The sequence below is a fragment of the Monodelphis domestica genome, chromosome 2 (assembly GCF_027887165.1).
Source record: "Monodelphis domestica isolate mMonDom1 chromosome 2, mMonDom1.pri, whole genome shotgun sequence".
Taxonomy (NCBI): domain Eukaryota; kingdom Metazoa; phylum Chordata; class Mammalia; order Didelphimorphia; family Didelphidae; genus Monodelphis; species Monodelphis domestica.
In genome coordinates this window covers 361409166-361553344 of record NC_077228.1, presented here as the reverse complement: position 1 = coordinate 361553344, position 144179 = coordinate 361409166, and the positions used below count along the sequence as shown (strand labels likewise).

Sequence of the window (144179 nt, the reverse complement as noted above, 5' to 3'; positions counted from 1 at the left end):
AGAATGTTTCATGCATGAAATCATGTATTGGCTAACATGTAGGCAGTTACTAACATAAATGGATTCACTAAAAGATTACACTTGGATCTCCACTTGAAAAAAAAAAGACACAGTTGATCATAGTCACAAAGAAAAACACAAGTCTCATAGATGCATCAGAATAGGGCATACAGACAAATGGGACTATAGAAAAGATCTAATCAAAAGATCATCAAAGCAAAAGGAGTCAGTGTTAGACTTTCCCAGACTTGCTAGACAGCGGTGCTTCTTCAATGAAATGGAAAAGTGAGTATATGAGGATATAATCACAAAATTTTCACTTCCTACTGATGTTTTATAATCTGCTGTATGGAGATTATTAGGAAGGGTGAGAGAATCGTCAATTAGGGTGAAGAACAAATTTCATGAAGTGTCACATTATTTGAAATCACTTTGAATATGTCCATTGGACTAGAACAAGTTAACATATTTTACATACTTATAATTTCAAATACTGTGAATTTGAAGTCAGGGGACTACTTCATAGCATTCACTATTCGTACTAATTAGGACTCAGCTAGGAAGGTGGGTTTTTTACATTTTGTTTTTGTTTCTGTGTGTATCTGTGTGTGTGTGTGTAGTAGTAGTAGTAGTAGTAGTAGTAGTAGTAGTAGTAGTAGTAGTAGTAGTAGTAGTAGTAGTAGTAGTTTTGCTTTGTTTTGTTCTTTAGCTATTTCAAGCGCATGCAGTTCATGAGAGAACAGAGAGAGAAAAAGGAAAAAGAAAGAGCCATATAGTTTACATAGCTCAAAGCAAAGGCCATTACTGAAATGGCATAATATTAATAATAGTTAACAAAGCCTTCACCCTACCCCACAATAAATCTAGATCCTGATGCCATCATCCTTTATGTTGCCTAACTCTCCTGCTTCAAATTATTTGCAAATTTGATAGGTTTATAAGTATGTCATCTATGCCATCATACAAGTTACAAAAATATTGCTCAACACACGGTCTGACATCTCTCAAAGGAACACTATTAGCAATTTCCTTCCAAGTTGACATTGACCCAATAATGACTTCTCATATAATCATTCACCCAGTTCCAATTCACTTAATTATTATCTAAGAACCTACATTTTTTCTTCTTGTCCTGAAGGATCATATGAAAGACTGTCAAATGCAGTGCTTAAATCTAAATGAACGTTGTCTATTACATTCTCCTAAACTACCAGACTAGTAGCCTTTGAAAAAAAGAAAAGAAAGTGAGGTTAGTTTAGCATAACCTGCCCTTTTTAAAGTAAATTTATTTTTTAATTAACAAGCTTTTTTTCACCCTCTCACCCTTCCCTCACTTCCCTTAAAAAAAAAAAACAACCTTATAACAAATATGCATGGTATTAAGCTAAGATGGCTCTTTTCAGTCAGCAATTCAAGTTCTAAATGCTTAAAGATGATCTTTTTAATAATACATTCCAGATATTTCCTAAAAATAAAAGTTGTATTCACAGTTTATAGTAAAAAAAATCACCCATTGTCTGCTTTTCTGAAAATGAGATATTTGCCCTTTTCTAAGTATATACATATCTTCATTTCTCCATAATCATTCAAAAATGACTCAACAGTCACAGCTGCTATTCCTTCAAATTCCTTGAGCCAAAGTTCACAGAGGCCTGCTCATTTGAACTCTTTGAGAAATGAAAGGTGATCTTGAGTTTAAACTCTCTTGTGGTCATTTTTGTTCTCTGATTCACAATTCAAAAACCATTGTTCTCATTTGAGAAAAGAGAAGCACGATTTGAGTTGATCAGTTAAATAATTCTTTTCTCCTCATTGTCATGTGTTATTATTTTTCTAAATACCTCTCTGTCTCTCTTGCAAAGGTCTCATAACAAGTTCTTATAATAAACTCTTGTGATGTTTAGGCTGGACCTGACTCAAGCCAGTCCCTTTGTGTCTTGGGTTTGATATTGCAACACGAGATACTTGCATGTTATTCAAAAGTTAATAGGAAGATTTATTTAAACATATCAAAATGATATTGAACAAGGATAGGAACTGGGGACACCTCAATTCGAATCCCCTTACCTCTGTGCATCATTATCCATTAGCCAAACCTCCAAGATGCACCATACCCCCTTTTATGTTCTTGTGGCTGCTTTGTACTTAAATCATTCTGAGACCTGAGTCCTCTGAATGAATCAAATTTCCAGGAAGATCTCAGGACCTTCAAAAGAAAAACTGTCCTTGGCAGTATGGGGGAAATGGTTAAGATATTGCTATTGACACATATGGCAAACTATTTGTCATGTCTGTTCACCTTGCAGATGTTCAAATACTGTGGTCATGGAAGTCTCAATCATTATAAGCTTCCAAGAGAGAATTACTTTCTTTATTAGGAGCTACCCAACACTTCAAAGGCACTAGTTCATTCCATTGGATTTAACTGTAACTTTCAAACCCTAATGCAAGCCAAATCTGTTGTGGAAATTTAATATTAATCTGTACCTCTTTTTCATACCTCAGGACAAACTTTAAATTTTAAAAGGAAAAGAAATTTTGATTTTAAGATTAAAACCATGAACTTCTTTCTCCCCCCATGCAGAAGTAAAGGACTCTTCCAATCAGTCTTGGGAAAGGGTTATATATGGAAAAGCATAAATTGGTGAAAGGGGAGGAAATTGTTTTCTTTCTTTTGAATCCCAGATTTAAGTGGTTGTAGAGTCAGGCTTAGGCCTGGCTCTGCCAGCTCTAGGGGTGGGGGGCAGAATCTAAAAAAATGGCCAGCCACTCAAAACTAGTGTCTTTTCTTTCTCTGGCCTGATTTTTATTTTTTAATAAATAACTATAACTTGAATTATATAACTATATATTAATAAATAACTATAAATTGACGATATGGTATCTAGAGAATCTTAAGCTTAATGCTGTCCTCTCTAGGAGAGATTTGAGCAGAATTTTATTTAATCTTAATTAATAGGATTTGTTTTAATATCACCTTTATTTTTAATAGATCCTTCCAACCTTTAAAGAGAGAGAAGAGAGAGATATTAAGAAAGACAGAAGAGAGAGAGAGGGGTGAGGGAAAGAAAGAAACAAACAGAGAGAGAAACACAGGAGTGGGGTGGGGGGGAAAGAGAGAGAAAGTTCAGTAAAACTAACCAGCCCATCAATTGGATTTTGTGGTATAGTTATCCCTCACTATATCACACTGTACTCATCATGGCTTCATTGTATTGCAGGTTTAAATATATATATATATATATATATATATATATATATATATATAATTCTGTATCACGGAATTATACTTATTGTGACACACTATTGGCTGATAGAATGAAAGGCAACCAACCATAGCCCTGTATTCTATATCCTGGGCACTGATTGCCTCGTAACTGTAGGTTAATAAAAGAATGTGGAAAAGGTTTATAAGAGAGTGATAAGGGTTTATAAAGCATCAAAATCTAGATAAATGGTCAAATAAATATAATGTCTTCGCTACTTCCCAGATTTTCACCTACCACAGGGGTCACTGGAAAATAACTCCCTCTATAGGTGAGGGATCACTGTATAGGAAATGTCCCATACCCATAGGCTTCCATCTCCACAAAGAAGGAAAGCAGATGCATTTTTATCTCATTTAATTATACAGCATTCAATTTGGATAAAAATTAGCAAGATTGTATATACTTTTTTTTCTTCCACTTTTTCTCTTGTTACACTCCAGAACCAATTTGTGCTTCCTCGGATGAAGTATTCCTTAATGGTTTCTAATGCTACTGGGGCTGCAGGACTTTTAAGGTGTACCTGCTATCTCTGGGCCACTTCTAAGTCCAGGATGTCACAGAATATCAGAGTTAGACGGGAGCCATGAAGTTACCTCTGGGTTCTTGAGAATTTGATTTTTAAGAACTACTGGCAAGAGAAGGTAAGATTAAGTTCTAGGAACAAATAAGGTCACATTATAGACATACGAAAGTTTGGGAGCTGGGGAAATTGAAGCATATCTGTGAACTTTAGATTACTCCACCCTATTTAGTCTAACAAAAATCAGGAAATTGTGAACTTTAGATTACTCCACCCTACTTAGTCTAACAAAATCAGGAATGTCTATACCCATACTTAAGGATTAAGTATTTAGGAGGATGGCCTATGACAGACATGTATTAGCAAATGACAAATCAGAAACAACTGACAGACCCCAGGGCTGTCCTAAGTCAAGCCTAAGATATCATTGGTACATGTGAGATGCAGGAAAGTGATATAAAACCGTTTATATATCTGGCGTCACTTCCTCTCTCTGGTCTCTTTGATGCCAGAGAGGTGGCTGGCGGCAGCTTGCTGAGCATGTGAGAATCTTGGATTGGCAGCTGCTATTGTCTGGGTTTAGTGGTGTGTTTTCCTTGATACCATACTGGAGGAAGCCTAGTAAATTAGTCCAGGTGAGGCTCTTCTCTGAGATCTCTCAAAGTTTAGGCTTATTTTTTCTCTCCTTCACCTTCCAAACACTATCCTCTTAGAGAAAGCCTCTAATCTTCAAGGACCTCGTGGCAAAGGACTTTGAACTTGCCTGGCACAGGTCGGATGGGAGAAATCCTATACCTTTCCCTTTCTCTTCTCCTTGATTTCTTCCTTATATATTGACTAAACCACCATATATTTCCAAACTGACTTGGGTATTTTATTTGGGATATCCCCTGGTGACCAAAAATCAATCCTTACATATCTTAGGTATTTGCTATGTGCTGGGTACTGTGCTAAGTGCTAAGGTATAAATACAAAAGTAAAAGTGTGTCTTCCCTCAAAGCATTTATATTGATTCCCCCACCCCCATAGTTCTAATTGCTTAGAAATGTTTTTTTATTTTTTTATTTTTTCCCTCAGTCACATGAATAAACAATTTTTAACCTTCATTTTTTTTAAGTCTGAGCCAAATTTTCACCCTAACTTCCTCCCTCCTCTCTGAGATGGCAAGCAACCTGATATAGATTTTATTTGAATTCTAATGGGAAATAAACACACAGAAGGAACTAGAGCTCACCAGAACTCTGATAAGAATTGTAGGGCAGCTGGTTTACACACCCTGTCCAGAAAGAATGACAGTTTGATTTCATTATAGTTCCCAAAGCAAGTGGTAGAAAAGAAGGTGTTGCTAGTGTAAGATGTAGGAAGGTCAGCTGAAGAAGTAGAATCAATTCTAGGGTTCACTAGAGACAGAAGAATTTCACCAATCAGCATAGTCTTAGGGCAAGAGTTCTGGTTTAGAAGGTACAGTAGCAGAAAGGCAGAAGATAGCCAAGCTGAAGAAGTGTGCTTGTGTCAATTTGGAAAAACACAGAATCATTAAGATGGTCAGAAAAAACAAACCTTTAATCAGGTAAGAAACAAGTTCTTAATATTTGGCCGCCACACAGAGTCAAGCGCTTAAAAACCATACAGAGCCAAAGCTGTGAACAGTTTCTCTGAGAGAACAGAGACTCTGAGAGAAAAATTCACCGCCAAAGATGAGTCTCCAAAGAATGTCAGAAGTTGGGGTCTTATATACCTTTTGGGGAACAAAGAAAGGCAAGTAAGATTGATTAGTTCTGGGGACAGCTGGATGGCTCAGTGGATAGAGAGCCAGGCCCAGAAATGGGAGGTCCTGGGTTCAAACTTGACCTCAAATATTTCCTAGCTATATGACCCTGGGCAAGTCACTTGACCCCCATTGTCTAGCCCTTACCACTCTTCTGTCTTAGAACCAATACGCAGTATTGATTCTAAGATGGAAGATAAAGGTTAAAAAAAGATTGCTTAGTTCTAATTAGCAAAAGGAAATGATGATTTCAGGCCTTGATTGACAGAAAGGGGCTAATGCTTAGCAATGGATACAAAAAGATATTCCCAGCCAGATGCTGGACTACCCCCAGAAAGGTCTCTGATAACAATGGGAGAAACTTCTTAAGATATAAAGGATACCTAAGATTTGACTGCATACTAATTTTATCTAAACTGGGATCATAAAGAACTTTAAGGCCTATTGTTCAGTTTAGAGAAGAGGTCAGTCTGGGACTTCCCCCAAGACAAGTTCAGAAGGGACAGGGTAAACTAGTAAATTTCAAAAATACAGTTGACAGTTGTGTCTGGGGATGCTCAATATGGTGGAAGAAATATATGGAGGCAAGAAATATACTGCATCCTGCATATTGGTTTTCTTCCTGCTCACTGACTGGTACTTGACCTGGAAGCTAATCAAGCAGTGCCCAACAGGCTGAAATAGACACATTACTTCAATCCAGTTCCAGATCTATTCAGCAGGAGTCAACAGGAATCATTCCCCCTGAATTCTATAGCTTCCTCATCCTGTCATTATTTAGTAATATTGAACAAGTGATAACAATAACTGCCAATAGTTCCATTACCCTTCCAAGTTTATAACATACTTTCCTCACAAGAACCCTGTGATATCCTCATTTTTCCACATTAAATAACTTATCCATGCTTACACAGCTGCTAAGGATCTGAGGCAAAACAGTAATAATAGTTAGCTGCAAATGCTTTGCACAGTATCCCATTGGATCTTCACAACAGTCCCAGGAAGTAAGTGTTGTTAATATACCCATTTTAAAGATGAGGAATCTGAGATTAAGAGCTATGAAATATTTTGCCCAAGATCACACAACTAGTAAATATATGAGGCAAAATTTGAGCTAAGCATTTCCTGACTCCACTCCACCACCTAACCAGCAGCTGATTTGAACCCAGGTTTGTTTTTTTCTTTTCTTTTTTTTAAAAACTCTTATGTATTGGTTCTAAGGCAGAAGAGCAGGAAGGGCTAGGCAATGAGGGTTACGTGACTTGCCCAGGGTCACATAGCTAGGAAGTGTCTGAGGTCAGATTTGAACTCAGGACCTTCTGTCTTTAGGACTGGTTCTCAATCCACTGAGCCACTCAGCTGCCCCCTGAACCCAGGTTTTCTGACTACCAACCTTTAACTTTTATCCATTAAGATAAGAATGAAAGCATGATTCAATATGGGCAGTTTGTTTGGTGAGCCTTGGCAGAGCTTCAGCCAACTGCTTGAGTAAGTCTGTCTTAAGTAGAATCCACCATATCTTCAAGGATTTAGTTCAGATTAAGTTTAAAAGATAGTCTATTGGAGGACCCTGAAGATGACCTTCTCATGCCAGAGTCAGCAGAGCATAAAGTTGACTATTTCTACCCTCGGGAAAATCACTAAATATCTTTGTTTTCATGATTGGAGCATCTCAGACATTTATTATGTGACTGTGGGCAAGTCATTTGACCACCTTCCATCTCAGCTTTCTCCTTTGAAAAAAGAGGCTAAAAATAGCATCTTCCTAGGGTTGTAAAGATCAAAAGCAATAATAAGCAAGAACAAAAGCACTATGAAGGTTCTACAATGATAAATAAATGCTAGCCATTATTGTTACTACTTTGATGATAAACTCTAGGAGATTGATAGGACTAGCAATAAATTTAGGAGGATTTGGGGATTTTCTCATGGCTAGGAGTAGCCATTAGAGCTGTACCTGAAGAATCATTCATTCTCCTCTTAAAGGGGAGAAATTATTTCCCAGACATTCAAATTTTGCTATGAGTCTCATATATAAGCTGATATGATAAGCATTACATTGTGGGTCAAGAATTCCTCCCAGGTCTTAATAGAGGACAGCCAAAACTGTTACTAGATCTCCCATAAGTTGAAACATGGGGTATATGACTGGAGAAAACCAATAATGTCCTGTTCTAAATGGCCTGGGAACCAATTTGCAGGGATCTAAAAAACACTATCCACAAGCAGAAGATAAACTGTGGGAGTAAAAACACCGATGAAAAGCAACTGCTTGACTACAGGGGTTGAGGGGATATGACTGAGGAGAGACTCTAAATGAACACTCTAATGCAAATACCAACAACATGGAAATGGGTTTGAATCAAGAACACATGTGATACCCAGTGGAATTGTGCTTGGGCTATGGGAGAGGTGGAGAGGGGTTGGAGGGGGGGAGGGAAGAAAAGAAAATGATCTTTGTTTCCAATGAATAATGTTTGGAAATTACCAAATAAAAATTAAAAAAAAAAAGAAATCAGAAACCAGGTCCTTAGTATCTCCATATGGAGATACTATTTTAGCAAGCTAATGGTGTCAGTACATTACTAGACTCCCATTACATTTGCCATTTAGACTTTTTTATTCTGTAATGAAATCAAGGATGAATTTGTAGGAATTTAATATCTATGTTTAAAAGACACTGAAGAAAAGTATTTGAGGGAAAAAAATTTCTACTAACAATAGTTTGGCCCTGCTATTAGCAACCATCTTAAGAGTATTTTGTACCTGTGTAATTTAACAAAATATTATTTTCTGATCTAGAATACTACTTCAAAACTTACATTTGTTTTACAACATCCTATTATTTTATTATTCAACAATACTAACATTTTTTTAAGTTTGGAAGGAAAGACCCCATGTCCATTTAGATGACAATCCTAACTAGTTTCCCAGTGTGTTTTTGATTAATGTCTCTGAACAGATGAATTCAAGTTTACAATAATCCTTACAATAGGCTATAATTCTGAGTCAGTGCCTGCACTCCAATTTTATTTGCTACATGGTTTATAAGCACACCAATAATGAACTTTTTGAAAAGTTAGATGAGATTTAGCCAAAACTGAAAACAGTGCTCACAATTCTTTGTCAGTATACAAAAATGTAAAAACTGCTTTCAAGTCAATGAACACAGGTGTGATCTAGTGGGAAGACATCATGGTTTCTTTCATTTTCTTTTGTACTGTTATATTTTGAATTCAAAATTGTTCTCTGTCAAGAGAAATATTTCCTTATATATAAATTTCTTATTAAATATTATATTTTGTAAAAATAACCTAATAAATATAAATAATAAATCTTATTATATGCAATTTATTAAATTCCTGATGTGGCAATATAGCCATTTATAAAGCATCATCACATAACTTTAAAATGTCATGATTTCATTTAGATGCAATTTTTTCAAGTGCTACATAATGTGATAGAGATATGAAGAGAGAGAGGTTTTGCAGGACTTGTGGACCAAGATGCAAGAACCAGGGTTCCAACGCAATGTCAGCTCAAACTGCCACCAACTGGGAACATTCTGTTGGAACCCTGGTTCTTGCATCTTGGTCCACAAGTCCTGCAAAACCTCTCTCTCTTCATGTCTCTATCACAATCATTATGTTTCAAATGAATTCAAAGATGATTTCTATATCTATAATTGAATTGTAAATGAAGCTAATGCTAGTAGTCTGTGTCATATAGGTCATTTACCTATTTATTACCAAAACAGGTCCATTAATGAACTGTTGGAAGAATCATGAATTGATTCAACCACTGTATAAAGCAATTTGGGTTTAGGTGAACTAGCCATAATGTCCATATCCTTTGAGATTCTACTACTAAGCATATTGCCCAAGGAAGTCAATAACCAAAAAAAAAAAGTCCCACATACATCAAAAATACATAAATATCAGAGAAAATATAAATAATGACTTTTTTTAGATTCAAAGGATTAGAAATAGAGTAGATATCTTGACTGGGAAATATCTAAAGTCATGGCACATGAATGTGATGGAATAAAATTGTACTATAAGAAATAATGATGGATACAAGGAAGCATGGGAGGATTTATATGAATTGATGCAAAGTAAAGTGAGCAGATACAGGAAAATAACATATATGATGACTGCTATAATGTAAATGGAAAGTACACTAACAATGAAACTGTTGGAAGCAAAGCTAGAAAGTATAATGAATAAACCTGTCCCCAAAAAAGAAATATGAGAAAGTATGTCCTTCTGCTTCATAACAGAAGGAAAAATCTATAGCTCTGGAACACATAAAGTCACATTTCTTAAAATGTTGGCTAGCATTGCTAAATTATTTCCCCCTTTTTATTCTTTGTATATATAGCATTACTCTCTGGGAGGTTCAGGAATATGTTGGAAATGCTGATAATGTAAAAATAAAAGTTATCAATAAAATTTTAATTAAAAATAAAATAATGTGTTTATCTGGTAGAATGTAGGTTCCTTGAGGATAGAAACTTTATCTTTGAGTCCCAACTCCTATTATTGCATACAGTAGGTATTTACTGTATGTTTGCTAAATCCATTGAATTTAAAGTACTTAGATTGTGAGCTACTTAAGGTTAGGAATTAAAGTTTATGCTGTACTTTGTATCCACAGTAATTAGCACAATCCCTGTCACATAGTAGTTGCTTAATAAATTTTTATTGACTCCAACTCTGATTCGTCATACTAAATAGCTCGGTCAACTGTAGAAGCTGACAATTAAAAAAAAAAAGAGTCCCCTAACAGAACTCAAAGATAACAAAAAGGAATGCATTTCAGAATTGCTTTGGAGTCATTGAAGCCCTCTTATATTCACTTGTAAAGATTAAAAATAATTCTTTTTTAATTTGCCATTACTTCACTGACCTAGCTGGGTCAAGGAAAAGCTATAGAAAAAAACTATTTATACTTTTTTTTTTGCTTTTCCTTTGGAATATCTCATTGTAAATTGGTTAAATGAGATCTATCAGACATTTGTTGCTCCTGTTGTTTCATTCTGGAGCACCATATTTATCCTCCAAATGCTTATAACCAAGCACTTTTTATATAAACATAAAAGCTATGCCTTTAAGGATGCTGCTGCTATGGTAGTAAAAATCATAACATCAAACAGAATGTTGAAAACCCAGCTCAATTTCAGTATGTTTGAGTTTGAATAAGGTGGACTGACATGGTATCATATGGAAGAAATGGTGCATAGATATCATATGAGACAGAGTTCTGAATCTGGAATCAGGAAGACCTGAGTTTGAATATCTGGTGATAACTAAGATAGAGTATTCAAGACAGCACCTTAGCATAATGCTTTGAGCTTTTAAATAATAATAATTCATTTTAATATAACAATTTCAATTTACAGAGTGCTTTAATCTCAACCACCCCTTAACATGCATGGTGCACATGTTATTGTCCCCATTTCACTGAAGAGGAACCTGGAACACAAAACAGGATAAGGGACATATCCAGAATGAGAGAGATCTCCTGATTCCAAGTGCTTTTCCTACTACACTAGAGGGTCTCTCATTCAATAAATCTTTGTTGAATGAATGTTTGAATGAATGAGCCTATTATCCTTTCTTGCTAGCCAAATGTGTCCAATCTTCAGTAGTAGTCTTAGCAAACACACATTTATACTCCAACAATGATTAAATAAATAGACTCTTAATTTCCACTTGAAATGGGTATTTTAGTATGCTATGCTCATATATGAGGACATTTCTACCTTCATATACTTTCTCAATTTACTCAAAATTGAATTCCACATAGAGTTTATTAATAATGTCTCTTTCTGCTTCTCTCTAGGAGTCTGAATGGAGAGTCAAGAGAGCTGAATGTTAAAGAAATGCTTGGCAACCTGCTGCCAAAAACTTGGAATAATTTAAACTGTAATAAAATTCTGCATATGAGAACTTCCCTTATGCTGTTTTGAAAACATGTCAAAATAAATTACATGGAATTATAAATGTCTGCCAGAGAGAAAGGATTTTTTCAGCCCTCTTACAAGAGGGAATATCTGAGTTCATAAAATTCCAGATAGAGAGTTAAACCAATTTCTCTTACATAGTAATTATTCTTGTCCTGTTTTTTTGTAAAGGAAGAATTTTTCTCTGACAATACTAATGCCAGAAGTTTCTTAATTGCACAATGTAATATATTCTATGTTTGAAGATATTTTAATAAGCAATTAAACATTATAAAACATATCTTTGAATATCCCACTTAACTTGAATTGTCCTAGTGTTTATTTGGCCTTCTTACTCCATGCTGAGCAATCTATGAATGAAATCTGCCCAGTATCTGAATAAGATTTTCAATGGGAAAAAGTCCCTGACCCAGATGGTTTTTGTTTCTTATTCCCATTACTGATAAAATCCAAGTTACACTTAACATTTCTACATTCTTCTTACACAATACACCACAATTCCAATGTTGCCTTAGTAGTTTTAAAGACCTAAGAATTCCTCTCTTTGTGTCTACCTTAAAGTAGTAATATAGAACTAATAAAGACATCTTTCTATGCTTCATGAACAGGACTAGAATTCTGCTTCTTGGTAATAAATCTCTTTGCATTTAAATAGGCTCATCCTTGGATGAAAGATGTTTAATTTTTGATCAGGCCTGTACTAAATTTCTTTCTAGGGTAGCCTAATTGGGAATTATTCACAGTAGGGCCAATGATTCAGACATTCAAATGAAAAGGACATTGACCTTTAGACTATGTAGTTTTTCCACCTTTCCAAGATCTTGACTGCTCCTGAACTTAATCTGCAAAAGGATTGTAGGAAAAGACTAGGAGTAAGGAAAATAGCAAGAGCGATCAGGGAGAAGGTTCTGTGAGCTATTTCAGAGCTGATCCAGGTATAGGGTGAACATAAACTGAATGATAAGCTTAAGTCGGAAGGGATAGAGGTTCTAAGCATAGGAGAAATCTGCATCCCTGTCAAAGTTGTTTAGGAAGGAATAGGCATTGACCTTTCTTTCTCCCCCTACATTTTCTCCAGGATTGAGCCAAATACCCACAAGGGTTATTCAACTCATTTTTGCTTCCTGCTTCTCTCTGGTATCTGCCAGGCTATTAAAAAAAAGTTAGGCCTTTGGAAGCTTCATACTTTTCCTAAATGTTCCCATTTCCTTCTAAGTATTAAAATGGAATAAAACTGTTAGCCAACAACAAAAGCTCTGTCTTGAATTGTTTGCCTAATGCACAAGACAGAGAAAACAATGTGGTGAATTCTTCTTTCAGGAATAAGACACATATTCATCCAGAGAGGTTAGATGGAAGTATAAAGATTAAATTTAACTCTCCCCTGATTGTGAAGATTAAATTATCTATGCTACCCATTTTTAGATTAAATCACCAAAGTTATAAATACCTCATTCCCACTTGAGTGGAGGATATCTGTGACCCACATGTGCAATGATGAGTGACAAATCAGAATTGACTGACTGACCCCTGGGAAGTCCTAAGAATAACTTTAGACTATGATTTGTCCATGTAAAAACTGGAGGAAGGCACAAGAAGTGATGCAAAAGAAAGTGTCTTTAAAAGGGAGTTACAACTTCCTGGGAGAACTTCATCTTCTTCTGGAGTTCTGAGTTTGAGTTGGAGGCTGGTGAAGAATCTGCTGACTGGACCTGAAACCTTTCCTGGTGAGACTATCCTTGAATCTCTTCCTTTGACATGTGGTGAGTAAAAAGGCTGACTCCTTTCCTGGATTTTATGAAGAGACTAGCCTCGGGAGAGACATATCCTCTTGAGAAAAGCTCCCTGCATCCCCAGGTCCTTGACTCAAAGCTGAGGCTTCTCTGGCTATAGACTAAACTCCCTTGCCTGGGTTGAGCCAGGGGCTGGAGCAAAATACTTAGTGCTTAGTCTAGATATCTTATCCTATCCTCTCTCTGATTTCTTATTTCATTCTTTCTATATTTTGTAAATAAATTGTTAAATAAATCTCTTTGTAATTTCATAAAAATTCCTGGCAACCCTACTCTTGAATAATCCAGTTCAACCTTTTATTTAAAAAAACCCTATTTCCCCCTTACAGAAGTTCGAGGAGGGCTGGTCTTATCTTCTGTAAGCTTTATAAAAACATGTAAGCCCAAATAGCCTTAAACTGATTTTCTTACCCTTTTGTGAAAAAAAGTGTGAAACAAAATTCCATGGGCTAAGCGTGAATTATCACTTTAGTCTGAAAGGCTTTGGAGGATTAAGATTAAGCTAATGGAAAGGGAGGAGAGATTAAGAGATGGCAACAAATCCCTATAATAATAACAGCTGCAGCAAGGGAGCAGCTCAGATTAAAAGACAAGACTACTCCAAGATAGTACAGGAAGAAGTATGGACAGCTAGGTGGCACAATGGATAGAGCATCAGGCCTATAGCAGTCAGAGAAATTCATCTTATGAGTTCAAACCCATGCTCAGGCACATACTAGCTATGACCTTTGGCAAGTCACTTAATCCTGCTTGCCTCTATTTCCTCACCTATAAAATAAGCTGGAGAAGGAAATGGCAAACCATTTCAATATCTTTGCTAAGAAAACTCCAAAGTAGTCACAAAGAGTCAGAGACCAATGAAAAATGACTAAACCACAAAATCAGTGCTGTAGGGATCGTGAGATGATAGGTACATTAATGCATTGTTAGTGGAACTATACATTGGTACAACCATTTTGGAAAGCAATTTGGATGTAAATAAAATTACTAAATTAGCCTTACCTTTAAACAGAGATTCTATTACTAAGTTTTTACTCAAGAAAGTCAATTAAAAGAAGAAAATCCTCATGCATGCAAAAAATATTTGTAAGCAGCATTTTTGTGATAGTAAGAAGATTAGAAACATAGTAGATTCATATCAGCTGAGAATAGACAAACTGCTGTACATTAATATAATGGAATGTTAGTGTCCTGTAAAAAATAGTGTATGCTGTGAAAACCAAGAAGTATGGAAATATCTCCATAAATTACTACATAGGGAAGTAAGCAGAGTCAAGAAAATAATAAACAAAACTACAATAATATAAATAGAAAAACCAACTTATACACAAAAAAGAAGCAAATGAAGCAAACTTTACAAACCAAGCATAACTTGAAAGAAGATATATGAGAAGATACCCCCAACCCACCCTTTCATAGTGGTGGGAGGTCACAAGGTGTCACACATTACACATTTTTAGAACTTTTCAGTTGTACTGATTTTTTCCTCTTCTGTTTTTTTTTTGTCTTTAAGAAATACTAGGAAATCAATAGTGGGAAGATTTTGGAGTAGAGCATGAAGCTTCTTCCCCCTCCTAATAGCCACCAAAAACAACCACAAATAACTCCACAGAATCAATGCAAAAAGCAGAAAAAAACAGACAAGAGTAAAGCTAAACAGCCTGGGACTGCTAGGGAAGAAGCTTTCTGACTTCCTTGGCCTCAGTCCCACTTTCACAGGACCTTGGGGAAGGAACAGAGCAAACAGAATCAAATCAACAACATTCTGTGCCCCAGAGCTTTCATCCCTACAGATATCACTGGAACCAGCAGGCAGAGGATCCTGGGAGGAGCTGTGTTTGCTGCATTCTTTGCTCCAGAGATGCCTGTTGGCCCTACAACTGGAAACTGAAAGGGTAGACACTACAGAGTCTACAGGCAGCTGGTCCTAAAGGCAGAGACTTAGTCTTCACTGCTAACAAATAAGAGACTTTGAAAGCCTAAAGAATGTGAACTAGACACCTGCTGAATCCCAAACTTTAGCAGTCAGAGACGAAGAGTGAAGAAGAGCACACTGATAAGTATGGTTGCTGGGAGATGGAGCTTAATAAGCTATGATAACTCCTAGGAGTGTGGAGTTCCTGTCTGCTTGCAGTTGCAGTGGCAGAACTGTCCTAGGGCTCTAGTTGGAGCACCTGATCATGGACTAGGGCTTGAGTAGGAGACCAAGAGTACATCCAACTTTGGACTATAAAAGCTGGAAGAACTAAATAAGACAAACAAAAATATAAAGACACACACACACACACACACACACACACACACACACACAAATCCTGAAACTGGAGGTAATATACTTCAATATACTAGGAACCCTGGTCCCCCAGCAAAAATCCAATAATTAAGTCTATTGGCCTAGCCACTAAAATTAAATAAATATTTAATATAATAGAATAGAATAGAATAGAATAGAATAGAATATATAATATATAATATATAATAATAAAATAATATAAAAATATAATAATTATATTATATTATATTATATTATATTATATTATATTATATTATATTATATTATATTATATTATATTATATTATATTATATTATATTATATTATATTATATTATATTATATTATATTATATTATATTATATTATAATAAATAATAATATAATAAATATAAAGCAAAGGAGAAAGAACCAACTATTGAGAGCTATTATGGGAACAGATAAAATCTTGGCACAAACTCAGAGGACAGTGAAATAAATACATGTACTTCAAGAACAATAAAGAAATACATTAAATAGCCACAAGCTCAAAAAGCTTTTTGGCAGAGCTTTAAAAAGACCTCAAAAAACAAATGAGATAGGTTGGGGGAAAATTAGAAAAAAAATAAGAGCAATGAAAGAAAATCAAGAAAACCATGAAAGAAAGATCACTCAAATGAAAAAAATAGATCTAGAAGCTCATGGAAGGAAATAATCTATTAAGAACTATAATTGGACAAGAGGAACCTAACAATTTCCTAAGAAAATATAAAATAACAAAAGAAAATCAAAAGGATGAAATGATAGTAGATAATATGAAACATCTTATGACCAAAAAATGACCTAGAAAATAGATCAATAAGAGACAATATAAGAATAGATGTATTCCCAGAAAGTAACCCAAAAAAGAATTTAGACACCACACTCCAGGAAATAAAAACTGCCCAGAAATTCTAGAACAAGAAGGTAAAATATAAATTGCAAGAATCCACTGATCACCCCCTCACAGAGACCCAAAAATGAAAATGCATAGGAACTGCATTGCTAAGTTCCATAGTTCCCAAGTTAAGGAAAACATTATAAACAAGAAAAAAATATGTTTAATACTATGGAACTAAAATCATTATAACAAAAGACTTAGCAACTGCATTATTAAAAGAAAGCATGACATGAAAGCATTTTGACATGATAGCATTTTGTAGAATAGAGGAACTAGGCTTTGTAAAAATTAAAAGTAGTCTAAATAAATAAAAATATTATATTTTAGGAGATTTATTAATGATTATTAGAAATCTAGGAATAAAGAGGATATAGAATAAAAACCACATGCCCATGGCTGATTAGCCCATTTCAAAATCTCCACACTTAGCTTACCACTGCCACCATGCTGGCTGCAAGCCCAAGAAAGAAAAAATAAGAGGACCACTCACTTGCTAATATTTTCTGTTTACAGGAAATACATAAGGACAGGAAGTCAGTGGGCTCCTGGGAAATATAATTCTTTTTTGGGGTAACAGATTTTCAATTATACATGACCCCCTGAGATCCGTGGAAGCCTGGTCGCTCCAATGGATCTTGTAAACATAACCAACTTTGAAATTACAATAATTTGCAGATAAAAGGAAAAGAGAACAAAACAAATAATTGCTAAGCACATTGACAAAAAGCCAGGTGGGGGCAGTCCCCTTCAGCATAAGAGTATACATACAAAACAAATGTATTCAACCCCACATAGTTCAAATCACCACATCCCAAAGTTCCCTCTGGAATTTCTCGTATAGTGTGTGGTCTGTGAAGGCATCTTCATGGCGCCTTCTCCAAACAGTTCACTTTCTGGATTCAGAGAGGTAATGAGTTTCTTATCCTAAAATTACTCTCAAAAAGAATTTAAACTTTTCAATTAATAATAATAATAATAAAAATAATACATTCCCCCCTGCAGAGGGTGTTGAAAAACACAGATATCACTTGGGAATGCATGACTGAGTTGTGAGGTATATGAATCAATTGGCAAGAGAAATCAAAAACATCAAAAAAATCCAAATAAAGGGGAAAATAATTTGTGGATGAAATATAGACTATCAAAGTCTTATGTTTAAAAATTCAAGTAAAAGAAAAATACATTTATAACAGGTCCTTGAATCAAGGCCCAACTAAAGTAATTTCTATATCACAAGTCTGTAGGACAAAATGTAGTAATATTTCACTTATCCATTTGCAGTCAAGACTACAGGAAGTTTGCTATACTATAAGAGAGAAAAGGGACTAGATTATAGGAGCAAATGAGAACCATGATGGAGCCAGAATAATCAATGTCATGTATTTTATATAGAGTATGTGGTACAAGGAAGACCTGCATTTAGCACATGTTAAACAGCCACAACCTCAAGTCTCACACATGATTAAGTCTGTGTGCTCTTTGCACAGAATGTCATCAATCTATGTAGAATTGGTCTGGTCTCTTTGATCTTGTGCTCTATTGTCACTATGCAAGTAGCTTTGTGCTTCTTTGGCACTATACAATGGCTCTCTTCTTTTCCCATTTCCTGGAATCAGACAGAATCATTAAGCAAAGTGCCATAAATTTTTTAAACAATCAATGGCATCATTTTTATAGTCTAAAGCTTTTGGGGTATGCATTGACATTAGGGCAAAGGTATTTTAAACTTATATTACTGAAAGATCAAAAAAATTAAAGAAAAATTTCCCAATACTGATAATATGTGCTTCAAATACAAAAAGGAGAGAAAAATAAAGCTGAAATAGTATATTGCACATGCAAGCAAAAACAATAATAAAATAGTTGAGGTTTTTTTCAAAAATATATAGCTTACAATCATTGACACACTGTGTCAGCTAAGGAAGGGTAGAGTACAAAGGTTTCTCACCCAAAAAATGAGATCCATGTCCTCCTTCAAACCTGGCCATGATCCACTGTGAGTGCAGAGCAAATGATTTTCACAAAGTAACAATTTTTTATAAAGAACAGAAATACAACAGGTAATACACATTCAAAAAGTATCAAAATCCCCAAAGTTATATTGTCCATTTAATTACAATAGCAAATAAACCCACTATCATTAAGATTCACATGAGTTGGCTGTATGAAATTTTTAAAAATCTCAGATGCTAATGGATACTTGTCCAAGTTTTTCAGGTGTAGCAATGTTTCAGCCTTGGCTGAATATATATATATATAAAATCTATTACTGCCATCATTACAAAAATGTGGCAGAGGAGTCTATAAAAAAACCATACCTCTGTACTGTTGCTGTTGATATTGGGTCTAAAAATGTCACCAAGAATCTAGATCATTCTGGTGGAAGGGTATAAATAATAAGCTGAAGAGTTACAAATGAGAGATACTCCCTCTTGGGAGTCATCCAGGGGTATCATGCCCTGAAATCAACTTCCCAGCTCCTTTGGTATGAGACTGTGATGTCCTATCCATTCACATTTTTACAAATTTGGGAGGTGGGAACTATAATTGTAATTCACTTCAGCTACTAAAATGGACCTTATCTCTTGTTACAAATAATTCAGAGGCAGGCAAAATGATCAGTCAGAGTTGTTGAAAAAAATCTAAAAATCATGTCTAAATACCCCTTAAAATCAATTTGAGATATTTAGCTCATTAAATTTTCCAAAGGTTGCTATACAACCATAACCAGTTTTTCTGAAGTCCATCCATGATCTATGTGACAATTTACAAAACTAAAATGGAAGAAAAAGCTGTTTTTATGGACTTATTCAATAATATTTATTCAGTATAGTTATAGGGGAAGTGTAACAGAATATAACAGTAGTTAAAACACAGTAGATTAAAATGATTCAGTGAACAGAATAGTATTGAATACATTAATATATGAACTTAAAACAACAAAATTAAACCTTAAAGCAGACAATCAGCAAAATACAATAAGATACAGAGACTTTCATTAAAAAATGGAGTCTGAAAGGGATTAAAATTTCCATCTCCAGTCACTTTAAAGTTCCTTTCTCTATCTGTTCAGATTCCTATTGTCAGAACTGTGGTATTTCCCATAGCAAGGGAGAACATGGGTTTGAGGAATCTCAAACTGAATGTATCTTAGAGACTGGGCAGACCCAAGTGGCAAAGGGTTGTAGGGAGATGAATTTCTCCCCTAAATCTCATGCAAGCTAAGTGAAAAGATCAGTGCACTCATGAATGGTAGAAGCTATTTGAAATGGGCAAGATATTGCTCTTTGAAAGAGTATGCCATGCTTGTAATTTACTTCCTCTTTGGAAGAGTAACTTCCTTCTTCCCTTCCCCCCTGAAGTAAAATGCTAGGGAACAGTTTGGGTTCCCAGCCATATGGAGAGGGAGATAGGAGGCTAATCGTTGCCTAAGGAAAATACATCCTGGTTTTTACCATTGCCCTGAAAGTAGTCCCAAGATTGTGAGTTCCGAAGATATAGCAGCAGCTACCAGCAAGAACGCAGTCGGGGCGGGGGCCAAAGCTGGAGCAGAAAAAGAAGCAGGATTAGGAGCAAGCAGGATAGGCAGCAGCAACCAAAGGCAACAGTGAGGAATGAGGAACTCTGGCTGAAACAGATGTGTGAGCAAAGAGGCTTATCTTGTGATATTTGAATGTTATGGGTTGTATTGTGTTATTATAAGTGACAAATGTTGGAAATGTAAAGAAAATATACAAAGATAGGAAAGAAAAAGAAAAAAAAGAATACATACTATGATTAGATTTTAAAAACAGCCTCAAAATCAAGAGAAAAATATCAAAGCACATATATGTAATTTATATATTTTTTAAATTGTAAACAATGTAAAGTTTGGGAGTTTGCACAACATTTTTAGGCATTTCTTTATTTTAAAAAATTTTTGATGGCAGTGGTGTTTACTAAGTATATAATTTTTTAATTAAAAAATACTATTTGTTAAACAAAATGACTAAATGGGGAAGTAGGAGTCATATTGAGGAAAATTATGACAGTGTAAAATAGCCAAAATATATTAATAAAAACTAATTATTTGAAAACAGAAGTTAATAGAGGGCATTTCTCTCTACCAATGGAATCAAAAGTCCAGAGCAACCTGTTTTCAGCCTCAGTAAATTCTCTAAAACTTAACTTTGGACAAACAGTGATCTTCCTTGATGGCAAGGATTCTCAGGCCTTCAAAATCAACAATCTTTTATATATTAGTGAACTTTCCATAATGATTCTTTTAATTTTTACATGACCTTAAGCACTCATATTACTCACTAAAGAAACTAGGTTCATTTATGTAAATATATAATTTCATACATTCATTCAACGAGAATTTGCTTATTCAGAGGAGCAATTAAAGATTCCCTTACTTTGAGAAAGTACTCCAGATCTTGCCTGAGAGCTAGATATTGGAATTTCATCTCCTCCCCTATCCGATTCACTACCCTTGTCATCAACATTCTCTGCAACCTCTGTCCTACACTTCAGTACTCTACCTGTGTTAAGACTATCTTGTTTCCTTTTTACCTTTACCCATCTCTTTCTGAAACTCTTCCCACTCCCACCAACCAAGAGAAGGGCCAGTTGAGATTAACTATCACTGCTGAAATGACCAAGCAGCATATTCAAGTTTGGCAAGATCAGCAGAGTGATTAGTCCTTATTTCCAAGGTTTATATGATAGTAAAAGTGCTTTGCTCTTTTTTATCACAAAACTAATAGCAACACACATCTATGTGCCAAATGGTTTCTCTTTTATTCAGCAATATAGAAAATATTATGCCCATAGCCAGGTCCATTAAGATCACTGAAATTTGGGTAGTTGTCACCTTATCCTCATTATTGTAATAGCCTCCCCTTTTTCTCCTCCTTTTTCAATCAATAAAATACATGACTAACAAAATGTCACTTTCATCACATCATTATCCTCTCCAAGAAACTGCAATAGTACTATCATTCACCCAGTCAAATATTTATTGAGGTTTTCCTGTCTTAGACCAGTACTATGAAGTATTGTGCTATGAGGGGGGAAATGATAAATAAGATGATAATACATCACTCTAATTTCCTCAGCCTGACTTTTAGAGTCCCTTCATTATATTATTGCATTCTTATTTCCCTCTGTGCCCCAACCCATGCTCTCCATTTTCATCTGGCTAGTTGCTTCACTATATATACACACTCCATGGTGACTTTGCCTTTATGCTTTTGCTTATGCTGTATCCACTAACTGCAATCTACTCTTTTTTCCTATCAATTTAATTAAATTCTAGCAAGTAGGATTTATTTGCTCTGCAAAATAATTCTTCAATTTTCAAAATATTCACCACAGGCTACCTTAATAACTGTGAGTCCAACTAGTGTATTGAATATGTGATGCAATTTACAAAAGCATATACAATGATACCTTAGTACTTGTCATTAATTCATTCCAGGAGGTATATCATGTACCAAAATGGTCGAGAACCAAATGAATTTTTCCCATAAGGAATAATATAAATTGAATTAATCCATTCCAAACACCCAGAAAACCTAATTAATAAGGAATTATGTGCATTAATGGAGTTGTATTTTACTAAATAAACATTAATAGTAGGTTGGCATGAATGTAAAATATTAATTTGATTAAATGAAATCATTTTAACTTCAGTTGTATTGAAGGGAGTTCATGGCCTAAATGGATGGTTGGGAGGTGAAATATTATTTGGAAGATGGGTCCTCTTCCATAATAACTGTTGGCAACTGCCTTTCTGGAATTCTTTCTCTTTCTCATTTCTGATTCTTATCACCACTGATCCCAGTTGAGATTCACCAGGTGTAAGCTTCACAAGAAACTTTTCCAATGTTGTTTGTTTTGGTCTGCATTTCAAAATTCCTCTAAGGTGGGAAATGGTCTGGTCAGTTAACAAATTTATAATTCTACTTGTTAAAGTTTTATCAGAGTAATATTTTTCAATAAAAGTTTTATACTTCCACCCATTTTGCACACATTTCCTTGATTAATGAACTGAAGAAATTCTTCTTTGCCTCCTCCTCACTTGAAGAAAATTCTCTGCCACCAGCTATTGCTCCTTCCTCTGAAGTTCCTTAGGGTTTGTGCTCCTCCATGTTGAACTCTTCTTTATGTCCCCCTGAACTAACACGTGAACCTGTTTAACTGGTTATATACCCTTCCCCAGATAGCAACACCAAGTTCTAACAAGTATCTCAAGTGACAAGCAAACGCCAAATACCACAACAATTTTTTCTTGTCAAAATTTGTCAGATACCAAATTCAGTGAGTTCCAAAACTGTCAAGTCCCAAGTTTGACTACAAGTTTTCTGACACATAATAAAAGTGAAATATGCTTGTAAATTATACTTTTCAAATATGAATTTGTCATATCTCTCTTATTCATATCCTTCTGGAGTAAAGATTTTGTCTACTGTTCTCCTTAGTACCTAGAGTTGTGCTACCTAGTGGGCATCAATGAAATAATGATTCACTGACAATTCCACAAATATATCAATTTGAATGAAATCATTGTGTGAAAAGTTTTGATTGGGAAAAGGTGTTTTAAGATGGCTGCCACTTTGCCTAGGTTGTTCTCTGACAAAAAAAAATACATAAATAGATATAGATATTGATATATCTGTATAGTTATAGGTATGCAGGCTTATTCCCAGCTCTCTCCCTTTGTCCCCAACCCTGATTACTTTCCAACCAAAAGAAAGAAGTGTTGAGTAGACCCATATTAAGAGGAAAATAAAAGTAGAAACAAATATACCACTGTCAAACTATTTTCCTTTGTTAATAACGTAACAAATATATTTTTTACTTCTAATAGAAGGTCTGTTCATTATAAACAGAAATGTTTAAAGTTAATGGTGCTGAAAAGATTTATATGTTGTCACTAAAAATAATTCTTAAAACATCTGGGCTTGTTACTTAACTAGTCTCAGCACAGATTCTCCATCTGTATAATGGAGAATAACACCTGAAAGTAATTACTGAGGTCTAAATAAAACAATATCTGTAAAGTACTACACGTAATTTTATTACTATATAAACGTCATTCTCCTCTTCTTTCTCCTTCATATTATTAATTCAAAATGCTTCTTTCAAAATAAGTATTAAGTATTAGGATTTGGATTTATTTGCAAATAAGAGAGAAAAGACTATAATTTTCCTTACTGCTTAGCATAATGCTGTTTATGTTTTTAAGGGCTTCTCTGAAATTCAATTATTTTTTATATGTCTGTTTTTTCCACTGATCTACTTTTCTATTTCTTAGTCAGTGGCAGATAGTTTTGATAATTACTGCTTTGTAATACAGTTTAAAATATGGTTGTCAAGTTTATAAGAATATTAACCATTCCTCTAATGATAAAATGGTCAAAAGACATGAACAGATAGTTTTTAAATAAAGAAATCAAAGTTGCACATATCTATATAAAAACAGTCTAAAGCATTACTGATTAGAGAAATGTAAATCAAAACAATCCTGAGATATCATTTCATATATATCACATTGGCTAAGATGATAAAGGGGCAAAATAACAAATATTGGAAAGGATATGAAAAAATGTGGACATTAACACACTGTTTGCAGAACTGTGAACTTATCTAACCATTTTGGAGAGCAAGCTGGAATTATGCTCAAAGATTTAACAAATATTTGTATACATTCCTTTTGACCCATCATTACCACTATTATGTTTATTTCTTAAGATGATCAGGGAAAAAGGAAAAGAACCTATATGTTCTAAAATATTTATAGCAGTTCTCTTTGTGGTGACACAGAACTGGAAATTGAAAGGATACCCATCAAGTGGTGAATGGCTAAACAAGTTTTGGCATATGATTGTGATGGAATTCTACTATGTTGTTAGAAATGATGAGCAAGTACATTTTAGAAAAATATGGAAAGATCTAAGTGAAATTATGAAGAGTGAAATGAGAAGAACCAAGAAAACATTATATAAAATAACAGAAATATTATTTTAACAGTGACTTGTGAATGTCTACCTCCAGAAAAAAACCTGCTAAATAGCCATAAAGCAACACATGCTTATATGTATATATATATATATATATATATATACACATATATATATATGTCAAATTATGCCTTTTCTAATGGGGAGGGGGATGGGAAGAGGGGAATTGCCTGGGTATTTTAATGTAGCCAATGAATAAATAATTTTTAAAAGAAATTATATTGACTAATCTTTCACTAATAAACATATAGCTCATTACTTTGCCTATATTCAAAGCTTTTGTGGCATGGTAACATCCAACAATGATTGCATTTTTCTAGCATAACTTTCTAGAACTGATTTTTAAAATAAAATAAGAGAAGTACAGGAAACTTGGGAAATGAAATTAGAATGATGCAAGAAAAACATTTTAAAAGAGTCAACCAGCCTGGCAAAGGAGGTAGAAAAAGTGTTTAAGTAAATTATACTTTAAAAAACAAAATTGGCAAAATGGCAAAAATCACACAGAAATCCACAGAAGAGAAGAGCTTCTTAAAAAGCAGATTTGGCTAAATAGAAAAAAAAAGTACAAAAAATCACTGATGAGAAAAACTTCTTAAAAATCAAATTTGGTAAAATGGGGGAAATATACAAAAATTCACTGAGAAATTTTACTCCTTAAAAAGCAAAACTAATCAAATAGAAAAGGAATATCAGATCGCTGAAGAAAAGAATTTCTTCAGTGAATTATGAAACACTATATACACTTAGACATAGCAATATCATTGCTGGATCTTTTCCCCAAGGAGAAGGGGAAGGGGACAAGGAAAAGAACTTATATGTTCCAAAATATGTACAACAGCTTTATTTGTGGAAACAAAGAATTGGAAATTGAGGGGATGCCCATTAACTGGAAAATAACTAAACAAATTGTAGCATATGATTGTGATATAATACTACCGCACTATAAAAAGCAATGAGCAAGTTAATTTAAAAAGTTGGAAATATATTTTGTAATTTGTATAACTATGCAGATCGTACATCAAATTCCTTGCCTTTTCTATGAAGGGAGAGAGGAGTGAGAGAAAAAGAATTTGGAAATCAAAATTTTTTTAAATGTTAAAAATTATTTTACATGTAATTGGGAAAAATGAAATATTTTAAAAATAACTTTCAGAAACTCAGTTACTTCCATAATATGATGAATCACAAAAATAGGATATGAGTGGAGGCTGTAAATAGTATATGCTTAGTAATGGCTTCCAAGAAGAAAACAAAAGTTTAAATTCTTGAGCTTCTCTTTTAAAAATTATTAAAGAAAGGTCAATTCTAATTAAGATGACATGCTGATTTGACTTCCTAGAAATAAAATATAATCCTTCCTTCTCATTTTACCTTCTTCCTTTCCAATCTTTTCCTTTTTTTGCTTTCCCTTCCTTTTTCCCCCTTCCTTATCTCTTCCTTTTCCCTTCACCCCTTCTCCCTCCTTTCTTGTCTTTCCTTCCCTGTCTTCTCATCTCCTCTCCTTTACTCCTTTCCCCTCTCCTTTCATCCTCTCTTCTTTGCTTTCTCTTCCCTTCTTTTACTTTTCTTTTCCTTTCCCTTTTCTTGCCTTCTCACCCTTGTCCCTTCTTTATTCCCTATTTTTCTCACTCCCTCCTTCCTTCCAGTCCAAAACAGTCCCTGCCATAAAATATTTCACATTCTATAGGGAGATGCAGAGAGAGAGAGAGAAAGAGAAAGAGAGATGTATACAGAGAAGTTAAATCAAAATTTTATATAAACTCATGCAAAATAATATTAGGGGGATGAGGACTTTAACAACTAAGCAATTTTTCTTACCCAATAAGTGTAGGAAATGGCCTATGAGTTTATCTTCAAAGAAAACAAGTAATTTTAGAAAGTTGAATTGGGAAAGCCATTAATTCTAGGTTTAATGGTTGGTGAAGGGAGGAAAGATATAGTTTGTGCAATGGCTCTGAGGCAAGAGATAGGACATTTTATATGAAGGGCACCAAAAAGTCTGAAACATAGAATGCAAGTATGTCCTATATATAAAATCAAATCTCATTTTTACCTTTGACAATTTTAATGGATTAATGATTTCTTCAATGTGGTCACTTCACTGAGGTAGTTTTTTTATTTTTTAAATACTCATCCTTACCTTCTCATCCCTTATAATTTTTATCTATATCTCCCCATAAATCCTCTATAGAAGATTCATATAACATAGTACTATCCAATGTCAACTTGTAAAAACACAGAACTACTAAAATGGTCAGAAAAACCAAGTGTTTTCTTTTCCCTTTTTTTTCCTTTAGAATATTTTTCCATGGTTACAGGATTCATAATTCCCGCTCCTTCCCTTCCCTCTCCCAGAGCTGATGAGCAATTCCACTGGGTTACACATGTATCAATGTTCAAAACCTATTTCCATGTTATTCAAAAGCCAAATCTTTAATCAGGCTAACAGCTAGATCAGGCTAAATACTAGACAGAGCCAAAGCTCTGGGACTCTGGGAACAGTATCTCTTGGAGAATGTACTGCCAAAGATGATTCCCCAAAGAGTAACAGAACTTGGGACATCTTATATACCTTTGGAGAAACAAAGAAAAGGGAAGTACTGTTGATTAGTTCTAAATTAGCAAAAGGAAAAGAGGAGCTCTGGGCTTAATTGATAGGAAGGGACAGATGCTTTACACTGGATACAAAAAGATGTTTCCAGCCAAGGGATACCAGGGAGGGGTATTGGATGACCAAGGGAGAAATTCCCAAGACTTGATTGCATACTAATCTCATCTAAACTGGGATCATTAAATATTTAAGATCTATAGCTCAATCTGGAGATAAGGTCACTCTGGGACTTCCCCCAAGGCAAGTTCCTAAGGGACAGGGGCAAACTTGGAAATTTCAAAAACATAGTTGACACCAACATAAAAAAGCCCTCCTCTGGCTCTTGTAGCTCAAGGGTGTCTCATTTCTACAGTTATAGCATATACTGCTGTGACATCCTAAACTTAAAACCGTATCATCACAAATTCTATTCTGGTAAAAGGAAGGCATCAGTTCTTATTTTTTTTAAGCTCAAGACCACTGAGCAGACTTATCTGAGGCATATATACTAGCTTGCATTTATAACATCATTTCTTTTGGATGGGGTACCATATTACAGTTTTTCACTATCTATATTTATAGGATTTGTCCCCATTTGTACTAAACTAGAATTTTATTGAGTATATTTGCCAGGCATCTGGGGACATAATTTGCTATGGTGCACATCTCTCCCACCCACTATATACAATAATAGCTGGGTCCTTCAGGATTCTGCAGCAGGAGGAATAAGTTCCACCTCTGAATTTTGCCACTTCCTAACCTTCTCTTTGGAGCACAACAAATGAACATCCCAAAAAGAGGATGCAAGCTTTGGGAAGTCAATAAAACTCCAAGCATTGGCCCTTCTCTGTCCTACACTGCTTGGGTCACAAAATATCAAGAAAGGACTGCAGCATCTATTATAAAGTAGCCATGTAAGGAAGAGAGTCCTACTCCTAGAGGAGACTGTGATACTCCGCACTCCTTTAGCTCTTCAAAGAGAATTCCAGGAAACTTCCGTGTTGGCCCTATAGACCAGCATTTAGTTACTACTGCCACTAAGTAGAATGTCCTAAGAATTGCAAGTGGAACTTCACTCAAACAGAGACCATTCTCCTGAGAGAAACCAACCTGTCCTTTGAGACAGACCAGGAAATGATACTCCCAAGAGCAGGCATGCTCCAGGACTCAGCATGTCCAAATCTCCTTTCCTAGGCTTCTTAGGACCATAACCTTAGGAGCTGCTGTTCTTAGAGATATTTTCTGAGTGACTATGATGACTTTGAGGCTGGTATTCACACCCATCAATCAGTGAGAAGAAAAAGAATAAGACTAAGATGACAGTTTAATGGAAAATCTAGCACAAACATAACTTCAACATCACGTGTTTCATATATGACATTTGGGAATTATTTTTTCATCTGTGAATATATCAGGATTGAAGTGATGAGAGACAAGGTAGAGTCAGATGAGTGCAGCTTTTCCTTATTTAACTATGGGTCTACTGATGCTGCATATATTAGCTGTATATACATATATATATATATTATATTCATCAATCTACAATAGGTTCTTCAGCTAAACCGTTTAAACTTACAGGGCATATCTGTTGGAGATCGGTATCAAAAATACATTGCCTTGTCTGCTACTCCATGCTGTGTTTCTAGTTCTAGTATCATCTGCCAATATCCTGGGTTCTGTCAGATCTTCCACAGATTTGCCTCATAAGCTACAGGAAGTCATGTAACCTTTACACTTTTCTCTCCATGGTATAATAGAGGTATTTTTGACCCAATCACAAGAACACTGTAATTTCAAGGTAACAATTTGGAGGGAGAGAAGAATTTAGTTTCCCTAAATGAAGCGTAAACTAGCAGCTACTCTGGCATCTAGCTTTACTCTGGCAATATCTTCCTTCCAAAATGGGATAAATTAACAAATCTTTGGGAATTTGGACTTTATTAGATCACATGACATTAATTTGAAAGGCAGGGGGCAGATTACTAGAATAAATGAAGAAACAAATGATGGAGCAGTAAAAATAATGAATGCAGGACAGTTTGTAGGAAAAAAATTTTTTTCCCAAATGAAGAATGAGAAATAGATTGTACAAATGTTGCTGAATGGTTGAACTGTCAATGACTATACTTATGAAACATGCTTAATTAAGATGAATTTAGTTCAACAAGAATTTATTAAGTGCCAGCCCTGGTGCCAGTTATTATGCTAAGCTCTGGAGATTCAAAGACAAAAAACAAGACAATCTTGGCTTTCAGGAAGTAAATACACTACTATGGGAGAAATTGCATAGTCAGTATTGTTAGTCAACTGTATTCAACTCTTTATGGCTGCATTTGGAGTTTTCTTGGCAAAGATACTGGGGTAGTTTGCCCATTTCCTATTCTAGCTCATTTTATATATAAGGAAACTGAGGCAAACAGGTTTAAGTGACCTGTCCAGGGTCTCACAGGTAGTAAGTGCCTGAGGCCAGATTTGTATTTAAGAAAATGAGTTTTCCTGACTTCATGTCTGGTATTCTATCTAAATTTAGGGGTGCATAGAGCACTAACAAGTAGGGGGAATTAGAAAAGGCCTCATGAAAGAGGTAGCACTTGAACTTAACCTTGGGGGCTGCTAGAGATTCCAAGAGTTCCAGTGATTAAGGTACTTCTTTATTTTGTTGTGGACTGAGTTGGTATCAATTTTAGATATGAACCAGAGAGAAAGAAGGAATTCAGAAATGCCAGAAAGGATAAATTATATTATCTTCCTTCCCAAAATCTCCCTTAATTCAATAAAAATGGGAAATCCTGGGAAGCATCCTGAAGATTAAAGAAAAAAAAAACCAAGTTGTAAAAATGCTGCTTATTATTCTCTTCCTCACCAATTTAGAATTTGGTGGGAGGAGAGATTGTGGAATCATGTATTTAAAAATGAAAGGGAGGGTCCTTAGAAGTCTTTGAGTCCAATTACCACTCCAAACACATTTTGCAAATAAGGAAATGGAATCACAGACTTACCTTGAGCCATATACCTAATAAATGTCTAAAGTGGGATTTAAACTTAGATCCTCTTGACCCTAGGTTTGGTTTGGTTTCTTATCCATTATAGGTATTGCTTAATGAGGCAACATCCTAAAATTCCTTAGTCTTACTATTGTTTCAGGCAGACAAATTGAAGATTCATGCGCCTATATCAGCAAAATAGAAAGGGAGGAAATCAATGAATTAGGCCTGCAACATAAAAAATTAGAAAGAGAACTAACTAAAAACCCCCAGATAAAAACTAAATTGGAAATCCTAAAAATTAAAGAAATGAATAAAATTGAAAATAAAAGAACTACTGAACTAATAAATAAGACTCATAGCTGGTGCTTTGAAGAAAAAACAAATAAAATAAAGTACTCCCTCTTAATTAGAGAAATGAAAATTTAAAAACTCTGTTGTACCATCTTATACCTAGCAGATTGGTCAATATAGCAGCAAAGGAAAGTGATAAATGTTAGAGGGGACCTGGAAAAACTAGGATGCTAATACACTGCTGGTGGAGCTGTGAATTAATCCAATCATTCTGGAGGGCAATTTGGAATTATTCCCAAAGGACTTTAAAAGATTGTCTTCCTTTTGATCCAGCCATACCACTGCAGGGCTTGTACCCTAAAGAGATAATAAGGAAAAATACTTATACAAAAATATTTATAGCAGCTCTCTTTGTAGTAACAAAAAATAGGAAAATGAGAGGGTGCCCATCAATTGGGGAATGACTAAACAAATTGTGGTCTATGTTGGTGATGGAATATTATTGTACTGAAAGGAATGATGAACTGGAGGATTTCTCTGTGAATTGAAACAACCTCCAGGAATTGATGCAGAGTGAGAGGAGCAGAACCAGGAGAACATTGTACACAGAGACTGATACACTGTGGTACAATCGAATGTAATGGATTCCTCTACTAGTAGCAATGCAATGATCCAGGACAATTCAGAGGGACATATGAGAAAGAATGCTATCCACATTCAGAGAAAGAACTATGGGAGCAGAAATGCAGAAGAAATACATTTGACCAATCACATGATTTGATGGGGATATGAGTAGGGTTTTGGTGTTAAAAGATTACTCTTGCAAATATCAATAATATGTAATTGGGTTCTGAATAATGATACATGTATAACCCAGTGGAATTTCTTGTCAGCTCGGGGAGGGGACAGGGAAGAGGGATGAGAAAAATCATGAATCATGTAACCATGGAAATATATTCTAAATAAATAAATATTTAAAAAAAAAACAGTCAGCCAAAGTCTTGAATTACCTTTTAGAAGGGGGATAGAAGAAGGAAGCAAAGGCAGGTAGAACTATAAAAATAGTATCTAGCATGCTATAACTAACTAAAGTTAGCAAAGGAATCTAAGAACAAAAGAGTGTTGGCTTTGGTTTTAACTATATTGTAGGAAAGAGTATCCAAGAATGATAATATCAGTGCTTGGATGAAATTAAATGATGCTAACTGACAAGAGAAAGAAGTCAGGTGTATCCAAGTCTTATTTTGCTTGTTTTCTTTTTTCTTTTATGAAAAAAATGATCTCTCGGAGCAACATAACAAATATGACTAAAAGAATTAATTGACATTCAAGATAGAGAGTAAGAGATTGATCAGATGACTTTAATGAATTCAAATAATATAGCCAGATCAACTATCTTTGGGTACTGATAAAAAAAAATAGTAGGTATTATTAGCAAGTCATTATCAGTAATATTTAAAAGATGTTATAAAATGAGAAAAGTACAAATGACTAAAGAAGGTCAATTTTTTTTTTACAAAATGAGGTAATAAAGTCTACAAAGTATAGGCCAGTGAGCTTGACTTTTCTTTCCAAAAAAATGTCATAACATAATAATTTTAATAATGTTATATCATAACAATTTTTCAATGTGGCTACTAAACTAGTAGATCAGGAGAATGCTATAGATATGTAGTTCACCCAGATTCTATCAAAGCATTTGATAAAGTGTCTTATACTAGTCTTATAGAAAAGATAGAGAGATATGTAGAAAAAAAACAAAAACAGTTAAATGGAATGGAAGCAAAGTAAATGATTTACTAAAAAATTGTAATTAATGGTTCAATGCCAACTTACAAAGAGGCTCTATTGGAATCTTTGGGATTTATACTGTGCCCTTAATTTTTTAAAAATAATAACTTGGATAAAGGCATAAATATTATGCTTATTAGATATGTAAATGACACAAAGCTGGGAAGGATAGCTAGAACATTGGATAGCAGAGTGATAAACAAGAGCCCTGAGATGAATCAAAGATGAAATTCAATAGAGATAAATGTAAATTATTACAGTAACATTCAGAAATAAGCTTTAGAAATACAAAATGTAGACAACCCCATAAGAGAGCAATTTGTATGGAAAATAACTGAATTTTAGTAGAACAAAAATTAAAAAAAAAAACAATATGAGGTGGCAACTAAAAAGAATTAATAATTTTTTAGCCTGCATTATTATAGACAAGGCTTCCAGGACTAAAGGGGAAAGGAGATTTTATCTCTGACCTATATTCTCCTCAGACTGTTCCTGAAATATTGTGTTCAGTTCAATTCAGAGTTTGAGAAAGACAATTGTAAGATGAAAGGCAACCAGAATGGTGAAGGACTTTGAATCAAATCATAATTAATAGTATTTGCAAAGAGGACATTTTAACTTGATGGCAAGATAAACTTACTAATAATTACAGCTGTCCAAAGTAGAATGGACTTTGTCAGAAAGAGGCAGACACTCCATCTTTGGAAGTCTTCAAGTAGAACCCAGATGACCACTTGTATATGCAATAGAAGGGATCTTTTTGCCCCCAGGTATAGACTAACCTCCTAATTTTAAGGGCCTGTGATTCTGGTTTGTTTTTGTCCATATTTCAGTAAAATAGGGTTGTATAATATTATAAATTTTGCATTTACATAACTAGAGTATAACTAATATATGGAAAATAGTTTTATTATCCTGGAAGTATTACACATATATTCTCTCATTTATTTTGTGAAGGCTACAAAGAAAGAAAGCAAAAAAATCTCCCTAAATTTACCAAACCCCATTGGTTCATGAGAATCTCTGGCACAGGGGTTCCATAAGATTTCCAGGAAATCATAAGAATCTTCACCAACTGTATTTGTAAAAAAGCTCACCTTCTACAATATCCCTGACAAGTGGTCATCCAGGCTTTGCTTCAGTAGCAGAATTCTAATAAGGAAAAACCCTTTAACTCCCAAAGCAGCCCATCCCACATTTAGAAAACATGAATTGTTAGGAATCTTTTTCATTACATTAAACCTAAACTTATCTCTGCATCTTCCATCCCATTGCTCCTAATTCTGAACCTCTGAAATTATGATAATAATTATGAACAAGACATTTAAGAAACAGAGGAGAATCAAGGGAAAGGGGAAAACCAACAATAAAGAGAGGTGGCTTAACCAAGAAACTTGAGAGGTATATTAATTTAACTTCTAAGACCCCTAAGGAACCAATTTCCAAGGAAACCTGACAAAAACAAAATTCTAAAAGAAAAAGAAATGTGCAGGAAAGGGAACTGAAGGTCCTGGGTCTGCAGAAGTCAGAGTTAGAAGATGAGAACAAAATCTTAAAAGGAATCATGGCTGAAAATAGAGTAGGTAGTTCAAAGACCAAACTCCCATCCTATGATTTTTTTTACATGCTCAAGGGAATAAAAAGATCTTCTGAGGTTGTTGCCTATCGACCAGCTTCCCTGGGAGCCTACCTTAGCATATCTTTTATTAATAGTGCATAATCTGAAGAACAGTCACTAAGGTAATAGAAAAAAATGCATCTTGTTTTCACAAGTGTCTAAAATGCCAATATCAGTACATCCCAAGAGCTTTCCCTTGGACGAGGCTTACTTCTGGATATAAAAGCCAGCTACCTATGAAGTTTATGTCTTTGTGATTTGAATGGATACTAGAGAAGGATTATGCCTCAAAATAACAACTCTAATATCTGTGATTCCAAAATTATAAATTCATTCCTTGATTCATAGCAATGCTGGCACCATGGAAAGAATAGGAGGACTTGCTTATACACTCCTTCCATAAACGAGTATTATCTTTAAAAAAAATAAAAGACACCTTTACCTTCAGGCTTAAACTCAATACTGAGTATTGGTTCCAAGACAGAAGAGTGGAAAAGGATGGGTAATAGGGATGAAGTGACTTCTGTGATAGAGGAATAATCCAGAGACTTTTAATGACAGAACCTGGAAGACATGCAAATTTCCATCCACAACGGTGGATGGTTGAGGAGGCTTGGAATCTTGAGGGAAGAGAGATTCTAGGTGGGAGGCAGTTGATCTCTCTATCTCAAGAGAGCAAAGGGAATGGTCTGATCAGAGATTGTCTCCTGAGCTATTCAAAATCCCTCATTGAACCTAACCACCATTTCTCCCCAAAGATACCAAGAAGTGTGGCAGAAACTGAGAAGAATAAGAACAGCAAAACAAGATCTCACATAGTTCCTGTGAGCCTGGACATTGGCTCTGCTGTGATAGACCAGGGTCACAAACCCTGAACCTCTCAGAGTCCAGGCTGGCAAGCCTGAGTCTCTCAACTTTGGAGGGAGGGAAAAAGATATTTTAGACAGACAGGGACTTCCTTTACCCTCTTTCCTATAGACCCTAACCTTCAGACATCTTTCTTATTTTACCCCTAACTACAATTGTTAGAATAAAGTTGTCAGTTATCCTAAATTGGCTTCCTTGTCATATTGAAGGGGGAAAGAGCTGATTCCTCTTTTTCTCCAAGAGAAGAGGTTCACCTATTAAATCAATTATTAGAGGTGAATAAAGGCAGGGTTAGTGGGGAGATATATTTGAAGAAGACTGAAGTGGGAATCTATCTCACCCTCCTTCTACCTTCTGGGCATTTATCATCAACTCTTTCTCCATTATACACAAACCAAACCTCTAATACTCTTCCCCAGGGTCACACAGTTGGGAAGCATCTGAAGCCAGATTTAAACTCAGAGCTTCCTATCTCTAGGTCTGACTCTCAATCCACTGAGCCACCTAGATGCCCCCAAAGGAGTATTATTTTGCATAAGAGAAGAGTATAACACAAATTGTTTCATTGGCTCCCACTACTCTTCTATGCTATGTTCTTACTGTTTCTGGGCTAAATTTCCTGGCCTTAGACTTCTATTTCACTCTTCATTCATGTGTCCTTCCTCCCTTAAATGAATTGGTTATTTCCCATAAATTTTGGTGTGACCCAGAATGGCTTACAAGTATAATCTTCCCTTAGGTATAAAGGAACTACAATCCAGATTTTGTTCCTGAGATTAAAGGAAAGGAAATGGTGATCATTAAGAGTCAGTATATGTTAAATAACAATAGCCATGTCAAATAAGCTTCATTTCCTTTTTGAAAGAATTACTAAATGCATATATGAAGGGAGTGCTTTATCTGTGAATTTCAGCTAGGCATTTGGCAAAGTCTCATGGTCCTCTATGGCTACTAAATGTGGATTACTTGAAAGAATTGCCCATTGGATTCAGGAACTGGCTGAATAATGGCACCCAAAGAGTGCTGATCAATAGATTAATGTCAGCCTGGAGTAGAGTCATTATTGGAATACCCCCTAGAATCAGTCTTTAACCCTTTAACCCTTTTCTGGTCCAGATTTTTGTCAATGACTTCTATGAGGCCATTTATGATATCCTTATCAAATTTTCAGGTGGCATGGAACTGAGTGAGAGCAAATATTTTGGCTAATAATCAGGATTCAAAAAGATTATGTTAGGCAAGAGCAAATACGATTTAAAAAGATAAAATTTAATAGAGATGAAGGAGTTCTTTTTAAAACAATTTTCTTCATCAGGTACTGTGTTGCCATCATATTTGTACCTTACCATCACAATCCAAGATCTTTTTATAAAATAAAGGAGGTAGAAATGTCACAGGAGAAAATGAAGGTGAGGAAAGCAGATTGAGTAGTACAAGCCAACCCTAGTTGTAGATTGGTAAGGGATCTTGGAAAACCCTCATTTTAGAGATGAAGCAATTAAAGCCCAGAGAAGTGACTTGCTCAAAGTAAAAGAGGTCAATGGAAAAGTCTAATGATAGGTGTGAAGCAGTCTTGACACATTATAAATTGGGAGTTATAAGGAGAAGCAGAGTGAAGGATGTTATCAAACAATAAGTGAAAAAAGGAAATGGGCTGGTGTGACAGAAGTGAAGGACAACCAATGGATTGCCATGTCATCTATTGGTATCTTTGCAATGTGAAAAAAAGCAAAGAAGGTCCCCAGAAAATTGGGTAGCTATTCTGGCTAATTTATAGGAAAAATGGGCAAGACCCTCACAAGATGGGAAGGCAGAGATGGTTTGCAACTTGCAGCACTGGAAGAAATGTCATAATGATGAAATCACATTATAGGATTTTAGTCAAATCCTCAACTTAATCTTGAAAATAGAAACAGATTAGGGGAGAGATGATTAGAAAACAATTCCTGAGGGGAAAAAAAAGGCTAGGAGAATTATAAATTCAGTCTCCATTTGGGTCAACCATGTGACAACACATCCAAATTCAAATTCAAATTCAACCTTAGAATGTTTAATAGAAGGATAATATACAGAATAAAGGAGGTCCTAGTAATTCCTCTTAACTTTGATCAGTTCAGACTAATCAAAAGCACTGTGTTCAGCTCCAGGAGATGTTTTTTGGGTTGATATGGACAAACTGGTGAACATCCAGGGGAAAGTGACTGGCACGGTAAGGTCACATAAGATAGTATCATTTGGAGATCAGTTAATATAACTGGACTAAAATTTTTAGCCTAAAGAAGACTCAGGAGATTCACAGTATCTCTCAGTAAGCATTTAAAGGACTGTCATATGGAAAGGGGGAGAGAATTGTCTTGCTTGGTCATAAACGATATGACCAGAATCAATGGTGGATTTTCCCTTTATATATGTAAGACTTCCTGATAATTGGAGCTACCCAAAGGTAGAAAAAGATGCATCAGGGACATAGTGCAATAGCTCCATTATCACTGAAGGACTCAAGTGAAAGGTAGTTGACGGTCACTTAAAGAGAATATTGTATAAGATTTCCTAAAAGGTCAAGTTTCAGTTGAGGTAGAACTCATACTCACGTAATGTTAATATTTGCAAAATACTTTTTAACAACAATGTTATGAGATAGAATTATTGTCCCTATTTTAAAGATGAGGAAACTGAAAGTCAGATACATTTAATAATAATAATAATAATAATAATAGCATTTACGTTGCATTTTAAGGTTTGTAAAGTACTATACATTTATTATTTCATCTGAACTTCATACTAATCCTGTGAGACTGGTATTTTTATTAGCCCCATTTTACAGTTGAGAAAACTGAAGTACAGGGAGCTTAAGTAATTCATACAAGGTCTTACAACTAGTGTCTAAGTTAGGATTTGAAATCAGGTCTTCCCACATTCAAGTCCAATACTCTTATCTATTGTGCCACCTAGATGTCCATGACCACATAGATATGAAGACTAAAGACAGGATTCAAATACAGTTCTTACTTCAAGTCAGAAGGTCCGTCAACAAACTTTTATTAAGCATTTATTATGTATCAGGCACAATGCACTGGGAATTCAAAGAAAGGAAAAAACACTACTTAGGGTCCCAGAATCTTTTCTGATGTGCTTCATTTCTGATATGAGCTGGTTTGCCCTCATTAGACAGCCTGACATCCCCTTCCCACATCTCCTTTCCAACAGTCACCATCTTGGTGTCTCATTTATTGTGGACACATGATCTGCTTTAGCCCTGCTACAAAAGACCCAAGCTCAAGTGACCCACCACCCTCAGCCTCCACAGCAGTAAGCTTGTACCACCAAGCCCAGCAGGAATTCTAAAAGTTAGCAATAATTGAATGAATGGCTGCATATTCAAGCACATCTGACTGATAGTGGTACACTGGTAACATTTAAGAAGGCAACATTTTGATAAGTGATAGTTCAATTCAATTGCCCTGAGAAAAATATAGGTGATGTATCAGTCTCTTTTCACAAACCTAGGTGTACATAAATTGAATGAGAGTAAAGTGTTTCCAGACACATTCTCAAGATATTCACATTTTGCTTTGGTGTTGATGTAGTCACAAGGTTTAGCATTGTGCTATCTTGCTGTGTTTATAAAGAATTCAACTGAATCTCCTCCATCTTTATTTTTAAACCTAAGAGAAATAGGGATTAACTAACCAGTATTTATGGTTATTTATTCTCCATCACATGCTATATAAATGCCATGTAAAACACTAGTTAAATGCTAGCTATTATTATCATTAGTCTTCCTCACTTCAAAAAGGCTTCATAATCTGTCAAAACAATTTTCAAAATGAGCAATTAACTTTAGTTTTAGTTTGATGCCTAATTAAAACAAGGAGAGCAGACAGGATAAGGGGGTATAGAAATTATCTGTTTTGATGATGGCCAGGGACTGCATTATAACTAAACATTTTTTGTGAAGGTGATTGATCAAAACTGAAGATGAAGAAAGTACTGAACCCTAGTTTCTCTGATTTTCCATACAGTTAGCTGAATCATACCTGAAAGACCATAGGACTGCAGCTATAGAATCTCATCCCAAGTTGGTGTGATTGATAGGAACCAGCCTTTTCCTGATATAGCTTCTTTCCTTCCACCCACAAATAGGAAGGCTTTATCCAAAAGAAGCAAAGCTGACCCTGAGACCTGATTGTACTTTACTTTTCTGAAGCAGTTTCCTTCCCAATCTAGAACCCCAAACTCCAATGCTCCTTCCCAATCCTTAGGGATTGGTTTTCTCTAAAAGAAGACAAATCTATCCCTTGGAACCTGATTGGCCCTTGCTTCCTACACATATAAAGTTATGAAAATTTCCAACTACATGGAGTCTAGGCCCCCTGAGCTTGCTGAATTTCTGAAAACCATGTGATTCACCATGTCTTTCATAGTATCTTGCCCTGATGATCACTCATTTCTATACAGAGAAGACTGGGCAAACTCAGAGAACCTAAGTGCCATTGTATCCTTGTTACATATACTTGCTGCGCTAGGGCAAAGTAAAGCTTTTAACTACTTCTTTCATTTCATCCCAACATAGAAATTAAACCAAGAGATGACCAAGAGTCATTTTAAGACAGCTGGGATCTATGAACAATACTCAATTATTCAGTATACTTGGCTTCCCTTGTAATTCTATTTTCACATTAAATATATGTATATATACAAACTGAAAAGTTGCTAAGCTTTGCCAGATTGTTAAAATGTTCCATTATACAAAAAAAGTTAAAAGCCCATGATAGGATCCAAATCACCATAAGGCCATATTTGATTTTGGTATCTTCTTAGACATCATTCACTAATTTATACATAGTACAACTTGCATTTTACAAACACACCATTTGGAGTTTACAAGGTGCTTTCCTAATAACTATCTTGTGAAACTGCTCAGAAAATGACACTATATTTGTGTAGAGGATATTGAGACCACTAGGCTAGCAGGTTTGCTAAAATTCAAATTCCAGGAAGCTTTGCATAATAAGTTGCAGCTCACATGGATATGTTACTTTAAGGGTTGCAAAGGCTCTTACATACTTGATCTCATTTCATAGGATTATAAACATAGAGTTGGAAGGGATTTTAGCGGTCATCTAGTCCAACCTCCTTATTTTCATAAGAGAAAATTTGAAGCCCAAAGGAGTTGTGACCTTCCCAAAGTCACACAGACAGTGGCACCTCTGTGAACTCCACACCTATCCACCAACTTCAACATTCTTTCTACTGATGTCCTTACAACAATCCTCTGGGAGAGGTGCTATTATGATTCCCATTTTACTTGTGGAGAGATTCGAAAGGAAAAACTTTATTTGCTCAGGGTCACACAGCTAGTGTCTGAGGAAGATTCAAACTCAGGTTCATATGATTCCAAATCAAAAGCTCTGGACAAGGATTGATTCATAGATTTAAAGTTGGAAGACAAAACACTTGGCCCAGACATCCCCTAGTACATCCCCAATATGAATTGGTCAAGGTCACAGAAGGAGTGAGTAGAGACACAATTAGAGGTCAGATAATAGAATCTCAGAGACCAGCAATCCCAGATTTAGATCCAGAAGGAACATCAGAGGTCATCTACCTTTTTTGCTCAAGGTCATACAGGTTACAGGTGACAGAGACTGAATTTGAAGCCAGGTTATTTGGTTCCAAGGCCAGTTAGCTACCTCTTTAGAATTCCAGGATTCCTGTGGTTTAAAGATTCATTTGAAGTGTTTGGGCAGTCTGGTAAAACCTGTGGATCTCTCTTCAGAATGATGTTTTTAAATGTAGAAAATAAATTAGGTAAGATTACAAAGGAAATCATGTATATTGACATAAAGAGTTAATTTTTTTTTTTGGTCTCATTCAAGTTCGTGGACCTCCAGAATTTGTTTCCCCAGGAACCCCCTGTCTAGTTCAACTCCCATTTCCTCATATTGAAGATGAGGCTCACCTAGCTAGCTGTTGGCAGAGTCATACCAACTGATTTAACGTTTTCTCCCCATTACATCAAAGATTGAGCCTCTTCTGTTGGCTTGAGCGTTCCTCCTTCCTGATTCCTCAGGCGCTATTAGAAAAGTGAGAGAGAAATCCTCCAGGGAGGTTTCCAAAGCTGCTTAAAAATAGACGCAGGACCTGAAGGTATCATGAAGGAACCTGTGTTTCTGTATAAATAAAATTATGTTTTTTAGCAGCACAGAGATCTGTGTCTGGGAGGTTTTGTGATGGATAGAAGGGTTCCCTTTGTCTTAGGAAAGTTCCCATGGAGAAAGGGAGCTGTGGGTTGCAACAGCCATGCCTTGGCTTCATTTCTTGCTTAGAGACCCTCCCCCTTCACTAGCATTCCCCCCCCTTCCCAACCCCAGCACCACCTTCCCGCAGCTGGAGCACGTTGGGTACGGGTGTATGCAGGGCGTCTGGAAGCTCGGTCACCAGATCAGTGAGGAAGAGGAGGAGGAGGAGGAGGAGGGAGGCAAGGGGGCGTTCGACTCGGCTCGGGTCCGCAGAAGGGCAGCTGCACTTCCCATCAAAGGTGATGATGCTTCAGGCGGGCGGGTCAATTTTCAGGACGTGCCAGGTCACAGAAAAAAAAAAAAAAGGCTCCTGTCTGGGTGACAGGGTTGGCAGAGCGGTGGACGGAGATCCTCGCTCTCGGGCTACAGCTGGAGCAGGCATAGTTCCTCCAGCTGTTCTTCCATAGGAGTTCCTTCACTCCCCTGGGCAGAGCCGCTGCCGCTAAGTCTGCCAGCTTCCCTTTTCCGCCGCAAAAGGGGCTCCTTTCAGCTGCTCTGGGTACCAGGCGTGCCTTCTGCCAGCTCGGAACCTTCCCGTGAGAAGAATGGGCAACAAAGTTGAGTTCTGGGAAGTAACCAGCTGCAAGGGGCTGGGAGGGGACGCTTGCTAGAGCAAACCGAGGAAAGGAGGGAATGCACCTTTCTCCTTTCTTTGGAGAGGCGGGTGATTATGGGTGCAGAATCATGCATACATCGGCAGAATCAGTGCTTTGTTTGATTTTACTTAACTGTACTTCTTTGTTACAAGGGATGACCCTGGGCTGATGTGGTTGGGAATTATATCGAGAAGTGATAGTCGTATAAAAGCAAAAGGCATAATTATCATTTTTAAAAATTAAAATAACCCAAGGCTATTTCCAAACCTTAAAAGGCAGAGGGGTATTGAGAGGGAAAACGAAAGCGCAGAGAAGAGCATTGAAAGATAGACACAGGGGTTGAAAGGTAAAGTGACTTTCAGGAGACAGCATAGGGCCTTAAACTCCTTTTAGCTTCCCAGAGCTTTGCAATATTGGGCCATATTTTATACCCAGGAGTTTCTGACTTGGCGAGAGTATACAGTTTTGATAGAAAATAAGGCAGGGAGACAGAAGGGAGAAGCATTAGTCTTGGGTTTTCGCTTTCCTAAGCAGACTGAGTTCAGGATGCTCTGAGAGCAGAAAAGACGAATGCAGACTCTTCTATGCAAACCGCAGGACTTTGAAGTAAGAGGATTCATATGCCAGAAGTTAGCGTCCCTTACCTGAAGTTTTGATTTCCGATGTGTAAACATTCATCTACTGGGGCACTTTCTGTGTAGTCTTCCCCTCACTTGGGTTAGCTTAGAAATTGTTGCACCTGGTGGGAGAAAGGGGGAAGGGAAAGAAGATTACCTTGGGAGGAGAACCTGAGGGTTAGCCAGGTTAATGTCAGATGTTAAAGAGATTTCCATCTGACATATTACATGTAACAGTTTGCTGTGAAATGAAGGATATGGAGTTTTGCACAGAAGCCCATGCTTGAGTGAATGGGAGGGAGCATCAAATGAGTGCTCCTAGGAACTGATCTGGTTTTTCCAAAACAGGGAGAGAAAAGGGGTTTTTTAAATCACATTTCTCTAATAGGAACTAGAATTTAAAATCCAATACTTCCAGGAGCAGATTTAAATTATTCCAGTACTGTTGCTGCATGTGAGATTACTTAGTTTGGAGGGAAACCCTGAAATTCTTTTGTATTTAACCAAGATCAGTAGACTTCCTTTTTATGGACTCTTATGAGTGAATGTTTTCTGACTAGATTCTTTTATATTCCATTCTGTGTGTGTGTGTGTGTGTGTGTGTGTGTGTGTGTGTTTCTGTGTCTGTGTCTGTCTCTCTCTCCCTGCCCCCCAACATACTCCTATATACATAAGTTCATGGATGTTCTTTGGGGATATATGTATGCATCCACACTTATACACACACATATTTCAAAATGGGCAATATAGCTTAGAGGGAGACTGGCTTGCTATGAATTGACTTGCATGCCTATGATTTTTTTTCTATTTTGAATGTGACATCTATTTCATGTCGATTGAATTGGCCATTTGCAGATTATGTTGTGCTTTCATTTTAAAAGTTTAAATTATAACAGTGTAATTGCATTCAATATAATTTCACACAAAGTTAAAACAGTTTTACTGTGATTTGAGGTATTTACATTCAAAAGAAAAGCTTTTTTTTCTGTGCTAGAGCTCACAGTTTCTTCTTTGCACATGCCACCAGACACTGAAAATATCAATATGGTATATTATCAAATAGAGATTGAACAAGGAAAGGAAAACCTCTAGACTCTTTAAATAGGATGCAGCAGTAGTCCTTGGGGCCCAAAATGCTGTAAAGAAAATAATTACTGTTTTTGTATCAGCATCCTTGTTATGAAGTCATGGAAATAGATTTTATATTGGTCTACTACATGGTATCAAATGATAAATCTAATATGTCTTCAGAGGTATATGTAAGTTGAGTTTTGTCTCCATGTTTCCCTGATTTGATTGTAGTAAAACAATTTCATCATTAGACTAATCCAGCCAAGTGACAAACTGGATTTGACATTAAGAGAGTGCTACTGAGAGTGGTACTGAGAGTGGTGGTAAAGGCTCCTTCCAAAAAATCACAAAAACTAAGCTAAACAATATAATTCTGCAAGTGACTTCAGATCAGTATTACCAAAATGAAAGCTGATTATCATAGTTTTCACTAAAGCACAAGGATTTCAGGCCAGGGAGAATATGAAATATTTTTGCAAAGAGCTTATGTTTGTGCATAAATAAACACAAGCATAGATGCATGGACAAAAAATGTTTAAAATAGACAAAAAGTGTCTCTCTAGTGTCATCAGCATTCTCTTTTGTTCTCCCCTCTTCCCTTAATAGCATCCCCTTTCTCTAATAAAACAGGACAGGATCTGCTAACTTTCATACTCTGAAATTAATTTGCACTCACATTAAAGTTTCCTAATCTTGCATAGATTTATAGATTCATAGATTAGAGCTGAATTGGAAATCAAAGAATCATAGAATTTGAAACTGGTCCAACCTCCTCCATTGTCTATTTGTGAAATGTTTTAGTTTGTTAATGTTTTATCTTGGTATAGTAGAAATGGATTTATCTTACCTATGTGGCCTTAAGCAAATCACCCCAGGTTTCTGAACTTCAGTTTCTACATCTAGACAATATGAGATTTGGACTAGAATAAATGATCTGTAAGGCTGACTGTCCATCAAAATCCTATGATCCTGTTATCTCCAGTTGTGGAATGAAGGCAGGTGGGAAAGATATTCCTTGGGGTAGGGGTCCTTTTTCTAGACCCTAAAAATCATACTGTTCATTACGCTGATACTGAGGTAAAAAATGCATTAATTGTGGGGGGAAAGGAGTAGGGGCCAGAAGAGACAGGAATATTTCTTTGCTCCAGTAACTGCAGGCCTATAGCTTGAGAGTTGCTGAGTTCCAAAGAGCATAACTGAGATTATTGGCTTCTTATATATGACCCCCCCTTGCCAGATACTATGCCTTTTTCCCTTCTTCTCCCCTTAAATCTTAAATCTATCTGCTCTTGTCCCTCTAACTTAATTTCCTCACATGTATCATTTTAAATAAGTTAACTTAGTTCTTTTTCTTCTTCCTTCCTCTCCCCTTTAACACAAATCTATCTGTTTCTGTCCCTCTAACTCAATTCTCTCATATATTTCATTTTAAAATAGGTCAGGGAACCCACTCCTGCCTCTTCTTCTCTCCTCTTTAACTGAAATCGATGTTCCTATCCCTCTAACACAATTCTCTCAGATAAATCTTTGTAAAATAAGATCAAGGAACTCTCTCTCCTCTACTAAGCATCAGTTTATTACTTAGGTAAGACAGAAAGCTGGCTGAGACTCAGGGAGGTAAAGTCACTATGCCTACAGTTATTAAGTACCAGAGTTAGGATTCCTGCCTTCAATTCCAGCGCCATATTTACTACAGCATTGTGCCCTTTACTTACACCCCCATATTCCATATGCATGCAGTAGCTAAATCTTGTCACTTCTACCCTCATACTCTTGAATCAGTCAGTTTCCTTCTCTTTATTCACAAAGCCAGTCCTGACCCTTATCACCTCTTGCCTTCACTAATAAATTAGCTTCCTAAAGATCTCCCTGCTTTGAGGCTGTTCCTGCTTCAATCCTTGTAATAATAATTTAAGGATGCATTGTATGAAAGAAAATTTTTAAAGATTGTCCCTATATTTGGGGTGGTTAGGTGACTCAGTGAGAAAGCCAGGCCTGGAGAGGGGAGGACATGGATTCAACTCTTGCCTCATACACTTCCTAGCTATGTGACCCTGGGCAAGTCACTTAACCCCCATTGCCTAACCCTTACTGCTTTTCTGCCTTGGAACCAATACTTAGCATTGATTCAAAGGCAGAAGGTAAGGGTTGACAATATGAGAAGAAAAAAACTAAGCATGTTATTTATATATAACATCCCTCTGGACTACTCCTCAAAATTGCACTCAGTCATGGTCTGGTTCCCCAGGCAGGCAGGCAGGCATTTAATAAATATTTATTTAAATGCATACTATGTGCCAGGCACTGAGATAAGTACTAGAGATACAAGGGAAGGTGAAACACTGTCTGTTCTCTCAAGGTGCTCACATTTTAATAGTGAAATAGTATGCAAAGTAGCTACATATAGAAAAGATACACTCAGTCATTTCAGTCTTGTCCAACTCTGTGACCCCTTTGGGGTTTTCTTGGCAGAGATACTAGAGTGGTTTGCCATTTTCTTCTCCAACTCATTTTGCAGATCAGGAAACTAAGGCAAACAGGATTAAGTGACTTGTCCAGGCTCACACAGCTAGTTAAGTGTATATTGAAAGGGATACCCATATTGATGAGATCACAGATCCATGAGAGCATTCGTGTCTGAGAAGAGATTGTGATTATCTCTAATTGTAATGAGAACGTACAATAGAATTCCAACATTCTACAAAACTCTAGTTTAAGATGTTCTGTAACTATAAGAGAAAAATAAAAACTCCTGGAAGTAAATTCACCCATGAGATTCTGAACCAAGCTCTAATACCTGAGAGCTATTCATCCCAACTCTGTTTAGAAAACCCTTACCTTCTATCTTAGAAGCAATACTGGGTATTGGTTCTAAGGCAGAAGAGTGGTAAGGACTAAGCAATGGGGGTTAAGTGACTTGTCCAGGCTCACACAGCTGGGAAGTGTCTGATGCCAATTTTGAACCCAGGACCTCCCATCTTTGGGCCTGGCTCTCAATGCACTGAGTTACCCAGCTGCCTCCTATTTATCCCTATTTTGAAGAATGTATACATAAAGTTCTTCAAAACAAAAGTGGTAGAAACATATTTAACTCATCATATGTTATTCAAGACCTCTTCTTTTTAGGCAGCTTCCAAATCAGAACTGGACTAGTTATTTATTTTATGATATTTAGTCTCTATTTTGTGGGAACATGTCATCAAAATGGAACTTAATTTTCACAATAAACTGGAACCTTGTGGAAGTTGTTTTGTAAGAAGTATCTTTTTTGTTTAGAAAATACAAAAAAATCACAAACTCTTCTACTTTAATATTATGATTGAGTTATTATTTCATTCATATGGACAATCTCTACACCAGTACGAATTGTAACCCCTCTATGCCTCCTTAACCTGGGTGTTTCATGCCCATGTCCTTCCATAAATTTTCCAAGTAATGTGCTAGCCTCCTTCCTCTCACTTTCCATTTTTCCAGGGTCCCAATATACCATTCAAGCTGTTCTTCTGTTATTTTTCTTTCTCACTTCGTGACTGACCCAGCACTGCCTTTTCCAGACATGTTGTTGTTCAAGTCATTTTTCAGTCATGTCTGATTCTTGTACCCTTTTTAGGGTTTTCTTAGCAAAGATATTCTATGCTCTCAAGATTTTTTCATAGCTTAGCCTTTAAGTATCATGAGATTTTCAGATCATGGCTATACAGTTACCAACGTATCTTCATGTTACTAAGACTATTCATAAACATGATTTAAAAGGATTAGTGCATGACTTTCATCTCTCTTAAGAGTAGAGACTTATTTCACTTGTATAAAGGACTCAGATGTAGAAACTTCTTTTCTAACATAGGTTAGCTTTTTCTTTGCAATGTGTATTATTGTCACTATTGTTATCAAGTCATTCAGCTGTGTCCATATATTCATGACTTCATAGATCATATCGTGCCGATTCTGCCCATGTTTTTCTTGATAAAGATACTGGAGTAGTTTGCCATTTCCTTCTCAAGTTCATTTTACAGATGAGGAAACTGAGGCAACAGAGTTCAGTGACTTGCTCAGGGTCACACAACTCTCTATCACTTAGCTGCCTAACTTGCGATGTAGAGTCATAGACAATTGCCTGATTCACAGAGAAGTTAAATTATTTACTCTGGGTCACATAGACAGTATGTTTCAAAGACAGATCTTGAGTTTTCTAAGGTTGTCCTGGATTCAAAGCTAGCTCTCCATGTACTACTACATTGTGCTGCTTTCTTATGTGTCATGATATAGACAAATTACACCTTATTAAGTAGGATCCATGATTTTCTCACTGAATTCACTTGTTCTTCAAAAAATGACATTAACTTATGCACCAAATGTTTTAGAACAAAGAAGCTTCAAAGAGAGGCATTGTGGTATAATTAAAAATCACTAGCTCTGGCATCAGAGGACCTTGAATCAAATCTCATCTCTCAAACTTTCCTATGTGTGATCTTGGGCAAATCATGTCACCTCATTGGGCCTTAGTTTACTCAGCTGGAAAATTAATACATTGGGGCAAATAGCTTCTGAGGTTTCTTCCAGTTCTAAACCTACAATTCTGTGTAAGTCAATGAATGATTAATTTAGGAAATAAGCATTGAATAGCATTCTAAAAGAAAGAGACACAACAGTGCGAGAAATCCAACCTTCACTAAAACGTCTACTTTCTAACCTGTTAAATGTAGAGCATAGTATGTTAGGTGTAGGAAATGTTGGGTTTGTATTTCATGGCCAGAAACTCCAGAACAATATATATTTTTCAAATTAAATAAAGAAAATGAAATATTTCCTACCATGCCTACATAATTAGAATTGGTGGTTAGGAACAGGCTCATTGGGAGCAACTGGATGGCTCAATGGATAAAGAGCCAGGCCTGGAGATAGGAGGTCCTGGGTTGGAGTCTGGCCTTGGATGCTTCCTAGCTGTGTAACCCTGGGCAAGTCACTTATCAATTGCCTAGACCTTACAACTCTTCTGCCTTGGAACAAATACTTAGTATTGGTTTTAAGAGAAAAAAGGAAGACTGGGAAAGAGAAATGGAGGAAAGAAAGAAAGAAAGAAAGAAAGAAAGAAAGAAAGAAAGAAAGAAAGAAAGAAAGAAAGAAAGAAAGAAAGAAAGAAAGAAAGAAAGAAAGAAAGAAAGAAAGAAAGAAAGAAAGAAAGAAAGAAAGAAAGAAAGAAAGAAAGAAAGAAGAGAGAGAGAGAGAGAAAGAAAGAAAGAAAGAAAGAAAGAAAGAAAGAAAGAAAGAAAGAAAGAAAGAAAGAAAGAAAGAAAGAAAGAAAGAAAGAAAGAAAGAAAGAAAGAAAGAAAGAAAGAAAGAAAGAAAGAAAGAAAGAAAGAAAGAAAGAAAGAAAATGCATCCTCTAGAGACATTGCAGCTTGCTGAGGTTGTCTGTTGTTTCTAGCCCAAAAGCCTCTTTCCTATTTTATGAACACACAACAGATTATTGGAGGTTTTATTATGCAAAACTTGCAACATGACCTTGGCATCTTTTTAAATATAATAACTTTTCATCATAAAACATGCAGCAGAGATGAATATTAAATTTGTTATATAACCTTGCTGAGATTGCTTCGAAGATGAGGTACATCTCTCCTGGGTTCTTTTGTTTTTTTTAACTTATTTTTAGGTTAATATATTAAATTTTGTTTCACACAATAAGTCCCTTCCATTAGTGGACAAATAACCAAATCTACATCCTTATTCAGATTCAGACTCTGGTTCACATGAACCAAAGGAAAAAATAGTGGTGCTAGTGGTAGCTTCATCATATACAGCAATCCCATCAAGAGGACAGCAGAGCCTTGTTAGGAAAGACATCTTATCATCTGCCTGCCACCAATCATATATATGTCCTCCCAAATACCCTCATCCCTCCTTGGCTTTCCATCTCTTGCTCAAATCAATTAATGTTATTATTGCTACTAGAAAGGGCAGCATGGCATATTGTCCTTTGGTTCTACTAATGATCCTCATGATTCTGAGTAGCAGATTATCTAATCTGGGATTCTTAACCTGAGAGAACCCATGAATTTTTTAATTATTTTTATTTTGATAACTATTGTGATAATTCATTTTCTTTGCACTCCTATGTATTTTATTTTATGCATTTAAAAACAAGAGTTTGAGAAGGGGTCCATAGGCTTCACCAGATTGCCAAACAGATCAATAACACCAAAGAGACTACCTATGGCCTAGATCAGTGGTGGTGAATCTATGGCAAAGGTACCAAAGATGGCATGCAGAACATTCTCTATGGGTATACAGCCACCCTTCCTCCCCCCAAGAATTCATTGCTAGAAAGGCAGAGGGCAAAGCTGCTCTCTTCCCCCTCTCACAGTAGTGCCTTGTGACATTTTTTCACATCACCTACCCCTCTGCCCAACAGCACAATGGGAGCACACAGGGGATAAGGTGGGTCACTCACAGGCAGAAGAGCTGGAGGGGAGGAGAGCACTTGGGCTACTCCTCTCCCTGTCTCTATACTCACTGAATACATCTTTCTCTTCACCCAACCCTCTACCCAGCATCTTTGGGGGAGGGCATAGCACGTGGTCTTGGAGGTGACACAGCACAGTACATGGCCTCTAAAAGGTTCGCTATCACTGGCCTAGACTAAACTTCCTTTCCTGACCACCATTTACCATTCAACTGAAACTGCTCTCTCCAAAGTTACTAGTAATCATTAACTGTCAAATCTATTCACCTTTTCTCAATGCTCATTCTCATCATTATTTCTCTGCAGCCTCTAGCACTGTTGATCTCTAGAGAAAAGCAATCTCCTGAGAGAAAAACCTTTGGAAAAAAAGACATTTCATTTTTCCCTACCACCCCCTCAAACCATCATCCTAGTTTATCCTCCCTAGAACTCCTAGAAAAAAAGCAACTTGTGGCACAGCAGATAAATTGAGCAGTTGGTGGAGAGAGAAATGGGTTTGGAATCAGGAATATCTGAGTTCAATACCAGCCTCAGATACTTATAAGCTGTGTGACCCTAGACAAATCACTTAACCTTTCGGCCTCAGTTTCCTCAGCTATAAAATGGAGCTAATAAAAGCATCCATTTCACAGGTTGTGAGGTTCAAATGAAACAATCTTTGTAAATTCATTTAGCACAAAGCCTGACATATAGTAGGTATTATAGAAATTCTTATTCCTTCCACCACACTTACACTTCCTTTGCTGGATCTCAATTCAGGTGTCTCCCAATAACTATAGATATTCCCAAAGCTTATATCCTGGACCCTCTTCTTCTGTGTTATTCTGCTCGATGATCTCATCAGCTCCCATTGACTCATTTATCATTTCCATGGAGATGCTTCTCAGATCTGTTTGTTCAGCTTTAACATCTCTTTCCTGACCTACATACAGCCTCACATCCAAATTGCCTATAAGTCATTGTGAACTGGATATCTCATAATTATCTTAAACTCGTTGTATCCAACTCCAATGTTCAACATTAAACTCTTTATCTTTACCCCCAACCTTCCCCTCTTCTCAAGTTTCTTATTCCTGTTGAAGGTATCAGCATCCTCTCAATAACCCAGGCTTGGAACTTAGATGTCATTCTTGACTTCTTATTCTCTTACTCCTTCACATACAATCAGTTGCCAAGTCTTGATATTCCTATTTTCATAACATGTTATATATGCCTGCTTCTCTCCTCTGAATCGAGTACTGGCCTCATCACTTTACACCTGGAATATTTCAAGAACAGCCTTCTGACTGATACCCCTTCTTCAAGTATCTCCCCAATGTTGTCCATATTCTACTTACCTACTAGACTCCACCTCTGCATTATTTCTTTCATCTGGCTTTTCTATTCCTGCTTTGTTACAGCTGAAGATAACTGGAAAAAATGATATAACCAGGCTTACTAGTTTTATGAACATTTTATTTTATCCTATATATACTGGACTCTAATTACATGGCAATATTTTTACTCTCCTCTACCAACTTTCCAGTAACTTCCAATATTGCAGTTTCAAACATCTCTTTTTAAGAGGCCAAATCAACCTTCCCTGCATCCTTCTCAGTAAAAGACCTTTCTCCTTCCCTGAAAAATTATGGCTGTACCTAAAGAACTCCCTCCATTCTCCAATTCTTCATATCACCTCAGCATGAATTCCCATCATCTCTTTTTTGTTCAGTTTCAGAGGATAAGATAGTTCTTACCAATGCATACCTTTTTTCTTGTGCCCTAAAACCCCATTCCTTCTTGTATCCTCTGGGAACTTAGCCTCTTTATTCTCTTTTACTCCATCCTCTAATTCTTTCCATGTTGTCTATCAACAAAACCAGATCTTCCTCAAGCTTAAAAAAGCTTCTGTTTGACCCTACCATCCCTTCAATTTATTATCCTAGTCTCTTCTCTTAGCTGGATTATTATAATACCAGACTAAGGGTTCTCTCTGTCATCAGATTTTCCTCCTTTCCAACCCATCCTCCACATTACTGTCAATTTTATATTTCTGAAATCCAAGTTTCTGCCTATGTTATTTGTTGACCAAGAAGCTTTAATGGCAACCCACTGCCTTTAGGGCAAAATTCAGGTCCACTCTGGGCCTAACTCAACAGATTTCAACAAGGAAAGTCTAAGAGGACAGGAAGTTGTAAAACTATTCTTGCCTCCCAGAGATTATAGGTTCTTTCAAACCAAGACAACACCAAGAACTAGATGGAAGCAGGTATTAAAACGATAGATTGAGGAGAAAGTAGGGTCAAGCAGAGACAGCTGGATAGCATAATGGATAGATTGCCTGAAGATAGGACAACATCATCCTGAGTTCTAATCAAGTCTCAGACAGTGCTTTGTGACTCCAGCCAAGCCACTTCAGTTTGCTTCAATTTCTTCATCTGTTAAAATGAACTGGAGAAGCAATGACAAATCACTCCAGTATCTTTGCCAAGAAAAACCCAAATAGGGCCACAAAGAGCCAGATACAAATGGAAATGATTGAAATCAACAACACTGAATCAAACAAAAGAGGTTTTATTGTTTTTGTTTTTTAAGGATGGGGAAGATCTGGTCATCCTGGTAGACAATACAGAAGGAATTAGTGGAAAAAGTCATTGAAGATGGAGAAAAACAGCCTGCTCCAGTCTAAATCATGGCCCTAGAGCTGTGTCAGAAATGAGGCAGCCCTCTGAGGATTGTTTAGCTCTCTAGGGAGTCTGTAATTCCAGAATTCAATGGAATGTATTCAACTCACAATGGCAGTCCTTGGCCAAATCAACCCAGGACTGCAGAGAAAAGTTTTTGGTTTTTCTGAGGATTAGCAGTTGGCAACATAGGATTTGCTGGGTGGATGCAATTAACTGAGCAAACTCTTTTTGTTTGTTTGAATGTTTCACTTTTTCAGTATGCTGGTATTATATCACATCCTTCCTCAACAGTATCACCTAAACCAGAGTCACAGAGAAATGTTTGAGTGTTTGAGGTAGAATTTAAACCCAGGTCTTCATGGCTCTAAGTCCAGGATTTTATTCCTAGCTACCTTAGAAATAAATCAGGTGAAATGATATCTGAGGTCCTTTCCAACTAAAAAAATCTAATGCTGATTTTCATTTGAGGCTAACATGCCATAACAAAATGATTGATAAATAATTACAAAAATTAGTAAAAGAAACATTTAGTTGCTGATCTTTATTCCCACAATGGTAACTCACATAACTCAGCTTCATTACAAAACACAACTTTCTTCCTATTCTAATAACAATGTGCATGCCTGCTCCAGAGCACCAAAAATACTGACTTTGTTTTCTGTTTTCAATTTGGCTGTTTCCATAAAAAAGAATGTAAAAACCTTCAGAGCTTTCCCTCTGTGATCTTGAACATTTCACACAGTATTATATTCATAATGGATATCCCATCACCAACAAATTGTATGTAAAATGGAGCTTATAACTAGAAGAAATTGTGATCAAACAAATTTCTTCAGTTCAGTTTTCCAGGAAAATAAAATCTACTCAGTCCCTTATCAGGCTGAAATGCCATTTAAACCAAAAATTCTTGAAAGCAAGAGGCTTGGCCTCTCTCTATCAAATTCCCAAGATTCCATTTTTCTGGACATCATATCCAAGACTGAGTAGCCATCCCTTCATCCTTCACTTTATAAGATAAAGACAAAATTAATCAAACAATTATTGATAATCAGCATGAATGTTCTATTATGTACTTGGTGCCAGAGACAGAAAGTCAAAAATATGACATTTCCTGCAATCCAAAAGCTTAAATTATATGAGGGAAATGACATATCCATATAAGCAGATGAACAATATAGAAAGAATAAATAAGGTAATTGAAGGTTTGTTTTTTTTTAACCAGAGAGGCACTAGCAGGTGGAAGATTGTAAAAAGGCCTTGTATAGAAGATATTTGAAAGCTTTAAAGAAAGCTAGGGATTCTATAAGACACACCTAGCGAGGGAATCCATTCCAAATATGGAAGACAGCCTATGTAAAAATTATAGGTAATACATCAAATTATGAAGAATGAAACAAGCAAAATAAAGAAAATATTACATAGAGCAACAGAAATACTGTTTGAAGAATGACAAATAGGACATAGTTTTAGTATACATATATCTTTTTGTCAAATGATGCTTTCTCAAATGGAGGGAAGGGAGGGAGCGAGGGAGTTAACTGGGTGTTTTAATGTAACAAACAAATGAAGAAATAATTTTTTAAATGCAAGTTATTACACAGGCCACCTGGGAAATGAACAATTTTTCTCTGGGTCATTAAAGTGACCCCGGCCACTAGTGTAGTTTCCACAAATTCTCAGACCTTATTAACTTTTCTCAACATATTAAAAAGAAAAATGGAAATCAAATTAATCTAAGTAATTGAATTCTTGAGTATTCTGAGATTATAAACTCCCCATCAGCAGAAACTACCTCAAGCCTTCATCTTCTCTTGTACCTTTAAAAATGCTGGACATAAAAGCCACCCAATATGCACTTGATTTATTACAAGTCCTTTTTCAGTTCTTTTTTATCTTAACACAGCCTTTATTCACACTGATATCTTAGGAATGGAATATTACTCTGAATTAAAGTATATTACATTGTTTAATTAAAAGTATAGATGTCCCAAAGGAGAATGAAAAGTCATGTAGTCAATTTTAAGTAGTCCAGAGCAATAATGTTATAAGTAGGGCATATAAGCATTTCATAAAAGCATTTGACAAAGTTCTCCTCCTCTTATGGGACAGATAGTGAAACTGAGGTTGATAGTGGTAAGGTGACTTGAGCACACAGTTAGTTAATCTGTATAATGTAACAGAAAGACCATAAGACTTAGGATGAACAAATCTGGGTTTGAATTCAAGTTCTCCTTTCTAACTGTTTACAAGTGGCTTTGGGTAAGTCATTTAACTGGGGTAGTCAGATAGGAAACAAATTCTACTGTGACCCAGGAGGAAGAACTGAAAAAAAGACAAGAATTTCAATGAGGCTATTTTAAAGAAAATTCCTAAAAATCAGATGTTTCTAGAAGAAGGATGGACTACCTCAGGAGTATCTCCTCTCTAAAAGTCTTCAATTCAGGGCTGGATGTTGTAGAGGCATTCCTTGTTCATGTGACACCTGTACTCAATACAATACTAGTCATAACTCTACCACTTACTAGCTAAACTGCCTTTTAGGTCCTCTCCAACTCTGAAATTCTATAATGTTTATGTTATAGATATGCAAGCACTTTCCAAATTGTTCTATAGCTATTGTTTTTCATTATTATCATCATCATCATCATCGTTATCATCATTACCTTTGGGGAAGCTCTTTGTTTCTTAAGATTTTCCTCATGGATCATACCTTCAAACATTAACCCCCACCCCCCTCTGATCCAGAGACCCTGACTTTCTTGTGATTCTTCCCACAAGACATTCTATCTCCTAACTCTGGGCATTTTCACTGGTTGGCTCCATGCCTAGAATATTCCCCTGGCTTTTATCTGCCTCCTGACCTCCCTTGGCTTCCTTCAAGTCTCAGCTAAAATTCTGTCTTCTGCAAGAAAACTTTCCCAGTCCTCCATATTCTGAGCAACTTCCTTCTGATATTATCTACAATCTGTCCTTTTTTTACATAGTTGTTTACATTTTATATCCTACATTAGACTATGAGCTCATTGAGAGAAAAAACGGTCTTTCCCCTTCATTTGTATCACCAGAACTTAACATAATGCCTAACACATGGTAGGCACTTAATAAATTCTTGGTGACAACTTTGGGTACCCTTTGCTTTGTCTCTTCACTTTATCTCTAATCGTAGATTTAAAAGTAGTATAAGCCAGGGGTTCCCAAAATATGGTCCGCCGACCCCTGGGGATCCCTGAAACCATGACAAAGCCAACACTATTTACATAAAGGCACTAAGACATTATTTGCCTACTATACCACTCTCTTTTTCAACTACATAAGTGTGTAAGGTTGGATTTTCTCTCTGTACTCCAACCAAAACAATATATTACAACAGATTGAATGTATAATTTTCTCCAATTCCTCTACCTACTTCCATTCTAAGATAAACTTCTTGAAGTCAGGGACTTTCTTTTTCCTTATATTTCTCTCTCTAGATTATCACTGTGTCTGGAACAAAGAAACACTTAATAAATGCTTATTGATGTGACTTATCTTTGAATCTCAAGTTTCTCTCCTATAAAATGGAGTTAATACTATTTGCCTTACATGACACCTTGGTATAATAGACAGAAGACTGGCTTTGCAGTCAGAAAGAAATGTTCAAAACTTGCCTCTGCCATAGCCATATATTAGCTTTGTGACTGGGAGAAAGTCACTTAATTTTTCAGTGCTATAGGGTATCCTTTAAGACCATAAAATTCCAAAGGAATTACAGTTCTTCATTGTTGGTGGAGAGAATGTCCATACTGGGAGTACCTTTCATTAATGAAAACAGCTCTGACCCCAAAGCACCTTTATCTATGTGCCCTTTCTCTCACAAAGTTGCTAAAAGGATCAAATGAAATAATAAATTTTAAAGTAATATGTAACCACAAGGGTTTCTATTTAAATGTTTTTAAATACATATTAAATATATTGAACAAATATAAAACAATTATTTAGTTATTTTAAAATAATTTATGATTTAATTTTATAGTTCATTTAATTATTAATATAATTAATATGCTTTATTAATTTAATTATTAATTAGTTTTATTAATTAATTAAATACTGGTTAAATTAATTACTTAGATTTATATGTAATATTAATTGATTAAACTAAAACTAATTAATTTAATTATTAATATAATTAGAAATTTTAAATAAATATTAAATATTATTCAATAAACAAATAAGATATTTTAAAATTAATTTGTTTGTTACATTAAAATTCCTAGGTGTCTCCCACCTTCCCCATATTGGAGAAAGCAAGATTAACCGAAAAAAAATACATGTATATATAAAACTATATTTTGCTTATTTCTAATTTATCAGTTCTTCCTCTGGAGAAGGACAGACAAGTAAGTCATTCTTCAAACAACATTTCTGTTGTTGTATATAATGTTCTCTTGGATCTGTTCATTTCACTTTAATATAGGTCTTTCCATAGTTGTTTTGTCGGTTGAATTCTTTTAATAAATTAACCTGCTTGTTGTTTCTTATGGCAGTAGTCTTCCATCACAATCATATGCCATCACTTGCTCAGGCATGCATCAATTGATGGGCCTCCTCTCAATTTCCAATTATTTGCTACCATAAAGAGAGTTACTATTATACTATATTATTGATTTTTTCCCTAATTTTTCCCCTTTTTTCCCTGATCATTTAGGAAATAAACCTAATGGTGGTACTGTTGAGTCAAAAAGTATACAGTTTTATAACTTTGGGGACATAATTCCAGATTGCTCCCTAAAATGGTTGCATCAGTTCACAATTCCACCAACAGTATATGAGTGTTCCCTCTAACTTGTCATTTTGCCCTGTTATCATTTTAGCTAATCTGATAGATATGAGATGATATCTCAGAGTTGTTTTGATTTGCAGTTCTCTATATACTCTAATGATCGTGAGCATTTTTTCCCATAGTTACATATAGCTTTGATGCTTTCATCCAAACACTGTCTGTTTATATCTTTTGCTATCATCTAATACTTATTCTCATGTTTGGATTAATAAGCAAAGGCACTATCTTTTCATATGCGGTTCATTTTGTTCCTAAGTTTCCAAAAGTAGTGTCACCTTCTGAGTTTCTACTTTGACCATATGTCCACATGTATAACGTAAGAAATCCTAAATGAATGATCAGGTATTACACCTTACCATGTGCCAGACACGATGTTAATTCCTGAAGATACAAACATAAGTAAGCCAGAGAATCCAGACAAAATCAATGTAGGGTGATGGTGGCCAGGTCGGAGGGTTTAAGATAGAGAAGACAGACAATGGTGTTTAGATTTAGTGAGCAATTTGCTGAGGCATCATTAACTCAATCATAACTATGGTCTCCTTTGGCTGTCGAGTGGAGCCTCCATTCTTGCAGTGCAAAGACAGCCTTGTCTTTATCTGTACAATTAAACAGGCACTTCAATCACTCTCTATCCAACGATTTGAAGTATTTAACAACAACTCACTTTTTCTTGGTTATCCCCAGGAAAGTCTCTGTGGCTGCATGGTGAACCACAGTTCTCCACGAGCTCTCTGTGCCCTTTCTTTAGGAAAGGAAGGAGTAAAATGTTTGAACCTTCACTCTTTTACCTAGAACGCCATTCATAGAGAGCTTTTGCAGATAATGCAGACCTGTGTCAATGTAGCTTTTGAATGTGCTAGGGTTCAACTTTTACCTGGGAATTATCAAATAACCATTAATTGATTTGGATATTTTCCCCATTATTTCTCTGAAATGATGTTATTCTCAGTACTTAGGAAAATGGATTCCACTTGATTATCTCATTGACTATTATGTTAAATACTAATGACACGTTGGAGAGTGTTAATTATGTACTCTACAATGCACAGTAAAAAACAATGACTAAAGTCCTATGCGACCTCTTTTTTGCTAACATTTGAATTGCTTTAAAAAGCTTTAAAACAGCTTAATTTTTTATGCAGATGTCCCAATTGTGTGTTTAAGGATATTTCATGCTTCACAACTGAATTGCACTCTTTTTAAGATAAATAAAGAAATTCAGTCTGAAGCTATGTCTACATAAATATATTATTAGCAAGAGGAACTTTTACTGGTAGAAGGACTTCACCAAAGTCCATCAGAAATTGTAGTCAGAAGAACTGGAACACAAGCAGTGAAAGGGATCCATAGCTACCTAAGATGCTGAGCAGATTCATCAGACTTGAGCTTCAAAATACTATCAGTACTTTGCTTCAAAGAGTTCAGAAACCAGAAGCCAGTATTTATGATGATTAAAATACAATGAAGAAAATACTAAAACAGAATTGAATGCTGCAAATTTTGATAAACAATCTTCTTCATCACATAGATGAGATGTTAGTTGTGATCTCTAGGTTAATGGGTTATATTTAACTTCCTTTCTTTGGTACAAAAGAATGCTAATGGTGGAGGGGTCTGGGAAGTGTGCTGAAATATCTGGGAAAATGAATAGAAAAACAAAAGTCATTATTGAAAAAATAAGAAGGGATCAAATATTAGTATATATAGTTGCCTAAGATATTGATGCTTGGTGTTGAAAAGGACTACCATTAAATTAAAATTGTTATTTCCAAGTTTAGAAGTGATCTATTAACCTATAAATCCATTAACCTTTCTTAAACATCCTTTGCAACTTCTCTGTAGTCATTAACTCTGTTGACTTCCCCCTGTTCCTGAATATACTCTCTTTTTTTTGACTTCTGTGATACTATTCTATTTTTTTGTATCACTTTTACTATTTGGCCAATTCTGATTTTTATGGATTTATTTTCTTCAATACTTTGTGCCTCTTTTACCAAACTATTAGTTCTCATGTAATAATTTTCTTACATTGTTCTCATTACATTTTGCCATTTTTGTTTTATTGCTCTTATTTGATTTTTAAATTTTTTACTCTTTTTCAAATCTCTAGATCTTTTAGGAATTATTGTTGGGCTCATGTCTAATCTATATTTTTCTTTGAGGCTTGCTTATAGATGTTTTCAAATCATTGTCTTCCTCTGAGTTTATATCTTGAGGTTTACTGTTGCCATCGCTTTGATAGGAAGGTTCTTATTTGTTGTTGTTAGCTAATTTTTCCAGCCTGTTTCTTGACTTGGAACTTTACATTAGGGTTAGGACATGTTCCTTTCTAATGGTGTAGGTCAGGGTATCTGGCCCGAGTTTTTGCCATTTGTGCCCTTCTACAGATTTCACAACTTAATGAAAGCTTCAAGCTTTCAATGTTTTCAACATGTTAACTAGGGAGATATCTGGCCACTGGCCTGCCTGGTCTATCCAGGTAGTGTTCCTGCTCCCTTGTGACCCCAACTAGTTCTCTCTCTGTCCTGGAACTAAGATCTGGAACTGGATAATGGGTAATAGAGCTTCAGGGTGCTAAAAGGCATTTAATTGCATTTTTCCTCACTTTCTTAGTGTGTAGTCATATGTAGTAGATATTTAATAACTTTTTGATTAATCTAATTGAATTGAAGTTTTACACAATTGCTTTTGTGTAAAGTTTCCCAATGCTAAATTACATAAATATATCAGCTTGAGAAAAACCAGAGTTGCAAATGCTATCTAGTCTCTAATCTTCTTCCTAAAGAATCAATATTTCTGTCACCCTAGTATCAAAAAGTATCTTTTCTAAGGTTTTTTACTTCTAAAAGTAAAGCATAAACCAAGATTTTAAGTTTAGTTGATTTCAAGTAATTACCTGCCCACAAGACTAGACTGATTATATAGCTGACTGTTCATTTGGATCCATTAATAATAAATAAGTTAGTACTAAGGAAAGACCAAAATTAAATGCTGAGTTTGATATAGTTCTGGAGGTATCCCTTTGCTAACCAACCAACATCTCTTTTTGGTATTTTGCCTTTCTAACCATTGATGGTCAATAATCTATTTTCAGAGCAAAGGTGATTAACTGTCCTTTCATTAGTCTCCCTGTAGTCAACAGAGGTGGGTAGAGCAGAGAACAATTCTATTGTCACCTGGAATGTTGCCTTTCTAGCTCTGAAAGATACTCTGATCTGATTCCTAGAACTAAAATCAGGGTTGTGCTTAACTAGCATGCCTCAAGTGCCTATCAATTGTTTAATTTTCAGGGTGAACACTTATACTTCCAGAATCAGCAAGTTACAAAGCAAGGTTGATTTATTGTTTTGTTGATTGAAAGTGTTAATAATGCAGATTAAACTTAAAAGTGGGGCCTACTTACGTTTCTGCTTCTCCTTCCCCCATTGTTGTAAAATATTTGTCAGCTTGCCACTAATAACCAGTGCCCTCTTGCTCATGTTTTCCAGCTTTGTGGATAGTTTGTGGCAGTATATTAAATTAATATACCATATAAATAAAATTTCATTAGTGGAAAGAACATTATAATTAGAGTTAAGAGGTTTTTTTGTTGTCGTCAATTTTAGTTGGGTTCAACTCTTTGTGACCCTATTTAAGGTTTTGGGGGGGCAAAGATAGCAAACTGGTTTTCCATTTTCTTCTCCAGTTCATTTTATAGATGAAGAAACTGAGGCAAGCAGGATTAAAACGACTGGCCCAGGGTCACACAGGTAGTTAAATGTCTGAGATCAGATTTGTACAGAGGAAGATGAGTCTTCCTATGTTGTGCTAGTCAAGATACCTCTGTGCAATTCCCAGGTTCTGTCATCACTAACAAAGCCTCAATTTTCCCACCTACAAAGTACAAATACAAATGATTCCACTACCTACCACAAAACTTTATTCTGGTGAAAGTATTTTGTAAATTTGTTTATTTTATTTTAATATATTTTAGTTATCTTGTTAAATATTTTCCAAATCTATTTTCTAATGTTTAAAATTATTTTTCTTTTATTTTGAGCTCCAACTTCTCTCCCTCCATCATGCCCCTCCACTATTCCTTGAGGAAGCAAGCAATAAAATAATGATTATATACATGAAGACATGCAAAGTGTATTTTCATATTAGCCACATTGTAAAAGAATATAAATCTTAAAGAACATCATAAATGTATTATTATTATATTAAAATGTCAGTGTCTTTAGTTATCAGAAACAATTTGATTACTAAGTATTGTGTAATCCAAGGTTATAAATAAGTTCTCTTTCAAGACTGTATTTAATGCCAGTAGTGGAGGTGCATGCCTGTAGTCTCTGTTGTTGGGGAGGCTGAGACTAGAGGATTACCCGAGTATTGGAGTTCTGAGGTCTAGGATGAGCTCTCAAGAAGGAGGAGCCATTAGGCTGCATCAAGGATGTGGCCCAACCTAGGTTGGAAGCAAAGGAGGCTGAAATTCCCCTGATGATGAGCAGTAGGGACAGGCCATGAGCTACCACCAAACTTCCAAGCTGAGCAAAAAAGGAAGACTAAGGCTCAAAAATAAAACAAAACAAGAAAACTACATCTTACATATTATATACAATTCTGGTCATAGAACTCCTAAATTTCTATTATTTTGATTGATTAACAATCCTATCATCACTATTGGCTGCTAACAGGAAAAAGGGAGATTATTCACTTAGTGGTCATTTTTAAAACATTTAGAAATGTGTGAAATATGTCACTGTGATGCAAATAAATTGAGCGTTTGCCTGCTCCTATGATTTATTCTCTGTCTTGCATCGCCCTTTGTCCTTTATTGTTTTTTTTCACTATTCAAATTTCTTAACACTTTTCTCTTTAAGAGAGAGAGACAGAGACAGAGAGACAGAAAGAGAGAGAGAGAGACAGAGAGACAGAGAGAGACAGAGAGAGACAGAGAGTGAGAGACACAGAGAGAGAGAAATAGACAGAGAGAGACAGAGAGTGAGAGACAGAGAGAGAGATAGAAAGAGACAGAGAGAGAGACAGAGAGAGAGACAGAGACAGAGAGAGAGAGACAGAGACAGAGAGAGAGAGACAGAGAGAGATACTTTTTAAATTCATTCCGCGTTCTGCTGGGCCTGGTCACAAAAAATGCATTTTTAATGTATGAAGATGTCAGTGTATACAGATGACTGATGTGAATCAGAATACATTAAGATGACATTGTCAGTCTTCTTCCTTAAGTACCAAGCTCATGAGCATAAATTTCCTTCTTTAAGGGAGTTTTTTTTTTAATCGGAAGCTGTTTAAGAGCAGGTTTGGAGTATGTAGGGTGTGGGAGAGACCCTAAAATAAATATCAAAACCTGGTATTAAGGAAAATGAGTCTTTCACTTTGAACTCTCAAAAAAAGTATTTGTTTCTTATTTCTCACTTTAAACTAGAGGGACAGTAATGTTAACAAGTGATTTCCATCCATAGGTTTTAAATTGATGTCAAAGTGAACAGAAAGAATTCCCCTTGCAAGATGATAACGATTTATCTTTTATAGAATTTTTATTAACTTAAAAGAATGCATCTTTTTTTCCAAGGTCTATTCCACATATAAAAATACTTCATTGATAGTTTGTTCCCTCTTTATTCTCTGGTCCACCTCAGCTTCCTTTCTAGGCATGCCCCATAATTTCTGAGGGCAAAGGAGATGGAAGGTTTGTAGAGGAAGGAATGGGTCTACAGACAGAAATTGGGGGGGAGGGGTTCCAATGAAACCCTAAGAATAGTTACAAGATTTTAAAAAATGTAAATAACTAGAGAGTCGAGGATGGAAGCAACTTTAAATGCAATCTGAGCATCCTCAAGTGGAGAAATGCCACAAATTTTCCAATGCAAACATTCATGGCTATGTCAAAGAGATATAACATTGGAAGATATGGTTGAAGAGCTAACAATCAAGGCTTCACTGGGATGCCTCATAAACATCTTAAACCAAGATGCCCAGTATTTTTTCTCCAAATCCATTCTTCATTTCTACTTCCTCCTTTTAGTCAATGGCAACACCATCCTTCCAGTCATCCTCTGGATGTCATTCTTGATTCTTCCTCCTCTCTAAACCTCTTGCACATGTCTTGTTGGTCCCACTCTTGCATATTGATCCCTTCTGTTCACTTAGTTTCACTTAATCTCTCAAGAGATTATGGGCTTTTTCAGTAGCATCCCAAATGGTTTATCTTATTTTATTTTCTCCCCACCTTGAACCCATTTTTTCCAAATTCTATACCAAACTAATATTTATAAAAGATAGATCTGACACATCTTGCCCATGGAGGAAAAAAAACTTTCAATGACTCTCTTGCTTCTAGAATAAAATTCTTCTGTTTGGGCATTGCATACCTTCTCTAATCTGACTCCCAAATGTCTTTTCAGACTTTTTCAAATTTCTTTCCTTGCTGCTCTTTTCTTTTCAGTCAAACTATCCTGCTACCTATACCCCATATATGGCACCCCATTTCTCTCATCTGTACCTTTGCACCAATCTGCTCTGGCCTCTGGAATTCACTTCTTCCTCATTTTCACCTCATCAAATTCCTAACTACCTTAAAACCTAGTTCTTAAACTAGGATCTATATCCCAAGGTCCTATGAATAATTTTAAAGAGTCCATGATTTTGGAGAGGAAAAATTATATTTTTGTTTCCACTAACCTCCAACTGAAATTTAGCATTTCCTTTGATTATAGATTTTTTTTTAAAAAGTGCCATTCTAAAGAGGGGTCCATGGACTTCTCCAGATGACTAGTGCTGCCCAAGACACACTCAAAAGCTTAAGAATCATTCCTTTAAAACATAGCTCAAATGTCTCCTCTGAGACAATGGCCTTCTTGTTGCCTCTAATTATCAGCTCTCTGTCCTTCTTGCAACTCTTTAAATATTTAAATCTGTTTATCTGTGGATTTGTGGTGTCCCCCAGGAGAATGTAGAGTCCCTGAGGGATGGGACTACTTCATTTTGTCATGGTATCACACAAACACAGTGCCTTGCACATTAATTTAATACTATTTGGTGAATTAATTTGAATGAATGGAATGAGAGAAGTATAATACACAAAAAGAAATATGGGAAAAGAGGAATTTATCTTTTAAAATTTTTCCACTTTTGTTAGAAAGAAATTAGTAACAAAATAGATTCAACTTGAAAGTCTTAAACATAACACTCATATCTTATTTTTAATGAAACGCTAAGCAGCAAAAAGTGTCATAGTCACATAACTTCAGGCTATATTTGGGGAAAGCTGAGGTTCTAGAGTACATAATGATGATATGGTAGGTAATTAAAATGCCCATACATAATTCTTTAGGAAAATTTGGATACATCTTTATTTGAGTTGTCATTTCTGAGAATATATAATAATATGCCACACACAAAAGTCACTCCCAAATAATATAACTTTGACTGAGCAGACTGTATTTAATACCAAGTAAAGTGCCTGACATATAATGGGTTCTTAAGAAATGCTTATTGGTTGATTATTTTAAACTCTTAGAGTTAATAAAGAGCTTTTAGAAATGATATTTCTGGTTGCTGGTGTATATCTCACTTTGAATTATTATAAAAATGTATAACAAAAGTGCTCTTAAACTATAATTTTGTGTCTACAATTTTCCCTTAGTGGCTTAGTCAAAGCGATGCTAAAACAAATTCATAGCTTTAAAAAATCATATGGGTGGTTTCAAACAACCACGTATTTTCTGTCTGTGAAACACCATCTTTGTGATTAAATTAAGTCAATGCCAAAATCTTGTCAGTTTGGACAAGAAGTCAATCAATATCCACATACTTTGTCCTTGCAATAAATGCCTGACAATAGATTTGGGTGAAATATTGCCTAAATTAGTTTTGTTTTGGCATCATGAAGCAGAAATAGATTAAAGTTATCAAAGCCAATGGCTGCCCTAAGTGGAAAAAAAGTGTTGAAATATCAAATCTGGCCTCAGACACTTCCTAGCTATGTGACCCTGGGCAAGTCACTTGACCCCCATTGCCTAGTCCTTACCACTCTTCTACCTTGGAACCAATACACAGTATCGATTTGAATAAATGAGTTTGGCCTTAAAATGTAGAAGAAATTAATCTGAGTAAACAAAAAGATCAATAGAAAAAAGGGAATATGAATTGAAATTTATGTTATCTGACACTAACTTCCAGTTAATTAAATGAATTTTTCTTTTTTATCCAAATTTGGTTGAGGAAATGTTTTCCAAATGTTTCTTACTTACCCTTACCATGCCCCCATCATGTGTTAGAATATAACTCTCAACTTAGTTTTTTAAGCATTCAGTATTAAAAAGTGAAAGATTGACATTATATATATATTGCAACATTCAGTAAATAATTCACTTTTTCTGTTGCTGTTCCAGCTTTAGCTGCCGGAAGTTCATGAAGGATGAATTCATTTCAGCCCTCTTTTTGGAACACCACCTCCATCCCTTTGAACCTCTCCCAGATCAGAGAGTTCTCTTACCAAAGCATCAGTACAGCAGAGACCATCATCCTTCCTTCCTTGATTGGAATTCTCTGTTCCACAGGCCTAGTAGGCAATATTCTCATTGTGTTCACTATAATAAGGTATGAAAATACATTTAAGGCCTCATTTCTTTTCTTTCTTAATAGCTTTAAACTGTGATCTCAAAACAAGACTTTCTTCCCACAGTTTTGAACTTAACGCATTAAAGCCTTTCAAATATTTCCTAAAATACTAGGTCAACTTTTTAGGCAGTAAAACTATATCAGGTAAGTATAGCAGCTAAGACTCTATCTGCTTCTCATACATAACTTGGGGGCACAAAATCATATGCAATGTGTACTGATGATTTTCTAAAGGAGTCAAAGTTGAAGCATCTTTAATACATAAGCAAATTGTGAAACTGAAACATTATGCTACTTTACATTGAATCTGACTCATACCTCATTAGAGCTCTAAGAAAGTGAAGTCTATGATAGAAGGCTATGATAGACAAGTGAAACTCTGGCAAATACTACCAAGCTGAGAAGACGTCTCTCAGGACAGACCAGGTGACAGACTACATGCCAGGAATCTCTAAACCAGCATAAATAAATTTGAAGCGACACATTACTGAAAGGTTGGTTGCCAGAGGAATGCATTTTTTTAAACTCTAAAAAACAACCTACTAAGGCTATGGATTTTTCAAGGATGAAGTTCTCAGGAGGATGGAATCACCGATCTCCAAAGCACATAGTCTGGCTACCCATCAGACTTTAAAGAAGAGTCACTAGAGAATTTCTCCCTAAAGAAAAATCTTCATCTGAGTAGTAGATTCAAAACTGAGATAATTATCAACTCTATACACTGAAAACAGACATATGCCTTCTGGTCTCTAGAGGATACAAGGCTACCAGATGGTTGACTTTCCCTTTTAGTTAAAACTATCTCAATATAAGCCTATGAGAACCTCCTGCAACTATTAAACTAACTTCTCATTATATTCTCAAATCCTCTCTCCCTAAATTAATTTTGGTTTTCTATTCCTCTCAAACCAAAATTCAGCCAAGTGTCTATGGAATTATAAAAATTCCTTGGTTTGCAGAAAAGCAATCTTTCCACCTCAGTGAATTTATCAGCTTAAAGTTCACTTTATTCTCTTTTTGCTTAATTAGCATTTCTTATCAAAAACCTAGTTCTGCCTCTTTCTAACTATGTTACTTAAGACAAACAACTTAAACTTAAAGTTTCAGTTTCTTTAATCTTTAAGAATTAAGAGAGTTTTACTAGGTGATTTTTAAGATCCCTCTAATCTCTAAAATTCCTATTTTATCTAATCTAATCCCCACCTTTTCCATGACATACCATCCTATTCTATCTATAATTCTTTAGCCTTTCTGGACTTTGGTTAGAACCAGAGACAAGAAAGGCAGTGTTGTCTAGTGGACAGGGAGCTGTTCTTAGAGAAAGTGGAGGATTTAGATGAGCTAACTTTGGATACTGGACAAAAATGGGGCAGCTAGGATTTGTGATCCTGGGAAAAACGTTTAATTTCTCTGAGCCTGAATTTCCTCATCTGTAAAACTGAAGGATCTGAACTTTTTGAACTTGAATGTCCCATCGAGCTTAAAATCTATAAATCATGAATGATTTTCTTTTAACTCTTCTATGAGTATGATCAGGATCTGCTACAGTCATCCACCTATTCTCTTGGGATCTTTGCCCATGTTTAAATGTTCAGGATCACAGATCTATCTAAATGATGATCTAGTTCATTTTACCCCTTGATTTGGATCACTGCACAACTAATTATGGAGCAGTGAGTCATTAATAGCCTTTCACTGTATGCTTTCCCACGCCAATTGCCACTGCCTTGACTGAGTCAATCAGTTACACTGAAATAGCCAAAGATTTCACACCTTCTCCAATAAGCCTCTCTTATCACTCAGAATGCCTTAGAAACTCATACTTCTATCATCCCTGAAGTGTTAATGTTGCTATTGTTTGGAAAGTGGCTTCTCTAGACTTTCAGAAAGTTTGTTAATAACATCTGAAAATTAGTTCATGAGATGTCCAAGAAATGCTAGTAATCCAAATTCAGTAAAGATACATTCTGAAATGGTGCTAGTAAATTGAAATTTCAAAAATCAAACTCTACTTTCCCACTAATTTAAATTAAAATTAAAGTTAAGGAGCCCCAGTTCTGCTGTGACTGACATAGTATATTTATTGTCTCACTTAAAAGAACCTGCCCCCCTTCACATTTTTATGTACTATTTAATCATCAACAACTGAAAAATCTGACAAATTTTCTTATAAAGGATTTGATCATACATTTCACGTGAAGTACTAACTAAAAATTCATCTTCCCATTTTCAAAATATGGAAATCATTGCCAAGAGGAGGAAAGCAATCATTTCTGAAAACAGCTACATAATAAATTGAATAAATATTTATTAAGTGCCTACTAGAAGCTCTGGATTTTGCTATATGACAACTAGGTGGAACAAAAGAATTTGAGTATCAGTGTGAAGATCACAATCTAGTTAGAAAGTCAAGATTTACACACATAAAGTTATTTGAGAGCAATACAATAGAGAAAATAACCAAGTATAAAATGAAACATAGGGGGAATGATTGTTATGAAAGGTCACAAAAAAGATAGTGTCCAAGATGGAATTCATGACAGAGGTAAGACTTGAAAAGGGCCTTCAAGAACATGTAGGTGGAAAGGAGAGGGGAAAGCATTTTAGGACATTCCAGAAAGGGGACCAGTTCAAAGAAATACATGCAGGTGGGAATATGCTTGGTAAATAAAGGGGATGACTATTAGATGAGCAACCTGAATGGAGCAGAGAATATATTTTGGAGTATTTGTTATTGTTACAAGGGAATCACTTTAAAAGACTGATATATATTAATTTAAGGTCGCCAAGGAATCAGCTATGTAATTCCTAAATGAAAAACTCAAGTCAGCCGTCAGCCTTTTTTTGGAGTTTAATTACAATAGGAGCAAGAAAGGAATTAGAGATATATATAGAGAGAGAAAGGGGAGAGAAGGGAATAGGGCTTAAATACCCCTTCTGTTTAGGCTGGGCCAAAAGGCCCAAGCCTTTAGATAGCTGGGGCAAAGAAAAGAGATCAGTCCCTTTCACTCACGTGTCCAAAATGGAGAAACAGTCTCAGAGGCCCCCACCTTCAGCTTCCTTCAGAGCAAGCTTCCTCAGAGCCCAGGAACCACACCGACCAAAAACTCAATCCTCCCCCTCTCAGTCTCCAGACCCTCCTATCTTTAAGGACACCATCCAAGTTGCCTCCCCTCAGTCCTCACATCTACCAATCACTCTTCATCAATTTCCCTGTCAATGGAGGCTCTCGCTTAACCCAGGACCGCCCAGAGGTTTCTGGCTTTTGCACATGTCTTTTGAAGGTCATATTTTTCAAATGATTAAATCTATACTCCTTTGCTACAGCCCTTTCTAAATCCTGTTAACTTGAGTATGGTAGAGATTGGAATAATTAAATTTTGATCTAGGCTGCAGCCCTTACTCAATCCTATTAGGACTGAATAGGGTGGAGATTGATTCCAAGTATCTCCATTGTATCAATTCTAAATCAATCAAGACTCAAAGAAATTCCTGTTCTATGCTTAAGCATAGGTCAAAGTCCTTTCCATTGTTCAGCAAAGGGTTTCTGTCCTAAAGTAATCTTAAGAAGGGAAGAGAAGGAACCTCCCATGCCAATGGAGTTCCCATTCCAATAGACTATCAGTAAGAAATTTTCCAAGTATGAAATATCCCAATGGTGAAATTTTCAACAATTATAAGTCTAAGGAAATTTGAGGTTTACATTATTCAGTTATTCAGTCACATTCAACAGTTTGTGACCCTGTGAACCATACTGTCTGTGGAATTTTCTTGGCAAAGTTACTGGAGTGGTTTGCCATTTCCTTCTCCAGCTCATTTTATAGATGAGGAAACTGAAGCCTAGCATAAACAGGCAAAACCAAGACGACAGAGTAGAGGTAAAGAAAGCTCACACTCCTCTGAGAATCTTCTCAACAAGCCAAAAAATAAATAACGCTACAAAACAAATACTGGAGACACAGAACCAGCAAGGGGAGAGTGAAGCAACTTTCCTGCAGAAAACAACTTGAAAGATGGGCAGAGAAGGTCTAGTTCACTGGAGCAAGAGAGCAACACAGCTGACAGCAAAGCCACAACAAAGAGTAAGCCCTCTATTCAACCCCACACCTACCTCTCCTTTGAGACCCTAAGACACTGCCTACAACAGAGCACCCTACATCCACCTCTTGAGGTTCCAACCCCTTGTACAAGCCTCCAGGGAGACCCCAAACCCTAGTGCAAGCCAGTCCACAGTGCCTTATTGGTAAAAGCCCAAGAAGAGGCCCAGTATCCCTGGCCAAGCTAGCAGTGAGGTCCCAAACCCCATTGCTAGGCAATTCAAAATACTCCTAGTTGGTATAAGCGCATAGCCCCTACCCAGGCCTAAGGTGAGGCCCTGAACCCCAGCACAAGATACCTCACAGTGCCCTAGGCCCTGCATGCCATTAGCAATCTCTAGGGGAGACTGAATCAGAGGCAGAAAGTGGCTTTCAGAGTACCCAGCACACAGGCCATCACATCACCTTGCAAGAACTGAAACCTGCAGAACACCAGAACTAGAGCTGAGGGTAGCAGCAAGGAAAAACAGAAGGAAAAAAAGGGAAAAAGTTTCAGAGAGTTCCCCATTTACTCTGAGAACAAATTCCACCTTTAAGATAAAAATAAGGTGGGTTTTTTTTTTGAAAGGCTAGAAAAAATTAGCAAAATAAAAAAAAAACCCATAGAAAAAAATTTATGGAGACAAAAGAAGAGCAAGGCACAGACCCAGAAGGTGACAGAAAAATCAAGGCATCTACATGAAAAACTTTAAAGAAATATGTGAATTGGTCTCAGGATCTGGAAGAATTCATAAATCAAATAAGAGAGACAGAGGAAAAATGGGAAAAAGAAATGAAAGCAATACAAAGCAGAATTGTCCAAATGGAAAAAGAGGCATAAAAATCAAATGAAGAAAAAAGGTTTTTTTTTAAAAATTACAAGTGACCAAAGTGGAAAAGTATGTTTTAAAGTTCATGAAAGAAAAACATTTCTTAAAATTTAGTAGTAAGGGAATAAGATGGGGTTGGGGAGGTAGAATAATAGAAGGGAGGAAGACTTAGCTACTCTCAGCAATACAATGATCCAGGATAATTCCAAAGGAACTATCACAAAGAATGATTTCCACCTCCAGTGAAATAACTATTAAAGTCAGAATGCAGATCAAAGCATACAATTTTTAACGTTAGTTTATTTGTGTTTCTATTTGGTGGTTTTGGTTCCATATAAGTATTCTCTTAGAATAATTACAAATATGGAAGTATGTTTTACATGATAATACATAACTCAGATCAAATGACTCTCCATCTCTGAGAGGGTAGAGGGAAGTCAAAGACGCAGAAAATTTGGATCTTATAATTTTGGGTAATATAGGCTGAAAATTATTATGTTTAATTGGGAAAATGAAATATCTTAATTTTTTTTAACTGAAACAAACAGACCTTAAGTAATTTGCCCGAGGATGCACAGCTAGTAAGTGTCTGAGTCTGGATTTAAACTTAGGTCTTTCTGACTCATATTTTGGGGTATTATTATTATTATTGTAGTCTCTCGGTAACCGAGGATGACGATTGTTTTTGTGAGTTTTTGTGCACAAAGATACTTGTGCATGAAGATTTAAGTGAAAAAGTCAGTGCACAGAGACAGTCCCACTCTCTCGGCATTGGAAGCCTGGGTCCATTGGCACTAAAAGTTGTTACATCAGGAGACTTCCTCAGCTGCTTTGGGTGGCCGTGTTGTTCTTTGTGCTCCAACACGCCCTAAGCACTCCACAGTGCTTTGCTGCGTTGCCATCTCAGCCGTTGAACCTTCTTGTTGGTTTCTTCCGCCTGTTCAGCCGAAACAGTCTTCACATGCTGGGTGAGCAAAGCCCTGGTTCACCAGGGGTCGATGACCTGATGGCTACCCTCACAAGGTTTAGCCGGCCTGTCAAAACCGTTGCCTGGGGTGTGGCCGCTGCTGCATTCTAGCAGCTATATTTTGGGGTACAGTAAGTAATAAATAAGGCCAGCCAAAGGCAAAGCTAAAGTCAGAAGCTGTCTTTGGTATTCTTTTACATAGTCATGGACATAGTCATGTGCAAAGGTAGAAGGAACCTTAAAAACTATCAAGTCTAAGTCTTTTGTTTTATTTTATTTTTTTGTCATACTAGTCATTGTAGTAAGAGCAAACTCATACATAACCTTCCATACTAGTCATTGTAGTAAAAGCAAACTCATACAATACATAACGAAAATCCCAAAATAAAGCCATAAATACACTGATATAAAAGATGGCTCCAACTATTTCTCTGGAGGTGGATAGCATTCTGTGTCATATGTCTTTCAGGATTGTCCCAGACCTTTTGCTGAGAGTAGCCAAGTTTTCACAGATAATCATCATCCAATATTGTTGTTGCCCTGTATGTTCTCAGAGTTCCATTTTGCTCTGCATCAGTTCCAGATTTTTCTAGAATCATCTTGCTTATAATTTCTTATAGCACAGTAGTATTCCATTACTAATGTTTCCCACAATTTGTTCAGCTATTCCCCAATTGATGGACATTCTTTCAATTTCTCATTCTTTGCCACCACAAAAAAAGCAGCTATAAATATTTTTGCACGAGTAAGACTTTCCCCCTTTTTTATTATTTCTTTGGAATACAGATCCAGTACAGGATCAAAAGGTATGCACAATTTTATAGCCCTTTGTTCATAGTTCCAAATTGCCCGCCAGAATGGTTGGATCAGTTCACAACTCCACCAACAATGCATTAGTGTCCCAATTTTTCCACAAGTCATCCAATATTTCCCACTTTCCTTTACTGTCATATTGGCCAATCTAATAGGTGTGAAGTGGTACTTCAGCATTGTTTAAATTTGAATTTCTCTAATCAAGAGTGATTTAGAACATTTTTTCATATGATTATTGATAGTTTTGATTTCTTCATCTGAAAATTACTTGTTCATACTCTTTGACCATTTGTTAATTGAGGAATGGTTTGTATTCTTATAAATTTGACTTGGTTCTTTACAAATTTGAGAAATTAGACCTTTATCAGAAAAATTTGTTATAAACAATTTTGCCCATTTTGTTGTTTCCCTTCTAATCTTGGTTGAATTAGTTTTGTTTGTCCAAAATAAGACCTTTATTTTACAGAAGAAACTGAGGCAAAGTGATTTGCTAAGATCACACAACAGGTAAGTGTCAATCTCTTCTCCTATCCTAAACAAACTCTTACCTAATTCACATTTGGCCTACCTCTACCAGGAGTATTTAAAGTTTTAATAAATATATCTTGAATGCTGGAAAGTTTAAAGGAATGACTGTTTAATGGTAGAATTTTAAGGTCCACACCATAACAAACTGATGGGATGATTATTTTGGCCATAGGGCTTTTCTGACATGTTCTATCCCATCAGGATTAGGTAACTCTCTATTCTTCTTACCCTTAAAACTAGCTGTAGAGATATAGTTAGAAGAAAGTAATGAACACAGAAAGTGAATTCTCTAATAAAAACCAATCCTGAACTAATGAGACATAGAAGCATGATGACTCCAAATGGAGTAAAGAATTGCTTAGCCAAGAGAACACTTGAATCCATATATTGATTGTTTTTATTCTTGTTAAAATCTCTCTTTTCTTCACCTCATCCTTATTTGATGGTTTCACTAGAAAAGAGCCAGCTTTTTTAGCTAAAGAAATATTAAGCCAGTTTTCTAAATGAATGCTTCAATCTCCCAAGTGGCATATTAAAACAACTTAATGCTCATCTTTTATTGCTAGATATTTAGCTAATGCTGTATTTTTGTAAAGTGCTCTATTATACTTTTTATCTTGTTAGGCATTCTTATCTCTGAATTGAAAAATATTAAATCTATTTGAATATGAGAAAATAAATTTCACATTTACACATAAGTAATTAAATTAGAAAGATGGAAAACAATGGACCCATAAGTTAGAAGGAGAAATGATAAACTTAGAATATATACCTGTTTTTACCAAAAGAACACTAGAACTATGTATGGGGAACTGAACTGAAATAATGACAAACTGAAGGGTGATGGGATTTAAGATTAAAGGCCACTGAGTTCAACTGTAAATTACAGATGATGAAATTAAGATTTTAAGTGACTGATCCAGGGTCACACAGCTGTTGAGTGTCCAAGGTAGGAATTTGACCCCAGATCTTCTGACTCCAAGTCCAGAACTCTATCCAGTATGCCACATAACCTATTAAGACACATCATGGCATAGCAGATTGTGAGAATTAAAATTAATATACAATAACTCAAGTATTATATTTATAAACTTTATTAAAATAAAAACTAGTGTTAAAAAGGAGCTAACTCAAGCTGAAATCTTGAGAAAGAAGAGAAAGAGGGAGGAATCCCAATAACATAAAAATGCAAACATAAATTAAGGGAAAAGGATGCTGGGAAATACTAATGGAATTCTGGGGAATGTAGTCCTGGGGTTCAAGATTTTCCAACTAACCAAGATAGAGTAACTATACTTGGTAGAACTAGAAGACCTAGTCTCAAATCTCAACCCAGATACTTACCAGAGAGGTGACCCAGCACAAATCACTTAACCTCTCTGTAAAGAGTAAGTAGACTAGAAAGGTAGAACAGGGCTAGATGATAAAGCAAATACTAATGATACAGAGAGGTCAGCTGGGTGGTAGAGTGGATAGACCACCAGGCTTGGAACCAGGAAGGCTCCTCTTCCTCAGAACAAATCTCATCCCAAATACTTACTACCTATATGAACCTGGGCAAGTCATTTAATCATGTTTGCCTCAGTTTCTTCAATTATAAAATAATCCAGAGAAGGAAATAGCAAACTACCCAAGTATCTCTGCCAAGAAAACTCCAAATGGGTCACAAAAAGTTGGACACAACTGAAATGACTAATCAACAACCACTTCAAACAACTCCCAACAATTTATCACATTAAGTCATAATAGGGTTAGAATCGATCCTTGCATTAGTGGAAGGGCAAATAAAATTCCTCGTCCTAATGAAATCACTGATCCATCTTTCACTCCCATAATATTCTAACAACAATCATGTGTCCAGTGAGTCACTTTCAGAAGAGGAAAAAATGGGATCGTCATTTTCTTTCGTGTAACTACAAGGGAAAGAGACAGATTCTTTGAGTCACACATGAAAAAGACGTTGTCTTAAGGCCATTTATGTGTAGCTGTACAAAGTATAACTTCAGTCAGATATAGAGCAGTGATAGAAGAAAATCAGTCCAGAAAATGCAAGGGTCATAAGATTAAAGATTAGTGGCTGCTGAGTTCAACCATGCTATATATTACCTATGACAAAAATGAGATTTCAGAGAATATAAGGAGATACTTGGTCCTATTTTAATACATGCATGCACTCATGTATGTGTGTATATCGTGTATATGTATGCTATATACCTATTTTGGTATACATGCATGTTCACACGTGTATAAACTTTTTTTCTTCCTCTTCTATGTGACCTAGTAATAGACAAATTTAGTCTACTGAGTCAGAAGACATCCTTAGCAAAATTGTGAAGGCAGCCAAGTTTTTCTTCAGTAGCCCACATCTTCCTCTTTCTTAGACCCTCTATCATGACCTGGCATCTTGTCCCCTGCTGGCCCTCACCCCAACCTTCCTAAGTTAACCTTCTCTGTAATACTGTGACATATCCTGACTTTAATACTCTAGTCCAATCACCTAACCCCCCAGTGCTCTAGATAATTCTCTAATACTAAAAATTGCAGAAGAACTGCTAACCTGCATTGATAAAAGGAGTTTTCTCATCCAGGAATTCCCTGTTTCAAACAAGCAATAGACATTTATTTAGTTACTATAATGGCTTATTATATTAACATTTACCACTACTGTATGGCAGGCACTGTGCTAAGCATTGGGGTGACAGAGAGAAAAAAATGGTCCCTTCGCTCAAGGAACTTTTAATCTAATAGAGGAGACAGTGTGCAAACAAATATATGGGATTAAGCAGTATACAGGATTAATAGGAAATAATGAACAAAAGGAAGGAATTGAATCCTGTAGACGGTGGGATTCTAGTTGGGATTTAAAGAAAGCCATGGAAGTCAGCAAGTGGTGTGGAGGAGGGGGAGCATTCCAGGCAAGGGGGACAGCCAGAGAAAAGGCTGGGAGCCAAGAGATGAGGTATCTTCTTTGTGGAATCTTCAGGAGGCTAGTGCTGCTGGATTAGAGTATGTGTTGGGAGTAAAGTGTAAGGAGACTGGAAAGGTAGGGCAGGGCTAAGTGATAAAGCAGGTGGAATGCCAAACACTTCCTTTGTGATCCTGGAGGTGATAGGGAGCCATTAGAGCTTAGTTCTGGTAGCTGAGTGGAAGATAGATTGGCGTGGGGAGAGACTTGCGGTAGACAGACTGACAATATAGTGCAATAGTCTCGTCACAAGGGCGTGCTCTAGAGTGGTGTCCAGGTGAGAAAATACAAGGGGGCATTCGTAATATACCAATGAAATATACATCCTGATCTTTTAAATTAAAAAAAATCAACTGTTAGGAGTAAAAGTTACCAGCCTGGGAAAGATTTTTCAGATGTGAAGTTTACACATGTAAGTTTACACATGTACAAAGAGATGTATAGTAACATTCAAGAGCCTCTTATTTGACTGCTAGCAGAAAGTGATAAATAGGAAGTCAAATATGAGACACATTTAGCCAATTCCAACCTGAGAAACCAAAACCACCTCTCTTCATTTTTCTCTTAAGCCCTTAGGATGTGCAAGAAAGCTACCTATTGAAACCTGACAGCAGGAAATGTGAAGAGGGATTAGACTTAGAAAAATAAATCAAAATGTAGATTTAGATGCTACATCCTATTGGCTAAGCAGACAGGGACAAGCTGCCCTTCAAACATGATTGCACTTTTTCACACATACGCACACACATAAAAATACTCTAAAAGTCTCTTTCTCCTAGAACAATAAGCAGGCACATAAGATGCAAAAACCACAAGAACTCAAGAGGACCAAAACCACAATGATAACAGCGTTTCACACACACATAACAGGTTAGATTATTTGTTTTCCTATTGCTTTGGTTTTGCACAGTGTTGTTTGCAATAATAAAATTTATTTAATGAATAGAATCCCTTGCATTTATTGCCGAGGCATTTCCAAGCTGTTACATTCCTAAATAAACATCTTTTTGGTTCCCAGGATCAGAATCCAGGGTTTATTCAATGCTTACTACATCACTCGGATTTTTTTTCTTCTTTTTAACAAAAATAAAACTATTTTTAAATTACTTTTATCACATGCAATAGGATCATAGATTTAGATCTAGAAGGGAATCTTGGAGGCCATTAAGTCCAACTCCCTCATTTTACAGATAAGGAAACTGTGACTTAGGGAATTCCAAATTCTCACAAGTATTAAGTGATTGAAAAAGTATTTGAACTCAGGTCTTCGTGACTCCAGGTCCAGCACTCTGTCCATTATAACACCTACCATTATATCTGATAATCAATGTGACAGGTAATTATTTATAAGATCCTAAATTTAGAGCTGATTAGAAGCCATATAGTCCAATACCTTCATTTTACAGATGAAGAAACTGAGGGCTAAAGAGACTAAGTGACTTTCCCTAGATGACACAATTATTGTCAGACAGGATTTGAACCCAGTTCCACTGTCTACAAAATCACTGACTCATTGTAGAGAAAAGATACAATGATCTCATTGGCAATTATTAGAACATAACCACTAAAAGTACATGTCCTAACTTAAATATAAATACATTATTCCTTATAGAATATGATGCTATCTACCACTATCATCTTAACACTTGGGCATAATTATGGAGGATGATAAACTGAAAACTACTATGAAGTCCTACAAAGGCAGAAAAGCTTTGAATGAGGACCAACTAAAAGATAATGTGTAGTAATGATACTATTTTGGAGCTTAAAAATCTCCCTGCACTACTTCCTACCTAGTTACCTCTACCTTGCCCCTACCCATTGGCTTCTTCCCACTATTAGCGGGGATCATACCATGGAAGTTCTAGAAAACTAAATCAGTAGCCATTGGGAACAGAACACAAGTATTTCACCAACCTCCTTTTCTTCATCAGTCAATCTACTTTGGAACAGAAGGAAGACAACAATTATTCTGGGGACATTGTCTGGTCCTCAGGTAGAAACTCATTTTGTCCCCTAGTTATTTACACTTCTAAGTGCTATAACTATTCCTTGAGTATTATTAGCACAAAGAAAGCTAGGGAACTTAATAGAGTAGAGTGAATGGAGGGCCAATCTCAGTCAGAGTGAGAGAAAGGTAGGTTTATGTTCTTCTTCTGACACATAACTAGCTTTGTGACCCTGGCCAAGTCACTAAATTTCTCAGTCCTTCCCTCCCTTACCACTGCACTCCCCAATAATGAAGGAAAGAAGGAAGGAAAAAGGAAGAAAGGAAGGAATGAAGGAAAGAACAAAGGAAGGAACAAAGAAATGAAGAAAGGAAATAGTATCATAATACCTACTATGTGCCAAGTACTGTGCTAACCTCTTTACAGGTATTATATTTTTTGATTCTCATAACAACTTTGCAAGAAAGATGCTATTATCATCATCCTTTTTATAGTTGAAGAAACTGAGATAAGTAAAGGTTATATGACTTATACAGTGTCATACAGCTAGTAGGTACTTGAGGCTGAATTTGAGCTTAGATCTTCATAATTCCAAATCCAGTGTTCCATACACTGCACTACTTAGCTGCCTTATGAAACTGAAAATTATAAATCAGTTGCCAAACAGGCTATTTCCACAAGAGGAGATCTCTATACTCAGAAAATCACAGATCTAGACCTAAAAAATGCACAAAATTCCTTCACATAGCCAAGAGTGTAAGGCAGGATTCAGATCTATTTTGATGAAGCAGAGGGCTTAAGATAAGTGTATTTAATAATAATTCATTAATAAAAATAATAATTTAACAATAATTTATTAAACAGCTAGTGAAAACACCATGCTAGACAATAAGGATAAAAAGATGAAGGTAGGAGAATATAATGAATAGAGTATATATAATCAGGAGAAATGGATTTTATTCCCATCACAGACACTAACTCTGTAAACTAGTCAAGTCATTAAACCTCTCATAGGCTCAGTTTCCTCATCTGTGAAACAGATAGTTATACTTCTAACATCTACCTTCTAGGGTTTCTGTGGACTGTATGAGAAATACTTTGCAAACCTTAAAGTGCTATGCTGTCTCTAGATCTGGCTCTCTATCCCCTGAGTCACCTAGCTGACCCTATTTTAATGCCTTTATATGAGTGACCACCAATAGAATTTATCTTAGTTCTGCAGTGGGGGAAGACAAATTCATAAATCTTCCACACCAGAAGCAAATGCAAATACAAATAATTGATTGTTGCTGGATAGTTTTAGGATAGTTAGTATTAATGGGAGCTATTTCTAAAGACTCTGAGAGTGGTAAATATATCATTCCTGACCTTACACATCATATTTTTAACATGTTTTATTGTATTTTTACCAATTGCATACATAAACAATTTTTCTGAAATTTTGATCCAAATTTTCACTCTCCTTCCCTCTCCCCAAAGGCAACAAGTAATAAAGTATGTTATACATGTGCTATCATACAATATTCATTTCCATATTCATCACATTGTGAACAGAGATATATCAGACATTCAAGAAAAAACTCATGAAGAAAATAAAGTGAAAATGGTATACTTTGATTTGTTCTTGTTGGTTAACACATTCATAGTTGATCATCATACAGTATTAATATTCCTGTGTACAATGTTCTCCTGGTTCTGTTTATTACACTTTGCATCAGTTCATATAAGTATTTCCAGTTTTTCTGAAATCATCCCATTCACCATTTCTTATGGCACAATAGTATTCCATTATAATCGCATATCACAACTTATTCAGCCACTCCCCAGTTAATGGAAATTCTGAAGGAGCATCCAGCATTAGTTCACATGGATAGTTGGACCTAGTATTCAAATATTGGGCTATCCAGGTGACTCAATAGATAGAGTGCTAGACCTAGAATCAGAAAGATTCATCTTCCTGAGTTCCAATTTAGCCTCAGACATTTACTAACTGTTATGATGATTATGAGCCATTCCCCAATTGACAAATAGTCAAAAAGATATAAACCATTTTTTGATGAAGAAACCAAAGCTATATGTAACTATATGAAAATTTGATTGTCTTAATTGTTATTGATTAGAGAAAGGCACATCAAAGAAACTCTAAGGTATTATACCACATCTATCATATTGGCTAAAATGATAAAAGGACAAAATGGAAGATGTTGGAAGGGATACAAAAAAATAGACACTCATATATTGTTGGTAGAATTGCAAACTGATCCAATCATTCTGGAGGATAATCTCGTATTATACTCAAATAGTTATAAAACTGTGTATATCTTTTGATCCAGTAATACCACTATTAGGTTTATTTTATAAGATGATCAAGGAAAAAGAGAAACCATATGTTCTAAAATACTTATAACAACTCTTTGTGTTGGCAAAGAATTGGAAACTGAAGGGATAACCATTAATTTGGTGAATAACTGAACAAGTTGTGGTACATAAGCATAATGGAATACTATTGTGCCATAAGAGATGACAAACAAAATATGAAGTGATGCAAAGAGAAGTGAATAGAACAAGGGGAACATTGTACACAATAACAATAACCACCACCTGAGAAGGAACAGACATAATCAGAATACAAATTGAAACATACTTTCTTCATTTTATTTCCTCCATGAATTTTTCTCTAATGTAAGCAATATGCATCTTGTTTCACAACATGATGAACAGAAAGTGTATGTTATAAGATATGTATAGTCTATATCATATTACCTGCCTTCTTGGGGAGGGGAAAAGGGTAGGAGGGACAGGGGAAAAAAGAATGAGAGAGGTTTGGGGACAGTACTAATGTGAGAAATTATTTCTCTTGGATAAATATATTTATTATAATTTTTTCAGATGTATAACAAATAAATATGTATTAAATTATTTATATGTTACATATTAAGTTATACAAAAATAAAAATAAATGATAATTCACAAAAGAAAAAATTCTGAGAGATAAGATCCTAGGTATGAAAAATTAATACATTGACTAGGCTGGAAATCATCAATAAATGAATGGTCAGTGATTCTCTCAGTAATCAAAGACAAAGGTGCAAGGTCCTGGATCACCTTAAATATAGCTGCTATCTCTCTAATAATTTACTATTCAATCCTGCCCCAGATATCAAAAGACAGCTCAAATTTATGGACATTTAATGAAGAAGTGGATCTAAGAGCTCTCACATTACAACATCATTAAGGGGTAGCTGAGAAAGCTGACAAAAGTGGTCTAGTCATGAGGTTTTAATAGTCCTTGACAATCTAGGAAAAAAAGATTTGCCTTGTTCTGGTTTAGTTTCACCTTCATAAATGATGTTGCCTCAAACCTTAATGTGAGAGAGGGGAACCAAGGACAGGAGCTCATCACTCCATAGAAGTATCTTGATCTCAAACTCCGAGTTGGGTGAGGTCCATCCCAATTAGAAAATACTTTAACACAGAATGCAAAGACATTCCAGGGAAACCCCTTTCTGAACTCACCTAGGAAGTGGGAGAGGATTAAGCACAAAAAAGTAATGTTAGAGATTAAAATTATAAATCAAATGATACAGCATTAAAATTAATTTTTCTCACTGTGTGACCTTGGGCAATTCATTTAATACCTATTTGCCCCAGTTTCCTCATCTGTAAAATGAGCTGGTGAAAGAAATGGCAAACCACTCCAGTATCTTTTCAAAGAAATTCCCAAAATGGACTCACATAGAGTTGGACACATCTGAAAGTGACTGAACCAGCACAATGATAAACTTGGGTATCTATGGCATCTAATATGACAGAATTGAGGTTCAGCCCTAGAATCAGAAAGACTGAGGATCAAATCTTGCTTTTGACATATTCTGAGAATTTTGATCACAGGCAAGTTACTGTCGGTGTTCTAGACTTAAGAGTCAAAGGACCTACATGGGTTTAAGTATAAACTCTATATTTTATCATTGATGTGAGCTCAGAAAAGCTACTCAGCTTTAGTTTCCTGTTCTGTAAAATGAGAGGTTTTTTAATAGTTGACCTCTAACATCCTTCTCATTCTTTATTCTAGAATTAGAATAGAGTTCTAGTTCTTTTTTTTTCAGCTCTACCTCTCATAAGATTACAAGTGGGGAGTTAGAAGAGATATAGGGGCTATCTAATTTACTCCCCATTTTAAAGAAGAGGAAAGTGGTCCAAGAATTACAAAACTACATCAGAAGTAAGATATATATTAGTTAGATGTTCCTGACCAAAAGTTTAGTACTCTATGCCACAGAAGAGTTGTTCATCAATATCAGTGGAAGAGACTTTTCTATACTCAGGAAATCACAAGTTCAGACTGAATGGAGGGTAAGAAAATGGGGTAGGGAGAGTTTGAGGAAAATGGCAGATAGATGGCTATTGTGGAAGAGAGAAATTGGGAAGCATACAAAAAGGCAGAAGCATTGTTCAAAATTGTTACATGATTTGTTATGTTCAAAAACCATGTTCATGTAAAATTCCTTACTTACCTAAACCATTTTCCTATACCCAAACTTAGCATAGAATTAGGTAGACAGAGAATAGCTAAGATAGATTAAGATTTGTTGTTTTGGGGGGGTAAAGGAATATTTAATGTAGTACAAAGTTAAAGAATTAGTTAGAAATGTATATACATATATATCTAAAAGGTAAGTATCATTAAAAATGCTGGTTGCATTTTTCCAAGACAAAAAGGGAGTATTTGTGGAAAAGAGAAATTGAGAAGCATGCAAAAAGGCAGAAGCAGTAGCTGAGTGATGACCTGTCAGTCAAACAATAGGGTTCTATTTGGAATATTACCGGGAGAAACATTTGGAGGCAAAACCAACTGCTGGCTGGACCCTGGTTATCTTGAAAGAGGGAAGGAGTTTTCCTCTCTTGGACTTTGGAGACTCAAGCTGAAGGAAGTCTGGTGACTTTGAAGGCAGAAGAAAGAAGGACAAAAGTCCAGATATTTCTCTGACTTGCTCTGTTGATGATAGTGACTTAACTTCCAGACCTATCAGCCATTTCTCTCAATTGAACTATATTCCAACATCTTCCAACCTAAGGCTCATTGTAGTATTAGGGAAATCCTCAACCCGCTTACCTCCATTCCTTATCCCTTCCTGTCTTTCCCAATAAACCCCTACTTAAGATAAAGGAGAGAAAGAGTATTTCATTTGACACATCACAAACTCACTCTGAGTTGATTTAGAAGAAGAGAGAAGGGGGAAGGGGGAGGGGAGGCTGAAGGGAGGCTAGAAGAGGGAGGAAAGAGGGAGGAGGGAAAGACAGAAGAAATAAGATAACTGCCTGATCTGTTAGTTATCAGTTAACAATCAATATAGTCCCTTATTATTATTATTTATTACACTATAAGATTATTGAATAAGATAAAAATTATATAAATTGGGTTTTTTATCTAATAAAAAAATAAGGAAACCATTTTAAAGTTCTTTTGGAAAACAAAGGTGTTTTTTTTCCAGATATCATAGTTTTTGGAAGAAATAACAATTTTGATTAGCCATCAGTCTTTCTCTATTTCAGATCCAGGAAAAAAACTATCCCAGACATATATATCTGTAACCTGGCTGTGGCTGATTTGGTCCATATTATTGGAATGCCTTTTCTTATTCATCAATGGGCCCGAGGAGGAGAATGGGTATTTGGGAGTCCTCTCTGCACCATCATTACCTCGCTGGACACCTGCAATCAGTTTGCATGCAGTGCTATCATGACTGTAATGAGCTTGGACAGGTAGGCAAGTGTGCTTTGAAATAATTCATTAAAGTCTAAATTAAAGGGAAATGAATTTGGCTTTATGAGTAGAGGATCAGCAGAACTGTTTCAAATCCAGGTAAAACTAATGTTAGTTTGTCAATAGTAGGGATTGTTTTCTTTTTGCTCTTCCCAATAATATGAACTAATTGAGGGAAGAGAGTTATCCAGTTTAATTTTTATAGGTTTCATAATTACATAGTTTATTTCCATATTAAAATTGCTAACAGTCAAAAATTACTTTATTGATGTCCTTTGTTTTTATATTACATTCCATTTCCTGGATTCTCCTATACCACCTTATATTTTTGCTGGCAATTCTGTCTCTTCCCACTCACAAGAAAACCCCCTTTTACATTTAAGGAAGAGATATCCAGACTTTATGACGCAGTACCTAGAAGAGAAACTGTTGTCTCTTCCACTACTCATATAATCTTGCCTCCTAAGTGTAACAGTGAGGGGAAGGGGGCAGGCCAATGTAAGACAGAGAGTCTAAAAAGGCTCTTGTCAATGAACTGAACAAATGATTCTGCCAACTGATCCTGAGTCTGAATTTACAAATACAGCTGTTTATGATCATATTTGTAGGACACTTGGGTCTCCTATGGAGAAGATTATTTTAGGTCCCATAGACCAGAAGTGTCAAAACAGGAGCCATAACTCCCAAATGAGGCTAGAACCAGAATAAAACATAATTGAGAAATGTTTAAGAAAATAAATAAAAATACAATACAATCTAGAGAATAATAATTTATGGAAGTCTAAGTCAATATGTATCAGCAAGGATCCATTCACTTCTTTTTAAGTTTGATATCAGTGCAATCGATCTGAGAATCTAATTAGGAAAACAAAAGTGATGCCACTTTACACCATTAGAAATTGATTCTACTGAAGCCAATAGCAACATAGAGTCTTATTCCAGGGCATATAGCCCGGTGCACAGTGTAGACAATCCTGAAAATCTCTTTAACAACAATTGCTAGGTCCTAGTCTCTTCCTTTTCCTCCTTAGGTCTAGTTCAGTCCAAGGATAGTCTGGCTTCTAAAGACAAGAATCAACATGTTCCTCTCAACTCAGGCTCTTTATACCCTGACCTTAGAGCCCAGGGGGGAAATCTCTTAAAATTTACATTTGATTCATGCCAAGTCTACCAAGAAGGAATTACTAGGGTTCTTGCTGAGAAAGACATTCAATGAATAAAGTAGGTCTGATATAGAACAGTTCCCTCCATACAAGAGAAAAGCTTAAAACATAAAAGACTCCTAAGTTTCCATTAGCAATGAGTTAAAATATCAAAAATAACCCTTAATTCTTATATTGTCCCTAAAATACTGACATAGGAAATACTTTGTAAGACTTTTAAATCAACCTTTCACCTACACTTTAGCTCTGCACTATCTGAACAACTCCTTCAAATTCCATATCTTCTGACAAGCCAGAATATGATTTATTCTTGGGTTTGAGGTCATCTTGTCTTTCAAGAAATTTTAGAGTTTAAGAGGGTCATCTGCTGCTGCCAGTCACCTGAAACTCTTGATGATTTCAGAACCCTCCAACATACCAGGTAACTTACAGATCTGAAAATATCAATCGCAGTATCATTATTTAATCCCCTATGCTCAGGAAAAAACATCAACAACATAAAAACATAACAAGTAGCAACTAAGGCTTTGAAATCTAGTCTCAGACTTAATCAAGTGAATCTTTATGTGAGTAACTAGAATAAATTCCTGGGAGCCTCTCCCAATTTATAGAAAGTAGAAGAAAATGCTGTAAAGCTATAAGTTCAGGCAAAAAGCAGAAGAAAGTAATGACAGAAGTTGTCTTTCCCTTCAAAGTGCACACGTCTTATTGCTCAGTGACCAATTCTCTTCAAAAGAGCCTCTTCCCTCTCCTTTCATGACTGTAACATAAAACAAAGGACCAACTGGGGAATTGTTTCAGCAACCTAAAGTGCAAGTCCTTCATTATTGACCACATATGTCTCCCCAAGTAGTCAGGGGGGCTTGGCTCAGTGCTGTACATGTTCTGTGTGATGGCTCACAAGGGTCCATTCTTATGCAGTCCTGCGCTTATGCTGTGGCCAGAGATGTTCAGTGAGGGCTCCCCTGACTGCTTCCATTACACCTCTTCATCCAATTAAAATGTGAGTCCCTTTCTTGCACAAGAAGGGAATATCAGTTATCCTTTCTTCCTCTCTTCTAGAGAGTGCCTGATGCAGATTGTAGTCTCTTGGAACAGGAAATTCATTTTATGAAGCCATTCACTTGATATTCAAAGGCGTCTTGAAAAACAGAAGCACACAATTTGCTCTAGGGAGAAAATGGACTATAAGAACTTTGCACATTTTACCATCTACTTCACGGAGCTATTTTTATTCTCCTACCTGAGACAACAGCCCTTATGTGCCCAGTTCTCAAAATAGATTTTTTTTCTCTTGTTCTTGTTACAAACTTGAGAAATAACTTATTTAATACATAGTTTAGATGATCAAACCCTTTGATATGCCTATCGACATCTATGATAACTTTGTTTAAGGTCAACCAATGACTATATGGAACTAAATTTTTATGAAATTGGAGTACCCAACCTTTTTTTGGTGGTACCATACTCCTTAATTTTCAGTAAACTTTCCCATTCTCCTTATTCAATATGAAAGAAAACAGTTTATAGTGTTTAAAATGCACATGCACGCAAGAAATAAAATAGAGATTAATTTTCTTTCTCTAAGGGTACATTGAAAAATTTGTAACTTCTCAAGCCTGTTGTACCCGAGTTTGGGAAGGAATCTCTTTTGATTATAGGATCATTGAATTATGGCTGACAGGAACTGAGAGTCCATTGAGTCTAATCCCTTTATATTAAAGATGGAAAAACTGAAGGAGGGATTAAGTTACTTGCTCATGATCACATGTCTAGCAAGTGTTTGAGGTAGGATTTAAACCTGTAACTTTCTGACTTCATGCCTATCATGTTATCCTCTATGCTAGGTAGGGCTTCTTAACCATTTTGTATCATTGACTATTGGAAGTTTGGCAAAGTCTACGGACCCATTCTCAGAAAAAAATATATTTTAAAATTATTTATTTAATTAATTTAGAATATTTTTCCATGGTTACATGACTCATGTTCTTTCCCTCCTCTCCTCCCTCACCCTCATAGCCAACGAGCAATTCAACTGGGTTTTACATGTATCATTGATCAAGACCCATTTCCAGATTATTAATATTTGCAATAGAGTGATCATTTAGAGTCTAGATTCCCAATCATGGCCCCATCAAGCCATATGATCAAGCAAATGTTTTTTTTTTCTGTGTTTATGCTCCTTTAGTTCTTTCTCTGGATGTAGAAAGTGTTCTTTCTCATAAGTCCCTCAGAATTGTCCTGGGTCATTGCATTGCTCCTGTGGAGAAGTCCATTATGTTCGATTGTGCCACAGTGTATCAGTCTCTGTGTATAACGATCTCCTGGTTCTGCTCCAGAAAAAATTTTTTTTGCGTTACCATTTGTTTTTATTTTTATATATAACAATGTAATATGGAACATAACAATAATACAATAAATAAGATGTTTTATAAATTATAATAAATATGGTTAATCTAGAGAAACAAATTCTGACACCAGCTATATCCACAAATCTATGTCTCATTTCCATTTTTCCCTCCTTCACCTCTCCATAAGAAGGCAGGCAATGTGATATAGGTTGTATATCTATTATTTTATAATACTTATTTCCCTGTTCCTCATATTGTGAAATAAGATGCATATTGCTTACACAACAAAAAATTTCATGGAGGAAATAAATTAAAGAATCGTATCTTTCAATTTGCATTCAGACTCCATCTGTTCCTTCTATGGGAGTGGATATCCCTTTTTGTTGAATCCCTTGGAGTTGTTCTTAGAATAATATTTTTAAGTGCATAAAACAAAATACATAAAATTACAAAGGAAACCAATTATATTGAAAACCAGCTAATCAAAATATTTTATAAGCAATTTCATAAACCCAAGTAGAGAACTCCTACCCTGTATCATGCTGGCAAATTTCTCAAAAAGATATTTTAAAAATCTATATTCTCCTGAGTTTTCAAAAAAAGAAATAATGGTTTCCATGTAAATTACTAACCTCTTGATGGTTGGTTTTTATAGCTTCAGTAATGTGATCAGTAAACCTTTTCAATTATATATTTAAACCACTTTCATGGTTGTCAATTTAATGGATCATAAACCTCAAGTGTTTCAAGTAGTACTTTAATTTTTCTTTCCATGATTAGGGACGATTCAATGGCTGCCAATGTGGAATATTTCAATAATAAGTGGAAGCCACTCTACTGTGGCATAGCTTCTAAAGTTTTATCATCCCAATTTTCATTTTATTTGCCTCCAGGACATTTGAAAAGAAAAAAAATGTTGTAGCCAGGGTTTTCAGCAAAGGCAGGCTTTATGAATGTTACCTGGGACATCTGAAGCCACAGTCTAGCAGCAAAATTCTCTGGAGCAAGACTCTCCAACCAGTTGATTGCACTGACAGACCTCAGAGCCCAAACTAGTTGATCATAAGTCTCTCATCTATTTGCCCTTTGTGCTGTGTCATTTCCAACAGAGTGATGTTTCTACATCAGAATGTACCAGTGTTCTTTTCTCCCTACACTACCAATCAGATATGTAATACTGATCACATACTTCCTTTTAGTCAAAGCCCTGCACTACAGAGGTAGGGTGATACATTACAGAAGTTGGCATTTGAGTTGAATTTTGACGTAAATCGGGGAATCTAAAGATGCAGATGAAGAGAATGTATTCCAATATGTGGAACAGTTAGTGAAAATGTGCAGAGCACTAAGCACCACAGAATGGCTATACCAGAGAACACAGAAGGGATTCATGTGTTGTAAAGAGTTTTAATTTACAAACAGAAGTTTGTATTTGATTATAGAGGTAAGGAACAACCTGAATTTATTCCATTGGGAGAGGGAGGGGGTGAAGTAGTAAATCTAGAAAAATAATTTTGGCAAGTATGTGAAGCAGCAAAAATCTTGAGATCCCCTAAAAATCTAAATGTATGATCCTATGAAGTCGTTATTTTAATCACAAGATTTATTTTTAGGATCTAGTTATTAAGCTGGTGAAAAGACTTAGTGATCTTGGACCAAGAATCCTTCCCTGGATAACAGATGCTCAAAACTAGTATCATTATTTGGAAGTTGACTAAATCCCTAATACTCCACATGCAGTCCTATTTACTTTAGGTTTTATTGGAAAGCTAGAATATGTCAGTCTACGTATTTACCTTATCATTATTTCTCTCTCATCTACCTATTTCTCACTCTCTCACTTGCTCTTACTGTCTGTCCTGTGTCTCTGGCTCATTGTCCTTTACTTTAGAATCAGAGGATTCAGCCCTCCTGACACCCTCTAGATTGTTTCGGCTCGTTCATTATGATTCTACAGTCATATAAATTACACTATAAGTCAATTTTACATATACATAGATTTGTTTTTGCTGCTATTTCCTTCTCTAAAACCTGCATCAATGATACATCAAAATAGCTTCAGGGATAACAAACAATTGTAAATAACTACATATGTCTATTGTTTCTCACATTAAGCCACTTGCTCTGTCAAATTGTGCCCAAACAAGTCCTATTCAATGAAATCTGTGGCCATCCAAATTAGGTTAGCTTATCAATTTTCATAGGAAAAATCAATTGGTGAAGAAAGCATATGGCCCAGATTAGGACATGCTGTTAGATGAATTGGTCTATCACTACATATATTTTTGAGGTGCTATTTTTGCCTTTATTTAGAAGATTTTTCCATGATTACATGATTCATGATTTTTCCCTCTTCTTCACTCCCTCCTCCCAAAGCTGACAAGCAATTCCACAGGGTTATACATGTATCATTGTTCAAAATCTATTTCCATGTTATTCATATTTGTAGTGGAGTGATCTTTTAACATAAAAACTCTAATCACATTCCCATCAAATTATGTGATCAATCATATATTTTTCTTCTGCATTTCTGTTCCCATAGTTCTTTCTCTGGGTGAGGATAGCTTTCTTTCTGACAATTTCCTCTGGATTGTCCTGGGTCATTGCATTGCTGCTAAAAGAAAAGTCTATTACATTTGATTGTACCACAATGTTCTCCTGGTTCTGCTCCTTCTGCTTTGCATCAATTCCTGGAGATCTTTCCAGTTCATGTGAAATTCCAGTTCATCATTCCTTTCAGCACAATAGTATTCCATCACCATCAGATACCACAAATTGTTCCCAATCAATGGACACCCCTTCATTTTCCTGTTTTTTACAAACACAAAGATTGTATGTATAAATATTTTTGTACAAGTCTTTTTCCTTATTATCTCTTTGAGGTACAATCCTAGCAATGGTATGGCTGGGCCAAAGGGCAGGAAGTCTTTTAAAGACCTTTGCGCATAGTTCCAAATTGCCTTCCAGAATGGTTGTACCAATTCACAACTCCACCAACAGTGTATTAGTGTCCCAATTTTCCCACATCCCCTCCAACATTTATTACTTTCCTTTGCTGCCATTTTGGCTAGTTTGCTAGGTGGGAAGTGGTACCTCAGAGTTGTTTTAATTTGCATTTCTCTAATCTGAAGGGATTTCATCACTACATATATCTTGAGCAGACAGCACAGATAGATGACGAGCTGAACTCATCACTGACCAGAAGAGCAAGCTAAAGTCTACTTGGGAAATTGTGCAGTCCTTCAATGATCTCAACTTCATAGTTTATCCAAATCAATGTTTTCTAAATCTTACAATGGTCTTTCCATGGGAAAAGAGAGCATTTGGCAAAGGGAAGAGTACTAGTGGACCTACATCTCATGACATAAGTGTGTATATGACATGGAACAACACAATGTTATCCACTAAGAAAATCATCTGTAGTACCTTCCCATAGTATGCCATTCATCATTAGCAAACCCTTTGACAGGAATATGCTTCCCTGTTTCATGCCTCACTTAATGATGGTAATGGAAGAAATGATAAACAAAAATATCACTACAATAGCATCTTTCAAGGAATCTTATATGAGCTTAGCATATGAATGGGAAATACCTTATTGAAGGAGATTCTTGGAGCCCAGGTTTTTTATCAACCAAATCAAATGCATTTTTTAATAATCAGCAAACAACAGGGACTGTGAGATTTTTTGTATTCTCTATTTTCATTCAGTTGTGTTACTCTGAAGATATAGTCTGATGTAGGGAATCATGTGCAAAAGCCTCCTATGTGTTTGCATGTTAGCTTCAAAGATATCATCTGTGTATATGCAAAATAGTCTTACAAATCTTTTCTAAATAAAGAAAGTAAATACATTGGTCATTAATTGCTTTCTTCTTTTACCTTTTAGAAATTTCTCATTATATTTTCTATTATTTTGGACTCTTGTTCCTTTCTTTGAAATATCCTGACAAACTGTCCTGAATGTCATTAAGACTGTCTCATGTCTATTGTCAATTTTCTTTTGCATGTATCTGTTCAGAAGCAGCTGTTCTTCCTTAATTCATATTCTTAAGAACATTACTACTTCCTTATATAGCATTTATGGTACTAAGGTATTAAGAGTACAAATCTGGTGGCTCCTTCATCATCAATAATGAGACTAGATCACTATAGAAATTCTGGCAAATATGGTATGAATCTATTTGTCATCCTACTTCCAAGTGTATCTACAAATGTTTTTCGTTTGATCTGGATTGATTGGGTTACATGACTAGCTTTCTGTAGCTCTAATTGATGTCATATTTGGTTGTCATGTTTCTTTTCTCTTGGCAAGGAGATTATGTGCTGTCTAGTTAAACTGATTTCTACACGATTTTGCCCTCCACAAATTGTTCAACTCCTCCAAGCTGCAACTATCTACATAGTGACACACTTAAAAATTAGTGATCCAGGACTTCCAGGTAAACATGGCTACAATCTAGATGCGAATTGCTTCGTCTCCCCCAACACCCAACAAAATAGACTACCTCAAAAGAGCATAAAAATCGTCTTTGGAAGAACAGAGGGACTCTAAAGTAGGGCACAGCAACAAAGGTACATGGAGTTTGAGCATTTCCACACTATAAGAAGGAGAAAAAGCTTGCACCCAAACTGAGCTGAACTACCCTCCCCCACCTCACCTACGGAACCTGAGTAGGGACCAATGTGCTCACCAGAGACAGCAAGTGAGTGAGGAACATCTCTGTAGTGACTGGGGGGGGGGGGGCACACCAGGGTCCTTGGGATCTAACAAGGACTCCCAGGAAACTACCCCTCAGAGCAGTTTCATAGGAGACCCCTGCACACTGGAGAGTGCACAGACAGTGGGGGCTCTTGCAAAACTGCCCATGGAGGCTAGAAACTGCCTGAGGCAAAAGCTCTGTTCCTCACTGTAGGGGGGGGGGACATTCCAGGGTCCATGGGAACTGACAAGGTCTACCAGGTAACTACCCCTCATAGTGGTTTCACAGAAGACTCCTGCGAATGGGAGAGAAGAGACCACAGACCATGCAGGCGCACTAACAAACTACAGAGGCTGCTGCAGAAGAACCAGCCTGAGGCAAAAGCACCAAAACCCACCCATCTCAATCAGACCTCTGACTAAAAAGGAAAGGGAAAACTACCAAAGGGATGGCTCATAGTGCCCAAGATCAACCCTCCAAGAAGAAAGGGGGAAAAAGTGACTATTAAAAACTTTTACAGAGGGGAAAACTTAGTCTACAGAGGAAAAAGAGGATGAAATTCAAACAAAATCAAAACCTTCCCAAAAAATGGAAATTGTCCACAAGCTCTGGAAGAACTCAAAATGGAGCTTATCTAAAAGATGGAAACCTTCTGGCAAGAAAAATGGGGAAAAATTTCAGAAAGAGGTCAACAGTCTGACAGACAAGAACACCCAATTGGAGAAACAGTTGGAAGCCTCAAACAGAAGGGCAGACCAAACTGAAAAGCAAAACCAGTCCTTAAAGACCAGAATTAAGCAACTGGAAGACGATGATCTTGCAAAACAGTAAGAATTAATAAAGCAAGTCAAAAAATTAATGAATTAGAAAAAAACATAAAATATCTCATTGACAAGGTGACAGACCAGGAAAACAGAGGAAGGAGAGACAATTTGAGAATCATTGGTCTCCCTGAAAAAGCAGAGATTAACAAAAATCTCGATGCCATACTATAAGAAATCATCGAAGAGAATTGCCCTGATATTCTCAAACAAGAGGGCAAAATAGAAATAGAAAGGGTTCATAGAATACACTCTATACTAAATCCCCAAAAGACAACACCCAGAAACATAATCGCCAAATTAAAGAGGTTCCAAGCTAAGGAGAAAATCTTACAAGAGGCTAAAAAGAGAAACTTCAGATACAGAGGAGCACCAATAAGGATTACACAAGACCTAGCAGTGGCCACGCCAAAAGACCGCAAAGCCTGGAACACGATATTCAGAAAGGCAAGAATCAGCTACCCATCAAAACTGACTATATACTTCCAGGCGAAAGTATGGGTATTCAACAAAATAGAAGATTTCCAAGTATTTGTAAAGAAAAGACCAGAACTCAGTGGAAAGTTTGACATCCAAACACAAAGAGCAAGAGAAACATGAAAAGGTGATGAAAGAAAGGGAAAAGGAGAAAAGTGTTTTTTTTTTCTTTTATTCAAACTCTCTACTATAAGGGCTACAATTAGATCAAATTATATATACTAACATATGGGGGAAATGTTATGTGTAACTTTCAAAAATCGTATGCATTAATAAAGTAATCAGAAGAATCACTCATAGGGAAAGATTAGCATTAACATGATTTGGAGGGAAAAAAAACAAAAAGAAATAAAAAGGGAGGGGAGAATCAATGATGGTACTAAGATATACTTGAAGAAATAGAAATAAATTAAATATAATAATCTTTATCACACAAAGATACACACGGGAAGGGGAGGAGAAGAATTCTCTTATAAGAAGAAGAGGAAAAGAGTGAAAATTGGTTATACTTAAACCTTACTCTCAGTGAAATCAACTCTGAGAGGGAAGAGCATATAGATCCATTGGGATCTTGAATTCTATCTTATCCAACAGAGTAAGGGAGAAGGGAAAATTAAGGGGGGCTGGCGGAGAGGGAGTACAAAAAGGGAGGGAAGGAGAGGGGGGAGGGGAAGGGTACAAAAAGGGAGGGGCCAGAAAGGGATACATAACAAGGGAGGGGACTAGACAAATAGCAGAATTTAGAATCCAAAACCCTACCATATGTTGTCTTCAAGAAACACACATGAGGTGGGTAGATACCCACAAGGTCAGAATTAAAGGTTGGAGTAAGACCTTTTGGGCCTCAACTGACAGAAAGAAGGCAGGAGTAGCAATCATGATATCTGACAAAGCCAAAGCAAAAACAGACCTGATTAAAAGGGATAAGGAAGGTAAATACATCCTGATAAAATGGAGAATAGATAACGAGGAATTATCACTAATCAACATGTATGCACCAAGTGGTATAGCATCCAAATTTCTAATGGAGAAACTAGGAGAATTGAAGAAGGAAATAGATAATTTAAAAAAATTAGTGATCCAAAAGAGGGGAAAGCGTAGATTCCTCTTCTCTGGTTGTATTCAAGAGATACATACTATATATCAATCCTGTTATTCAGGGATTTTTTTTTCAGATAAGGGGTAAACTCAATGGTCCCAAAAATAGGTTTGTTCCAACCCTAAAATTCTGTGACTATGAATAAAGGAACTGATGGAGCTAAATGTAACTGCTCATTCTTCCTTTATATTTCAATGACATTTTCCCATACCCTTCTTTAAAAAAAAAAAGTCTCTCCATCAATGCAATTGTGCTCAGAAGTAAATCCTCTTGAATATATAGGAGGTATACTTAATACATAGTAGGTATACTTCCTCTGGAAGGAAATCCCTGATCAGAATCTAATTTTCTGAGAATATCTATAAAAGACAGCACTGTAAAAGATAAAAGTCAGTCTAAAATTTTTTTTAGCATTATGACTGTTTCTGGTAGTGGCAGTTATTTGTTTGAGTGGTTTATTCAGACCTCCAGACTCAAGTGGTGTTTTCTCTAAAGGTGTAGCCCATCTTTCAAAAAATATTACTTTCCTTCACCATGATAGAATTGCACTTCAGGGAGGATAATAATGCTAATAATTTACTCTTGTCATGAACCTTTCATCCTTAGAGCTCAGAGCTTTTATTGATTGTTCACAAACCCTTCTCAACTGGTTTTACAGGTACTTGGCTCTCGTCCAACCATTTAGGCTTACCAGTCTGAGAACAAGGTCGAAGACCATCCGCATCAATTTGTGCCTTTGGGTGGCTTCATTTGCTCTGATGTTGCCTGTCTGGATATACTCGAAAGTCATCAAATTCAAAGATGGTTTTGAAAGTTGTGCTTTTGATTTAGCATCCCCTGATGATGTGCTTTGGTAAGTTGTTAAAACTTAGAGAAAATAAAGTTGAATTAAGTTGTCAAGTACTTCATCCCACTTGTCTGTGAGTGAGCAGCAGTGGAGGGCATCCTCTCAAGGTGCTCAGCACACTCTTCTCGCATCTCCTTGCTTTCCACAATCAATTGGACACTTTCATTTTGGGTGGAGGAGGGCCTGCACATCTGGTAACCTTTATAAAAGATCTTGAGTTTAGAATAGTACTGAAATGATTTAGAATATATTGAAACATTGAGTTTAAAGCCACATACTCAATTAGCCAGACTGGCATGCAACTATCAAGACCACCAAAGCACCAGAGAGCTAAGTCTCAGTCTATATTTAGATAACACTGACTCAAGACCTGGATTCAAATTCTGATTCTAAAATTAGTTTCTTGGAAATTGGTTTCCTAGAAATAACTGTTAACTGCTCCCTGCCATCTGAAAAATGAGAGTAGGAAAGGATGACTTCTAACATCCCTTCCAGCTTTAAATGTATGTTCCTTCCAACTTATTGAAAAGCATAAATCAAAATAACTAGGTAGAGATTCATTTATGTATAGAACATAAAATTATCCTGTTGGCTGGTTTTCCCCCATTAATCAAACCAGTTTTAACTAAACTGACCAACCTAACCATTTATTTTAGCATTAGTTAGACTGACTGAGAGCAGCAGAGTTCCATGTTCTACAATGAAAACAAGGACCACAAATAAACAAATCTGCACATATATACTGTTTGGAAAGGACTTCTACTCATCACTTATTTCTCTCTTTAGTCCCAGTTGTACACAGAGAGTCATAATTGCCAAGCAGATGATTTCTAAAAGCTCATAAAAGACAGTAGGAGTAAGAGAAACTTAACAAATTGGTCATAAGCTTGATGAAAGGAAGAAATGAGAATAGAAATATATTTAAAGCATTTCGTACTGATGGCTACCGCTGCTTCTGTTCCTTTTTGCTCTTTTCACTCTGGAATTAAGATCTTATACCGTGACTTCATTTCAGAAGAAAGCATATTAAGCAATTCCACAGAGCAGAGAGAAAAAAAGTGAAACAATTTGTCATTTACAGGCTCATCCATCAAAATGGTGTAGCAATAAACATTAAGTGACTTCTATGTGCCAGGCACTGTGTTAAGTGCTGAGGATACAAAAGGAGACAATGAAGGGAACAGATCTGCCAGAGAGATGAGTATGTTGGTACATGTGAATAAAACAAAGTCATTCTGTCCCCCTCCTCTCTCTGAGGAAATATGAAATAATCCTACTCAATTGACAGCAAAAATCATCCTAAGTAATTAACTCCCTTTCATTCCCTATGTATCTCCACCAGGGCCACTCTTATCCTGAAGCGGTGCAGAGAGGGGAAAAATACCTTATTATTCTTTGCAGGTCCATGGATAAATTTCAAGAGGTCCTTAAACCTGAACAGGAGGGGAATTACATCTTTGTTGTGACAAAACTATGGTTTCTTTTGTAATCCTATGCATTTTATTTTGTGCATTTAAAAATATTCTGACATAGACCTGGATTCAAATCTAGTCTTAGACATTGCATGACCCTGGGCAAATGACAACTTGCATCTATCTAGTATTCTTATTTCTAAGATGGGAATAATAATAGAATCTACCTCCCAGAGTTCTTGTTAGGATAAAATAAGATAATATTTGTAAAGTACATAGCTCAGGGTCTGGCACAGAGTACCTACCTAATAACTTCTTGTTCCCTTCACATTCCCTTTTCTCCTCTTGAAATTTGGGCCCAGATCATTGTCCCTTTAATAGACATACTGTTGGACAAGTTCTATGGGGTATCCCATTCAGATGCAGGGTGAAATATGGGCAACAAACATTTTTCACTTATTTTGTCTTTCCTGTACAGATGAATTAAATGCACTCCTTTGAGTAATTTTAGATCCCTTGCAGGAGACTCAGAATGTGTTAGAGACTGATGTAATCAACTCAATGTCATCCACAAATTTAAAAAATCCATATCAAAAGAAAAAAATTAAAATATTCTGACAGTATACCAAAGAAGTCCAAGACACAAAAAAAGTTCCTTGTTCATCTTAAGTACCTACATGCCCACTCCTTGATATTTGGAAGATGCCAGGTCTGCTCACATAGGAACACACATGAAACCTCTCAGACAGTCCACTGATGCTTTTGCCCCAGAGTTCGAAAGAACATTATTATGTGCTGCTATGAACAGCTGCTATTTCTTGCCTAATGTTACAGTGTGGTATCCATTCTCTTTATTTTTTTGTTTTACAGGTACACACTTTATTTGACTATAACAACATTCTTTTTCCCTTTGCCCTTGATTTTGGTGTGCTATATTTTAATTTTATGTTATACCTGGGAGATGTACCAACAAAACAAGAAAGCAGGATGGTAAGGATCTACTTTTCTATATTTTTGGCTAATGAAACTCTTATGGATCCTAATATACCTGCAAAATAGCTATGTGAATATCATTTTAAGTGTATATAAGTGCATATATAATATATATGGATATGCATACATATGATACACATGTATGTATATGAGAGAGAAAGAGAGAGAAAGAGAGAGAGAGAGACAGAGACAGAGACAGAGACAGAGACAGAGACAGAGAGACAGAGAGACAGAGAGACAGAGAGAGACAGAGAGAGAGAGGGGGACAGAGAGAGAGAGGGACAGAGAGGGACAGAGAGGGAGAGAGAGAGAGAGAGAGAGAGAGAGAGAGAGAGAGAGAGAGAGAGAGAGAGAGAGAGAGAGAGAGAGAGAAGGGAGGAAGGGGGAAGGAAGGAAAGAAAAAGCGAAAGAAAAATAGTGAGCTGGTCTGAAAACTAGGAAGAAGTGTATTCCAGCCTCCTCCTGATACAGTGATACCTACTATGTGACCTTGGGCAAGTCACTTATTCTCTCCTTGCTTTCTAGGAAACTATCTAAGAATATAAATTATATATTTCAGAGAAGTTGTCAACATACATTGGTAGAGGAAATTTACTTACCCAAAAAGTCAAATTCATCTCTCTCTCTCTCTCTCTCTCTCTCTCTCTCTCTCTCTCTCTCTCCCTCCCTCCCTCCCTCATTCTCTTTTTCTACACACACTCAATGTTCCAAAATATGGTATTGTTTTAAATTATCAAAGCTTAAAACTGGTAATAGCTTAAAATCTCCCTAAGATTTTATGATAACACATATGTTCATTGTTACATACATATATGGGTATATATGTCCTAAAAGTCATGTATATTATATAATACTTATGTGTGTTTATATTTACTTATACAATACCATTGTTGTTTTTCAGTCATATCTGACTTCATGACCCCATATGAAGTTTTCTTGGCAAAAAGAGAAAAAGTAGTTTGCCATTTCATTTTCCAGTGGATTAAGGCAAACAGTGGTCAAGTAACTTGCCCAGGGTCACACACCAAGTGAATGTTTGAGGTCATATTTGAACTCAGATCTTGCTGGCTTCAGGTTCAGTGCTCTGTCCACTATGCCACTTGATACCATACCAAGCTGCCATAGATATGTATATTTATACATACATACACATACATGGCTACACATATCAAAGACAACATGGGAGAGTGAAAGTGTACATGTATGTATACCTACATGACAGTATGGTAGCTAAAATAGTGTTCTCAGAGTCAATAAGCCTGCAATATTTTCAAATTATCATTTCCAAGGCATAAATCATTGCTCTCAAGAGTAGTTAGCCAGAATATTCACTTGGGAAAATTTTCAGTTGAGTATCTAAGTGCAAAGCCATAATCAAGAATATTTTCACCTGGGACAAAATCATTTGGGAGAATGAGGATGATGGGCAGTAGCGGCACTGACTGTATAACTAAGACTTAGTTGCAGCAAGGAAGTGAATAATCCATCCCTTCCTCTTGAAGGGTTTGAGGGAGAAAGTGGGTCTTAAGAAAAGGGCACCAGAATTGAGAGGTAGGGCATGGCTTGGAGTAATTTCACCAGCTGCAGCATGGGAAGACCACTAAATGAGGCATTAGGATAGAAATAACCATGAAGTTTCCCTTTTAAGCCTTTATGACACAAAGTACTCCCTCACACTAAAATGTTAGCAACTGGAAGAAAGTCTCGTGTATCCCATGCTACTTATATCAGAATATAAATCTTACGTGTTTAATAACTAAATATGAATTCAAATTATGTGCCTGATAAGTTTTTTAAAGATGCATATTTTACTAAAAAACTTAGGAGCCATTCAAAAATTTTAATTTTTGAATAATTTTCTCATTTCCTGTTGCTCTTCTTTTACTCACTTCTCTCCTGATGTTCCTTTTGTAGCTATAACCCCAGCATTCCCAGGCAAAGGGTCCTAAAGTTGACAAGAATGGTCTTGGTGCTGGTGGGAGTGTTTGTGCTTAGTGCTACACCCTACCACGTGATCCAGCTGGTAAACCTGCAGATGGCCCAACCAACGGTGACTTTCTATGTGAGCTATTACCTCTCCATCTGCCTTAGCTATGCTAGCAGTGGGATCAACCCTTTTCTCTACATCCTCCTGAGTGGCAATTTCCGGAAACGTCTTATTTGCTGTGTCTCCATCCAAAGGAAGACAACTGAGAGGGAAATAAACAATATTGAAAACACACTGAAATCAAGCTTTTAGTGAGTGTCCCTGACTTAACTGAGGGTATGCAAAAGCAGATTGGTTTGGATAAGACCCATTACTAGAGGTATTTAGAATGGATCCAATAGTATGCAGTGGCAACCTTTATTCTTGTAAAGTGTGATAGTTCATTAATGAAACACTACAAATATGTTTTCAACATTTTCATTGTGGCTAAGGCTTTATTCCCTGTCTAGAGGAAGAAGTTGCATTAAGAAGTCTAGCATTCCCAGGGTTTTTTATGGAAACCTGGAGCACCACTCTACCACACTGCCAACTAGCTCAGCCACCTGGCCACATAGCCTTCCACACTATGGCCACCCCACAGCACTACCCTCAAGATCTTGGCCACTGGACTGCCTTTCAACAAGGTTCTATTGGTACTTAAGTACTTGAGACATTTTTTAGAAGTGCTCCTTTCCTCACTGTAACACCTACTGTACAGTGAGGTCCCCAGGGTGCTATGGCTTCTTCTCCTCTTTTTTTTTTAAACATTGGGGAAAAAATTAACAAAGTAAAGATAGAATTATCTCCACTATGTGCTTCTGAGTCTACTCAAAAGTATGGCATTGAAATCTCTAAGTCTATAGTCTAGACTCTAGTTTTGAAAACTCTGAAACCTGTAAGAGGTCACAAGTAAATTTTGTAATTTAACAACTTACAGTTGTTTATTGTCATTGTTTTTAAACACTGGCACAATAATCAGGTGTCATAAAATTTTTCAAATCTGCTTAGATACAGATTTTTCTAATAATATTTTAATAATATTAAAATAACTACAAGCATCAAACATGCAATAATACTTCATGGGTAGAGGAAGGATTTCCTTCCCTTTGCCTTAGAGATATAAATTAGAGTGGTAGCTAAGACAGCATGAATGACATAGGTGACTTTTTATTAATTTTTGGTGCCTTTGTATGTTTTTTCTATAGATAAGCATATTTGTATGCAAACATACAAGGATGGTTTGATAAAACTTCTTGATGTAATATAGATCTCTCCCTATAACATATGTTTATGTATAATTCTAAGTAAATTTAATAACTATTTCTATATACTTAATTAAAACAGCAATAGTGTATTATTCACTTTTCTATAGCACTTTAAGGTATGCAAAGTGCTTTCCCCATTGTAGCTCTGTTACAGAAGCTTTATTAATGCCATTTTACAAATGAAAGAGTAAATAAATGACTTATCCTAGGTGACATGAATAATAAATATCAAAACCAGGATTCAAATCCAGTTTTTCTGACTTAAGAGCTCTTTCCACCAGCTAACCCTTACTACTAGTTATCTTATGAGTTCATGCTAGTATTCCCCACCCTTTCACATCCATTCAGATCTGTTGAGTCATTTAAAGTTTGGGCTATTGGTTTTGTTTTGGACTTTCATAAAAATAATCTCAAAAGTAATCTTATAACTATATAAAATTACTTATTACTGTGCCTCTGATTTGCTGGTTCCATTTTTAAATTTGCCTTGCCTAATTCATTTCAAAACTTAATTTGTTTAGCTCAGCTTGTGTATATCATGGATTGGCCATGTATTAGGGTCTGCTCATGATATTCCCCAGTAAGAACCAGGAATAGTGGAAACACAGTAGTCATATCAGGATATAGCAGTCTCTTTTGATTCCAACTGTTTCTTGACCCTGATCACCTTTATAAACTTCACCTTCTCTGGTCTTTCTCTCTCTTTCTTTCTTCCTTTTCTCTTTCACTCTGTTAGGTCAACTTCTCTATATTCTTCTCATAAATCTCTAAAACTCTTCTTAATTTCTTGGTTATGTGTTCTTCCTTCAATCTTTTTTCATATTATTTTACAATATGAGCTCATGAGAGAGTTCACTCAGCAATCACATAAATATCATCCCACTTGAGGTTATTCATGATTGCTGTGAGAAGTTTGTTTTTTTAAGTCACATATCTCTTGGGACAAAGTCCCTTTTGGTATTTTTGTTTATATGATTACATTTTTTCTCTTAATTTTTAGGTAATCTTTTTTCCTAAAGTCAAAGCTCTACATATGACTGAACAGCATTTCCTTTCTTTCAATAACACAAATTCAAGTCTAAAAGTCACTTTCTTTCAAGATTCCTTCAGCTTCTACATCACCATCTAGTTCTTTGTCATCAAAATTGTTTCTAAAGTGTATATAAAGTATAAAATAAAAATGTTTCTCATTGTTTCATCTACCCTCTGAAAAATGAAATTCTTATCAAGAATTATCAAGAAAACTCTTGTCAAGAAAATCAAGACTTATCATATCCTCTGCTTTTAAAAGATTGAGACTTTCGACAGATGTCTAGATAGTTGAAGTCTTCCAACTCTATCACAATTCACTCCTCTAACAGATTTTTATAATGTGATAAGGCCTCAGCCTGGAGCAGCAGAAAGTATTCTGAATAGGGAGCAGGGATATTGGTTCTAGCCTCAGCTCTGCCATTAATAAACTCCGTGACATTAGAAAAATCACTTTCCTTTATTGAACTTCAGTTTTCTCACCTTCAAAATGAAAACACTGAATTAGATGATTCTAGTAAGTGTCTGAGGCCAGATTTGAACTCACAAAGATGGGTCTTCCTGACTCCAAGACCAGGCCTAAATTGTAGCATTCTATTTTATAAATATCCATAACCTCTATCTGGCTTGGTAGACACCCTTTTTCCATGTATATCTTTAGGTACTATGAGGGAAATAGATGTTTAGCATGGGGCTTGTCCACAAAGAACTTAGAATATGGCTGGAAAAACAAAGCTATCACACAGGAATTAACTAGTGATCGGTATAGGACATTATATAAGTGGGGGCTAAATTATGTGGTAGATAGCTAAATCCTATAGTTCAAAGAAAGGGAAGATGGATGAAGATTGGAGCAGGCAAGAAAGCATGAAAACAAGGCTTCAATGAAGAGGCAGGACTTGGCCTGGACTTAACACTAGAGGATCTGGATGCATGAAGAGATGGACATTCCAAGCCAAGAAAAAACATGTTTCTCCCAGCCATCTTTCCTTCCCCCTTCCCAGTGTTATCACCTTTGTCTGAATACTTGCCTATATTATTGTAACTCTGCCTGGGTGATGAGATTTAAAAGTAATGTCTTTGAGGGCAATGACCAAAGAGTCTTTAGAGTCCCTGGAGTCTTTGGAGACTCGTGAGAATAGAACTGCATGGTATGGTGGGGCCACACTTTGGAAAGGCAATCTTAAAATCCAAATAGAGGAACCTAGACATGCTAGAGGACTTTTAGAAGCTAGATAGGCATTTTAGTCAGAGAACAACATGATGACAGCATGGTTTGGCAGTGACACGTGGAATGGAAGGAAAAGAATAGAAGCAGGAAACCCAGCCAGCAGGACATTACAATAATCTAGAGCAGAGTACACAGATAATGGGTGTTGGCACTGAGGATGTAGAGTGAGGAACAGATGTGAAAAATCTTTCAAAGGAAAAATCCACAAGGTTTTATGGATTCAATAGGGAATTCCCACATTCTGAGTACTAATTTCACAGAATCATAGATTGAGAATGGGAAGATATTTCAGCTATCTTCCCAACCTCATTTTATAAATGAGGAAACTGAGAACCAGGATTGTTAAGTGACTTATTCACAGTTAATCAGGTATTTTTGAGACCAAGTCTTAGGGCTCACTGGAGGCTGAAGCCATGGATACAGTTATAATGCAGTTAGGGCACCCACACTGTTAGAAACATTTCCCCCTGATAATTTCAGTTCCAACTGAACACCTCAGCTGGGCTGTTTACTAGCACCTACTAAGTCATCCTAATGCCTTGGAAATAAAGCCCTCATTTTCTCCTTAGATATAGAAAAATTATTATGTAAATATTATCTTGACCTCAGAAAAATTTCCCGAGGGTTTATGATATAATAATGCTAGTCAACAAGTCAACAAATTTTATTAAGCATCTGTTATGTTCTGAACACTAAATCTTAAGAGTCAGGAATAAAAATCCAAGCAAAAAAAACAGCACCTGCCCTCAAGGAGTTTATATTCTAATAGAAGACAACACATTAAAGAAAGCTGAAGCAGGAATGGGAATGTGGGGAATGAGAGAAAATGGTTCCAGGGATTGGGACATCATAGAGAAAGTCCAGAAGGAGCATTAGGAATGCTGCCCGGCTAGAAATGGTTAAGTCTGGGTGCCATCATTAAAATGGAAATTCTGGGAGGAACCAGCTAATCAGAGATAGGGACCTCAGGGACAAAGGATATTTTTCAACCTCCAGAGTAAAAATGTTTCTGTAAAAATCTGGATAGCATACTAAAAAGCAGAGACATTACGTTGCCAAAAATAATTTTAAAAAACAGCCTTAGAGTCAAAGCTATGGTTTTTCCAGTAGCAATGCATGGTTGTGAGAGTTGGACTATGAGGAAAGCTGAGGGATGCCAATTATTTCCAATTTTGGTTTAGAGAAGACTTCTGAGAGTCCTTTGGAGAGGAAGGAGGAGATCAAGTCAATCAATACTTTAAAAATTAATTCATACTATTCACTCAAAGGTCAAATACTGAAACTAAATCTTAAATGCTTTGCCCTCATAATGAAAAGACTGAATTCACTGGAAAAGACCCTGATTTGGGAAACATTGAAGATAAAAGAAGAAGGGTACAGAAGAAGGTGAGATGGATAGTGTCATGGAAACAACAAAAATATCTTAAACAGATTTTAAGAGATAGTGGAGGATAAAAGGACTTGGTGTGCTATATATGGTCCATGAGATTATGAAGAGTCAGACACAACTGAATGACAAAACAGCAACAGAACTTTTACATATTGATACAAGTAAACACAGGGGTCTCTAGATGGTGCTTGTCGTGTTGGACCTGGAGTCAGGAAGACTCATCTTCCCGAGTTCAAATCTGGCCTCAGACACTGACCTTTTCACCTAAATTTCCTAATCTGTAAAATGAGCTGTACAAAAAATTGGGAAAATACTCCAGTATTTTTGCCCAGAAAACTCCAAATGATGTCACGAAGGGTCTGATACAATTGAAAAACAACTGAACAACAACAGATGAGCTCTCAGAAGCCAGGGTGTCCAAAAAAAGTCTATGATTTGGCTTTTAATCAGGTTTTATTGAAGTTTATTTTCTTTGCTTGGATGGTTTCATTTATTTTTCTTCTTCCCATAGAACCAGATCCTTTCTAGCCTTGAAGACTTTCTTTGCCTTGAAATGAAACAATTAGAAATGAAAAGAGTGCTGTTTTTTGGATTCAGGATCACTTGAGTTTGAATTCCACCCCAGACACTAGCTATGTAACATTAGGCAAGTTACAACTTTTGGGGGCTTCATTTCCTAATCATAAATGAGAGAATTGGACTCAATGATCTCTAAAGTACATTCTAGTTCTAGATCTCTGATCCTCCAAAGAAGACTTTCCAAACCATTCAGGAATCTAATATTATCTTCCTTCCTTCATCCTGACTGCCCTGGTCTCTGCCATTTGTGGTACAATCATCATGTACTATTTGTGAAAGCTCTTGAACTTTTTGCATCTATCATATGCTATTTAAATCTAACATTGTTATATAGCTTTTTTTCTGGATTTCTGCCTCATCTCACCAGCTAGATTATAAACTATTGGAGAGTACAGATTCTGTCATATAGTCATATATCCCACCTTGCATCTTGCATATGGCTGGTGCTCAGTAAATATTTGTCCTCTTTGCCTTATACTTTTTCCCCACAGGATGCACTTTGTCCCTACATTATAACAGGTTATTGAAATATTATATTTTATGCAGAGCCCTCTATTTGGAAGGCATAAAGACATGGATCATTTCCTAGGATTTCAAAGCAGGCACCTCAGAGGTAAGGAGCAAAATGTTGATTGAAAAGCTTCGATGTCATTTTAATTACTCAATGGAAAGGTTTTGATATTCTGTTTGAAAGGTTCCAAGTCAACCAGCCAAAAGAATATTTATTTCAGTTTCTCTGCTTCATGTATCTTGTCATGGTATTATGAAATACATGAATAACATCCATGAGTAAATGATATCTCCACCTGCATTTAAAGTTATTAGCTTATGGGGGCTGCTTTTCTGAAGAGTAAGACATTTCCACCTTCTAAATGATAAGCAAGAAATCGGCAGAGACACAACCAGCCATTATTCAAGGTGTGAGCCATTTCTCTCAAAGATAGAATAGTTTAAATTCAAGAAGCTCTAGTTGTTGATAAAAGGGTAAAATGGATGGGATCATGAATTCCACCACTTCTATTTGATGTCTTCTTCTATTTGATGTCTTCAGATTCATAGGCTCATTGATTTAGAGCTAGAAAGGACCTTAGAGGACTTATAAGTCCAATGCTCTCATTTTACTGATGAAGAAACTGAGATCCAGAGAATTTAAATCATTTATTCAAGATCACAAGTTAGTAAGTGGCATAATCAAGATTCAAAATCAAGGTTCTAAGACCCCCCCCAAAAAAAAGCACATTTCCTCTAAAATTATATGAAACTCATTCATATTAAAGCAGAAATGCCATGCCCAGAATTTCTATTTTTCCCGAGGAGATTTGTCTTTCAACAGGAATGAGTCTTGAGTTTAAGTAACATTTCCAATGGGTTGCCTGGACAGTTTCCTTAATTCCATGCATTAATGATCAAGAGAAGGAGATACTTACTCCCTTTGTGAAGGACAGCCCTTTCTATACCTCTGAAATCATTCCACCCAAGTACTCACCTGACCTAGCTATAGAAAGAGCAATCAGTTAATTTGGTAGTAGCCAACAACTGATACTCTTTCATGTGTTTGACCAACAACTGATTTCTGTTCATAGAAACCTGGTCTTGACAATCCATGATCTTCCCTTCCCACAGTCCATCCACTAACATTTTAAAGTCAGGAAAAAGAGCACCATATCATCTTTTTCTTTAATCATAATCAACAACTTGGCTTCCAGATAACTAGCAAAGAATTTCATCTCTTTCCTATGACTTGTGAAGCAGTGACCTGCACTTTCCCCAATGGTCTACATGATCACTGTAAAACACTTTAATTTTTCTCTTCCCTATGTGAAAAGACCTTAGTCTTAACCCATTTTGCATGATGCATCAAAAAACAATTTGGATTTTTTCATCTCTTTCTGAATAACTAAAGGAGGGGGAGGAGATTTTTAGCTTCCGAAGTAATGAATGAAGAATAGAATCACAGATTAAGAGGGAAAGGGACTTTCAGTGTAGTTTAATCTAACCCCTTCATTTTAAACAGTTGAGGAAACCAAAGGTGGTGAGCAGTGAAACTCAGGTCTGAGTTCAGATCATCTGAGCTCAGTCTTTCCTGAACACCATAAAAGAAATACAACTTGTTGCTACTTTGCTCAATTTCCTCTTTTCCTCCTTGAAGACTTTCCAGAACAATACAGTACTTGGTGGATTTCATCCCTCTACCTGTGTAAATCTAAGCTCTCCCATCACTTCTTATTCTGATCTATCCTTATCCTAAGTATTATTACTTTTCAAAGGAAATTTAGATATTAGGTATAGTAATAAGAATCTTATTCATTTCATTGTCTAGGATTGTTTTCAAGGAAAACTTCACAAATAGCATAAATTCCAAGCAAATAATAGATATAACACAAAACCAGATCACTTAAATATACAGAGGAAACTTTATTCTAGTATATTTGAGGAATTTTACTTTAAAATATTTTTTACTTTCTATGGGTATGTCTTTTATTTTACGTAGTAAGTTATTTTAATCATTTTCCACTGAAGAAAAAAGGCCAAAATGTTTGTGTTTTTAATTAAAGATTGAATTTTCCTTCCAATTCAGGTTCAAGAAATTTTCTGTAATGTGGCACAATTATATAGGGGCAACACTTGGCATGGACAGTTATATATTTTATTTTATCAAGCATACACATAGCAAGGTATCCTATACTCTTATTGATAAGCCTATTTTTCTCACTATCTGTAAATTTCTTCACCCAAAAACTTAACTATTCAGCTTCTAAGCTATCTCAATCATGCCCTTCACTGAACAGAAAAAGTGATTTCCTGACCCTGCATCATGAATTCATCACAAGTCATTCCCCAGAGATGCAATGTATAACTGAACCTCAGGCTGCTTGGCCACATGGCCAAGTCAAATTAAAAAGCATTTATTAAATGCTTGCTATTTTTCATACTTTGTGCTAAGCACTAGGAATACAAATTAAGCAGAAAGAAAGAATCCCTGTTCTTGAAGAGCTTCCGTTCAAAGGGGGAAAGAAAACATATAAAAAAGGAAGCTGAAAAGGTCAAAGCAGGAGGATAAGAGATTAAAGTAGGCAGGATAAAGACTTTTTAAAGAAAGTCCAGAAAGACAGTCAGGAGTGCAGCTTGGAAAGAAATGAAGGTGTGGGAGGCCTGTGTACCCTCCTTGAAATGATGGTTTGGGGAGGACCCAGCCAATCAGAGGGAAAGGTCACAAGGATGGAGGATACTTCCGATCTACAAAGTCTAAGGATAGACCAAGCCTCTGGGGGAGCACTGTAGAAAAAGTCCAAGAATTAGGGATTTAACAGAGAGCAATGAAGTCACAAAAGACCCCCACTCCCACCCCAGGGACACTCATAGTACAAGGAAAATCAATGAACAAACACAAAGGAAAAGACATCTGAGGACTCCTAAATCCACAGTGAGCTCCTCCACTATGTAATGGGAATAAGTATCTTAATTTACAATGAACAACTCCATTTTCTTTTCAAGCCTCTATTTAGTGACTAAGTCATTGTTATGTAAGTGTTTTTCTGTTATAATATGAAAATTTGAGTAGTAGAGTTTGGCAATAAGATGTGTGTACCCCATATTTGGTAAAATTTAAAAAAAAACAACTATTAGCAATATATATGAATCTCCCAGATTTGGTAAACAACTGCTTGCAATATGTCTTTGTATCTTAATTTTGATAAATAACTTATAAACATTTGCTAAATTAGAAAACTAAAGCTTTGACTGATAGTTTCTTTCTATCATAAACTTAGGTAATAAATCACCAATCAGAACTTAGATGTATTTTGTAAATGTCCCTTAGCAAAAACCATAAAAACCCACCAGAAACTCCAGCCATGAGTCTTTTTCCTCATTCTTACAGATATGAGCATTCTGTATATTTCAAACCCAATGCCTTTTGATGGACATGTCAGAATGGAACCTCTGAGGGATACACAGATTGTGACTGGGTAGAGAGGGAAACTTGTAAGCCCTTATATGAAACACATCTATTGGAGCCTCTAAGAATCATGCTGGTGTTTTATTCCTAGAAGGTTGATGTTAATTATAATATTAATTAATAAAGTTTGATTGCATGGTTGAAGATCCGTAAGTCTAATTGGTGTTTCTGTCATACATAACATGAATTGGTTTTAAATTTGCACCATGTGAAACACATTTAAACAAAAATTTACTTTTCTCCTCGTCATTCTCTCCAAGTACCATATAACTCTGAGAAACTTGAATACATCAATGTATCTATCATTTTTCAGCAACTACTTGTAAAAAAACACCTTTATCTACCCAATATATTGAAGGTTTTCTTCTGATATTTTTGTGAGCACAATTGTGCTTTCTCATCTACTAAATTTGGGGAAGTTCATCATTTAGCTTAGCTGAAGTATAAATATTTTTGGTTAAAACAATTTCCAAAGATGGCACAGCAAGGCTCAAGGGATTGTGATCTGTATCTATGAAAGGACCATACACACCAATGAAATTACAACTACTTTAAGCATTGAATTACAATTATGGAATGGTAAGCCAATGGGAGTAAGTCAGTGGTGAAAGTCAAAAAAATCAATACAAAACTTTTTGAGTTTCATGTCTTTTTTTCAGGTTCCTGAATTAGTCAAGCCTTCTCTTGGAGGGTTACTCCTTTTTTTTTTAACCTTTACCTTCCAACTTGGAACCAATACTAATTCTAAGGCAGAAGAGTAGTAAGGACTTGGCAATGGGGATTAACTGACTTGCCTTCCATCTTAGAATTAATACTATATATTGGTTCCAAGGCAGAAGAGTGGTAAGGGCTAGGCAATGGGGGTTAAGTGACATGCCCAGGGTCACACAGCTAGGAAGTGTCTGAGTCCAGATTTGAACCCTTCCATCTTTAGGCCTGGCTCTCAACCCACTGATCCACCCAGCTGCCTCCTATTTTTATTCCTTTTTATTCCTTTATTTCTTTAAATATGTTTTTATAATATTTCCCTATGAAATTGAGTAAATCCTTAGTAATTTGTACTAATTTCTTGAAAGGATTATTTTAAGGAACAAAATGAAATAATTCAAATCAAGTCATTATAAGGAAACAATATAATGCAGAATGGAATAGGAGAAAGAGTACTAGACTTGGAGTCAGGAAAACTTAGATTCAAATCTTGCCTCTAACACTTACTAACTGGATAACCAAGGCAAATCCTTTCATTTACATAAGCTTCTATGAAATGAGAATAATAATAATAATAATCTATGATACTTGCCCCCAGAATATTATTATAAGGTGCAAACAAGAAAATGTATAAAGAATCTTCCAAAAGTCTTAGTGGCATTTTAAACTTTAATAGTATAAAACTTCACTATGGGACATCCTACACTACTATTCAAGCTATTATATCCTGAAGACTTTATAAACACTTGAGATCAAAATTTGAAAAATTATATAATCCCTAGCTTCAAGAAGTTTATAGTCTGGGGGCAGTTGGGTAGCTCAGTGGATTGAAAGCCAGGCCTAGAGATGGGAGGTCCTGGGTTCAAATTTGACCTCAGATACTTCCCAGCTCTGTGACCCTGGACAAGTCACATGACCCCCATTGCCTAGCCTTTACCACTCTTCTGTCTTGGAGCCAATACATGGTATTGGCTCCAAGACAGAAGGTAAGGTTTTTTTAAAAAAAAGTTTATAGTCTGATAAGGCATTTATGGCAAAGATTCAAATAATGGTGAGATGAGAAAATGTGATGAGGGCAAAGAAGATGCTTTCAGAAAACTCAAAGAGGAAAAGATCACCTTCAGCTAGGATCAGAAGAGAGAAAGCTTCATAGATGTGTAAGGGTAGGGGTCTGCTCCAATCCTAACTAATCAGAGAAGGCCCAGAAATCTTTAATGACTCAATTAATTAAAAGTATGCCTGTTGTGAAATAAGATATTAATCAATGTGAAAAAAATCACAGTGGCTTTAAGTCACTATATAAAAGTAGATGAGGCAACATGGAAAATAGCCTGGCATTGGTTTAAATGAATCAGTAGTATGGAGATACTAGGGGAAAAAAAAAAGGCAGCTTAGAATAGCATTCCAACAGCAGGACAGTGTAGTGCCAAGACTTTAAAAAGAAATTCCATTCTTAGTTTATTCCTCAGGGACCAGAGACTCTAACAGTGGCATTGGAACAGAAGTGGCCAACAACAGAGGAAGTACCTAGAGAGGTGGAAAACCAGGCACATGAGGATGGTTATAGTTTTAGGAAGTGATATTTTCTTTCTCATGGCAAAGAGAAATGTCAGCTATGGACTCAACAGAGACATCAGTCTCTGAGCCCAGAGAACTATGCTTAAAGGAAATTTAATGAGGACTCCACAAAAGTCTTCCAGTAATGAGGAGATATACATTTACCCTGTGGCCACAGATGTTTTCTAAACATTTGCTTTGCTACCATAGTACTCTAAGTTTGAGCCCACTAACTTCAGAGGACAAGATGGGAAAATGTTTTATGTCAACTGTTCTTACTATACTGACATATCTTTTCTAATAAATGAGCTAACTGGCTAACAATCAAATGGGAAGCACATATGTTTGGGTTTAGGAATGACAATAGTAGAAAACCTTGGATTATCCCTGGATTAGGATTATCCCTATTATTTTCAGAGGACAAAAATTCAGCTATACTTTGAGGATTCAGCTTGTAAGAATGGGGGCAGGGCAAGATGATTAGAACTTTGACATCAGGACAGAGTGAAGAGGAACGTCAGTTGGAGAGCAAAGGTTTATGGGAAGAAAATTGAGCTGGAGGGGAGCTTGATGGAATTCTGGGGATTCTGATCTGGTGTTGGACCTGACAGGACCGGTTTTGGGGAGGCTAAAGTTTCACCGAAGCCACCTGAGAAGAATTTCAACCCTACAATTGAGCTGTCTTCAATCTGATTCCTCCCATCACCTCACAACAGAGAAGATATCTCAAACCCCAAAAAGGGGGTGCTGTGGACTCTCAGAGAAAGAGCTCTGCTGCCTGCTCTTCCAGCCTCCTAGCCCCTGTTCCCTTGTAGTTGTTTAAGCCATTTAGTTACATAAATAATAGTGGGGTTTAACTAGTTTGGGAAGAGCCCAAGAAGCTTGAGGTAGCGAAACTTTTGCTCCCCAAGTGATTGATTGGGTAGTGAAATATCAGGGTGACGTCTCCCCATCTTCCTTCACCCAACTTACCTGAATTCCTTTATGAAATTTTATAAGCAGTCAGATCCTTGCCAAGCCTCTCAATACAAGATAAAAGGGGATACTTCTAGGACTAAAGTTAGATCTCAATAAGAGTATCTGAGGCCATTCCCTCTCTGGCAGGGGCCTGCCTCCAGATCCTCTCTGAAGGAGAGTCACTGAAGTCATCCATAAGTGTAGCTGACGGGAGTTTGTCATCAAATCTCCTTCAGCCATTTCTTTATTGCAACCTCAAGAAATATCCATTTTTACAGTTGGCGAAGCCAGCAAAGGGAAAAAAAGAACCTACAGAATCTTAAGTCTCTGGCAGTTAGACCTAGGACTGACTGGGGTAGCCATTTTGAACTACAGAAGCCCACAGAGGACAAGTCTGCTAGCCACACCTACTCACTGGGGGGAGGGGGAGAGCTGCTTCTTAAAGGGCCAGACTTAAAAGCACTGTAGAGTTTTTTTGTTTTTTTGTTTTTGCTTTTTTTATTTGAGAGGTTTTTGGTTTGGGGAAAGCAATATGGACCACAAAGTCATAGTAGCAAAGGCATCTCTAGTCATGTTGACCCAACAGTTCTTTTGGGCCTACAATAACGTCATACCAGAGTATCTCTGGCCACTATTACAACTTGTATAATATTGGGGCTGGATCAAGACTGAAGCAGAGAATCTATGGTCATTCTTCCCTGCAGTCTCTGGAACACTTATTTTCCTATGGAATATGTTCACTTACCTAAAGAAGGGAATAGACATGATTAGGGGCAAACAGACCAACAACACAGATGACCCAAACTTAGTTCTGGCTTTAAAGGAGATACAGAGACTGAAGGAACTATACAATGAATTAAAAGCTAAAGACACAAAAGACACTAATACAGACAATGACAATGCAAATAAGCAAACTGCCACCATTGGGACTTGCACAGACAAACAGACTGAGACCTGTGGAGAAGAGAGAAATTATAAGAAAATGCATGCAAAGGACAGAAGCTGGAGATGGGTCAGCTGTCAATCAAAGGAAAATTCTATTTGGAATGTTAACAGGAAAAATCAGTTTGGAACCAAGCCAACAGTGACTGGGCTGAAGGCTTTGAAGCTGATGATGTCGACTGAAGGAAGAAGCTGGGTTTATCTCTGGGACTTGGGATAATCAAGCTGGAGGTGACCTGGCTGAGTTGAAGGCAGAAGAAGTACAATAGTCCATATATCTCTGTCTGACTGGCTCTGTTTCATGCTAGTGACTGAATTGCCATTTCTCTCAATAGCCCCCAACCTAACTCACTGTAGGTAATAGGGAAATCCCACCCCTCTTACCTTATCCTCCATCTTTCCTGTTTTCCCCAATAAACCCTTAGATGAGATAATGAAGAGAAAGGAGTACTTCCTCTGAAACATCCTAGCTCACCCTGAGTGACTTAGAAGGAGGCTGAAGAAGAAGGGGAAAGGGGAAACTGAAGGGAAGAAGAGGGGAGGAAGGGAGATTGGAAGAGAGGAGGAAAGGAAATTTAGAGGGAGGAGGGTAGGCAAAAGAAGATTACCTAATCCATTAGTTATTTAGTATCCATCGAAAATATACCCTCAGATATCATCTATTACAGACCAAAGAAACCAACACAGACTACAAACCACAGAGGGTGCAGAGGGGGTGCAAAATATTCTTCCAACCCAGGACTATGTAAAACTAAGTCCAGATTCTGGGATTGTCCCCCTCAAAATTCACAGGCCTTTCTCTGCAGCAGGCTCTGCAACCTTGAGAGTCTAAATGAAGATTAGGAACAACCCTAGATGGATTATGAAGTAACCCAAGCAGCCACTCTAACCAGTTAAATGTAGGATCTGCAGAGATGCTCAAAACCCTTTTAATTACCATGTCAGAGTAAGACTAACATAATAATAATAGCATGATAAGCCAAAGCCCCTTTCTCAGTACTAGAGAGTTTGAATATAAATAATATGCCAATTATCAGGAGTCTTTCCTACCACCTCACTTCCCCACTAACATGAATTGGCACTAGTCCCCAAGCCAGAGCTTCTTGCTCCCTTCTCCAATGCCTGGTCCTACTGAATCCAGATAAGAATTTTATGAAAATCTTGACCTTCATATTTTAAGTGTGTCCTCTCAATAAAGTTGGGTGTGCCACATTGTCTTGTGGTGTATTTTGTGTTTCCCTCTAAAGGATTCCTGCTGTGCCATTCTTCCATAAACTCATTGTGAAACAGGATGCTAGAAACAACCACCCTATTTGGGCTTCAATGAGAAAGAATTCAATAGGCAAAGGTGAGGAGGGAATATGCACTACAGATAGAGACTTCTGTGAGGTTTGCACATAAGAACAAGTGCCAGACTGAATCTTTCTCATCCTTGGGGGAGGGGACCAAGGAAGCTGGAAGAATCTGGAGAAAGCAGAAGATTCCTTCTGAAGAGCAGTTAATCTCTCAGTCTTGAGAAGCTGATGAGAGAGGACTGGTTAAGACTTTCTCCTGAGGGTTACCCATTTTTTTCCTGTTACTGACTGGAAATCCCTCCCCTCAACATTTCCCAATTGAAAAGACTGCTGAAGAGGAACCCAAGAAAGACATTTTTGAATCTCTGTCAGACTTTACCTCAGCTCCTGTTGCCCTAGGTCTGAACTGTGGCCAAGGTGCCAAACCCAGGGTCAGTCAACCTGACTATCTCTCATGGAACTCAGGCTGCCAAAGCCTGAGTTCCCCCCAAACGTGAGGAGGGAGGGAAAGGGGTTAGTTAGAGAAGGGACCCCCTTTCCTTTCCCATTTTTTCCCTGTCAGCCATTCCTTTGTATTATCCTAATTGAATTAATTGACATTAAAGTGGTTATCCTTTCCCAAAATTTGAATCAAGTGTGAGTGAACAGCTTCAAAGGGAGAGACATCTTCCTAAGAAAAAACCCTTTAGTCTATAGTAGTGGAGGGGTGACAAGAAGGACAAGAGCAAATCTGGGAGAGCAGCCATAGCTGAAGAGGGAAGGCTGAAGGGGGAAAATCTTCAAATCCCCTCTCCTCTCTCTAAGCCAATCTTAAACATCAGCTGTTTCTCCTAGATCTTGTTTCCTTTTACCACTAACAAACCTTCTCCATTACACTTCCAGTATGAAAACATGGAGGTGGGAGAGTGAATGGAAGAAGAAATCAGAGGAGAGCTGATCATCCTTATCCTCCTGAAAGTAAAACACATGGCGAGGGGGGGGGGGGGGAAGGAAGGTGAAGTAGAGTAAAATTAAAGCTGGAAAGATAAATGAGAGACTGATTTTAGAGTTCTTTAATCAGAAACATTAGGAATTGTGCTTAATAGCCAAGGCAATCCTGCATCATTGAAGTTTGTGAGAGGCATTGGCATCATTGCCATTGTCATCATTATGGTAATCATGAACATTTGTATAGTATTTTGAAGTTCGTAAAGCACTTTTCACATATCTCCCTGCTTCAAGAAGAGCAATAGTTTTTCCCATCTGCTCTTCATCCCTAAACCTGTCTCTTGCTAATGATAGCTTCTCTTTATTCCTTTCTCCTTGCATCTCTTTTGCTCTATTTACTCTTCCTAACCAAACACCTCTTCTACAAGGTCTGATCAATGGCCCTCTGATCCTATATCAAGTCTGAAAACCCACTTCTGAGTTTAGGGAATCAAGAAAAAGATTGTCTACCTGTATACATACCCAATCCCTGCCTCAGGTGTAGGCATAGACATAATCACATCTCTTCACTAAATAAATTCCAATACTTCTTTATAGCCTCTAGAATCCAATATCTCATCTGGATTTCATCCCTTTAAAATTTCTACTTATATAAACTTATAATGTCCATCATCATGCATTTAATATATAAATGCATTAATATATGGCATATGTAATAGATATGTAAATTCATATGCATGTATTAAGGGTGTTCTCCAAAACCTATTATTGATGGCATGTGTGATCAAAACAGTGTAGAGACAAATTGCAAATTATACTTGTTCTTCAGGCATATTGAACTCTTTTTGACCCTTTGGATCATAGCATATGTGAAGATTGGATTTACATATTTCCTAATTTTAACAATGAATATACTTACTTTAACAAAACCAGGAATGTCTTGGGAACTTTAAATTACTCGACCCTATTTAGACTTTACTTTAGGGGAAGATAAAGTTGTAATCTCCTGATTGAAAAATGAAGGTATTTAACCTTATAGCTTATAGTGAAATTAGAACTTTAAGCTAAGTCTATTTTAAGATTTTAATACAAAAAGGTATTAAGTAACTATAAAGGTTAAATTAATCACAAAAAAAGGTTAAGTAACTCACAAAAGGTGAACTTAACAAAGAAGTGTTAAGTTACTCTAAAGATATAATCTAATCAAAAGAAGATGAGAACTAAAAGTATGGGCAGTCCTGGAGAAAAGCCTTTGATGTGATTGGTAGATGTGAAAATTTAGAGGAGGAGACACAAGGGTGAAAGATCTATATATTTGGGTCACTTCCTCTCTCTGGCATCTTTGGCGGTGGAGAATTTACTGAGAGCAGCGTGCTAGGCCTTTCAGCATCTTAGTGTGGCTACATGCTATTGTTCAGTTCAGTGGTGAGTTTCTGGCTGAGTTTTCCTCCTTTACTTTCCAACTTTATCCTCTTAGAAGCCTTTAATCTTCTTCAGAGACCTAGAGGAGGGGATTTAAAACTCCCCCTGGCACAGGCCAGGCAAGAGAAATCCTATATCCTATTCCTTCCTTCTCCTTAAATTCGTTCCCTCTATATTAATTAAATTACCATAAATTTCCAGACTGACTTGGGTATTTTATTTGAGATTTCCCTTGGTGACCAATTAAATCTAGATTTAAGTCACAACCCTAAAATTATCTTTACACATACCACTATTTTTTTTTACCTTGAGAAAATTTTATTTAATTAGTTAAGTTAGAATATTTTTTCATGGTTTCAAAATTCATGTTCTTTCCCTCTCCTCCTCACAACCCCCTTCTGTAGCTGATGCACAATTCCACTGGGTTTTATATGTGTCATTGATCAAGGTTGCACTAGGGTGATCCTTAAATGTCTACATCCCCAATCATATTCCCATCGACTCTTGTGATCAAGCAGTTGTTTTTCTTCTGTGTTTCTACTCCCACAGTTCTTCCTCTGAATGTGGATAGTATTCTTTCTCATACATAGCATACCATTATTGTCATGAGGTTTATTGGCAAAAACACTAGAGTAGTTTGCTATTTCCTTTTCCAGTGGATTAAGGGGGAGAGAGGTTAAGTGATTTGCCCAGGGTCACATAGCAAATATCTAAGGCAGGATTTGAACTCAGGTCTTCCTGACTCCAGGCCAAGCACTCTATGCACTGAGCAATCTAGTTGCCTCAAGCTAGACTACAAATCCTTTTAATAGGCTTGAACTTCAAATAAGCAGTTTCATATCTATTTTTAAAATTTGTTACATTAAAGTTCCCAGGTATCTCTCTCCATCCCTCCCCACAGCACAATAGGTCCCCTCATCACTTGACAAATAATAATAATAGTAATAATAAATATGTGTAAAACTATCTCATGCATATTTCTCTATCAATTATGTCTCTGGAAGTAAACATTCACAGTTATTCTTCAAACTTCAAAAACAATTCTGTAGCTATATGTCATGTTCTCTAGAGATCTAGATGCATGAATGAACAGTAGCTTGGAAAATCCTAGAAAAGGATGAAAATTCATCAACTGGTTATTTTTAAATATCCACTTTGTGCCACAAGATTGTAAACTGAGGGAAATTTGAATTAAATCAAAATAAATTAAATTCTTGGAGTACATATTCACTTGAAGTGGCAGCCTACTCAACTGGAAATTTTAACACTTCTCTCCTGAATATAAAGCTTTGATCTTCTTGGGGATGAAAAGACATGAAAGCTACATGCCATGACTACAGAGAATGTAAATTGTGAGAATATGTTTGAATTTCACCTCTCATTGAAAATCAGTTATCTCTTAAAGTCAAAAAGTTAACTCCATCCATAAAATACTCATTTTTTCTTTTACAATCCTGAGTTTATTTGTATGGCAAAATAAACAAAGTATTCCTTAATTTATAACACTAAAGTTTTTTCCTGCTTCATCTCTCTTTGTATCCTAAACATCCTGTGCAGTATTGTGTGCATAGTGGATTCTTCATAAGTGCTTATTAGTGGATTGATTTCTATAAAGAATATTCATGTAGAACAAGTAGTGGTAGGAATACTATTATGCTTCAAGAAGTGATAAGCATAGCTTCAGAAAAAAACCATGGAAAGACTTTTATGAGCTTATGCAAAATAAAGCGAGAAGGGGCAGGAGAACACTGCACAGAGTAACAGCGGTATTATAACAATGATCAGCTGTGAAAATTTTGTAAAAAAAAAATATTTTGCATGACTTCACATGTTAAGCTGATATCATGTTGCTTGCCCTCTCAATGAGTAGGGAGGGAAAAAAGGGAGGGAGAGAATTTGGAACTTAGATTTTTTTAAAAGAAAATTATTTTAAATGTAACGGCAAATATTTAACAAAATAAATAAAAAGATAATTGTTTGAGAGTTCCACGTACCCAGTCAACCTGCTAAGTAGAATCCAGACTGGAACTCAGTGGGTTCCTGTGGATGTCTCACATCCAGAGTCTACTAGCAGAGGGTTTAGGCAGCCAGAAAGTCGAATCTCAGTGGGATCTCCAAATATGTTAATTTGGAAAAGCACAGAACCACTAAGGTAATCAGCAAAACCAAGCCTTTAATCAGGAAAGAGACAGATCCTTAGTAATTGGCTCCACACAGAACCAAGAGTTAATACCACAGAGTTGAACCTTGGGGTCTCTGGGGCCAGTGTCTTTGAGAGAAACACCATGCTAGATGATTCTCCAAAGGACAATAGAACATAAGGTCTTATATACATTTGGGGGAACTAAGGACAGGAAAGTCTGATTGGTTGGCTTTATGAAGGCTACCAGGAAATGAGAAGTCCAAGACAGAAGGATTATATGGTAGAGGCTGATGCTTTACAATGGATACTAAAGAAAGACGCTTCCTGGGAGAGGACTTTGATACAATGGGAGAAACTTCTAAGCCAAAAAGGGTACTTAACACAAGATTATATCTACTGGTCCCACCCAAACTGGGATCATTAAGTACTTTAAGGTCTGGAACTCCCCTTAAAGTTATTTTCCCAAGGGACAGGGGCAAACTTGGGGTTTCCAAAAATCCAGTTGACGATTCATAAGAGACAGCTTCTACAAAGTAGATAAAGATATGGCCTTAGAGTCATTACTACCACTTTGACTTTCATCTCCCTCAGATCCAGTTGGAGATAGCCCGGTCCCTTAGCTCAATAGTCTTGGGAACAGGAATGCTGCCAGCCCAGTGTCCTCACCCATCATCCTCAGAAACGACTCAAATGGAGATGCAAGTTGGCAATCATTCCTGCAGGTACTGCAACCACAGTGACTGAAGATCCAGAAAAGAAACTTCTTGCCTCCAAAGTCCCTTGGCATTATCAAATGTTTAAACTTTAGAAACGGATATTATTGTATCTGTGAAAATGACATTAAAGAAGAGGCATTAACATCTGCTTTGCCACTGCATCCTAGGTACATTTGCATTTTATTTGCAGCTGAAACTTTGCTTATTGGTTTAATTTGAAGTTGAAGGTTTCCATAATGGAGGATTGTCTCTCTAATTAGAATGCCAATTTCCTGAGAACAAAGACTATCATACTATTCTATTTGTACTCCCAGTGCTAGCATCCCCCTAATAAATGCTTATTCATTCATTCCGCCAAAGGTGATAATGAAAGTGGCTGGGCTATCATGAGCTCAAATACCATTTTTCCAGGTTCTCCTTACTTTCAAACTCGGTTTCACTTTTTTTTTAACTCCCCACTTTGCTTTTCTTTGGCCATAGGTCTACACTCCCAAGCTACATTAACTTGAAGGGTTAAATGGAAAAGGATAACATCCTAAATACATAAGTACTGTATAATCTCAGCTGAATCTTCATTCCTGTATACAATTCCTTAATTTCCCTTATATTGACTCCCTTTTTACATTCCCATAGAGACGCTTCAAAAACCTTCTTTTCACTTCTACCAAAATATGATAGCTTTAGCTTCTATTTCATTGATGAATGATACTATCCTTACCAGCCTTTCACTGGTATGGAACAATTTAGTGATAAGAGACAAAAAGTATTTTGTATAAAGAAAAAGAGTTCTATCCATGGGCAAATGATGTTATATATTTTCTCCTTCACAGATGATCCTTAAAAGAGTAGGAAAATAACTTTATTTTAAGTTTCTAAGAAACCTACTAAAATCCATGTGTAAATAATCACAATTATCAGATAAGATTTGATCAGTTTGGGACAGAGAATGTGGCATAAAGATTTAAATTATTTTGTAAAGGACATAGGATGATGCTTCATTTTGTATGTGAGCAGTTTAATGGTTTCAAGAGGTAAACCCTGGATTGTTCTAGAGCCAAATCAAAAAATTTGTGAAAGTCAATAGTTCAAATTTCAAGGTGAGGATTTATGCCTCACAAATCAGCAAATGCTAGGAATCAGGACTTTATTTGTTGTTTTGTTGATTGTCTGGGCTTTAGAAAATGTTAATAGTGCAAATTAGAAATATGTTATGAATACATTTTTTTCCAGAGAGCTGGTCATTAAACATTTACCAGCATACTGCTGGGCAGAGAAATAATTTTCATTTATTAACACTGGCAAAATGTGAGTGTGAAAGGCAGTTTTCTCATACATAATATATAATATTGAATCATATTGAAAATTGCCTATTGGAGAGACCACAGTGCATTGTGGTCCCTTAGTTCATTTGCATGTAACTGTTTTGAGACAAGAGAATAATAATAATAATAAAATAAGAAATCATTTAATTTCCCAGAGTCTGAGGATGATTAAACAAGGACTGTTAATTTCATACAAGAAGTTTGATGAGTTCCTATCTCAAAATTAAAAGATGGGTTACTGAGTGCCAAAAAGTTCTGATTTGTGCCATTGAAGAGAAAGGAGACTAAGGTTAATGCTGTTATGATGAAAAGATTGAGAAATCTGGAAGAAGAGGAAGATTCAATAATGGGTCAAAAACAACTTTGTCAGAGCTGTTTGACAAAATCAGCCCCAAAAGCAATCTCCTAACAAGAAAGCTTTTGCTCATACTTCATAATTGATTGACTGAAGATATAAGCTAATTTGAGGGGGAAAGGCTTCAGTTTTATTTGTTGCCTTTTGGTGCTATATAGAGTTGAAGAAAAATGAAATGTCTCAGAAGTGCATGTTGCCTTAACATGGGAATTGAATGAACCACACTGATTCTATCTTGTGATTCAATTCTAGATCTAGGTCAGTTCCCTTTCTATTAATTGATGGGTCTAGTCCAATTTCTGTCTTATGAAAAATCTTTATTCTGTTGTAAAAAATTGTGAAAAAGCATTTTTGAATTGTTTGAACCTAGCCCTGTGTGGCTGGGAAGTTGGACCACCTCTCCTGCCTGCTTAGAGACCTTTAACTAAGGACCTAGGTAAGTGATAGTGAACCTTTTAGAGAGCAAATGCCCAAACTGCAACCCTCACCCTGCATGTGAGCCCCCTGCCTTACCCCAGACAGGAGAGGGAGGAAGCATTCTCACTGGGCTTTTGGGCAGAGGGCAGGTGAAGTGAAAAATGTCCTCAGGAACAGTGGAGGGGAGGACAGTGGGAAGAGAACAGCCTCCTCCAGCATGCATGCCATAGGTTTGTGGATACAGACCCTGGTTTATGCTGACTAGAAACCTAGTCAGATCCAAAGAATTTTCTTACAGTTACATATGGCAAGCACCTTTTTTTTAAATCTGAAAACTGACCCCAAATGACTGGGCAGTCATTTTTATATTCCTTTGATTGAATATAGACACTTGAGGGGGAGTGAGAAACCTCTTTTTCTGATTTCAGGGAATTAGAGCTGTTCATACTCCCCCTTCCAATTTAGACAGTATGTAATATTTCCTTCAATTAGAATTCAGTCTAATTTTGTACCTGATTATTTTCTTTTAATTGATTGTTCTCAGTTAATTGTTTTTAATCAATAACAATGTCTCCTTTTGTATTTTGGGGTCCAATACCAGAGCTGAAGAATCCTGGTCCCTATTATGCAATTGGCATGCATTGCTTGATAAATCTAAATGCTTACCAGCTAGGATCTTTGTTTCCTCACTCAATTCATCTTTTACCTGCCACAATTTTTAGCCAACCATGTTAGATCAAGTCAGGACTTTGACTCTTAAGATGATAGCTTTTGAGAAAAACTCCCTTGAGAGCATCTCTTAATCTTTCAATAAGGGAATTTTTCAAAGAAAACTGATCCCTACTCTTGATCTCAAATTCTTCCAAGCTAAGCTAAGATTTGGATTTGTTTAGGTATGTTATCTATCCCCCAAACTCAGTTCAGAGACCCTCGTCTCCGACTTGTATCCGTTATGAGGACCTCCCTTTGACTTTCCCATTCCAGCTCCCACTTCTGATCCCTATCCCAGATCAGGGACCTCTGAACCCTCTCAACCCAGCTCAGAGCTTTCCCTTCTGACCTCTATCTGAGATCAGGAAGTACATTCCTGTACTCCCTATAACAGCTCATCCCAACTCAGAGATCTCCTCTAACTTCCTCAATTCAGAGGCTCTCCTCCTCTGACCTTCTCAGCCCTTCATATCTCAGAACAGGTTCCCAAATAAAACACTAGAAATAATTTAGCATAGAACCTGGTTAATTTGGTTCTTTTATTTTTTGCAAATTGAAAAAAATTACGACTAGCAAGAAAGTGCTTGTCTTATCATTTTGTCGGTCTTATTTCTTTATAAAATGTAAAAAAAAAAATCTTCATCTTGCATCATGTTTAGTGCTGAATGCTACCTTGAAAGATTTTGAACGAGAAAATACAGAAAGCCAGAAAAAAAAATGCTAAAAACTTGCAACCAAAGAATTTAGTATGTTGGGCAAGATTAAAGAAGCAATTCTCCCAGACGCTAAACTCCAGCAAGCAAGACTAATTTCTACTTTAGATTTTCAGCAGATTGGGTTAAAAAGAAAAAAATACCTGCAAGACACTGTCTTTCTGTCATTTCATCTATAACCATGTTGAAATTACAAAGATAAAGTCAAATTAAGAAAGGAAAACTTTTTTCTTTGTTTGTAGAATTGCTTAAAACATCTTAGTAGATTTTGGAGGTTTATAAATTAAGGAGAATGAAGACTTGTCATTTTAAAATTGCAAGGGCAAACTCCTAGGACTTTGGGTAATTCTAGGAATAAACCACCTTCTCTTTGTCCTAACTGATAAGGCACATGCTGAAATATCTTAGGGAGCTTGGGGGTACCACTCTATAGAATTTGGTTTTTTAAAATAAATATTAAATTCTTTAAAATTTTAGGGGTAAATAACACTTAAATCACTTTTCCCCTGGAGACTGATAAACATTATTGTAGTGTGTTGAAGGAAGGCAGCTAGTTTGAAAGTAATCCCAGAGTGATAAAAAAAAAAGAGTATGTAGTTTGCAGTTAACAATTCATCTGAAATTTAAATACATGTCTTTTGTTAACTTTTCTTTGACCATGAAAAGACAAAAGGTTGTTTAACTCAGGTAATAACTTAGAAATGAGAAAATTTTTAATTAAGGAATGGACAGGGTAATTGAAAACAAAAAGGGATCTGTGGGGAGGTAACCAGAAATTAGGAATGTCTTTTGGGAAGGTTGAAGTAGAATTTTAAAAGCTTTATATAACAGAATTAATTATTTAAGTAAATTAGAAACAAGGTCACCAAAGAATAATAGAAAGAAACTGAATATTTTTAAACTCTTAGGAACCCCAAAAGGTAACAGTGTTGAAGTTAATCAAGTCTGTGTAAAATTTTATGCTAAATTGCAAAAGAGAAATTCCATGGAATAAAGATTATTTATTTAGATTCTTGGGATATGATTAGGAAATACACCTTCTCTGCCCCTGAAAAAAAAAAAAAACATTCAAGGGGCCTATTTCCCAATTTTCAGAATCCCATGAACTCCAAAGTAAGGAAACGATAATAAGAAGATGTTGCTAGAAATCTCTCCATCTCTCTCTTAGAATTAAAAACTGAAAAGCCTCAGGGAAAGAGAAGGAGGGGTAGGTTATGAACAAAAAAGGAATTGATTTGGCTTTTTAAATGTCTTCTCCTATTAATTGTAGCAGCTAATTTAAAAAATGCTAGTAATATTCAGGGAAACCTGTTCCACTCCAGTCTCAAAAATTTGTTAGCTGTGTCATCTTAAGCAAATTATATTATCTATTTGTCTCAATTTCCTGATCTGTAAAGAGGAAAATAATAATGGCACGCACCTCTCAGGATTGTTGTAGGATCAAAATGATGATAGGATAGCTAGGTGGCTCAGGGGATAGAATGTCAGGCCTAAAGACAGGAGGTCCTGGGTTCAGATCTTATCTCAGACACATCCTAGTTGTGTGACCCTTGGCTAGTCACTTAACCCCCATTGCCTAGTCCTTACTATTCTTCTGCCTTGGAACTATATTAGTATTATTTCTAAGATGGGAAGTAAGAGTTTTTAAAAATGATATAATGATTACAAAGTTCTTGATGCAATGCTTGGCATGTTAAGCACTATATAAATGTTGAATATTTTTATTTTTGTTATTTCTTTAATTGAATGAATTGGATACTGTTTTAAATGTGATTAGTATGAGTAGAAACAGAAGAAAAACATTTCCATGATCACATGGTTTGATGGGGATATGATTGGGGAAGCAGACTCTAAATAATCACTTTATTGCAAATATTAATATTATGGAAGTAGATCTTAATAAATGATACATGTAAAACCCAGTGGAATTGTTTATTGGCTATGAGAGGGGGAGGGAGGAGGGAAGGGAAAGAACATGAATCATGTAGCCATGGAAAAATATTCTAAATTAATTAATTAAATAAAATTTTAAAAATCAATAAATATGATTTGTATGAAACATCAAAGACAAGAATATTAATGACTTTCTAAATAAAATAATTTGGAAATACATTTGGCTGAATTGGCATCATCTAACTGGTAATAAGTTTCATGTTTTAATTACATGACATTCTTTATATTATTATTCCTACATCGCTCATATTGTGAATTTTGGAAAGTCATGCTTCAGAAATGCTGTTGGAAAAATGACTTTTTTATCTGGATGCTATTGGATTATGAATTAAGCTTTTAAAAGAATCTGATAAAAAATAATTATTTGAAAACAAATATTTACTGTAGTATATTTTGTTTTAAAACAGATAATGGTAAGTTTACCATAAGAAAGAATGTAATTTCATTAAAAATTTTTTTACTAATTCTTATCAAAATTATGAAAACACATAGGATAGTTTAAAGATATAATTTCAATACATTAATATCAGTCAATTATCAAGTTTTTTCTATATGTCTGAAACCCTAGAATGTGGTAAGTTTCAATTTATGATGTGGAAAGGAAAACTAAAGCAAGTTCTGGACTTTCTGCCACTGAGTTAGAACAAACAGCAAGTGAAATGTTAGAGAGAGAAGATATTGACAAGAATGACAGTTGGTGGGGGAAGGGGCAACTGGGAGTGGCAGTTGGACTTGTGAGGAGCACTTCCTTCCTGGCCTGGGGAGTGGAAGGAACTCTTTCCCCGTCTCTGGATAGAAGTGTCTCTATTTTCCTGATTTTCCCAACTGTGTGCTCTCCCTGGATTCCTGTAATCGTGTCATCAACAAAAGGACTTAAGGGAAGCAGTTTTAACTGTAAGGCTGGTTTTTAGGGGCATAAGCCTAAAGAGACAGGCCCAACAAGCTCTGAAAGTCAGAACTTTTCTTCCTCTCTCTGTCTACTGCTAAGACTTCTGAAATTAAGAAAGCTAGCACAGATATAGCATAGACAGGAATAAGAGAAACCCTCCACATGCCTGTGAGACCTGGCCTCAGCTCAAAAGCTGAGAGAGACTCAAAAACCTCATCTAGGAAAATCCCTCTTCCCTGATACCTCTCCAATGCAAACTTGTTATTAAATTTTATCTTTATTTAATTAACTGCAGTCAGATAAGAGGACTATCTTTTCCAGGGACATAGAGGAAGCTGAACCTCAGGACAGCCATTCAACTAGAAATGATCCTTATTGGACCCCTGCTGAGAGACCTTGGTCTAGGGGGAGGCTTGTCCTTCAGGAGAGTCCATGCTTACCTGCTCTGAGGTATCTTCAGCATCAATCCATAGAGAAGACATACCCACAGTCTATCATAACTTCCCATTTCTCAGGAAACCCATTTTTCAAAAATATCTCTTGGCAAGGGGCACCTCTCTCCTTTTACCTCACCAGCAGCCATATTCCCTCTCTCCTTTAAACTCCTCCATTCCCCGTTATAAAACCTTCCATATCTCCTGTTCATCATATTCACCCATTTTCCCTATAGATATTACAATGAGTAAAAGAAAATTTAAATATAACTGTTAGAGAAACATGAAGAAAATTAATAATATTCAAGCTCTAAGCTGTGGTTAGTGAAATTCTGCTGTTTGAGGTTAAAATTCTTGTATTGTCTTAAGTTTTGATTACAGGGATTGTTATCTGAACTGTCATGAAGCCAATAGTAGAAAATGGCATGGCTACAATCTGAAAATTCCTATAGGTGAATGTCTGTCCCTGAGAAAAGTTGAGGAGATGATTTTGGCATGGCCCAAAGTAGGATTCAATTGACAACCTGTAAGGGGGAAAGGGGGTTATTTATATAAAAAGGTTGTACTGGATTATTTAAAAATAGGGTTGCTAGGAATTTAATTTTTTCCAAAGAGATTTATTTGCAATTTATTTACAAAATATAGAAAGAGTGAAGTAAGAAAATCAGAGAGAGAGGTTAGGGTAAGGTATTTAGTTTAAGCACTAAGTAATTTACTCCCGGCTCCTGGCTCAACCTGGGAGCAAAGCCGAGGACCTGGGGAAGTCTCTCCCAAGAGGTAAGTCTCTCCTAAGGCTAATTTTTTTTTTCAGAAAAATCCAGCAGTTGAGAGTCAGCTTTTCACTCACCACTTGTCAGTCCAAAGGAAGAGATTTTAGAACAACCTCACCAGGAATAGGGTCTTGGGTCCAGTCAGCAGATTCTCCACCAGCCTCCACTCCAAAGAATGAAGAACTATCTGTAGACCTGCATTCAGGAAGTTGTCACTCCCTTTTAAAGACACTTTGCCTTCCTGTGTCTTCCCCTAATTTTTAAACGGACAAATTATAGTCTAAAGCCTTGCTTAGGACTGCCCAGGGGGCAGTCAGTCAATTCTGATTCATCACCCACTATCACACATGTGGGTCACAGACCTCCCGCTTAATGATTAAGTGGGATGTTTACACTTTTGGTGATTAGATCTAAAAATGGGCAGGGGTTACAATTTAATCTTCACAATCAGGGGAAGGTTAATTAATTTCCTTTTCACTATCAGGGGAAAGTTAAATTTCATCTTCACAAACCTATATCATATTACCTGCCATCTTGAGAAGTGGAAGTAGGAAAAGGGAGAAGATGTTGAAAAATGTCAGATAACATTTATTAAAATTGTATCTACATGTGATCTGGGGAAAAATAAAATAAAATAAACAAAAGAATCTATTAAACACCTGTTCTATTAAGCACCTACCCAAACATTGTGGTGGGTACTGGAGTTATAAAGATAAAAAAAGAAGTGTCAGAGTCTTTTGAGTGTCCTAACTCTAAGTCCTGTGTTCTGTCCTCTGGACTGCATTGCTTCTCCCACAGATACAAAAGAATTAGACAGAAGCAAGGGTTTGGGAATGGGAAATGGAGAAGGAATATTGATTTGTCTCTTGAACATGTTGACTCTGCGATACAAGACAGAAAATGCAATCCACTAAGAAACTAGTAGGGTCTTGGTAACTACTCATTCACTCCAGTTGATCTGTCTTCTGTCTCAATTGTTTATTCTCATTCTTTCCACTCTGCGTGTCTACCACTCATTGCCCTTGCCTTCCCTGATGAGGTTTTTAAATGTCTTGTTTGTTGATCTCCACTTCTCTCTGCTTTCCTTTCTTTCTTGTCTCATCTCTTTCTTGCCACTTATCCCACACATTTCTTGGCTTTTTTACATAAAAACAGTAACTTTTTATAGATGTCACCAACCAGTCAGATCACGTCTGTCCTTCTGCTCAGTGAAATGGCAGGTCACAGCATGTCATTTTCTGAGCAACTCTAAACAGCCAACATTCACATTCCAACGGCATTGTGGGGGAAAAAACATCCAAATAAAACAAATCCTACTAATAGTTTATAATATTTTATAATCACTATACAAATAAATAAAATAAAAATGGAATAGACAGCTCCTTTGGTTGAAGCATGTTGCTAATAAGGTCAAGATTTAATCCCTATTCTGGCCAGCTTCTGGAGGAAGCATGACAATATAATTAAGAGAAAGACCAGCATATTGGAGCAGGGGAAGGTAAGTGTACTGCCATGGTATGGAAAGAATGTTGGATTTGGACTTAGGGAAGTTTTTGATTTGAATGTTGGCTCTTCTATTTGCCATATGTATGACCTATGCATAGCACTTAAGCCTCTCTATGTTCTGTCTCCTTGGTAAAATTAAGGGAGGAAGTATTGAAACTAAATAATAGTTCATGTCCCTTCTGGTTCTAAATCTATAGACCTATGGCAAGGATATGGGGTTTAAAAAGGTAGGATTGTGGACCCCAGTGATTTTCCAGCTGCTTTCTAGCAATTCCTCCAATGTAACAGAATTTTGAAAAGGACAATATCATATTTCCTCTTCTTTTTAAACATAAGACATTTTCATTAATGTCATTTCAATGGACAAAAACTCTATCTATTTCTGACCCTGAAATAGTAGACAGTACAATTATAATTTTATTATGCTAATTAAGATATGAGAGATATAACCAGGACTTTGACCATATGGTCTTTTACATGCTCATAGTAGCTACAAAACCAGGCAGTGTCCAAATCACTTTATTTGGAAGGATAATATAAAAGTGGCCCTTGGAAAGGTTTCCAAATGTTCTCAGTACAATCTGGGCCTTGTGCTTCTGTCCCTGCTAAATTTAAAAGAACAGACACAAATAAATTGCCTGTAGAGGCGGGGAAAACAGATGGATTTGAAAATTCAAGATCACAGTGACTCTAACCAACATAAGGGGGGAACAGCTAGCCTCACACAAATAAGGAACAAATTATAAGATATTCTAATTGTCTAGCAGTTAGAAAATAAATTAACTTTTTAAAAATACATTTTACTGATGCTTTTTGCCTTAATATCATAGTCATTTCTGGGAAAAGATCTCCCCATGTACACATACACATCTTTTTCAAACCATGCTCAGGATTGAACCCTCTCTTTAGAAAAGAGAAAAACACATGCAAGAATATCCAAGACAGTGACCCCATCTTAAGATGTGTACAACATTCTTCCCTAATAGTACTCTAGTCCTCAAGCATGATGAGGGTCTTATATTTCATTCAATTGGCCAAAACATAACTTCCTTTATTTATTTTTTCATATACATTCTTGTAGTCATAGTGCATGTTGATCTTTTCATTCTGCTTATTTCTGTCTCACTCTATGAAAATCATCCCATCATTCTCTAAAATTCTCATATTTGTAATTTCTTACTCTACAATTATATTCTTTCGTTTTTTCAATCAGTCCACAGTCAGAAAGCCTCCAATTTGTTTAGAGTTCTGTTCTACCATAGAGTGTTGCAAAAAATATGTTGGCAACTATTGGATCTTTGTCTCCATCTCTGACTTCCTTGAGGTATATATCCAGTAGTAGTATCACTGGGTCAAAAGCAATAGACAATTTACCCTTTTTGTTTCATTGTTCTAATCATCTTTGATATAATTATTTGCTTTTGTGGTATATTTTGAGACATTATTTAGAGGATCATTATTTGGTCTTCATTTAGGTCTATATCTTTTGCATATATTTTCTTTTTTATTATATTCATTACTTTATAGACTGTAAAATGTGTTTATTATTTTGACCTTTTGAAATTTATTTGCTTTATGTCCTAACATAAGATCACTTTTTTATAAAAATATTATGGAATAATAGCAAATGTATATTCATTAATATTTCCATTCAAAAATCATTATCTATTAGTGAAATACAGCTTCTCTAACAATTCATTCAGCTTTATGTTTTCCTTCATGTTCAGTTTTCTGCTGGGTTTATTCAGCTCTGAGGGATGGATATTGAAGTCTCATATTATTGTGCTGCTATCAATATCACTTTATAATTTTCAACTTATTTAAACACTTAGCTACTATGTGATTAGCACATAAATGTAACTTTTTCATTGTCTCTGATGACTTTAAACATAGTGTATTCTCACTACTTGTCTGGCTTGAGATTAACAATTTTTATTGTAACTTTATCTGAAAATGTCATTGTAAATTTTGTTTTTTAATCACTTGAAAAAATAGAAGTTGGTCCCTCCCCTTCTTGTTGATGTAAGTGCTTTTATTTTAAATATATATTTCTTATAGACCACATATAATTGGCAGGGGTCCTGATAAAACTATGACTTCAAATCATGGCACATTATGATATCAAAAGACTCAAAAATGTAAGTGACAGAAAAGGTACTGGAAAGATGCAAGGGAGAAAAGGGTGAAAGTTGATACTATATTGGTTGCTATGCATCCATTTCAATGTATATAATGATTATTTCTATATATATGACACCCAGATCTATGTATCCAGCCTCAGTTTCTGGACTGAGGTTAAATTGTGGTATCATCAATTGCCTATTGGACATTTCCAACTGGATGCCTTAGACATCTCAAACTCATCATATCCAAAACTGGACTCATTATCTCTCTCTGCCCAAGCCACCTTCCAAACTTCACCATTTATTTCTGTCAGAAGCACTTTCAGGATGTGCCAAAATTGGGACATTAAATATATTGCTGGTGGAGTTGTGAATTGATCCAACCATTCTGGAGGGCCATTTGGAACTATGCAAAAAGGGTGCTAAAATAATGCATACCCTTTGATCCAGCCATAGCATTGCTGGGTTTGTATCTCAAAGAGATCATAAGGAAAAAGACTTGTACAAGAATATTCATAGCTGCGCTCTTTGTGGTGGCAAAAAAAAATGGAAAATGATGGGATGCCCTTCAATTGGAGAATGGCTGAACAAATTCTTGTATCTGTTGGTGATGGAATACTATTGTACTCAGAGGAATAATAAACTGGAGGAATTCCATGGGGACTGGAACAACCTCCAGGAAGTGATGCAGAGTGAAAGGAGCAGAACCAGGAGAACATTGTACAGAGAGACTGATACACACTGTGGTACAATTGAATGTAATGGGCTTCTCTACTAGCAGCAATGCAACATTCCAGGACAATTCTGAGAGATCTATGAGAAAGAACACTATCTACATTCAGAGGAAGAACTGCGGGAATAGAAACACAGAAGAAAAACAACTGCTTGATCACATGGGTTGATGGGGATATGATTGGGGATGTAGACTCTAAATGATCACCCTAGTGCAAATATAAAAAATATGGAATAGGTCTTTTTCAATGACGCATGTAAAACCCAGTGGAATTGCATGTTGACTATGGGAAGAGGGTTGGAGAAGGACAGGGAAAGAACATGAATCTTTTAACCATGGAAAAATATTCTGAATTAATTAAATAAAATTTTCCAAAACTTAAAAAAGCACTTTCATTCTCATAGGCTTTATCTTTAACTTCTCCTCTCTCACCCAATATGACAAATTAGATGACAAATAGTGCCATTTTTACCTTCATAGAATCTCTCACATCTGACTTCTTTGCAGAACTCACAAAGCTACCATCTTAATTCAGGTCCTAATTACCTTTCAGCTAGATTATTGCCTCTCCCTACTCCATTCCATCCCACATACTGCTTATTTACCAAAGTTGTTTTCCTTAAGCACAAATGTAATAATATCATTCCTGTACATAGTTAACTTCAATGACTTCTTATTGCCTCTAAGATAAAATTCTTCAATTAATCTTTCCACTCTCACTGGACATTAGCTTCTTCTCACATTCTGTGATCCAACAAAATGGGTCTTTTCTCATACTCATACATATTATTCCACCTCCCATTTCAGTGAGAGACCCATATCTTCAATATACTGGCAAACCTCCAAAATAGAATGAGATCTGTGTCTATTCTTCAACAGGTAAGCATAATCTAATAGAAGAGCACCATAGGGAGACTGGCATAAATCCCATTGGATGATTTTAAATGATTTCTTGAATAAATTGCTAGTCTCTCTGATAAGATTTTGTCCATATCTTTTGAGCTAATGTTCCTTAATGTTACTTGCCTACTTTTCTTTCCATATTTTATACCTGACATGATTTTATCAGTTAAAATAATTTCAGCAGGAAAGACAAGCAATACCACACTTAGCTTCTCTAAAGATGTGAAAAGATAGTGAGAGAAGAGGCAAACTTGTGACTATTTTTAGGTAATTAGCATTTTTATCTCTATGCTAATGTAAGTGGGTGTTCATATGTTGCAAGTCTAAGTTCTCAAGACCTTTGTTTAAGAGAATATTGAAAAGGCAGCCAGAAATATTATTTACTACTAGATTTAAATCAAGGTTCAATAAAGAGGGAACACAGAAACACATGTTTAAAAGGAAAATCACTTTTTCCTTGCGTCTCAAGGTCAGTTAATGATATAGAGTATGCACAAGGATTTTGCTCAACTCTTAGGTGGGCATATGGGTATGATGGAACCTGTTCATTACAGTTATGCTTAGTCCTTATAATCTTCTGCATTTGTACCTTCCTGATTCCTCTCCTTACTTCCTAGACTCTATTGTATTCTCCTCTTTTATTCATCAATAAACTAGGAATGTTTCTCCAAATTCTCCTCTTCTCCCTAAAAACTCCTTCGAGGTCTAATCTACCTTTAGAATCCCAATATTCTCTGATGATCCTTAGCTCTAGACCTAGCCTTTCACCTTTTATCTAGTCTTTATTTTTTAATCACTTAGCTGTCATTATCTACAGATAAAGGAAGGATATCTAGCCAAATAAGAAATGGAGAAAATTGTTGTAGATGAAATAGATACTTTTGATTATTTGAATTTAAAAAACTTATGCACAAAAAATCCATCCAAAATCAGAAGGAAAGCAAGAAAGCAAAAAAGGGCCTCATTTCTCAAATATGTAGGAAATTGAATTAAATTTATAAAAATAAGAGTTATTCCCCAATTGATAAATGGTCAAAAGGACCTGAACACCCAATTTTCAGAAAAAAAGCTCTCAATAGTCATAAGAAAAAATACTCTAAATCACTAATTATTACTGAGATATCACATCAAACCTAATAGATTGGCTAATATGACAAAAGGCAAAACAAAGACTAGAGGGGCTATCAAAAGATAGGTACATTAATATACTATTGGTAGAGTTGTGAATGGCTGGCATCCTGGAAAAAAAAATGGAACTCTACCTAGAAGGCAATAAAATTGTGCATACCCTTTGACTCATTAAAACTAGTGCAGAACTGTATCCCAAAGAGATTGAAGAAAAAAAAAAGGAAATGGCCCGTTGTTACCTAAGTATTTTAGAGTAGCTCTTTTTGTGGTAGCAAAAACTGGAAATTGAAAGGAGGCCCATCAATTGAGTAATGACAGGACAAGTTGTAGTATATTCTTTGGATGGGATATTATTACGGTATAAGAAATGATGAGCAGGCTAGTTTCAGAGAGTCTCTTCATAGAGACTTAAATGAACTGACATAAAGTAAAGTTAGTGAAACCAGGGGAACATTGTAAACAGTAAGAGTAAGATTGTAGCAGTGAAAGATTTAGCTACTCTGATCAAGAATGATCCAAGACAATTCCAAAGGAACATGATAAAAAAATGCTACCCACACTAGAGAAATAACTGAAGAACTCTGAATATAGATTGAAGCATACTGGTTTTTTATTTTATTTTTCTTACTTTTTTATAATATGGCTAATATAGAAATATGTTTTGCATTTCTTCACATATATAGTGAGTACTGAATCACCTGCCTTCTCAATGAGTGGAGAAGTGGCTGGAGAAAGAGAATCTGAAATTCAAAATAAATAAATAGAATGTTTAAAAAATAAAAATTAGAAATAAAAAGCATCTAAAATTCAACTTCATTCCCCCAAACCAACATCTCTTCTCAGCTTTTCCATTAACCTTATTAAAATTAACATTTTTTAGGCTTTTTAAAAACTCTCTTCTCTTTTTCATCCTACACACATAGTCATGAAATAACTTCCTGGAAATTTAAATTATTCACCACTTACATTGATCAAATAAACTGGTTAATTCAACATCTTCATTTCATTGTATGCTAAAACATGGTAGACATCTCCCAGAATATATAATTATGCTAAATTCATAGTCTAATTTAAATAATGCATGCATGTGTGTGATGTTACAAAACAGAATTTGCTTCTACTTATTATGAGAGGGTATTGTTTTCATAAATATCGTTTCCAAGTATAAAAATTAACCATACTTTTATGTATCTATGAGTTTCATATATTATAGATACATATACTGAGTATATTTTAATCTTCCATGATAGCTCTATGACACAATGACTTAAAGAGAAATCAAACCAGTTCTTGCAACAAAGTCCCATGGAAGTAGAGATTATTTCTTTTTATAACTTCCTGATTATTAATATCAATATAAATCAAGAAATAAAACAAAGAGATGCATGCTCACCAAAGGCATTTGCCACTATCATGGGGAATATTCATGGAGAATTCCTAATGGAAGGAGATTCTCTCCTATTTGGTAGATTCTCCCAGATAGTTTTTTTCTTTGCAGAAAGGTATAAAATGCTATGAAGTCTTCTCAATGAGACACTAAATAAATCACAATAGCCTAGTCCAAGTATCCACACAAGAAAAAACAAATGAATAAAGAATAACCGTTGTTCTGACAAGGAACTTGTAGAGTTGTTCTATCATGTATCTTGTACAGACATTGTGGATGGACACTGAGCTGGGCCCAGAATTAAATAGGAAGAAGAGAAAGAGCTGGATTATTTCTGGAAAACTTCTCAATCTCTCTCTAGATAGGACCAAACTCCCAACATTATCTTCCTACTATATATTACCTGGGATTTCTCTCCTACGTTGGGAACAAAATCCTTTCAATGTACCAAAAACTTCTTTGAAAAGACAACTAAATACACAAACTTTTAAACTTAGGGGGAGGAAGTATCAAAATAGTTATAAACTACTTAATATCCTGATCATTTCAGATATTATACAACATAAAAATATAAGAAATTTTTGGAAAATATTAAATGAAATGAACATTAATTGGCAATCAAGGATGATGCCCTATGTCAAGAGCTTCTGAGGAATAGGAATAATTTGATATTAGATTTGACTAGCAACACTTTCCTTAATTCTATATGGATATCCTCATTTAAATACGAGGCTACGGGAAAGCAATAATAGCAGCAATCTTCAAATAATTCAAGAATGTTTAGGAACAGACCTTTCAATGAGGATTACTAATTGTCAGAGGTCATGCCCTAGGTAGACTTATACAAATATCAGAGTAAAACTTTCTAGTTATAGTCCCAAAAGCTAAGGTAAGTTTGGAGTGTTTTCAATATCATCAATTATCTAGAGGAAAAAGGGATATTATTATTATTGAAAATATCCAGAAAGTCATTCTAGTGCATCTCATTTTGGGGTCATACAGAACATATCCTATCTCTTCAAAGGTCTAGGGAAAAGAAGAGAAAGAATATTTTTTTAAAAATTAGTATTATTGATTTCAAAGTAAAAGCTAGGTATTTTTCCACAGCATTTTTATGTTGAAGACCATGATTTGTCTTCTTATTTACAAATGAGGAAACAAAGAAAAACTAATTCTTCTTCCCAAGGTCATCTATGTATGCTGTTAAGAAAGTTTATATTTAGAATTCAAATTCTATATTACTGAATCTACCTGGAGTCCCCTGGGTGAGGCTACCTCTTAAATGATGGAAAGTGGAAATAGCTGAGTAGTGTAAAGTTAATTAAATACGCGGCATGAAGAATTCATCAATAAGAACAAAAGAAAAATTAATAGAGCTTCTAGAAAAATTAAGTGAAGCATAAAAAGCTAAAAACCTAAAATGTTGGGAAATTCAAGAGTTGCTCAGAAAATTAATATCAGTAATGATTTTCATTGTTATTGAATTGAATCTGTTTCTGAAGGATTCCTTGCTTTTTTCCCATTGACTACATTTCTCAAAAGGGTTTGAGGGCAAAGAGTATATGAATCCTTAAAATAACTTCCCAGGGGTTTATATGGGGATATAATGACACAATTGGCTTTATTTTGAATGCAAATGTTAAAGTGGCTGAGAAGGAAATGGAGAAGGCAGGGAAGGTCTCTTCGAATGGGCATGATATTTTCTTTAGTCAAAAAATATCAGCAAATGGCTTTTGCCATACTTGAAGAGCTGAGCTGAAATGAACTAAGTGTTTGATATTAATGTTGTTTGACCTTCATTTTCTAAGAGGTTCAATGACATCACGAAAGATATTTTTTGACTTGTGCATGGGTCATTGGATTTAAGTGAGGCAGAGTTGTATGAAGTCATTGGCTTCACTCTTTCTTCTAGAGTCATAGAAGCTCAGTGACAGGCCAAAAGTCAAGATGATTGGCAAAGGCCAAGAAGACCTTAGTGTCTTTGATGTCTGTTCAAGCTCTAAGTTCTCCAAAGCATCTGCTTCATCTGCTTTCATGGCTGTTGGGACAAATTGTTCTCATCTTCTCTTTCTGCTGGGGGAAAACATACCCTTTAAATCACCAACAAGTTTGAGACCTGTCAGTTACCCTCAACCTGGTTTAGCCCAATTGCTGAAACACTTTTACCAGGGTGTGGCCACTGGGTAGGTTACAGCTGCCTGAAACCATGAATGAGATTTGGGTAAAAAGTGGACACCAAAGGTAGATGAATAGCCCTAAAAAAGGCTAAGTGAGCCCTCACACCAGAGATGCTAGTACTTTCTTGGTGAAAACAGTTGCAATCAGAGATAGGTAGCACAATGAATAGATCACTGGACCTAGAAGGAAAACCTAAGTTCAAACCCAGGCTCAGATACTTATTGTGTAACCCTGAGCAAGTAAATTAACTTCTGCTTGCCTCAGTTGCCTCATTTGTAAAATGGGGCTAATAGAAGTACCTGCCTCTCAGGGTGGTTGAGAGGATCAAATGAGATAATCATTGCAAAGTATTTAGCACAGTACCTGACACATAGTAAGTATTATACAACTGTTAGCCATTATCATCGGGGGAATTTTAATATAGGCAAGTCAAAGAACAAAGAGCATGGACAAGCATCAGGAGCAGAAATTAGGGTTTCTGAAACCAGTTGAGACAGGGAGTGAAGTACAGCTCCCAGATGGTGCTAGGTAACATAAATGACAGATGCCACGCTTTTATGCACCCAGCAAGGAAAAGGGTTTGTATTAAGTATATGTATTTCCTGTTTCTTTCACCTCATAGCAGGAGCCAGTGAGAAAAATGTTACACCCTGGAAGTAGCTAGAAATTCAAATGCCTACCACTTTTGAAATATATATTTATTGCTTGCATTTTATTACTACTTTATTTAGTCCAATTAAACTGATTACTAAGAGGTTTTCATTGACAAGTTAAGCTGAAAAGTAATGATGAGTGCCTAGTTGGATGGGAACATAAACTGAATGAGTCATATTCCTATATAAGAATACCAAGATGATGTGGCAGTAATGGATGTTCTATTGGATTAATTAATTATTACCACTGTCCAAGGTTCTGGAGTGCTCCTAGAAATTTACACAGATACATGAATATCACACATATCAGTCATCACTTCATTTTTCTATTCCTCAATTTCATCATTTATAAGATAAAGGTTTAGATTAGCTAATCTCTAAGGTCCTTTCTATCTCTGAATTGTATAATCATTTGAACTTCAATATTGTGGAAGATCTGTGATTTCATCAATGTTGACACTCTTTCCAGCACTGTGAATTTAAATCCATCCATAAGTTAATAAATAAATAGCTTCATGGAGCAGCTAAGTGACTCAGTGAATTTGGAGCCAGACCTAGAGATAGAAGGTCTTGGGTTCAAATCTGACCTTGTATACTTCCTAGCTGTGTGACCATCAGCAAGTCACAACTCCAATTGCCTAGCCCTTAACACTCTTCTGCCTTGGAAACAAATACTTATTATCAATTATAAGACAGAAGGTAAGAATCTTAATCATAATAAACAGTTTCAATAGATAGTTTTGTGACAGGCAAAACAAAATCATCACTTGATAACCAGCTTTGAAGTAATAAGTTTCCCCAACTTAAATAAACCTGACTTTGGAGGATATACCAATGTTGGAACCAAACTTGAGCCTTTCCAATTTGATGGGATTTGGAAGGGCTTACACTCTGCTAACTTGATTTTTAAGTACTCAGTGTCATTTTCATGACACAAAGAGGTTTCAAAGTAGAGATATAGTGGAGGATCATTTATTTATTTTATTTATCTAAATAATAATCACTATGGAAATTTTAATGTCCCCATTATATAGTACTTTAAAGTTTACAAACTGTGACTTATATAATAGAGTTATTATTGTCTTTAATTTATTTAGGAGTGATTTGGGGCTCAGAAAGAGAGTATACTACATAATCACATGACAAGCACTTGTCAGTTACAGGATTCAAACATAGGTCATCTGATTCAAAATCCAGAACATTGCCTACTGCTCTCTAATGGCTCTCAAGAGTTTAATTTATCCAATAATATTAACTGAAATTAAAAAGAAAGGTGGAGAGAGATATGGAGTAAGAAGGGGAGATATACAGAGTAAAATTGGGAAATAACAGTAGTAAAGAAGGCCTGTGCTTAGTCTTGTCTAAAACCAGATGTTTTGAGAGCTGCCAATGTGATCGGTGACAACATGAAACATTTGTGAAGATTCTTAAAGAAAAGCATTAGTTTGTTGAAGTACTCAATATTGTTCATTTTATGATGAGCCAATATTTTCACAATACTAATACCTGTTCAACACTAATTAAATGAATTTGTCTCATATTGACATTTTTCCCAATTAAAATTCTCATGAGCCTTTCACTCTAATGACTTCACTACATTTTTGTGAAGAAGATATTCTTCCAAGGTTCCAAGAATATATCAGTTAAATGACAATTGATTTTGATCCATCTCATTCCCAATATCTCACTGCAAACCATACTTATTAGGAGATGTGAGGCTATGTATGACTTCTCTGGACACAGTTTCTTCAACTGTCACATGAGGACAGTTGGATGAAGTGATCTCCATGGACCATCATAGCTCTAAAATTCATTTAGTCTAGGATTCTAATTACCTACTTTTTCAGAATGTGACTCTAAAATCCAATTAAAACTTGAAAAACTGCTCTTTGGGGCATATGAGAATTTGAAGAATATTTTCTAAATGATTTAGTAATGCATGCTAACTTGAGAATAGAATTCAATTTCTTTATATGAATTCATGGTCTCATAAATGTCATCACATCATTTCACCTATAAACTCTAAAGGTATGTTTATGCTCATTTATTATAAGTGGTTTAATTTGGTGATTTGTTTCTCTGTAAATAGCCTCTATTTATTCATCCCTAGTTATTTAGCTTTTGGAGGAATTTTTATTCTTATTATAGGAAGAGATGGAATAACTGGATCCTTAGAGAAGGTCTAAGTCAATTTATAAAACAACCCTTTAATGGAGAACTCATCTGAGAACTGTCCTTGACCTTCTGTAGTTCAACATTTTTATAGCTTGTCTAGTTTTAGAAAAAAAACTCACTGTTCATAATTAAACTGAAAATCAGTAAAAGGCTTTATCATACTTAAAAATCAAAGCAAGGAGAAATATCACTTGGCTCATTGAGGAAAGTCTCTTTGAAGCAGGTGGGCTTCTAAATATGAATCATTTTCCATAGGCATTTACATAACCATGCTGGGTTTACACCAGAAGAGGAGAGAGCCACATGGCAGAAGTATTCCCAGAGATGCCCATGATAGGGTGAGAAGTTGCAGGTTACACATCACCTGCTGAGAATCAAATGAGTGAGCCAAGAGAGTCTTTAGTGAATTCATGCTGTGACTGAATAGCAAAGAGGTGCTAGATTTGGCTGGAATCAAAAGTCAAATCAAAAAGTCTGGAACTAAATCATAGTATCTTTTAGTAGGTCTAAAGGCAAAGCATTTTAATTGCGTACTAATAAACTTACAAGGGAATCTGAGTATTGTGAAGACTGTTGACCAAAACCATTGGATTCAGTGCATGGCCTTTCTAGAACATATATATATAATGCCACCAATAACAATGAATTTCTCAGGTTTTTCTATTTCTGATGATATTTCGGTGAAAGACTCATCTGCTGGTTAATTTTTGCATTGGAATTTTGAAAATGGAGAAGATGTGAAGATTTAAAAGTAGCTCCTTATTTGGCTGAGAAACCAACCAAAGGAGGTCTACCACCACCAATCTGTGGCCTTTGCTCAGAGTGGAAAAAGGATTACTATAACGAGTTCATTGTGAGGACCCTCCAGGCAAGGGATAGAGTTGGGTTAAGAAATCCTAGTGTCCAAGTAAAACATAAAGTGGCAGAACTCTGTAGGGTCATCCCTGCCAAATTGTTGAAAGACTGGTTGATCTGCAAATATACCAGATAGCTCTGGAGAGCAGTTTCTGCAAAGATGATACATTAAAGGGAGGGAATGAGCATTTATTTAGTACCTATAATATATCAGGAATTATGCTAACCACTTTTGCCCCTCACAACAACCTGAGAGGTAAGTGCTATTACGATTTTCATTTTACAGTTGAGGAAACAGTCAGACAAGTCACCTGCCTATAGTTACAGAAGTAGTAAGTATCTGAGGCTCAAGTTGAGCTCAAACCTTCCTGACTCCAGGTCCAGTTGGCTATCTATTTAGCCACCACAACTACCTGGTGCCCTTAGGTACCTTAGTGTGGGATTTCAACTTTTTTTCTGCTCAACAAAGATTGTAATTAAAACATCCCCATCCCACTATACCTTCATAATGACTGAGTCTGGGTAGAGATAATTGACTAAAAGCTCTCAGAAATTAGTTTTTCCAAGGTAAATTTGCTTTAGCGGTATGAAATAAGATTTGGGCTCAAGAAACTTTTGGGAAGAACCCCATGGTGTACATGTTTATGGCTCTTAATATAAAGTAAGGGGGAGCAGCCACTCATGAGCTACTGAGAATAAACTGAGGTAATTAAAAGACAAAGTTGGCTTCCTGCTGTGACTGAGATGACTAATTACACAGGCTTAGAAAGAATGGAATAATGGAAAGAGCACTGGATTTGGACTCAGAGAGAATGTTGGTTCAAATCCTGACTCTCATGCTTACATACTATGCAAATGTGGGTAAGTTATTTAACATCTGAAATCTCAAGTTCTTCATCTCCAAAATAAGGGATTAGAGGATGATCTCTAATGTTCCTTCCACATCTAAGTCTATGATCTTTGATTAACCATATGTTGGTTAATGTTGAATAACTACTCTCTGGGGGGCGGGAAGTATGCAGTTTAATCTATATTATTAATATTTTCCTGATCTCCTTTTTAAGTCTGGATAATCAAAAAACAATAAACATAGCCTTGATTTTTACTGTTGCTGATTTTTTAAATGTATAAATGCTAAGCTAATATGACCAAAAAAGTAAAATAATAAATAATGGACAGGATATGGGAAAATTGAGACACTAATGCACTGTTGATGGAATTGTGAAGCGGCAAAACCATTCTAGAGAGCAATATAGAATCAGGCCCAAAGGGCGATAAAACTATATATGCCCTTTGGCCTAGCAATCCCCCTACTCAGTCTGCATCCCAAAAACATCAGAGAGAAGAGTAAAAGAACTAATTGAACAAAAAAATTTTAGTAGCTCTTTTTGTAGTGGCAGAGAATTAGAAACTAGGGAGGGGAGGGGTAGTCTATCAACTGGACAATGATTTAACAAGCTGTGGTATATGATTGTAATGGAAAACTATTGCACCATAAAATATGACAAACAAGGTAAGTTCAGAAAAACCTGGAAGGACTTATATGAACTGATGCAAAGTAAAGTGAGCAGAACTAGGAGGATAGTTTATACAGTAAAAGAAATATTGCATGATGATAACTGTGAAGAATTAAAGTGTTATCAACAAAACAAGGTTCTGGGATAACCCCATGGGACTAACTCATGACAAAAAAAAATGCTGTTCATAGCAAAAGAAGGAACTGTTGGATATGATTACAGATCAAAGCACACCATCCTTCATTTTATTTCCTTCATGAGTATTTTGTCATATATGTGATATGTCTTCACTCAGAACATGGGGAATATGGAAATACATATTGCATGAAAGCACTGGTATAAACTATATAAGACTATTTACTGCCTCAGGCAGGAGTGGGAGGTAGTAAGGGAAGAGGATTTGAATCACAAAATGTCAGAAAACAATTGTCAAAAATTGTTTCTACATGTTATTAAAAATAAAATTTAATTTAAAAATTTAAGTATAAATGTTAAGTGAAAATTTAATAATAGGTTCTCACCAGTCAAAAAAACTGGCTATCACACCTCTGCCTGTGTTCCTAAAATAAAAGATGCTTCATGGCTGAATTTTTCCCATCCTATTTGTTCACCTTTCATTTCAAAAAGGGGAAATAGCATTGCCATCTTAAATGTCTGACTAAGTTCTAGGTGCTTCACAGCACCTGCTTCAGTTGTCTTCATGGTTGGGTGGAGCAACTTGTTTTCATCTGCCCATTCCACCAGAGGAAGTCTTTACATGCTTGGGGTAGACATCTTCCTAACTCACTTATGGCTTTGAGACCAGTCAGTTATCCTCAACTTAGTTTAGCCCATCTACTAAGACTGTTTACTGAGGTATGGCCAAAACATTTTCTTGGAACCACTCTGGTTCTCCTTGAATGCCCCATACTATTCCTTAAGCAAAAGACAACTTCTCCTAGAGATAGTCTTCCCATGAATTATGCCTCTTGGTTTTTCCAGCATTTTCCTTAGGGAGGGAATCTCAGTATGCAAAAGATATGTTAAAAGTACTAATCTTAATTGCTAATTTTTTATCTTTATTAAAATGTTTTCCATCAAAAAATGTAAGCTCTTGGTCTGCCAACTTGGAGTAAGAGGAATTAAGAGATTTCTAGCAGTCCCACCTATGTTGGAGATTCAAGATGATTGAGGTATTTCCAAAATACTACCTATTGAACTCAGTAATTTATAGAAGGGTCATCAAGAAGTAAAATTATTATCTGTGTTGCCTTTATCCATCATTAAAAAAACTTTAAAATTCTTTTTCAAGAAAATATTCTTGATGACAATAGTAGAAATTTTATTTATTGATAGTGGTTGGTGTATATTTAGAAAAAGATTGAACTTGGAATGTCCCAGAATTATTGATAAATATATCTTTTAAAAAATGTGCTTTTCCCCAAATAAAGAACTCTTCCAAGAGTAATGGAATCTTCACTAGTGGGAAAACTTGTGCCTATCTAGATCTGACAATTCAAAGGTTTTGGACAAAAAATGTTTGGAACTTCTTTGATGTGTGGAAAGGAAACAAGATGGACAGTTGGTGGAGGAAGGGGCAACTGGGAGTGGCAGTTGGGTCTTGTGACTAGCACTTCCTTCTTGCCAGGAGTGGCAGTTGGCCAATGGCCTAGGCATTTTCTCTTTAAGAGAGAAACTAAGTCAGTCTTTAATCACTCACCACAAGATCTTTCCAAGCAAAACTCTAGTGTTCAGAGACCAAGCAGCCTCCTCTGACTCCTGACCTCCAATTCAGCTTCCAAAGCTGAATTAAATCAAGCT

At 36.1% G+C, this 144179-nt stretch overlaps 1 protein-coding gene across 1 annotated transcript; it reads left to right on the top strand.

The window, feature by feature from the left end:
* Positions 1 to 41053: 41053 nt before the first annotated feature.
* On the top strand, positions 41054 to 101188 carry MCHR2 (melanin concentrating hormone receptor 2). Its single transcript, XM_001377724.4, has 6 exons — positions 41054 to 41199; positions 65586 to 65793; positions 83496 to 83705; positions 94979 to 95173; positions 97450 to 97569; positions 99487 to 101188. Exons 2-6 carry the CDS (start codon positions 65612 to 65614, stop codon positions 99809 to 99811), a joined length of 1032 nt encoding a protein of 343 aa, XP_001377761.1. The 5' UTR covers positions 41054 to 41199; positions 65586 to 65611; the 3' UTR covers positions 99812 to 101188.
* Positions 101189 to 144179: the final 42991 nt, after the last annotated feature.

Bases quoted from the DNA above. Each gene is read 5' to 3' on its own strand.
- MCHR2 (XM_001377724.4), top strand. From the start codon at position 65,612: ATGAATTCATTTCAGCCCTCTTTTTGGAACACCACCTCCATCCCTTTG. The intron at 83,706-94,978 runs GTAGGCAAGTGT...CTGGTTTTACAG, and splicing joins ACTGTAATGAGCTTGGACAG to GTACTTGGCTCTCGTCCAAC. The intron at 95,174-97,449 runs GTAAGTTGTTAA...TTTGTTTTACAG, and splicing joins TCCCCTGATGATGTGCTTTG to GTACACACTTTATTTGACTA.